The sequence below is a fragment of the Pieris brassicae genome, chromosome 7, assembly GCF_905147105.1.
Source record: "Pieris brassicae chromosome 7, ilPieBrab1.1, whole genome shotgun sequence".
NCBI classification, from domain to species: domain Eukaryota; kingdom Metazoa; phylum Arthropoda; class Insecta; order Lepidoptera; family Pieridae; genus Pieris; species Pieris brassicae.
In genome coordinates, this window is record NC_059671.1 from 7726934 (window position 1) to 7844873 (window position 117940).

Consider the following 117940-nt stretch of genomic DNA (forward strand, 5'->3'; position numbering starts at 1 on the left):
AATAAAATCTTGTTATCCTATTATTTGCGAAATATGTGATAAGCTTTTAATATGTTCTCAAAGAAATAACAATATTAGCTTTGCATGAATTCCAAGTCTGACACTGTGCGATTAAAGGAAACGAACAAGCTGATGAGCTTGCCAAGGAAGGTATAACGGATGGATACATAGTTCCATACACCCAACAACCCATATTTGGGCCTCATGGAATGATGTTTGATTGAAGAGCACCGAGTTCAAAGGCAAACATTATGCTGAAATTCAACCCAGGATCCCCAGTAACCCATGGTTCTATGAGAATACAATTTCGAAAACTGTCACCTCTATCATCATTATTTAGCAAGGCTTCGTATTGTTGATAGCAATATTTGTGTGTGTGGCAAAGATATTAGTGACCTTGTTCATATTTTCTTTTCTAGTTCCCAATATGACCGCACCTACTTTTTGTATTCCTTACAATTACTGCATGTTCCGTTTTCGACTAGAATCTATTGCCTTTTGCTTTATCCTTTATTGTATTATAATGAATTATCTTCTTTCATAATCAATAATAATATTGAGATGTGATATAATTCGTTTTCTTTTAATGTCTTTGTTTATTTTTTCTCGCGTGTAGTTTCCCAACCTTTTGCTTGAAACTGGCATAAAGTTAAACTATTTCCATAATATTAAAAAATGTAAATAATTAAATTAATATAAATACCGAGATTCCTTTCATTTTGTATGTAATACAATATTGTTGTATGTGGTTACGCACTGTCTTATTTTAAATTAGACATGAATTTGACAATGCGCAATAATAACTAATAATAAGTTAGTTAGGTAATGTCCTATAACCCCTAGATGGGGCAGAGGGCGTCCACAGTGAGTCTTCATCGCGTTCGGTCTTGAGCCTCGTGTTTCACCTCACTCCAAGTCTTTCCGGCTCTCTTTGCTTCGTCCGCAACTGTTCGGCGCCAGGTTTGTTTGGGACGGCCACGCTTCCGCTTTCCTTGCGGATTCCAATCAAGTGCCTGCTTGGGAATATGATTGAGATCCCTTCGGAGTGTATGGCCTATCCAATTCCATTTGCGTCGCTTGATCTGCTGGCTGATCGGGGTTTCTCGACAGCGCTCCCAAAGTTGCTCGTTAGAGATCTTTTCAGGCCAGTAGATGTTCAGAATACGGCGAAGACGACGAAGTTAACGAAGACTTGGAGTCGGTGCGAGATGTGTTTGGTGACCTTCCACGTTTCACACCCATAGAGCAGCACAGATTTGACGTTGGATCCGAATATTTTAACCTTGATTCGACGCGTCAACATCCGTGACTGCCATATAGGCCGAAGTTGTGCAAAGGTTGCTCTGGCCTTGGCAATGGAAATTATCAGGAATGGTGGTATTATATTTATATAAATTTATGTAAATAAATTGTATTTTAGCATTAAACCTTAACCTAAATTTAGATAGGATCTGAATGCATTGTGCTGTTTGTATCCAATATCCTGAGTGTACAGTTTCCTGAAAATACCTATGGACTACTAATACATTAACAGAAATAAGTACTTAATTAAGTGCAGAAAATTTATAATCGTATTTTTAATAGCATGTTTTGCATGATGAACATGACTAAATGTAAATAGTTAAACTTAGGGTTAAATACATTCAATATAATCATTAAATATATGGTTATGGTTTTACCAAGAGTTTCGTGTGCTGTCAATTATAAGCTACGTAATTAAAACTCATGAAGTTTTGGTAATCGAGTAATGAGCAATGGACACGGCTATAAAGTTTTAAAGTGGCGAATCGTATCGTATTACTATTATCCTAATCATATTATTTACATCATTCAATAAGTTTTTATCCACGTCGACATATATAATCTTAGTATTTATCCAATTCTGAAGATAATATCTATAAGAATCAAGAGGACCATTAGCGAGTGTTTAACTGACGGAAGACGCAGAAATTATAATCCGTATGAACGTGTTCACTGACTGATGTCCTTTACTCTAAGAGATGACAAATTTAATATATATATATTTATTGTGGAAAGGTGCTACCTATATATTACAGCTTAACTACCCAACTATGAGGGACGTCAATTAAAATACGTTATTAACGTGTGAGCTTCTGACTAAGCACTAAATTTCGATTCTTGAAATTCTAAATCTAACCAATAGATTAGTGACACCAAAGTGTGACTCAAATACTTTAATTAATTTTTATATCTTATTATACATTATTTTTTAAGTAGTTACTTACACATACATATAGATCTAACATAAGCCTGGATCTCACCACAGTCACGTACTATATATATTTAGAAAATTGGGTTCATCTCTAGGGCTATCGTTATTGCCATAGAGCGTTCCCCGCGGTGATAAATCAAAACCGGGCGTCGACCCGCCTCTGACGATCTCATATCTGATGCAGCTAAGAATAGATCATTCTAATATTTTTTTACCTAATATTATCACTTTTCGGTTTAAAGACCCCTATTCCATGGGTTAATTTTTTTTGAGAGAGTTTTTTGTTTTTCTCTTTTATTTATAGCTATTTTTCACGTGGCATGGAGACTTGGTGTTTGATATAATTTTTGCCAGGCTGCCTTGTATTGTGCATGCTATTCTAAGAGGACTTTTGCGTGCTGACTATATTACCTGTTGTAATGATGACCTGACGGGATATTGCGTGCTAACTACCTCACATGCCTTCTTTTGAAATCCTTTATTTTCTATTTATATATATTCTTTAGATTATTTTCTAAATTATCTTCTATTGATTTAGTTTATAAATTAAATATAAATCACAAATTATTTGAAGAGGTCAATTAGGTATGACGGTGTGCAACTATTTAATCAATTACCATCTAACATTCGCAATATTAGCGCGTTTAACAAAATCAAAAGGGCATTAAAAATACGTGTCAGAGTGAATCTACTAGACTGAAATTGGGACGTGTATCTCGCTTAAATATAAGCATAATGTTTCTCATTGAAATAAGATGTAATTTTGTAATGAGAAATAAAGTTCTTTAAACATTATAATATTATTACATAGTTATTGTAGCTGTTGGATAATGAAAAATTGATTTTAATTTAACTTGATTAAATATTATACCCTTTCGATTGTCAAGACTACATATAAACTATAGTAATAATATACGAAAAATGTATAAAAATGTTTTATGAAATCCTACCGCTACGTTTGCTATTAAACTTTTTTCTATTAAAAAAATCATTTTGCAATAAATCGTGTCACATTTTGACAGTTTATCACAATTTAAAGAAATAAATAAGAAAAAAACAAAAGAAGATCGACAGAGAGAAATATTAGTGCTATTTTTTTAAAACACAAATACAGTAAAAAGTTTTTGCGAAAGCAGTATCTACATATGAAGCGGAATAAAATATCTTTTTATGTGTAAACACAAATTTAATGAGCCATTAAGCCTCTTCGGTATAGTTGGTTACGCACAGGGGTGAGATTCAGTTAACTAAGTTGGACGGAACTGAGCTCGCGTACGTCAAAAATGTGTTGGATTTTGACATACGGGAGAACTATTTCGGCCCAATATTACAGTTTACAATCATTTCGGATTCGTAGGCACAGAAGGCTTCATTTTCTTCAAGTCTATATAATTGATTTTTAATAAATAAATAAAATATACTACAATATATATTGGCTCCTTACCCGTTTGGACAAAGGACTTTAAATTTAATGTCTATAATATTTATAAATATAAATTGTAATAGGAAAATCTACCTTACATAGAGTTTAGACTAAAAAGGCCACGATCGTAATTTATTTTGAACGCTAGAAATTCAAAGGGAGGATTATATATCGTAACTCCTTTGATCCTTATATTGAGTTTATTATAAGTCGTTGTTTGTAATAATTGAACCGTGAAAGCAATTTTCATATTTTTTTTCGTATTTGTACCTACTGTCTTCTAATCATTGTGAATTTACCAGAAAATATAATAGTGATTCATACACGTTTTATTATTATCGACAAAGAAAATGAAATCTAAAAAAATCAAAACTAATCTTAAGGTTAATGAATCCAAATTAATATATTTAAGTAACAAGGTAGAAGAGAAATGCCTTAAATAGGAGATTTTTAAATGAATTCAGTTTATGAGTAGGAGTTTCACGAATTAGATAGTCAATGGAATGCAAATCAACTTATGCTTTAGTTATGTTATGGTTATTTTTACATATATATTTTTTTTTATAGAATAGGGACTAAATGGAAAGATTCACCTGATGTTAAGTGATAATACCCATAAACACTCGATTTTAGAGGTCTCGCGCTATTTTCTTGAAGGGTACTAAGTTGAATTGGTTTGGAAATACTTAAGAGGGTAGGTGGTTCATCACATAGCGTTGGTGCGCGGCAAACACTGTGTGGACACCTAAATAACGCGTGTGTGGAATGCCGGACGTCGAGCCGATACAGGTGGAAAGTCGTATTCTACCTCGATTTCCGTTTACCAAAGCCAGCTGCAGGTGGATCCGAGAGGATCAAGACGATATGTTGTTTTGTTTCTACTTGTTTTGTAAATAAAAGAATCGAATATAAGTCTTTCTTCCATAGTCGATTTTGTTCTCTTTGAGTAGAGACTACACCGTAGGGTACAATTACACAGGCGCTAATTACAGATTTAAGTTGGCGCCTGGTAGATAGTACTAAAATAATATATAATTTTTTATTACATAGACAAGTAGACGCATGCCGTTGGGTCCAAGGGAACACAAGCTATTAGAATTGATAAACTATGTTCAGCCACCACAGGTTCATGTTTTTTATCTATAATATAATATAGTTTTAGCTCGTACTGTATCATAGGAATAACTATGCTCGACCTGTAATCTTCAGGTACGGTCAGTGCCCCCACTGAAGTGCTTCCAGTAAGAATACTAATGACCAAACGTCTTCTAGGCTCAATCAGAGTGTGAGAGAGTTCTATGCTGGCTGTGGTCGTATTTTATTAAATAATGGTACAGCAAATTTCTATTTCAGTTTGATAATTAATTTATGATTAGTATAGATCTCTCATTAATATTTTAAAGTAATTTTGAAGACAACACTGTTACTAATGAACTTATGATTGTTTGAAAAATTATTAGATTTAGAATATCGAATTCAAATATCAGTATAAATCTTCTTCTTTTGTTAAATCGCTTTCAAGTACCACGCATTTTATTTTACAGTTGTTTTACATATGAATCTCCATATAGACAATATCCTTGGACTTATATACGTATACTACTAAGAATTGGATTTTACACAGTACAACATAAAATTTATAAAGTCCAGTAACGCACAAACCTCATTAAACATCATGAGCCTCATGTTCCTTTGTTTTATAAAAATACACTTATTGCAAGCGTCCCAAAAATCCATCCTAAAACATATTACTCGAAATTAAATTAAACACGGAAACAGAACTTTAACCTATAATTAATTAAAACTGAATTTACGAACAAATACCTACCCCGCTCAGTATTAAATCTATTCAATCTTATCAAGTTGAGAGTTTATCTTTTAAAGGGTATTGCTGTCTGAATACATTTGGTTAGAGCTTCCCTTTCACGAGAAATTTACCCTACCAATTTACTATACGTTATTTTTAGACCATTCATGTTGTATCTATTTTATTTGTAGTGGTACAAACAGAAAATTGTGTATATTAATTTGGTATACTATATTGAGAAAACAATAGAAAATCGATTTATTTCCAACACATAAATATACAGGTTTTACAATATTCTAATATATATAATTATTTATAATTAAAAATGAATAAATAGAAAATTGGTCCCTGTGGCAGTGTACCCTTAACACTGGCAGCATTTTATCGCTGTATTGCGATACTTATTCGTTGAGCTAGGAAACCACCAGCTCTGGGGTCACCGGAAATATCTACGAGGCGCCAACTTAAATATTTAATTAGCGCCTGTGCACTTGAACCACCTCTACAACAACCACCTCTGTTTCATGGCAAATATCGTAACGTATAACAATACGTGCTAGATGCAGGTACGTGGAGTATTTAATATCAACAACATTATATTTTTATTTTCGCCATAAAACGTTTCGTTGGAAATATTCCTTCATTATCAGCTAAATAAATTAAATATTCAAGTTTTTACGGGTCCGTTTCAATGGGTGAACCAAGTTTACGAGCGCTAGACGTACCACCGATTTGATTGTGATATACAATTTTATGTTTTATGTAATCATGTTAACATTGTTGTTTAAGAATATTAAAGTGTATTATAGAGAATACAAATTTGTGTTTTTTTTTGACTTTATAACATAAAAAAACAGTTATTTTGTTAATAAATAAAGCTGAACATTTCAATGTTTAGCCCTTGGCGTTGCGCATGGATGTGTCTCATATGGTCTCTGTGCATCTTCTGCCGCTTTTACCATGGAGATTGTCCAGAGGATTTGTTGAGATTCATTCCTGCGGCTGAGTTTCATCATCAGATGAGGCAACAACGCTTTCAACTCGACGTCCGTCGTTCCACAATTGAGTGTTTTGCCGAGCACCACCACTATGAGGAACCAGCTGATGTATTTCCTATACAGCAACCTACTGAACGAAAAGAGCGTACTAATTCTAAAAAGGGCTGGAAAAGCACTTGCGAGCTTTTTGGCAATGTGAGTGTCCATGGGCGGAGATATCACTTAGCATCAGGCTAGCCTCCTGCTCGTTTGCTCCCTGTTATATAAAAAGAAAATGTTCATATTAGTTGCAAAGTATTTATATAACTTTGTATTATTTACAGAAGGTGTAAAGCATCAGTAAATTAATGCATGACTTTTTAATATTACCTACAAAAACCATGTGAATTGAAATTCAAACACCCACGAATCATCAATTCCTCTGCTCTGTGGGCTGTGATAAACTGAATATTAGGTAAGGGTATTAAGCGGTAACCTACGTAAATTAAAAACATTATTAGTTAATTTAACAGAATTTCTAATAACGGCAATTTCGTTTGTAAGCAATATTTCGTATACCTAGAAATAACGAGCGAGAATAGTCAGGCTTGACAAGGCAGTATGTCAATAGGGTTGATTGGGAAATATGTCGCTAATAAAGTAGCAAGTAGATTACGAGGTCGCACCAGATTGAGGCCGCAGCGCTGATCGCTTCCTTTAGTCTGGAAGTTGCTGATATAATTGACTAAGGACTGTCATTTCACTTTGGAATTTTAATGAAACGGTCAACTACGTCATTATTGGCAATTACGTTTTTATTATGGAGATGTTTGTCGTTTAAAATAACTTTATTATACAGACAGGAAGCTTATTGAAGTTACGCAGTTGTGTATTTGGAATTTAATTTCTTGATAAATTAATATAGAAATGAAAATTAGCAATTCTCGTATCTGCTTATCTAAATTGATTTATGATTTTAATCTAGTGGTTTTATTGGTTATTGGTTTTTCTTCCTTGCTTGGTTTAGCATTTTTCTTTACTTTTTTAAAAATTTTGAGTTCAGAAGTCTCAAAAGATTCAGAATATTATTTATAAGTACATTTCTATCTATTTTATCGAATCAATAATTAAAGTTCTGTAAAAATAGAAAACAGTGAAACAAATAGGTCATTCTTATTGCGTACATAGAAAAAATCGATATAGTATCGGTTCGAATTGATGATCACGGCTATGAGGATCGCATGCTTAACCTTGGTTACGACTTGGCGACTCTTGAGTCAACTCAAGGGTCGCGTGCTCAACTAATAAACTGATTCCCACACTAGGATATTCTTTTGTTATAAGAACCCACTTCCGAGGCAGGTAAAAATTACAATTAAAGAAAAGTCTCACAGGAAAAAGTTAAATAAAGCAAAATAACTATCTTATCTAGTAATACATCATGTGTAATGTATATAAATTACTAAGAATATTTAAAACAATCTGCCATAATGTACTCTTAATATAAAACTCTTTGAAGTGGCTCTTAATCTAAACCCTTTGCCCTGCAAGGTAGTGATTGGTGGTCCAATATGCAACGTATCCTTCGTGCTCAAATCAAGGATGCTATAAATTAAGATAGTGCATTGTTTATATCTATAGACAAACTATAACTAAGTTTTTAACAAAGTTTAAGTATTTCATTAGTCTAATTGCCGTTTACAATTTAATTCGTGATGTAGGTTTTCACAATAAATAAAATAAATCAATGGCGCTACCACCTTTTTAGGTCTGGGCCTCGGATTTCTGTATCTGTTTCATAATCTTTTGTTAATCTAATAGGCAAGTAGGTGATCAGCCTTCTGTGCCTGACGCACGCCGTCGACTTTTTGGGTCTAAGGCAAGCCGGTTTCCTCATGCTATTTTCCTTCACCGTTCGAGCGAATGTTAAATGCGTACATAGAAAGAAACAGCACATAGGATGAGAGGCCCACGCTGAATCCTCTAGGCCAACACTGGTCCATAAAAAATAAATAAAAACATTTTATTAACATTCCAATTATTAAGTTTTCTTTATAAACATTGCAGTTTTATAAATATAGAGTATATGTGTATTAATACCCTTTAATTATTATGTAAGTACATGCACTTATTTCTGTTTTACGTGTTACCGTTGTTCAGTTAATGGTTTTATAGGTTTCTCATTACTAAATCTTACATGATCGTGATTTTTGTGTCTTTTTTTTACTTTCTATTTTTAATGTATCATCTTTTTAGTTTAGTTTGTTTTTTTCTGTTTAGTTTTGTCTTAATAAATGTGTATAACATGTATTTTTGCACTACGATTACACGATTAAATAATGATCATTATACAGATACAGAAATCTGAGGTACAGCTCTAAAAGGTTGTAGCGCTATTGAATTATTTTTATTTTATTTATTTTTTATACTGGAAAATTAAATTTTTGGCCTGTTCATATGTTTATGATATAACAACCGCATACCGCATTGTAAAATGATTACATATTTTCTTATAATGTAAAATTCGTTTCGCGGCGTAATAACAAGTATGGATTTTAATAAAATTGGTCAAAGCGTTGTTTGTCAATAGTACTTACTTTAATGAAAAACTATATTTTTATAATCTGCCCAGATGCTTCTACAGCTATTTGTTTTTCAATATTAAAAAAATAGACGTATAACCGCTTTTAATAAATGTAAAGATATTTTAAACATTCAACTAAACTACCAAATAATAAAGTACTAAAAATTATGTTTAATAAAATGTATAGCTCTCTACGGTCACCACATTTAATATGTTGGGAATTCAGTGTTCTTTGATTTTCAGAGGAATTTCATTAAATCAGCTTCTACGTGGGCGGTGATTTGTCTTGTTATTTTTGGAAACAATTTCAATAATTCTCGCGAATTATAGACAGACTAGTTAAGTGTGAAACAATCATAAACGTTGTTAAGATGATGAAATACTCGAAGGATACAGATTTATGGCGCAGATTTTATGATGTTTTGTTTTATTGTACACAAGATTAAAGCTTTACACAACTAAGTTATGGTATTGCAAGCGATTATTATGTTTTTATTAAAACAACAATTCATCAAATATATTCTCTTTTGTATCAGGGTTTTAATACAAAAATGTAAAATGAAATAAAATTCAATACATTGTCTATTAAATCTAAATGTATAAAATTTTAACAATTTCCAGGGATGCCTGCCATTCGGCCTTCCCAATTCTTCTGCAAGTTTAACAAACAGTGATGTTTACAATTATAACCCTTATTGTAATCAAGGTAAGACTTATTTTATAAGCACTAACTAAATATGTCTATAGGCCCTGAAATGCACATGCGTCGGAAGCTCGGGCCTATACCGTAGCTTGTCTGTATCAGACGGCGCGAGACCGCTACGAGGTACGAGCGACTGCTACGGACCCGATAAAGCGCTCTCGCCATCGGAACTTTTAATACTTTTTATACGTTATAATTTTAACTATGACCTTTAATTCACTAACTTTCTACTTAAATTTTGTGACTTAATAAGTGTGTAAAATGGCTCCGTTACGAGTACCGACGGACTTTTCGGAGTTGGTGGACTTTTATAACTTTTCAACGCAGCATCCAGAGCGGCACTTTCGCCACAAGAATCATTCGCGCGACCATTCCAGGAACCACGTTGTGGACGCTTTGTCGAACTCCATAATGGAGGTGATAAATACGAGGTTTGTTCCTGAGAATGCTATGTTGCCTGATATGGAGCCCCTGTCGACTCATATGGATAGTCCATTCAGTCATGATAAAATGAATATAACTATGAACAGGTCGGATTTTGGTGTGGTTGAGGACGAGTTTATCTATAGACATAATAGTGCAATGACAGCGGTCTACTGTGTGGCTTATTTGCTGGTTTTTCTTGTGGGACTTGTGGGTAATTTCTTCGTTATTGCTGTGGTGTACCGCTCGCCCCGTATGAGAACTGTAACCAATTTCTTCATTGTGAACCTAGCTGTGGCTGACATATTGGTGATCGTGTTCTGCCTTCCGGCGACGCTTATGTCTAACATCTTTGTCCGTGAGTTGTAGTTTTATTTACTTAAATTAAAATATAAAATCACAAAAGATTTCGTTTTGTTAATTTAAAAGCTTTAAAATACGTTCTTTATTTAAATTCGTAGACTAACTGTCAATTTAAATTTAAACGCTGACGTTCTATTTAAACCCTGTTAAAGTTGTAGAAAGTTTTCGTCTGTAATTGGTGTGAAATATTTTAAAAGAAAATGTTAAATTTCAAATAGGTAACTATTTTAAGCTGTTTAATAATCGACAAGTCCGTTGGCAAAATGGCGAATATGCCGGACATTTTTGCGTCGTTTTTATTGATATTTTTGGCAAAGCGAAAATGTCTATCTTTTAATGCTTATCAACCCTATCTATTGTTTCGCTGGGAATCGAATTGAACAAACTATATTGACATATAAGTCGTTCTAATCGCCTCTGTGGCTCAATGCGACGTGACCTGAGATCAAGAACAAAACTACTTCGAGTTCGTCAAGCGCATTGCAATCTACATGAAAAATAACCATTTAAAAATGTATCTGCTTATGTTTCTCAAATCTTTGGGTAACGTTCAACAATCTTAAATTAGTTGAAGATAAAAACATAAACTTACAATTTCATTAGTTCCAATGGTATAGATAAACTTTTTCTAGGGAAAATAAATAACACAAGATGGGCAAAGTTGTCGTCAGAATCTGGATTATTTCTAAGTTTAGAAGCTTATATTTGTTGTTATTGCTTATAAAACGGATCATTTAAACCAACTTTTTTAATAAGTCAATTTAATTTTTTTAATTTATAATTTTTAGTTGTTTTTAATTTTTTCCTTTGATAGTTTACTTATGTTCTAATATAATTGATGTGTATGTGTGTTAAATTTGTTATATCATATTTTCTTAAATTTTTTTAAGGCATACACATTAATATAATCAACGAATAGGAAATGCTATTTCCGTATTTCCCGTAACTCAAAAGCCACTAGGATATGTAGGATTCGATTCACACTATCCCCTACTACTTCGGGTCAGCAATACCTACCAAACACTACTCGGATGTATCCCGCCCGCATTAAGACACTCCAGGGGATGCTTCGCTTTTTACCATTCATACCTGAATGTGATTCCCCTATCACCTCGACGTCCGCCGCTCCACGACTTTTTAAGGCAATTTTTTCCGCGCACAACCGCTATCCCCTAAAGTATTTCCGAACTAATTCGAGTTAGGGTCCTTCAAGAAAAGAGCGTACCAATACTTGTAAGGCCGACAACGCACTCGCGAGCCCTTTGGCATTGAGTGTCCATGGGCGACGGTATCGGTTAACATCAGGATTTGGATATTGGCGTTTCAAAGGAAGCGTGAATTTCAACTTGTTCTTGAGTATGTGACTTTCAAGTGACTATTATATTTACTTTTTTAAACTAAAAGTTCCTACTCTTTTTAGTCAAGTCAAAAATCATTTATTCATATGGGTAACACAATGGGCACTTATGAACGTCAAAAAAAAGAAATAAACATTAAATGCCTCTAATTTTACATTTCCTGCAAATCCTTCCTTTCAAATTAAGGGCGTAGAACATAAGAGAAGAACTGACAATAAACTCTCCGCCACTGTTTTTAATCGTAAATAACTTTTGTATTACACAACGTTTATGAGGATTAACGTTTATCTGTTGTATATTAGTTAAAACACTTTTTAAGCTAAAATAATGATGATGATGATGAAAATAGAGAATGCTTCCCTAAATAATGTTGTAGCTTAGTTTTTGTAATAAAGGGGCGTAATTGAGAAGCATCAAGAACAGCGTATCAGCGCTCTGTTCTTAAATTAGTCTTTAATACGGTCTCAATAAAGAGGGAGAAATTGTCATTAATGTATTGATTTCCATTTATGTATATTATTAAATATTGTTTTAAGCGATCAATTGAAGATTTTCGGTCCTTAAAAGTACTCAAGTTGTTAACTCAATTAGAGAAGTTGAAGGAATAACGAAAGCACAAAGGGAAACACCTGTTTCCATTATAGAACGAATGAAGCTCAATTTTAACGCACTCATTCACAGAGCGGGTCGACGTCCCTTTAAAATCATTACAAATGTAAGACTTATAAAGGAATTTTTTATTAATGACAATATTATTTATTACCTCATACTTTTTGGACTTAAGACATGCCGGTTTTCTAACGACTGATACGTCATACGAGTATGTTAAATGCAGGCGCAGAGCTTATTAATATTTATATATAAATAACAATAGAATGCTATTGTTATTGTTTATTTCACTTTACATAACAATAAGAAATGTTTTTAGAACTATCTCGGGTGAATTCTATTCTCATTTTTATAATTTCACCTTCGTTAGTAAGTATGCTTCGATTGCAGACTTCTTCACCTATTCTTGATTTTATTTTTTGTTCATTTCACGTAGTATAAAGTTGGTATAATCCATGCTCCGTAATTAAGTTAAATAAATGAACAGTTCTGTCAACAGCCTAGAGCGTACTGTAGGCACATTAGGAGGATTGTCGTAATAAAAATAAAGATAAAAGATACGGTGTCAGTGACCTTGGTTTGGACGTATTGGCTTTTGTTTCTATTAATAGATAAGCTTTTATTTCAGACAAGTATTTTGTTTGTATAAATTTGAGGCGGTTCTTTTAACGTGGGAATCATCCTCTTTAGCAGGGGCCGTTTAGTAAATAGCTTTATTGATAAAATGATTGCTTTTTGCGACGAATTCAATTAGTAAAAAATAAAATAAGATTTTATAAATAATATTAATAAATATATAGCAGTGTTGGCCTAGAGGCTTCATAACTTCAGGCTTGAACCTACGACTCTAATCCCTGAGGTTGTAGGTTCGATACCCGGCTGTGCACCAACTGTTTTTCTTTCTATGTGCGCATTTAACATTTGCTCGAACGGTAAAGGAAGACATCTTGAGGAAACCGGCTTGCCTTAGAACCAAAAAGTGGACGTGTGTAAGGCACAGGAGGCTGATCGTTCTTGCCTGGTGGATGACAAATGATCATGAAACAGATACAGAAATCTGAAGCCCAACCCTAAAAAGTTAGCGACACTGATTTTTTGACTAGTAATTATGAGAATATAAACTTAACTAATAAAGTAATTATAAATGTACGTTAAGAAAGTGATATAATCTAGTTCTAGTAATTCAAAGACACAGATTAAACAAACTTTAACATCACATTCACCAAATTATTAATAAACAACTCTTTGATATTATAAGATTAAATTAATTTTCCGAATGTAAGTTTGATGTAATGGAATCTCTGCATCAATTTGCTCCGCTGGGAAGCGGCAAGGTAGCAATAGTTGTCAAAGTGATCACAAACTGTGGTTTGAGATAACGTCACCGATCAAATTGCTCACTAAACTTTATAATTATTATAGAATTAGGTAAGAAAATATTTGGCACCTGCCTTTTTATAAACGTATTATAAGTCCCAACTGCCTCTTTTATTATTTCGATTATATTTTATGTTCATTTATCCTTGTCACTTTAAAACTCCATAGCGATTTGAAATAGTTAGTTTGTATATAAATAAATCAATGGCGCCACCACCTTTTTAGGTCTAGGCCTCAGATTTCTGTAACTCTATCATGATCATTTGTTAATCTAATAGGCAAGTAGGTGATAAGCCTTCTGTGCCTGACGCACGCCGTCGACTTTTTGGTTCCAAGGCAAGGCGGTTTCCTCACGATGTTTTCCTTCGAGCGAATGTTAAATACGTACGTAGAAAGAAAGTCAATTGGTGCATAGCCGGGGATCGAACCTACGAACTCAGGAGGGGAGAGTCGCACGCTGAAGTCACTAGGCCAAGATTATATATAATTAAGCGATTTTAAAGAAACTTAACGTCTCTACGAAATTATGTTGTTTTCACTTTTAATGTTTATTTCTGTGTTACATAGAAATTTATTAACGTTCTTCGATTTCATTTCATAATGAGTATTATACAATATATTTTTAATTAAACAAGTGTACAGTATTAACAATTTTCTTAACCTACATAGTAATAATAATTGAAAATTAAAACAAAATTTTCAAAGTTTGGTAACTGCGGCAGGTGTTCCTTAGTTTCTTACTTCATTATCCATGTTCTTTTTATATATTTTTAATAGAGCTGCTTGTTAGCAAGAAGGCCGCCTGTTATCCTTCAATATATATCATAATAAATATAATATTTTGATAAACCTTGTTTGGTTTAATGATAGTGAGTAACACCCCCTTTAAGAATATGTCTAAATATTGAATATCGTCTAAAAGCAACGTACCCATCTCATAAATATTAAACAAGCAAAATAATCAGACTCACACCGTGGAGACAAATAACGGCGCTTATATTAGCTTAATCTTGTGGAATAACTGCACAACAGAAACATCGCATCTTTATCCTAATCTGGGGCTCTAAATCTATATTGTTATCGTACTTTGGGGCCTCCAATGAAAAAGAAAATGATTAAAGGGATGCAAGCTGTGCATAAGTTTTCCGATACTGAATACACGGTAAAGCATACGTTTTGTAATGGCCAATGACAAAGAATTTTTGACAGTAAAACTAGGTTGGTCAAAATAAAAGTTGGTTTATTTGGTATTGGTAAAGACGAAGCCTGGTATAAAAATGCCTGGATTTTTTGCTAAACGGTTTTTAAATAATCAACAGATTATGTATTTTATATAATATCTAATTAATCAAACGAGTTTAGTGTCAATACAATAAAAAAAATTAAACTACATGTGGTATTGTATTAAAAATGTTAAGTAAGCAGTAAAAAGGCAAATATTTTTTGTGGTTTTGGGCTGCAAGAGCTTTATTCCGCCCCTGGCGAATTCTTCAGACTTTCACGCGCCTTTGAAATTCGAACTCTGTAATAGAATACTGTGCAAATCCCTGCCACTGTGAAATTTAAGTGTCTCCCACAAATTGGTTTGTTTGCACAAATAAGAAGAATGTACGTGACAGCATGAACTGTACGGGCATCGAATTTAGATTTTAAAAATTTAATGTTTTTCGAACGGCTTTTTCGATTACGATTTACGAAAATGCCTTCGACGAAAAAGAGGTTTTGAGCATTTCAAGACTAGTATTTAATTATGAAGATAACTGCTAAGGTTTTGGATAACTTAAAATTCACATTTAACTGAGTTTAGAAGAAAGTATTTGTTACAAAATAATATGTTCTTACCGCCGAGCCCAATTTCGTTAAATATACTTTTTAAGCCATCCAAATAAAAAGAAAATTGACGACTTCCTTATCGGAGATAACCAACGTAGACGCCAGACATGTCAATGTCAGTATTAAGTACTTTAAAAATTGTTTTACTTTAAAGGATTTCAATTGAATTAACTTTTTTTATTAAACGAGTATTTATTTTATGTTTTTAATGAAAATACACATATAAATTAAATATAATTATGAAATCAATATAATGAATTTTATTTTTCATTTTATTAATGTTTTAATTGTTTTTAAAATGAATCATAATGTATAATTAATATTATGTGTGGCCGTGTTGTTATTCCCTTAATGTATTGAACATAAATATTCCTACGGCATATTTTTATACCGGCAGTGTCCTTAAAATCAAATAAAGGTTGTTATCCGCTGTCACGTATTTCGGCAGTTCGTTGACACGTAACGCGAGATATCCACTCAGTTGGAAAACAGCCGATGTGCTAATGGTGTTTTAGTTGCTACAGTATCATATGTTACAAATCAACTCGTTATATTTCATATGCACGTAGTACAATTGATAGGACCAATAAATTACGTTTGCGACCTGGTAAATGATTGATTTCTTTTAGGCTTAGGCTTAGGATTTCTTCGTGGTTCTAATATCTTTTATTCTTTTTATATATTTTTTTTTTTTAATGGTTACTATAAATGTCGCAGCCAACTACCTTAATTAGCCGTTCAATTAACAGCCTAGCCGTTTAACTAACGGCCTGAATGATATTGAGCCATTTGATAAAACAGCTAGGCAAATGACTTGGATCGATGACGTTTCATCATGGCTAGGCAAGTAAGCCTGTTGACTGTTAATTAAAATTTAATTCCACTTTCTGCCACTCTCAAACTCGAAACGAAACTCTTCTAACTGTCAATATGGCGTCGGAAAACCACAATTTTGATGGTGTTTTCCAAAGTTTTATGAAAAACAACAAGTACAATTGAAGAGTGTAGTAAAAATAATAATGTGAATTTGACTTAAGCAATTAAATTAAATTTAAAAGAAATATTTTTTAATATCATGTTTCATCTTTTTTATTTAAGCCAAATAATGACTGTTTACAAACATCGTACAAATGGCCTAAGCATTAGCCATCCAGTTTATTAAATGTGTAACAAAGGCTACGGCTGAATATCTTTCAGGCCGTTAGTTAAACGACGCCGTTTAGTTAAAAGGCTAGGCTGTTAATTTAACCGCTAATTAAGCTAGTTGGCTGCGACATATATAGACTAAAAGTACAGAAAACTCCATATAACAACTGAGGGGTTTAGCCTTGGTGCTTGAAGGGCTACATCACAGTACACAGATACTGACAGATAATAAACTAAAGAGTTAGATAGAGATAGAATATAAATACAATTAATACAATGTTTATCAGGATGATTAAATGTCGAGTAAATCTTAATATTTAATAGTTTAAGTCAGCATTTTTTTGTGATATCGGGTAGTCAAAATAAATGTGACGGTAAAGATGTAGCGCCAAGTATGACTCCCGTATCTTAGGTTAATATTCTAATTATAACCTCACCTTACAAAATCGTTAGAAAAAATCGGTTTACAACTGTTGAATCTAGAATTAAGTTAGGCTTATGACGTATCTTGTTTGGTTTGGTGTGTAGACTTTAAGTTTGTGTTTAATTGTCTTATTTCAATCATTTTTATCCCAGTTCACAGTTTAATAAAAAACCTGAAACTTTATAGACATAACAAAGCGGTTTTACCTTTCTTTTATTTCAATCTTTAAAATATTAATTGAAGTTTCCATCCTTCGTCGTTAAGAAAACTTTGGGTTGCCGATTAAATTTTTAATTGCGGTGGTTAAATCGTTTTTTTGTGATGACAAACTTTTATTGTACACTTGTTAATCTATTATTCTTTACGTTAGAATAGATTGTTGTACTTTACTAGGACAATTAAGATTTATCACAGTAATTAGTGCAATTATAGACAAATAAAAATAAAACATTTTGAGTAGTCTTTAGAGCGCCCATAACCCAGTTTTAGAGAAGATATGCGAGTTATAATGTCTTATTATAACAGTCAAATCGAAGATGATTAATGAGCCGGAGTCGTAAATTGTTTTTCATATGTGCCAAAATATGCCAACTGCCTCAGGAGGTGAACATTTGAACGATGCTTTATTCGATACAATAGGTATTTCATATAAATGATTATTTTGGTGATATCTCACATAAATTGGCTACATTTAAATTATAAGATAGGAAGCGCTTAAGGAAAAACCCTTTATATAAATAAACGCTTCTAGGTGAAATGGGGTCGTCGTTTTGAAGCATTAATAAAGCTTGTTTAAGCTACCTCTTATACACTTATCCTAACTTGTATTCATACATAATAGTTCTTTATTATTGGGAATAACATTATGCATCATGTTCGAAATACATAATTTTAGTTTCATAAATTTTGATGGGGGTGATCTAAAATATACCTCGGTCGATCGTCACATTTAACATTTTAACCATTCTACCAATTATAGTTGTTAGTAGTTACGTCCTCAATCTTATAATTTTGTAGTGAGTGTTTTGTGACTACTGTAAAGCTAGGTATCATTATCAGTCTAGCCATAGTATGTGCCTTTCTTGATAACGTCTTATCGAATCGCGGAATAAGTATTAAATACGATATATATATATATATATATATATATATAAATGAATCCCTATTTCCCTTGGTCACAGCGTCACGCGTGAACGGCTGGACCGATTTCGCTAATTCTTGTTGTGTTTGTTATTGTCAGAAGGTATGAAATTAATGAAAATATATATAATAATTATGAAAGTAATCCAGACAATACATTAAGCATTATATTTTGTTTCTGAATTATTTTTTAGTTAATTATACCAATTCGAAATCAATATTTATAATTAAGACAGGACAACGTGTGTCGAGTCCGCTAATTTTAATATAAAATTGTGTATTGACAGCTACCGAACCGTTCTTTGTGGTACACATCAATTATTAAAATCTTTTTAAATCAGAATATTTGTATATTTATTCAAATTGTAAAATATGTTAAAAGGTCTGTATATAAAAACAATCTGATAGCTTCTATCTCATCAGCTAAACTAGGTTAAAATTAGTAGGCAATAAAAAAGATTTTTAATGAGCTGCTAGTGAATAGCAAATGAATACCTAAGTGTAATAATTTTATTCATAATTAATTTTAGTTGGTTTTAGTGTAGATACATTTTTCAATTAAAGCAGTGTTGACCTAGAGGCTTCAGCGTGCTGCTCTCACCCCTGAGGTCGTAGGTTCGATCCCCGGCTATTCACCTACTTTCTATCTATCTGCACATTTAATATTCGCTTAAACGGTAAAGGAAAACGAAGCGAGGAGACGGGCTTGCCAGACCCAAAAAATCGGCGGCCTGCATCAGACAAAGGACGCTGATCACTTACTTGGCTATAGATTAACGAGTAATCATGAAACAGATACAGAAATCTGAGGCTCAGATCTAAAAAGGTTGTAGCGCCACTGATTTATATTATTTTTCACATTTTTGGGTTACATTATAATAGTAAAACCTCAATTGTGGAATTATTGAAGAATATCAAAAACGTACAACTACTTATTTTGCTAAGATAAAAAGTCTAAGGGTTTTAGACGTGTTTTTTTTTGCAGTATTTACTTGACCATTTTCTCGTTATCTAACGTTACAACATCTGACTTAGAAAATAATGTAAATCGAGCATAAATATGTTATATTTGATTTAATAAATAATACTATTATGTTATATTTAAAGCATGAATCATTTATTCCTTGTAACAGTACTATTTACAAAAGGTACCTACTTTAATACAATTTTTTTTTAGGGACCTTCTAAAAAGTAAGGAGTCCTTTACTAACAGGCATCTCTCTAAAGCATTTGCTGCCTATCTTTCCCACCAACTTATGTAACCTCGTCAGTCCAGTTAGGGCCATCGTCAACCTCTCTTTCCTATCCCTGGTAGGCCTTTCCACCTTGTTATCTTGTTGGTTTACCTATCATTGTTCATGCAACCGGTATTAATCAATAATTTTGTCTTATTTCTCTACTTCTTATATTCTTTTGTCCTTTAAAATAAATAAATCAATGGCGCTACAACCTTTTCAGGTCTGAGCCTTAGATTTCTGTATCTGTTTCATGATCATTTGTTAATCGAATAGGCAAGCAGGTGATCAGCCTTCTGTAAATGACGCACGCCGTCGACTTTTTGGGTCTAAGGTAGACCGATGAGTTTTTCCTAACGATGTTTTCCTTCCTTCATCTTTCGAGCGAATATTAAATGCACACATAGATAGGAAATCCATAGCATAACTTGGGGATCGAACTTATGACCTCAAGGATGAAAGTAGCACGCTTACACTACACACACTTTTAAATTTAGTACACCGCGTTGCATTTCTCGTTGACAAGTTGTTATTTTTTTATAAATTATTGACGTCAATAATTGACGAAAGATCTTAAAAAAATTTAGAATGATAATAAATTATTTTTTTTTTTATGAAATCTTAATTATATTACGTATATCGTTTTTAATTTGGTAACGATATTTAATGTCCCTTTAAAGTTATTAAATACGATATATACGATAATGATATAATTGTGTGTTCCATTAGAAAACCTGTTACAATCTAGCACATACTATAAATAACGTTTGAGACCATTATTGCTTCATACGAATGGTTCCATTGTCCCAATAACAGTGCATTTACCTAACCACGGTTTTAGGTTATCGATGGGCACTTTGAGTATTTATTACGTGTTTTATATCCTTCGTTAATAAACAGTATATTTAAGATACTTTTAGGAATTTTCTATTTTTCCCGCTGATTAAGGATTCGTTTATTATTATGACATTTTGTTTGAATGTGTCAAGTGAAGCGTGGCTTTATGGTTGCAGTTCCTTACATGCAGATTTGAAACCAAAATCTTGTCAATAAATAAGATTGGCGGAGTTTTACAATTAAAAATAATTTAATCTTTATTTTTTATGAATATCAAAAAGAGATATTTGATGGTGGAGAAAGGAGACTGACTGATTCTTAAAATATTAACAGTAAAGAGCCAGTGCGGTTACCGGCAGCTCTTTTCTCTCTCTTGTTATTTCCTATTAATATGGTTTACGTTAACAATATGTTCAATGAAAACTTCCAGGTATACATACTATATAATCACAAGATACTATGTCAATTAATATTTGATGGGATATCTTAACCCAACAATGATAATTACTGTAAAACTAAATAATTCATATGTATTTAATAATTTTACAATATTTAGAAAATCTAACCTAGTATATTGACGGTTTGATATGCGAAGTAATTTATAAAGTTATCGCTTAGTTTCGTCAGAGGTATCTTTATTTTTGTAGGAACCTTTTCACATTTCGTGTGAGTGATGGATATGAAAAGGATACCTTAAAGACCTTTTTAAATTGTACGCGGTCAAAATATATCTCAAAGGATTGTATATAACAAAATTAGTATAAAATTTTATTATTAGTTGTTCGTTGTTGTATTTCTAATAACCATAGATTAAAAATGGCGTTCGAAGGGCCATAAAACATGAATTTATATTTGACAAACTGGTTTTGTTATATATTATAGATAATTAAATTACTTTGGTTATATACGATAATATTATTTATACGAGGAACGCTTAGTTAAACATACACATAGGGACCAAACTATTTAAATTTATTTTAGTTTTTTTATTATTGTTATCTACGTAGGTTAATTTTTAATGATCATTATCTTTGTAGGTCATATTAAAGTTATAATTTTTTTATTACAGTGAAACTTAAATTAATATATTAGAAGGTAAAAAATGCAATAACAAAACCTATTATTGTTATATCAGGAAAATAAAAAAAGTCACAAAAGATAAGTAAAATAATAACAAGTATTTCCTCAGATAAAATTGGACGTAATTTGTCGATGTCCACTGAGCGAGGGCTATGGAAGAAGTTGTATGGTACGATATTTCAAAAATGCATTGGAATATATAAAATTTTATATATAATATACACGATTTACTAGATTATAACGGGTTTTAACATCACAATTTTAATATGAAAACTATCCTGATGGACCTCGTGATTTCAACAATCATGATTATTGTTTGACAGATTAAACAATAAAAAATGTTATCTTTTGGGGCAATGTTTAAGGACCTATCCGGTCGCTAAACTCCAAAAAAGTACATTGTTTCTTTCAATTCTTTCTTGTCGTTTTGAAGTAGGGTCAATGGAAAAAAATATATGGTGGAGCTGAGTAGTATCCATTTTCTTCGCCCGATAGAAAACATTTTGACACTTTCAAATTCATTTTATGACGAAAATTTATAGAGAATAATTTTTTAAATTTACACGATATATTTTATGGCAAGCGAAGTAATTCATTTCAGAAAAAAATTGTAAAGTTATGTTAATTTAATGTTTGATATAACTAATTGTTATTATTGGCCGGCACGCTTCAGAGCTCCAGCTCTCCATTACACCGCAGTCCACCACGAAACGCTGACACAGCAATTCGTGCTGGGATAGAGCCTTAATAAAGCTTTAGCTTGGTTAAAATTATTTTTGACACTATTATTAACATAGTGGTAGAAAGCAAACGCAATGGTAGAAAACAAAACGTAGTAAAACGTCTTGCCAAGATACAAAATCTATGTGTATCGTAAGTCTTTCTTTATAATTAAACACACCTTATTTTTTCTGTTATAACTTTGTCTATTGTGTCTCATTAATCAGTTGGCATCGCAAAGCCAGCAATCATTCTAGCCAGATACAATCCTCGTAAAGCTACGAGCTATGAGAGATTACACCACTTGTAAATATGTACAATAATGCTACGCCGTAGACAAATCTTTAGTTTTAAGATATTTGCTATTATTGTGTTCAGGAGGTCTTCGAAAAGATAAGACATAAGTATTAATAATGTAAAATGAAAGGCTAGACATTCTTCTTTTGTTTTCGTTCGTTTATCGATGTTATGAGATGTACGTATATTATGTAAATGGTATATATAAACCCTTTATATAAAACCTTTGGGAGTACAATTGTTAACACAGCCTGTACGGTAACCTGTACTTTATCTGGAAAATATTTATTTCACTTGGGATATATATTTTTCAAGACTCAAAACGAACAGAATATAGATGTGTTTCGGTCAAATGACTAAAATAAATTTTTGTTTTGAAAATTAGTAAAAAGAATATAGGTACATAAATACAATAACGTTTCGCTTTCTCATTTAAAATCGAAACTAAATAATTAAGAAATTAAATTTGAAAATGCCGCGAATATGGAAAATACGAATCAATCTTGGCGAGAGCAAATTGGTTTACCTTTTAATCTATCCGCAGTTGAAGACCGGGATTGGATTTGACATTTTATACGAATGTTTTGGAGTAAGCCATGGTTCTATGGCTTAAAATGGCACGCTCAAAAGGAGGTATTCATAATAATTTCCACGCACCTTTTTACATTTATAAAATCTAAATTAGTCTAAATATACTATTAACTTTCGTCTCATACTGTCAAATTGTGTTTAGGCTGTCATGAAAAGAGACAGGTGAAAATTTCAGTTATAACGATATATATATTTTTTACGAATAATAAGGTGAGTATATACCCAGTGTAAAACACTTTTGCATTGAGATGTATCTATTTAATGTAAGAAAACCATAACGGATCACACATAGGCATAGACATATATTTCATCTCGACGTCCTTCGCTCCACAACTGAGTGTTTCTTGAGGCAGTTCTTGCCGCGCACCACCACTATGTGGAACTAGCTGCCCACACAAGTATTTTCGAACCAATTCGACTTAGGGTCCTTCAAAAAAAGGGCGCACTAATTCTTAAAAGGCCGACAACGCACTCGCGAGTCCTCTGAGAATGTCCATAGGCGGCAGTATCATTTAATATCAGGTGAGACTCCTGCCTGTTTGCCCCCTGTCCTATAAAAAAAAAACATTTATGTATTGCACCAAATTGCTTTGCTTTACATAGTACGCAAAGGTCCTATAGCAAGGATAACCTGGAGTAACTTGTGGTTACTGGTAGAAAGGCACATGACCCTCAGGCCGATACCTCACTCACTGTGCTGACTAAGTGCCCTTGCAGTTCTTAGTTTTACAAACACGCCATAAACAAGGCCATAACAAGCAATGGAGGAAGAAGCATCACGAAGAATGTGACTAAAGAAGAGAACTCCTCGATGCACATTCACACACAAGTAGCTACGATTCCGATATCATTACCCTTTTTACTGACAAGTAGGTGAGCTTTCTCACTACAAATATAATTGCCCTGAAAATCGAACCAAGCATTGCCTTAGTAAATTCGCTGTAATACTTGAGTTATGGAGGTCATTAAAAGAGCCATTTTTAATTTGTTATAAAAAGTTTTTATTATTTGTTGTCTTTCATACAACTTCTAACATTACGAAATACTCAGTAAACACATATCTGACAATTAAGTATTCAAGAATAAGCAGTTCCCTCTAAGTTGTTAGTGGAAAAAGCAGTCACAAAGTAATGTGCCCTAAATACGTCAGTAACGAAACATTACGAGTATAAAGAGCATAGAAATATGTATGTTTATATGAAAACTATTTTATTTTCTGTTCGTTACAAACATGAGCATTACGCATTTTGTCCCCTTTAAATATACGTGGTTTTAATGATAATTGAATGCATAACGTTGAGGTGTTCGGTTAAAATAAAAATACCAAATAAAACAAAAGAAAAATATTTTTCTATATTATACCTTTCGTATGATATGTGTGATTATGTTAAACCGTTAGTAGCTAATATATAAAACGTACTATGGTGGTGCCAACCTATTTTGATATAACAAAAGCTTGCCGACACTTGCTACAATCATACATAAAGAAAAGAAAATGCGACAGGCACTTAAAGTAAAACATATATAAACAAAATTAATGAAATTACAAAAAAGTAAATTCAAAGTATGACAGGAGAAACTTGATGTCCAATCTCTTTAAGCGTGTTTAGGTAGTCCTGGTATTGTAATTTTATCGTTATAGTTAACCACCTATAGTATGACAACAGTACTTTAATTCAAGGGTAGCTTATGGTGTCATCATAATTAAATAAAAGTGAGGTAGTTATAAACATTAAACCATAGAGCGTAAGGCCACATTTTATTTCACGCAGACGAGATTAGCTTCTGAAATTTATAACAAGCTAAAAAAATATGAACCTTCAAAACCACTTCCCGCTGAGAAAATAACTCTTAACCAAAAACAACCAACCGCAAAATTGCATGAAGCAATACAGTCACATTCACTTGCTCATATATTGCACTTCTTCACTCGAGTGTACGCCGGTTCGATGACCGCCGCTCGATACTCAACCACTGGGTAAATGCAGAAACAAAACATGAAGATATATCATAAGGCATACGGTCAAACTAAAATGATATAAACGATTTCCCATAAACAGGCCTATAAATAATATCTTTATTTGATTGTTATTTGCGCTGATTTTGATAGCAGTGACGTTTATAAATAAAACGAGATGTGAAGACAGTACGTGAATGAAAGAAAATTTCTATAGCAATAGAAACAACTTCAACAACAACAACAGTAAATCAATTTTGAACATAATCATACTCAGTAATAAAATCATTTTAATTTTAGGCTATTGTATACTGCTTGTACATGTGATAATTTTTGTGTAAAAGTAATAAAAATATGAGAGAATTTCGAAGGATACATCAATTTTCTACTTACCGAAAATAGATAAATTAATTTGAGTGCTGTAACAATATAGGTATTTTGGTTATATATAAAATATTTAATAAAATGTATTTAACCGAATGAAATGGCTGGCCCAACCATGATTCGTTTCTTACACTACACTACTAAACTATCCAATTATAATACTAAATTTGAAGGTAAGGTAATCCATATAATATTAGGTATAAGTGTGAAGTAAATAACGGTTTTCGTAAGCACTTAGACGATATAGTTAAAAGTGTTTTAAAATTGGACTCCTACAATTTCATCGTCGATAAATTCTAAAGTACACTGTCTTACGAGACTAAAATGTGTTAAAACGAACGATTTTTATTTTTAACTTAATTAAGTTTATTCTTCCAATGTGAGATAGTAATATGAATTTTTATAACTAATTTCGTGGTCAATAAATTTGCTTAAATAATACTTATTTTAAATTAATAGCTTCATGCGCTCATCTTTAGAATTTACTTCTGGAAATAAATTGAAAACTGAACATTCGGCCCCACATGGGGTATTGCTCTCACCTCTGGGCGGGAGCTCCCCAGTACAAGCTCCTTGCACTTGACCGTATTCAACGAAGAAGGATTCGAATCGTCGACCAATCACTTTCCGTGCGGTTTGATCCCTTGGTGTTGCGTAGATATCTGGAGTCTCTCTGCATCTTCTACCGCATTTACCATGAAGAATGTTCAGAGGAGTTGCTCGGTCTAATACCTGCAGCTGAGTTTTATATTCGGACGTCAAGGCAAAGTACAAAATACTACTTACTATTTATAAAAGTGGTTTAATTTAACGATAATTTAAATTTATTACCGACTTTAATAGAAAATAAGATACTATTCTCCAAACTGACAAAGGCAAGGCAATGTTAAATAAAATTATAAAAATCATTATTTTATAATAAAGTTTGTTATTCGCTACCGATATCAAATTTTATAAAAAGAAAAGCCTTTGAGTTGCTCTAGTAACCCTTTTTAGAACCACTTTAACTCTTGCCAAGTGAAAAGCATCTTCTGAATAGAACATGCATGAAGAAATATAATTACAGTGTTAGTATAAAAACTTTTGTATCGCGTAGTCCGGATATACAACGACCAATATTTAAGCCTTGACTTATTTAAGCCAACCATTTAAGTGGAATATGGTTAAAAGTCGTGATAAGAATGTTCATAGCGCAAAATCACCTGCATCATGAGCATACCTCACATGCACATCTTCACTTACATATTCTCATTTTTACATCATCACACAACTATATATGTATCACTTACTCAGTTAAATGAATTGAATAATTATTATGGTTTTATTCCCTTTTGTAAATGTTTGAACCTGTTTTTGTGTTCCATTCCATTGTTTGTTTTTATATACAATTTTTGTTAGCTGTAGGGTTACGAAATAAAAAATATTTAATCTGCTGCCTTAGGGGCTTAATACATGACGAATGAACCAGATGGGTTTGGATCCTGGCGAAAAAATTTAAATTGGGGTCGATTCAAACTGCTCTCGTTATAAACTTGAGAGTCAATGTAGCCAAATAAATCTGACAATTTATACAAAAAGGGCGCCGTTCAATGATATGTTTGCTTTAATACAAATAAAATGCAGTAGTATCCCATATCCTTATATGCTTTCAAACATAACATAATCAAATCTATAAACATGATTGTGATACCCAGGCAATATCTATTTGAATCAAATTTAGTACCGTGTTCCACTGGGAAGCACATCTACCCAGTAATGAGCTTGTAATGTAAGCGAGATGTCTAATGTTTCTGTGATCAACTAATTTATTATTCATTCAATAAGTTACTACGCGGTAAATATAACTAGATGATATAATATTCTTAATGAATATACGACATAACTTATAAGTTATCAGCTATTAAGATGTATCACGTTAGAATTAAATAAAAATTCAGTAACTCCATTGAGACGAAAGGTCGTGAAACGACCATTTGGTCATATTTGTAAACTTACTAATATCCTTTAATAGTACGTACTAGAACAGCAATATTACGTAACATTCAATAGTTTATTAAAGAAGCGCCGATACTTTTCAAGAGTCTAAAAAAAGAAGTAAAGAGGCTATGAATACGAATGTATTAAATATCAAAAGTTTGTGATAACTCAGTCAACGTTTTCACTAAAACATAACGGTATGCGTTGTCATTTTCTTTCGTTATAAATATGAGAAAATATTCAAGCTTTACCAAGTAAATAATTAAATGTGGTTTATCACAAAAACAAATTAAATACTATTTAATTTGGCTCTTAAGAAATTTATGTTATTGGGAGAAGTTGTTGTTATTTAATTATTTTTATTTTATTGATAAAAGCTTGCCAATTTTCATTCATCAATTCATTTACATTATAAAATTTGGCTTTAAGGAATATTCCTTCACCTTAACAGATTCAAATATAATATAAGTATATTTTTTAGGTTACTCGTGCTAGAATACATTATTTAGTTACGACAAGTGGAGATACGGGGGTTGCTTATTGAATTTATGGTTTCCTCACAAAATACATATATCTTAGGTCACTGCTCACTCCCACTATTTTTTCACATACAAAGTGTATATAGATTAATCACGTGACTGTGTACTGGCGGTACACATGCCTACATTATACTACTTTCATTCATATTTATTGCAATATGTATATTATTCTCTTATTTTAGTATACTTTCGATTTTTGTAAGGCTGAAGAATATTTTTGTTTAACAGTCATTACTTCATAATACACAAATAATTTCTTGTGACTTGAGTTATTGAATAATTGATATTGCTTCCACAGAATTGACTTCAATTCGATCGAAACCAAAACACAGACGGGGCTAATGCTAATTACTTAAGTGCTCACCCTAGCGTTAGGTATGGTCTATATCAAAGGACTGCTAAGTAATTCTTCAATTAACGCGAATTTACCTGTATTTGCGTAAATTGGATATGCAGAAGCTATTGCAAGTTCAATATAATTAAGTTTCTTAAAATGGATTCATATCGTATCTTCACAGATTTAAATTTAAACAAAATGCAACCTGTCCTTGCGAAAATTGAGCTGAAGAGACGGTGGTACATACCGTGACTGACTGTCCAATAATAAGATACGATACTGAACAAATTATAGGTATGAACATAACAGAAACAAACTTCAAAGAAATAATGATGAACAACAGTTAAGAGACACCGTCCTAAAATTTTCTGTGTAATATATAGAAATAGAAATATGTAGTTTATTTTATTTTTGTTTTTCACTTCTTGCAATTTACGAGTTATTAGTTAGTTAGTTGCACAGTACCGTTGCCTGGGAGAGATCGCTTGTAAGCGATAACGATTGGTATTTTATTTTAATGTAACGAAGTTGAAACAAATCAATAATAATATAAGTAGTTTTTAATTATTTTGAATTTGGAACACGTATATTATTTTTAAAACTTCTTTCGATTTTGCGACATTTCACAGAATTTTTAGTGTTCATTATAAAAATAAAATATGGAATGGGGTGTTAAAGAAATTAGGATTGCAGTGATTACCTTAAACAAAGTGAGTATGGAGTCGTCGGACATATTTCAGACACTTCAAAAGCTTGGTATCGGCCGATGCCAGAGGGCTCGCGAGTGCGTTACCGGCCGTTCGTACTATCAATAGATACAACAACATTTCGTCCGTCGAAGACCAGAAAAATCGCAGCGGCTGGGTGCTGGTAGAACTAAAAAGATAACAGCTTTACTAGCCCTTATCTTTTTAGTTAGTAGGACTCTGTCGCGTATTATAAAACAATACCTGACGCTCGGTGCTTAACGTCGATATATAGCACATGTCCTAAATCAATCCTTATAATTAAAGAAAGTGGATCGATCAAAGCGATACGCAGGTGAAAAGCACAGAAATATCCTGTGGGGTGTCGTATAAAGGATTCACAAAACTACATTTTTGTGAAAAAGGAGTGGAAACTTCGACCTAAGTGTACCAAGATTCAGTCTCTCAGCAATACACTTTTTAAAAATATACGGTGGACTTTCCAGCAGGATGTGCACCTGCACGGTCACGAACGAACTTCCCAGGCCTGGCTTGAAAACGCCCGGACTGAGAGCCGAATACAGAAGCTCATCTAGCCTTGACCTCAACCCTTTAGACTTCAAATAATGGTCAGTTTTAGGGGACATGGCCTCCTCTGAACGACACGGCAACAATGAGTCTCTTAAAAAATCTTTAGATGCAGTGGCGAAATTTCTCTTGGAAAAAGTGTAAAAATCCATGGATTCGTCGCCAAACAAATTAAAGGCCAGTATAAAAGCCAAAAGTGGCAATTACAAATAGATTTTTAGCTGAGACTTCAATAACTACATATTTATTTTAATAATATTACATTACGTTATTTATTTATTAAAAGTGTAAAAATCGTCGCCAAGCAAATTAAAGGCCTATATTAAAGCCAAAGGTATTTCAAATGGATTTTTTTTGCTGAGACTTTAATAATTACATATTTATTTTAATAATATTACATTAATAAAAAATGCATTTTCATTTGTAGCAGGACTTACGGCTTGACTAGGTATTCATACTAGTTACAAATACGTTACATAATACTTCCGACGACATTGCAGTCGGGGAATTATCAAAAAAAAAATAGAAATTTAATGCAACGATAAATTATTCTTAGTATATTATATTATATACGGGGATATTTTTGCCGCAAGTTCAGGTTCGAGTAATGGAATAAAACTGTACCTCTGCCTCAGCACGTAACTTGGCAACTTCTGACTTCACACATATATAGTTTTAATAAAAAATCATGAAACCAACATCAAAGATAATCGAATGAACGGTTAATATATATATATATATATTTACCCCTAAATTTAAACTTTTAATTATATATATATATATATATATATATATATATATATATATATACATATACTTGCATTCAATTTCGGGGATAAAAAATTGTTTCAAAATACCTAAAAAATATCAAATAATGTATCTGCTACCAACCTTTTTGGGAATTTATGTTCATTCAAAAACACAATAAAGCTAGCATACTTAGTCGTTTAGATAAGCATGTTGCTATGTATGGTGTACACACAAAGAATTGTGGAGAGCAGTCGGAGAACGTGCTTCATCGCCAATCTGACACCACTCGACTTCAGGTCACGCGGTACAGTTGACTCTAGCTGCTCCAATTTTAAAATGATTTCAATTCCAACCTCTTAATACTTTAAACAAGTATCTTCTGTTTCTATCTTAGTATTTTGTCTTGGTCAAAAGCAATTTTAATATGAGAAGAGGCGCGTGAATCCCAACTCCGCTGTCGACCTCCGACTCTTCCCCAAGAATATATTATAGTTTATGTCAATTCGAGTCAAAAATCATTTAAACATATAGGTAACACAATGTACACGTATGAACGTCAATAAAAAAGAAACATGTGTAAATGTTTCTAATTTTACATCGATTTTTATACTAAACAAATATTAAGACGTTAATTATTTATTATTTATTTTTGTATACGTGATTACTACAAATTTAAATGTTTATAAACGCGTATTTATTACATTATTTTTATTAGTATGCTTTTTTTCTTATATTTGCTTTATAATATTAAAATCTAGCTGAATATTGCAATTAATTTGTGGTAATAAACGGCGTTAATATCGCAACATAAGACTTATTGAACGTCGAGTTATGTACATAATGTAATAGATACATACATATATAATGTTTATATACGACAAATAATATATAAACGTGAATTTATAGTTATAATTAATGAAGACACTTCTGATAGTCACTGTATAATAGTGCGTAATGTAATAACATAGACATATTGATCAAAGACAAAGGAAGACAATATATTTTTTAAGCTTAAGCAACACTAGTGGAAATTGTCGTGTCTTATTGAATGGTTCACGTCTAGCAGCTTTATTTACAGCTGAGTTTATTGTGTCCAGACCGATTCTTATTAGTGCTTAAGCCGTCAATATATAATTTGTTTTCAACGTTCTTCCGTTTTAATTACAAGTTCAATAAGGATTTTGTTCAAATCCTTTGTTAGTCAAAATGTTATATGATAATATGATGTGTTACTATTATTACAGCCTATTTGTGAGTTCGTCTTATAATGTAATAAATCATGTTTAATATACACGCACATCCCATTTATTATAATAGGATTATTATGTTATAAACTAGTCAGAAATTTAGTTTACGGTAATTCTGCAATGCGATTTATTAGGTTTTAATAAAGCAACACTTAAAAAACCAAACATACAAATACCTGAAAATTTACAATATTCAGAGACAAAAGTGTATATTGACTAACAATAAATTCTAGTTAGGCCTTTGTCCAACCAAGGTTTAGGTGGTTTTTAGTTTTATTTGATACTTTAAAATACTGAGCATAATGGATACCCATATCACCTCTTTAGGGTTAGAGATTCCAACGATAAGATAAGATCCTTTATTATCTAACTCATAAACTCTATATAAATTCACTAGCAACAAAATATACATGAAATCAGAAACTGAGGTACTCAACGATATTAAAAACGGTTCGCGGTGCATTTTCAAGAAAATATTGCTAAAAACTGCTGGCTATCAACAGATTATAATATGTAAATACAAAGATGTTGCAATCTGGGAAACAATAGAAGAAACAGTAGCAAAGTTTTCGCTTAATCATCTGTTCAAGGGTAGGCTACAGCCTACGGATTTTAGTTTCTTGGGTTGCTATAGTTTTTTAATTGCAACATTACTTATATCTTCTTCATCTCCTTGCGAAAGTTGGTGATCATCATGGCTAGTTTAATTTTGGGTGCCGCATAAGGTTTTTCTAGTCAAGTCTGTCTTCTGGTCTCCTTCTACCTGCCACTGTGCCTTTTATGATTAATCGACGGAGTTCGTATTTTTTGGTGTTAACAACGTGTCCGAAATACTCAAGTTTCCTTATATAATGTACATTACTTTTATTTTGAGACCAGTATCGTAAAAACTTTAAACCCTTTGGAACCTATTGGGTTGAAGTGAGGGCTCTGAAAAACTATTGGATGACTAACATGGTGGGCGGTGAAAACTGGCAGGCCTATATCGTCATCAGCTTTGCTTGATGGTCTCAATTTGTAACAACCAAAACTTGAAGACATAACGACTGGGTTCTCACTGAATCAGGCCAAGGCCTGAAGCCTGAAATTCGTCAACGTGTGACACCTTTAAAAGCTCGGTCGCCATTTTGCCTAACAGGATATTAAATTTAACAAAGTTTTAATGATTATTACTTGAAATAATTTAGTTCTGCTGCTATTAAGAGTATTTAAAAGTAAAATTCATTGATTATTTAAACGATACAGAATCGTTTTACTAAAATTTGTTAATAGAATTCGATACATTCACAGTGACAAAAACGTAAAACGAATTTCATAGGTACAACCTATGTTGTCAACAAATGTTGGAAATTGTTTTAACATTAATTATAAAATGAAAGCGTACCGGATACAAAATGTTTTTACCCGACAGCTGTACTCCCGTGACATAATTTAATTCCTCACTCAATGGGGTGTTACGTAGCACATACCTAGACTTTATTATTCCGTAGACGACCCACATTTTACAATAAATAGATTTTTTGCTAGTCAGGAGACTAGCAACCAGTGTTGCCAGATAGTCTCGGTGACGTACCCCTCGACTAATTTGATTTCCCCCCAGAAATACCCTAGTATGCCCTCACCAAGCGGATGGTGGCATGGGCCAAGGCGCAATTGTTTAAAGTGGCGGTCATGTTGGGATTGTTCGGAAATGAAAGGCATTACGCAAAGTATCTGTAATAGAAAATGGATTGACTGGTTCAAGTTATATTTGGTTTTTGGTTAAATGAATATACAATTAGTAAGGTTAACCACACGGATCCTATTCTTACGATGTGTTCGTACTTCAAGTTAGTTCCAAAATCAGAAACGTAATATAAAATAGCAAAAAACTTTATTTGGCGTGTTTTTGAAATTTCCTCTAAAAAAGTCCCCCAAATATTCTTTCCCCCTCCTCTGCCCCTAACTTTGTCAAAAAATACCTAAAACTAGGGAGAAATCCTCTGTTTAGGGTTCTGGCAATACTGCTAGCCACTGTTGAGGCCAAATACAATGTATATATACTTGTCAAAGTCACTGTCAATGTCAACTGTAATTTTCATAATTATGTCACATGACATTAAACTCTAAAATTTACTATTATTGATGGACAGATGATAATTAATATTATTTTTAATTTATTAATTCCGGTGCGAAACACGGGGAAGACACATTTCGGTATCAGTTTAGTTTATTATTTCGGGAACAGACCTTACTTACTAATGCAATTTTTTAAATACAAATGTAATAAATCCATATTGATAACAATACCTTCGGGTTATACACCATATGCGTTTAATTTTGTAGGCAAATACTACAATCTTTAAATGTCCGCATATATATACTTAACAAGAAAATATTTTTACAATTCAACGTGCATCAATTTACATTATCATAATAAGAAAAGAAAAGCAAGAAATTCATTGTAGTACTGAATCAACTGATTTTTAATCAGATTTTAACACAAAAAGTTGACATACCTACACTATACGTTGCAATATTTTTTTTAGAATACTAGTTTAAGGCGGCTCAAAACTTCCTCGTCCTCGTCATAGTCTAGAGCCCTATCTGAATTTGCTCTGGTCTGGATCTGAAAACCAGCATCCGGTTTATTCTTATTGAATTTTACCAATAATATTTCATAACAAAATAGTTATTCGGTAAACGTTCGTAGTTCTACAAGCCCTCAGCACGCGTCGCTCACTAGAAATTTTCACCTTTAGAACGCGCTCTTTTGACTTGACAAGAGGTTTTCACAAATGAAGGTTTATGAGGAATGCATTTCAAGGTCGCGCCAAGGTCGAGGTGAAGAGGCGTGGAATGAATAAATGTTTTTAATATTTTCAAGTTGTGTTGGTGTTAATTTTTTGTTTGCTGATGAGTTTTATTGAAATAATACCTCAGGCGAGGTACGAGATTATTTACAGTGAATTTGTAATTGCGGGTTTTATCAACGCCTAGAGGTATTCGAGGCATTTGAAGGTTCTAAAAAAGGTCAAAAGATAAAGGCTCGCCTTAATAACGGAACACGTCAATTTAAAAACTGAACTTTTCGATGCTATACACTGTTTCTATTGCATAAACAACTGAGATATCTTATAAAAAAAACATATAAATTTCTAATAGGCTCGGTATACGTTTTTTTCTTTGAAAGCAACTAATTTTATATATTTTTATCCCTTTCACATTTTTCAACCCAATGTGTTCCAAATAGCTTCACAATTTAACGTAACTTAAATTCCAAGAATGAAGGGAAAATTCTAGAAATATCAATATATTGTTGAAAAGTGATCAAAATTGTATCTTTTTATATGGATATGAGTTAGATTCATATTATATAAATACAATCAGCTTGGTGGGTCGGCACCCAATGTTCTTACAAACATTTAGCCCAGGTTATCGGGTGAATACACCGTGACCAGGTCACTTGCATCGATTTGTTGCAACTGCTGGATACCATTGATTTAAATCAAGTAGACAGAAAGTGGCGTATTAGGTTTGAAGAAATTATATTCTAAATAAAGTAGCGTGCGTATAACGTACACACGTAAGAAGTGAAACTTCTTTTTTAATTAATTATTACTAAGGTAAAAGCCCCAATAGATGATCATGTACAAGTATATGATCACTCCATCTATTTGTAAATCTATATTCACACTGTATACGTGCTAATAATAATATAAATAAATAAATTTCTCGATCTTCCTTTCTCACTCTCTCTCAATCGGTCTCAATCGCTCTCTCCCTTTCTTCGACAAAAATGTTGCACATCTTCGTGACCATCCGTAAAAATTTTACCCTCATGCGCCAAAAGAAGTTTCATTTAAAAAAAAGTTTACACAAAATTGGTATCTAAAATAATACTGTATTTGGTGTGCGCAAGGTTATTATATAATGTAATCAATTAGCCTATATTAAGGAAATTTTATTTAAAAATATATATTGACGAACATATAACAATTTAGTATTCACAAATACTTTAAGTATAATTATAGTGTTGTTAATATAGTATTTTTATTTCTTTATAAATTGTGGAAAAAGAATCCTTTTACTCGAATATTATGTAAAAGTTGGCGAAATTATGTATCTACCATAATTTTATCGCACGCCCGTCAAAGGCGCTTTCTTTAAGTACAGTACGTAATATGGTAATCCCGATTATACAAATCTAGCATTAATAATATTCGTAGTTTCCAATACCTGGAGAGCATTGCAGTACTTGATTTCTTTGGATTTGTATTTGTTTGTTGTTACTATGGCAACGGGATACATTGGCATCTAATATTTACTACGTCCTATTAACCTACTTAAATCGTGCCATCTGTTTCAAATGTTTCGTTTTTGAAAATAATACTACAGTTTAGATTAATACGCAGGACTTAGAAGGTGAAAGACAGAAAAAAATGTATTTTTATTTTATTAAAAATAATAAGAACAAAGTTAACGTAATTTATACAATAAATAGCATTACGTTAACTTTGTTCTTACCAAAACGTTAGCGTAATGCTATTTGTTCTTATGTGAGAAATAAACATGATTACTTTTTTATTTTATTAATTTACAACAAACATTTTAAAATATTCAAAAGATTCATTTAATAAACTTCAAAAAGTTTAAATTTATTTCCATATACACAATTAACACCTATTTTAATATATGTAATAATATAAATCCCATAAAGTTTATCAATTAAAATCCATTTAAATTACACAAACGTCATAAATCTTAAAGACATCAAGCGACCACACTTATAAACGAAGCCCTATTCTATATACTTTACTCGACAAATAAGATTCCGTTGTCTGTCAAATAATTTGTATAATTTTGTAATAAATAAATCCTTTACATTCAATGTTCGTCTGGGAGTATTGAAATTAAATTTTTAAATATTTTAGTTCATTGAACATGTCTGTATAATTTATCTTGCTCGACTTGGACACTATAATTTATAGTCCATGCGTCTCTTGTGTATTTGCGGAGCTTAAAACCATTGTCCTATAAATTGTGCTTCAGAAAGTAATAGAACAAATTGTAGCCAAGATTTTAGCAAGATTTAGCATATTGATAATTATTACTAGCAAAGAGATTTAGGTATTTAAGGCGTTGGAAAAATTTAAAAGTATCTATGAAAAATTTATTCAGTAGCAAAAGCATACCCATCTTTTCCTTATAAATTAAAAAAATACATAAATCTAAATCTAAATCTCTTCAGACACAGTGTTCGAAATACATAATTTCAATTTAATAATTTTTGATGAGGGTGATCCCAAATATTTTTTCTCGGCCGATCGTCACATTTATTAGTTGAGTCATTGTTGAGATTTACTCGGGTTACGATAGACACATTTTTATTTTGATATATACTTTTTGTTAATTATAATTGATAATAGTTACGTCCACCATTTAGAATTTTATAGTGAGTGTTTAGTGCGTTTTTGAGAACTATCGTGAGGCAAGGTATTAGCATCAGTCTAACCTCTATTTGTTCACAAACTAATAGAATTTCTCCAAATCCTTACGGCTGATAATATTGTGTGCCTTTCTTCCTGGTAAGATGATATTGTAACGAGGTATATACTCAGGACTTATTATTCTAGTATAAGATTGTGTATCGACGGCCACCGAACCGTTCTTTGTGGTACACACAGAATAGGCCTGTTTCGTTATTTACATAGTAAGTTTTTTGATTTTAACCTTATTATGTAGCGAGTATGCGAACTGTATATCTACAGTTACACGATTCTGCTACATGATTAGATATCTCTAATCATGGATGTGATTATATATATATAAAATCATACACTGCTGCACTATGTGTATATTATCTCAATCATATTGCTTTATCATTAAGCAGTATACCTCATACATTTGGGTGAGAAATAATATAAGCAAAACAAAAAATTCTTATATAATATTACAATTACAAGCCGTGCTAATTCTTAATAAACTAGATATATGTATCCCTAACAAAAATGGTGACCTCAAGATCGTTTAATGCATACTAAACAAGGCACATGAAGTAGAAATCTGAACCATATTAGTATAATGAGTGGAGCATGCGTGAGATTCCGCTGTGATCACGTCAATTCAATCTGTGCAGCCTCCATTTCCCGGCACACTCCGAGATCTTCGCATATTTTGATTCAAGGACGACGTTATTAACTTCCTACACTTGGCCTTGGTAAATAGCTTAGCGTTTAATTCCTGTATATTTCCCTTTAAGTAACACAACAGCTTGAAACTATTGCACTCTTTGAAGCGGCAAAAGGCGGAGGCTTTACCTGAAGGGAATTATTGTTAATCTTATTCCTTGTATATGATTTTAATATGCTCTAAAAAAATTAATTGACAATTCCGGAATTTTGAAAGATCGTTGATAGAGGTATGAAGTATTAGTAATATTATTATTCTTTCCTCATCAATTGTAAAAAACATTTCCTTTTACCCGAATTTTATGTAAAAGCTTGCCGAAATTTCTATGAACATTTTATAAAACGTCAAGTGCGGTAATTGAGTTATTTCTGGTTGAAATAAGAACGAAACCTCATCTTACGTATTTCAATTCCAAGTTATGAAGTCCATACACAATTCTATTGTCATACATTTCTTTCATTCCTATCAATAAATGTGTATGCAATCGTTTTCCATATCTTTTTAGCTCCACTGAACACGAATACTCTGAAAGCGTTCATGTTTGAAAACTAACTTATTGAAACTATGTTCCAACTGTTTTTATTGGAATATTCGAGAAAAAGCTTACATAGAAGTTATTAAAATCAATTGAACTTTCAAAATAGGTTAAGTTTTACACCCACTGTTTAATTATGAAATGTGTATGGGAGATTTCATTATGAAAAAATGCTACAAGTATTTATCGGAAAGAGTATAAAACATATTCTCTTGAAGGGCTGTTGTTATTAACCTTTAAGTTAAAATACTTTATGAATTTAGGTTACATGATCGGTTGTGTAACGATGTATTGGATTTGAAAAGGACAAAAAGGCTTCGCGGATGTGAAATTTAATATTCTTTAATAATTTGGTGAAGCAGGGTTATACAAAGGTTATCTAGAACTAGTACTCATGCCCAAATAGTGCATACGTTTTGAACTAGCATCTAATTTTATCTAAGCTGACAGGCAAAGCAAAATATAAAATAAATAAAATTCACTTACAATTTAATTACAGTTATTATATTGTATCTACTACAGATATACTTAGTGAATTATTTATGAAGATCAATGAATAATATGGTTATAATGTACAATAAACCCCATAAAACAAACAAAAGCAATTAGTGTTTGCCTGAATTGAGTTGCTGATACTCGTAATAACGTGACAACTGTCACGCAATAAAGGCTTTAACAAACATTGGAACGTGACAAATTCGTTGCTATCGGATATGGTCAAACCGAATGACAGGATATGAGTTTTTTAAACTAGTCTGAAAAATAGATATTTGACGGTACATCAAAGATCTCACTCAGAGTCAGTCATGGGTACATTTATAGAATCATTGATTATGGTATTCCGCGGTGCCGCCCTCACAGACTACATTTACCAATAACATTAATAACAATTGTACCAATAAACCTTTGTTTATATTTTTATATTGAGTAGTTTAGTGTAGTTTGAAATTTTGTATTAAATTGTATTTTTACGTTTACCGCCACTTTTACTTTTTTTACATTTATTTAATTTTATATTTCTCCTATTTTTTTATTGTATTTTGTCATGTATATAAAGTGTTAATAAATGTCGAGGTAATAAATTACCTTAATTTAAATGGCTGAAGTAATGCATTTATGAATTTTTATATATAAATTATTCATGAAGAGATTGAAACACACAAATTACTTACTAAGTACGTCTAACTTTGTTAACGTGGAAACAGAACAGCGCATTTTAAAAGATCAAAGATGATACGCCGTACACCGACCCTGTTTCAGACTATGTAGTGTTATACATTGAATATTTCTCGTGAATGAAATTGTTTATTAATGACTACCGCATAAGAAACCGTAGTTTAGACGTGCAGATGGTGATAAGCAACATTGCTCATGAAATTTGAATTATTGAAACCAATAAAATCTATTATTTGACCATTTTTTTTTCTATATGAGTTTTTCTTCTATAGTTTACTTGACTATACTACATTTGTTACAATGTTAAAACAAAATTACCAGCCAAGGGAAGCAATGAATTTTCCATTACTTGAAATATGTTTTACTAAATGTGTTTTAGATTATCTTTAGTCTAGTTTCTGAAACATTTGGTCTAAATGTCGTCATAATAAAGAACGTATTCTCCGCTACTAGGCTTTTACGGCCTATAAAATGTCAATAGAACTTGTTATGCCTTCACGGTTTTTTCATTTATAACAAACAAACGTTAAGTAATATTCGAATTAAATTTATTCGTAGAATAACATTCTTATAGTATATCTTTGTAGATAGAAACATTAAAAAGTTTAAAAAAACAGCATAACAACGAAAGCTATTTAACATTTATATTTATAGATACTTCTAAATGAGGGCCCTCTAATTATTTACATACTTCTGGAAACCTTCCCGTATACCGGAATTTCTTTTTTGTAATGTTTCTCAGATAATATACACTCATAAAACCTATATATGTATACCACATAAATTTCTTATCTTTTACTCATATTATATTTTTTGGAAACTGCGGCAAATGTAAAATAACCTAATTTTTTTAGTATAATACTATTATTCACACAATTCCTACTGCATTCTAATATCCAAATCTCTAACTCTGGCCAATAGAGATCCGTCCTAAATCCCTCACATGTCGGCTTCACATTGAAATCCTAACGGACTGCCTCTTGAGCATTGCAAATTATTAAAAATTGCTGAAAAGGGTTTTTGTGCCGCTTATCATCGATTATCGAATACGGCACTTAGGCATCATATAACTTTATTAAACGTACTGAAACGTATTCGAATTTTTTGCGAAGAAAAAAATACAGTTCATTTTTTAATTAAGCCTTTTTATACTTAATTGCGCAAACATCCGTAAGAAAACCTCTAATCTGTTTATAAATCAAGATAAATTCAATATCTTATATCATTTGAATACAGTTTTCAAAACAGGATTAATTCAATCGACAACCATTGTTGTGTTTAATTAAAAAATGTCTCGAAGATATTCTATTCTGTTATTATACAATGCACATTTTTCATTTTGTTTAAGAAGTGAAGATTATAAGCTCGCGAAAGCTTCATGTAAATCGCATATGAAAGAAATTGTGCTCGGAGTTTATAATTATTTTTTATTGTATGTCGTGTGTCAGTTATTAATGAACGTGTATCTGATATTGATACATGGATCTTGGCTTTAGATAACATCTGTTTGATTGTTTTCTTTTTTAGGCATTAAAAGTGGGGGAGGCCTACGACTGAAAAAAGTCCACAACAAAAGTTCTTAAGATTTTTAAAAAATTAATTACCTATCATAAGCACATATCGCCGTTTTTCTAATGGCATTTTTCATATCAATCATTATTATAGAATACGCTTTAACAGTCAAAATGAAACGTTTTTTATATAGGGACCGAATTTTTAATCTGAGGGTTGAGTAAGTGTCCTGGTATACTATACTAAATAAAGACGCTTCCAAGTAAATTTTTTTAATACATCTGAAGGGTTCTGTAATTGTTAATTGTTTTAAAGTAAGAATCGAAACGATTTCGAAATAAAAATCGTATACATTATGATTATAACCATCGAATTTGGCAATAAAAATTCGATTATAATCAATCTAAGAAGAATTTCCGAAATATGTTCAGTATTTTACGACTGCACCACTATAACTTTTCTCATAATATGAAAATAAGCCGGTGTGGCGCTACAAACCTTGGTCTTTCTCTCTCATTAAATAGTAGGCAAGTAGGTGATCATCCTTCCTGACACATACCGTCGATTTTTGGGTGTTAGATTCCTATGCCATCCGTTACGAACGAGTGTCGAATGTGTTTCAATATGAAAGAAACATTTATTGAAGCCAGCGGCGATTCGAAAGAGAATCGAGAGTTTTCTTACGCCGGTTTTTTCTCTCACCCTCTGTCTTCTTTGCCGATGAGTAAGCATGTCTGCGATACACATTTAATGACCTGTATCTTATATTGCATAATAAATATATTGTATTTTGAACACACAACCTAATGGTTAGGAGCCTATCAGTATAATATAGATAATAAAACAAATATAATTTGTGAAACCATTTAATAAATTAGTTGGTTTGTGGAAATTTAATAAAAGGTTGTACCTTTATATATATAGGTGTAGTATAACGAGTCATAATGTTTGAAGGCTTGTGAGTGTAGTTATTTATAATTTTCACTATCTATAAACACTGGTTTTGATTTTTTGTAATATTTTTGTCTCTTTTATCGTCTTTTCAGGATAAGCCCTATTCAGTATATTAAGAGGGATTAGAAATTTTTTGTGCTGGACTTGCTTTACATGAAATTATGAGGTTCTCAGGTAACTTAAGAAGTATAATTCCAAACTTTTCTAGTAAATTTTAGTGTGGAATCACGTCAGCTATTTCAGCTTACTTGTATAACTTTCAATAGATCTGATAACGTAAACACATTTTCCAACAATGCTTTTCGTTAAATATATTATACCTATTTGTGTATTTTGTTTATAATAAACACAGCAAAATCATTTTCGTCCAAATAACTTTTTTATAGTAAAAACAATTACTTGATATACGAGTTGTTTATTTAATTTTTATAACGCTTTGAAAACCTTTAAAGTGTTTGAAACGCTGATGAGAATCATTTATTATATTGGTCACCGCTTGTATATAAAAGATAAACTTTTGTAAGGTGTATTTTTAAAGATCGATCCTTGTGTAAAAAGAGCAGTAATCATATATGCCTATTTGATTAACCGGAATGCTACGTTAGGACTGGTCCCAATATTTTACTACGAACAAATAAACATTATTATGGAATAAATTATGGAATTTAAACTCCAAAATATTATGCGGAACTCTAAAAGCTACAAGCCCGTCGTATCCATAAAGTTAAAGCGCTTCGGGGCATTACATCCTCTCAAATTGAAGTAGGTCAAATGTCTAGATTGCCTCGTACAAACTCGCACCACCTTTAAGATTATAAAGTAAGAAATATAAGACAAAATATATTTTTATTGAACTGAAACTTCTTTATCGGCGTTGGGAAAAAAACTACCGTACATTTTTCGGTTAAGCGCCATCTTGTTCTTGTTGATGATTCGAAGCCATTAATAATAAAAATATATAATAACGATAACAATGATAGTAATAATTCTATTACAATTAATGAAATTCTGTAATAATCTTAGTAGTAATGAGGTAAAATGAAATATTTGTATTCATGTCTAATGATAATAAAAGCCCTTTGTTAAACTTTATCTAATTTAAGTTTATTTAACCAATTTCTGTAAAGTTGCATATAGTAGATCATTTTTCGAAAAATAAGGTCATAATGAAGTATCACTTCTTACGTGTGTACACTAGTACACGCACACATTTTTTTTCTTAAACATGCTTTTCTGATTTGTTCGGTCTGGTTGAGGCTTCATAATAATATGTCCTAATGTGTGTTAACTATATTGGATCAATATAAAATTAATCTAGTAATAATGTGGGTATCACTGCATTATAAGCGTTGGACTGACTCATTTCTGAATCTCTTTATTGATACCTTAACCAGCCTATTAGGCTCTTTATAATATCAACTTCACTGAGGTAGCATCACCTACTGCTCTTCACTTCTACTGAGGGCACTGTGCTAGCGTACCAATTCTTAAAAGGCCGGCAAGGCACTCGCGAGCCCTCTGGTGTTGAGAGTGTCTATGGGCGGCGGTATCACTTAATATCAGATGAGCCTTCTGCCTGTTTGCCTTCTATTCTTAAAAAAAAGAAAAGTAAAAAGAAGTTGTTGTCTATAATTACGTTTTACTTACCTTAACTTAACAATCGTTTAGTTTAACATGACAACGTCATAACGAAACATTGATAAAATGATTTCATACTTTATTTTCGTTGGAAGAGAGATATATGCGGACGAAGTGTATAATGAGCGTAACGGGACATGTGCTTAACGGGACAACGAACGTAACGGGACAATGAGAGAGTTTATACTAACCAGTCAGAATAAGTGTTTCGCTGGTATTACCTAAACAAGTATTTTCTAAACCATAGACGACATCCAAATTTATTATATAACAGCTACGTCGTTACAATAGCTACTAAGAATAGTGTGACCAATAAACTGAACGAAACTAAATGATTTAGAGTTCAAACCTCAAGTCTGACTTATGATATTTATAGAACCAAGTTTCTCAAAATTAGTAACATATTAGGTTGACTTACAGTCCCCAGTGCATACTGTGATGTCAGCATTTCATCGGGACTTTCTTAAAGTAGACGTCTGCAAACTTATTTATGACATACATTTAACTTTGGATTCTCGAATAAATGTGACATACTCGTTTGAAATTGACTCAGTGTTGGGTAGAATATTAAACATTTATTGGTGTTATTTTTGGCACTTTTATTGATGGTCAAGTCTGTCAGTCAAATATGATTTTACATGTTTTATGTAGTATGGGTAAATTAAATTTTACATAAGATCCTTTCAATATTGTTACTTTACGTCATAATTATAAATGTATGTATTTAGAGAAGTGTCATCAAGAACGTGTCGTAAGGTGAACTTTTAGAAAGAAATAGTTATAAGGAAGGTTTAATATGCCTCAGAAAACTGTGTGCCTGTAAGAAACGGCACCACAGAACATATAAGTTTGAAGCGTAACCATAGTAAATTGCTATTAATTAGTAACAGGCACTGTTTATTACAACTAAGATTTTTTTTAAATGAATAAAATATACGAAAGAGCAAGACTTTCTCTTGTCATACCACCACTGTTGAAGGTCGCATTGGTGATCCACCTCTTATAAAATCAAATTAAACAGGCAAATAATAAAATATCTTATGCAATCACAATCACAATACTCGGGAATCGCAATAGCAAGAATTCAATATGTGAATACTGAGCGACAAACGCAGCCTCCAGCGTCTGTCAATCGGTACAAGATTAATACCAACCTTCGAAGTCTTCGAACCAATATATTCCAGAGAAAATATTGAATTGCAGAAACAATGCTACAAACAAATTGTTTTGACTTCAATTCAAGAAATTTGCGGTTAGTAGAAGAAACATATTTCTGGTTTATTTAGCAATAAAAATAGCCTTTATTAATTTAGGTAATATAAGTTCAAAAAAATCAAGCGCAATTTATTGCCAGTCCATCTCTGCAGTGTACTGCAATAAAATAAAAGTGGTAGTGTTTTTTTCCTTCAAATGTTTAAATTAAAACTGTTATACTATACATGAGGGGAATAATGTATGAGCCCTTAATAATATTAATATTAACACATAATAATGACACATACCATTGTTTTCATTGTATAAATGTAGCCCCATAACACAAAGGGCAGATTCATTGAGACTGTCTCTGTTTCATATAGGTCTATAATTGTACATATTTATTTCCTTAAAAGAACTAAGTGAACAGTCTTTTCATTGTAACCAAACATACCTGTTCCTCGTGATGTTTTCCGTCGCCATATAATTTGTTGCGCATAAAGAAAAGAAATTGCTACTTGCTCAACCTCTTGGGTAATTTGTTCGAAAATAACTATGTACATAAGTAAATCTAAAACAGGAACGCAAATTCTGTAATAATTTATTACGTTGTGTTAAAAGGAAGCTTTTGTTTGAAGTTGAGATTGTATTTAACTTATAAGGGGTAATATTTGAAGGCGACCTTGTGTTCCTGTTATTTGAATTAATATTATATTATTATACAAGGCCTACGCTTTGTATGCTTATACGATTATACGGCTTATAAATGCTTCCAGTAGAGTAGAGTTAAAGTAAGATTAGTTCGCTTAGAGTTAGTAACATTTAATTGCTGATAAGGCTAATAGTTAAATATGTTGTCTAATAAAAAATATTGACAAATATATACTTATTTTATATTCCAAAACAGTATTAGCCTAGTGATTTCACTACAACCCGAGATTTTTTCCATCATTTCAATTTTATATTTTTAAAGGAGGCTGGATCAGCTTGCCTAAAAATTATCAATGAACAAATGCCAACTGAGGCTAACATGAAATATTGGTTTAGTACTTTTTTCACAATCCGTGGGAACTAGAGGATGTTTTTGCATTCCATTTTGTGTATAGGCGTTCATTATGCACGAGGTCCGAACCCTTTAGAATATGGAACGTCGAATGTCGGTTTTTAAGAGAATATTAATGAATCAAAAAGTCAAGGATGCGGGAAATTGAAAGAATAACACGAGTGGAAGACCTTACGGTTATAGCATTGTGTAATCAAGAAAAAAATATTATCGTTTAACAATATTTAATATTGTCGTACCATCTCAGATTTGAGTATAATTCTACGGTTCTAAGTTCGATTTCGGCGCATTACTCTCAAAATTGGAAACAAATAATGGCTGACCATCCTGTTGCAAGAAACATGTCTGTTGTCACAATTTATTCTTATATAAGAAATCGATGCAAAGGATTATTGTTATGCAATATAGAACTAAGTAAGGCGACATATAATAATAATATATAACATCGTTGCATGTACACATAATTTGAAGATTTGAAACTATTGTTTTATTAAAAAAAAACATTTTATTTATTAAGATGAAACATATACATTTTATAGCTATGTATTATTTAGTAATAGTTATATAATCTTAAAAAGAAGTGAGAGAAACGCAAAAGTCGCGCCGCCGCAGGCCGTATTCCGCATCTATAGTCATGCTGTGCTACACTTATAGCTGCAATACAAATATTATTACAAAATATTTTTTGAAATAATATTTGTATTGCAGATAAAGTGGAATCTACTCGAGGAAGCTTTTTAGAAAATATTTAGATCCCAATTAGGAGATCCAAATAAAATTTAAAACTAAGATCCGGAAAATGTATATTTAATTGCATTCAGTCATTTCTGTATTGTAATGGGGCAAGGCCAGAGAGAGGGATGGAGTTATTGGTGCATCTGTGGGTGCGAGCGAGAAACACGGGTCACAGGTACAGTGGCCTGACCCAGTTTCTGTTGTAAATATTGATTTGTTGACCTCCTTCTACCTGTTGCTTTGCCCAACCCAAGGCTGTATGCAGGATTATACTTGGGCTCTTAATAAATGATTCACTTCTAAGGGACTGAAGTGCCTTTATGTAAGCCTCTTAAAATATTTCTGCGTTAACTAATATTTCCCTTTGTCCAGAGTATATCTTTATTCATTTCAATGCCCTATTGATAAGTTAAAGATTTGTATACAGACGAGAACCGTAATTAATGTTAATTGAATAGTTTGTGTTAATTGTTAAATTCATTCATTATAAAGTATATGTAACGAATTATACATATGTTATACATTACACTAAAACACATACAAATAGTTATTAAAGAGTTGAATAAACGTTCTTGAAAACGAGTATGAGAACTTATAGATAATGATATTTATATTACTAGCTGAAGCAACAAAATATCATCACTAAAAAAATGGGACTAGTGGTGGAAATTGAAAATTGTGGTGTATTTTTATAACGCCTTCATCATCATCAATTATACAGCCCCTTGTGGGCCTTAGCCCCCTCAAGTACACTTCGCCATTGCACTATATCCAGTGTTTCCCGTTTTCAATTGCGAACCCCTATTTTTATAATGCCACATCATACAATCTTAAAAATTTGATGGGCCCCTTCGGGTTTTAATCTTAGGGAAAAAAACGTCTATTTTGTCTTTTATTTACGCGAGTACTACAAATTTATTTTATTTTTTATCTATTTATAAGCAAATTATGTAAATTTTAAGAATATTTAATAATTTCTAAACTTTAATTTGTAAGTTTTTAATGTTGAATATTTAAAGAAATATTTAAGGATTTTTCTGTTTCAGCTTGGGTTCTGGGCTGGCTTATGTGCAAGACAGTGCCGTACGTGCAGGGATTATCAGTCGCCGCCTCTGTCTACAGTCTCGTTGCGGTCTCACTCGACAGGTATGTACGAATTCTTACTATAGCGCTTCAAAAAAATATGAGAAAGAATTATTAACGACTGTATATATGAAAACACTGTTTCATTCGGCATTCTACCACGGTGAACTCAAATCAAAATTCATTTACAATATTATGCTTTCGCGGATTATAAATAAACTATTTTTGTTTTTAGACATATAACCTATTCATCGATAGAAATTAAATGTTGGAATAAAGAAAAGTGATAAAATTTATTTAAAATTATTTCTTTCTTTGTAATAAAAAAAATATATTTAAATGATTATCTTTCTATTATTGACTGTTTGTGTTTCTAACAAAGAAATACAGTTATGAAGATTCTAATGTCCATTAAAAAAACTCACACTTTTTGAGAACATTATTACTTTACGCGCTTAAGTGTAAAAGTGTAAATATTTAAATTACATTTGATAACTTCAAATAATATCTATTTTTATTTTATAAAGCCTAACCCTTTAACCTTAGGCTATTATAATAACGCTAAAAATACTCATTCCCTTTATATGTATTATAATGTCACGCACACAAATGAACCCTGCACTTACCCAATATGGAAATAGGATTGAAGGTCTATCTATTTCAATACCCACTCAATTTAGCGTGTAATCCAATAAATAGCGAAGTCAATTGCTAGGAAACTGTGACCTTGCTGTGCGTCGGACAGCAAACTTGACCTAAATGCGGTCCCATATCCCTTATGCTAATGGCTAAAGTTCTTGAGTGCGCGTTAAATTGTCTAAAAAGGTTCAAGTGAAAGGGTTGGACGACTTTGTAGAAACGGAATTATACACAATAAATGTTTTTATGTCATTTAAATAAAACTGCATTAAAGTGTTCTTGTATTAAAAAAATAATCGGATATTTTATTTTTTGGGTAAAATAACAGTATTTAACATACTGGCGCGGAAGAAAACTGCAAACCTGTAAATTAAAAGACAACTATTATTTTTTATTTCCCTTTTACGCAATTAGATGGCTTACAAAATAAAGGGCTAACATATTCCTACGTTTGCTATTCTAGCTCGGCCGTTTTTGAAGTGAAACTTCTTTATCAGCGTTGGAAAAAAAAAATATAATAACGATAACAATTATAGTAATAATTAAATTACAATTCATGAAATTCTGTAATAATCTTAGTAGTAATAAGGTAAAATGAAATAATTGTATTATTTGTATTCCTGTCTATGATACTAAAAGCCTTTTGTTAAACTTTATCTAATTTTATTTTATTTAACAAATTTCTGTAAAGTGGCATCTAGTAGATCATTTTTAGAAAAATGAAAATTATGACCTTCATTAAGAAGTTTCACTTCTTACGTGTGTACACTAGTACATGCATACATTTTTATTCTTATTATAAGTAGTTAAAGATGAAATGATATATTTGATTGGTTGATTGGATCTGATTTACACATTGAAACGGTCACATTATTACAATTCGCAGTAATCAGATAAAATCGCGCGATATCAAAAAACATTATCAATTACGAATTTCAAACTTCAGATAAAACTTTATTAATAAATTAAAAAGCAAGAGGCTTTTAAAAATTGCAGCCCAAATCTCTTTTCTGAACATTTAATCACTTTAAAACTCGAAACTTTATAAAAACTTTTGGTACCGGAAGTAAAACTTGACTTAAGCTTACCTGTCCCATAATTTCTTGCCCCCACCTTGACCTGGCTTGTGGGCCTTATTATAATGAGCTGGTATTATGCCCCAAATTCCATCGATGGCCTCGCGTGCCAAAAATTTATCAATGCAATGGAAATTCGCGAGCCCCGAGAGGAAAGTTGAATTTAGCTATTCGGAAATACAATATGGTAATGAAGAATGGTATTACGTGAATTGCAGGAATGCTTATCACTCGTTGCCGTTATGATAGAACTGTATCATTATAACGTTACGTAACACTTCAAAATATTACTTAACACATGTTACAGTTTACGAAAATATTAACCTATATAATAATAATAATAATAATTAAAAATTGTACCTTTAGCGCTGGTAGAATTTCATCGCAGTAATGCCATACTTATTCGTTGTATGGTCACCGGTACTGTCTACCATGTCTCATCTTAAATCTTTAATTAGCGCCTATGTACCCCACGGCCCAAGAGTCTCAACTTCAATGGAAACAATAAAAGTATGAGAATATACTTTTTAATATGAGCTGGAAAATAATAAAATAATAAATATATATAATAATTAATATTTTCCACAAAAAGTGTGCGTTGTCCAAGAATCAATCCGGATCGACTGCAATGGAATGCAACTATGCTGACCAGTACACTAGACAACTATTTACGAAATTGTATGGAGTCATATTATCTGTCAATGATCATTGACCCGTATATGATGTAAATTTAACATATTTGCTTATATTTGGACCTAAGATATAGGTTATGTTTCTATTTAATTGTGTAAAGTAATGTTGAGTTATGAAAAAGCTATATTATTTTTGACTTGATTGTATTAATTGAAATGAAATTAGAATAAATTAATTATTTTGTACTAATTTCACAATATCAGCTACTGCAGCTAATACAGAAAGATATTTGCAAAGAACATAGTGATTCAATTGTTTTTTATTAATTACAACATAGCAACCCCGTAGCGAGTTGCCAATATATTATACCCATTGTAATGTTTACTGAAATTGTTAATTTAGTCCAATTTAATTTTATATTCGTAGCATTAATTTTTATAACAGAGTACAAAATTAACACGAATGAATTATACAAATTAATGTGAACATAAAAGGTGTTTAAAATTCACGAGTGGGTCTGTAAAATATAATCTTTATATTTTTGGCGATAAATAGTCAAAATGAGATTGAGGGGTTATTTTTAAGCATTGCAACACAGCTTGAATAATGTATTTTTTACAATATTGCAGTATTTCATACTTTAAGTGATGTTTGGTACAAAATGCAGGCGTAATGCAGGTATTAGTAGTTTTAATTATTACAAGAAGGCTTATACGATTAGCATAAGAATATTATGGGAATTTGATTCATAGCATTTCTTTCCGCCACCTTTATATGATTTTAGCTTCAAGGTACCGAACATAGATACCGTCGCGGTATTTTCGAGTCAATACAACTTCCACTTAGAACTACTTGAACTTTAACCTTAGAACGCCTTGTCGTCCAGGGGAAGATGGAAGGCACTAGACCGCGCGGAAGGTCACCTACGCGTTGGACTGACCAGATCAAGTCTGCCGTAGGAGGTACACTCAATGAGTGTAGGATGACCTCTAATAGGCAACGATGGCGAAACGTCGTGAAGCGTATCACATCGGCCCCTTTTAATACCACTACTACATAGCGATCACAACCGCTCTGTCAAGAGAGTACCGGATAAGAATCTTCTTCTTATCCGGTACTCTCTTGACAACTACATACTTACACAAACATACTCATACAACTTCTACGGCTACATGGCTACATGAAGAAAAGAACTCACCGAATAATTCAAAAGACCAGTACAGACGCGTGAGACATCTAGCAGGCCGAACGATTGACGAACAACTGGTATGCATCTGTAAAGTTAATTTCACTGGTCATTCTCTGATAAATTGACTTGAGACCCGATTACAATTCGAATTCAGCCGCATCTGAGATACGATTCTCAAGTCTTAACTCTACCATTACCTACCAATTAGCCACTAGGCAATACCATTTTTTGATAGCATGTTAAAAACATTTCTAGCTTATCTGATAAGTAATAGTGCGTCCATCATTTTAAGATTTGCTTTTCTTCAAGGACCCTAAATTGTGTCGATATAACCTAATCGCGTATATTCGCAATTTCCCATATAGAGAGGTCATACAAAAAATTGCCGCTTGCAGCTCGTCGTTATACCACCAGCATGCACTAGAGATTTTCCCTATTTGCCGACGTGACGAGAATTAATTTATCCGAGTGAAAATACGTTTGCATTCGAGCTAAATTCCGTACCTATGTTGTTTATAGAGTCTAGTGGATATTCTATAAAAAAACAATTCGAAATTGAAACTGGAATGAAAGTTGGCTATTGTTGAATGCTATTTCATAGCAAACTTAAATATTTATATCTAGCAATATATTAACTGTAATATAGTTATTAGTTAATATAGTTAATTTAAATACTTTGTACAACATAATATTATATGCTATCGGTCCTAAAATATTATATTACGAATAAGGTCTACCTGGTCAAATCATCATCAAATCATAACAATCAAATATACAGTATTTACAATTTTCTTAACCTCATACTAATGATAAAAATAATTAATAAAAAGAAAAATAAAAATTTTTGGTCCCTGTGGCAGTGTACCTTTATCTTTAAAATATATCTTTCTCACTGTGCATAAGCTGTTTAAAAAAATATTAAATTAACATGAACGAGATTGTTATATTACAATGGTATTAACTAAATATATGAAGGAAAAAATAACAGCTGTTTTTGTTGAACATTTTTGGAATTAATATTTTTGTATGAATTTCCATTATGAAAAATATCAACGTTTGTAAACGTTGTCAAGTAACAGACTTAGTTTAGTTACATAAGGCGTGTGTTCCAATAAAATTAGTATAATATGTTTTCATTTGAATGATAAAGTAATATTTCATTGTTATGTTGCATTAATGTCATAAGGCTTATAACCAAAGTAGTGTGATTTTCATCCTAGTTATTTTCGTCCTCTCTACACCTTTTAAAAACTGGTAGTAAAAGAAAATTCATATTTTCACTGATTCTAAAGGCATGGTTACAAGCCTTGTAAGAGTTTCATGACAATTCTTTTCGTCTTATCTACACCTTTTAAGAACTAGTAAATTTAAATTCAGACCCTTCAAATTTCATTATATTTTATCATAAGTTTACCTACCTACCTATATAGCTCCAAGCCTCCAAGCTCTATAGCATAGGAACCAAAAAGGCGAGCAGACGACAAACTACGCCACACAAATATCTAAAATAAAAACTGATTAGTTCCTCTCAGGTAATTAGCGAAAAGGAGACCCACATTACTATACAATTACGTGACTTTAATCCAGTATGCCCAAGCTTTAAGTAAACAATTCGGCAACTGCCATGTTTGAGAGTGCGACTCACGTAAGTAATTAATCTCGGTTTTATGAGCTTTTCCACACGACAACTACATATTATGATATTCATTTAACATGCAGTTAGTGCATATTACATTTGTTTTAATGTGATGAACACGTTTCAGATTTGTCTTTACATTAAATTCTCTAAGTAATATATGGGATTAATGAAGCTCTTGTCTCTACTACAAATCGTTGTTTTTCTTTATTATTTTGCTAGCTCAAGAGACTTAATAAAATACGAGTTGAGTTCTAGCCCCTTGTGGTATATCTGATCAATTTTACTACACTATACTAACGCACCACCTATTGGCACCACCAGTTTATGGAATCAGAAGACATTCCAGGTACTTTCAAACCTTAGCGACTTAGGAGTCATCGAAAAACGGAACCTTAAAGGCCAGCAACGTACTTGAAAGGTATGAGCGGCAGTAAACACTTAACTATAAGTGATCGGTCTGCTGGTTTTCCTCCTGTACCATAAAAAAAAATCATCCAGTAAACAAAGGCTGTTGAGTTTCTATAATAAAAGTTGGTTGAGTTTACTTAGTATAATTTCATTATTCTTAGTAAATTACAAACTGTTTTAACTTAATTAAATGTAAGGCGCATGCAAATTTGCTTACGTAAAGTTTAGGGAATCATAGCAGATCTGAAGGCGAAACGCATTTGTAAAATGGATTCCCAAGTTCCAATCCTTGGCAAGGTCACGGTGGTCCCTTATTTCCCTAAAAAGGTCGGAACGAGGCAGTTTGTGCAGGGAAATTCAATTTTCTGAAAACCGAGGCCACGATTGTGTGAGAAATCCGCATTGTGATAGTAATCCGAGTTTTATTTGGAATTGATTGAATATTTGTTTAGCAGCCTTGAGTATATAGCTTAGCTTCACGGTATAAACGTCTTTATATCGTTATACTTTTCTGTTAACACACACACTATATTATGAGTTTTTACATATAAGAGTGGATATACTATACAATCCTGTGTTCTCATCAAATATATAGTGGAATAATTACCAGAATAGTACCGCAGTATTAACCCATTTTTATAAATACAAAAAAACATCTTTAGGTCTGCAACGATTTCTTTATCACGATCATTTGTGAATCCAATAGGTAAGTAGGTGATCGGCCTCCTGTGCCTGACACATGCCGTCGACTTTTTGGGTTTAAGGCAAGTCGGTTTCCTCACGATGTTTTTCTACACCGTTCGAGCGAATGTTAAATAGGCACTTATAAGTAAAGTCCAATGGTGCACAGCGATCGAACCTACGACCTCAAGGATGAGAGGCGCACACTGAAGCCAGTTGGCCAACACTGCTTACCATTTTATTATTTTTTCATATTCATATTACTGTAATTATTGCTTATTATAAATTACTTAAATTAAAAACTCCGTGAAACTACAGTATAGAAAGAGATTATGTGAAGTATGAAATAAGCATTAACAATTATTATTCGAATAAATACCTCGAAATTATGATTGACAAAAATAGACTGGAAAAGACTTCGCGTCATAGGTAGCAGTCCCAAACAACCTGTGCCAATACTCTGTAACGAATAGTGACATGGATAGCGAGTCGGACCTTTTTGTATCGATGCCGTACTCGCAATATCGGTAGGGCTGATGTCGCTATTGTGTCGTGTGGAACTGATCATTGAAATCGCTGTCTGTATCTCTAATGGAAGTTACAAAAGCAATTTCCGTCATAACATTAATAATCCCTTTTCCATATAGGGCATTAAGTTAATGCTATCCTTGATGTGTTTAGAGCAATGATGGCCTAGTGACTTCAGCGCGCGATTCTCATCCCTGAGATCATAGGTTCGATCCCGTCGGCTTTGCACAAATGGACTTTCTTTCTATGTGCGCATTTAACATTCGCTTGAAAGGTGAAGGAGAACATCGTGAGGAAACTGACATGCCTTAGACCCAATAAGTCGACGGTGTGTGTCAGGCACAGGTGGCTGATCACCTACTTACCTATGAGATTGACAAACGATCATGAAACGGATACCGAAGTGAGGCGCAGACCTAAATAGGCTATTGATTTATTTTTATTTGATTTGCTTATGGTGGACCTTATGTGAACATTAATTACGTAATGATAAAGACAGAAATACATATAATAATTTATTTACTTAATGGTGGAGAAGGATTGGTGAATGGTGTTTAACAACAGGGACCACTGGTGCAGCGTGAACCAGTGGTGCGTGTACCAACGGGGCGTGGACGATGGGTCTGTGGTGAACCACTGCGGAGTGGACCGATGCCACTGGTACCACTGGAGCCACGTGATGAACCACTGGGTGAGCAACAGGGACGATTGGAGCAATCACCCCCGCGCTTGCTACGGCTACCAGTGCGAACAGAACTACCTGAAATAATAGTTAAATAAATTAAAGATATTTATATTTAATAAAAACGGTTTTAATACAGTTACTAATATCCAATATTTAATGTTTAAAGAACTGTATTTCTCATTACAAAAAATGTATTTTATTTACATGAGAAACTTAATATGAATACAAATGAGATACACGTCGCCAAACAATCGTATATGATTTACATAAATCCACCAAAAAACTAATTATTTTTTAGAGTCGAAATATTTTGTATTGAAAACTTTGTTAGTAACGTTTTTATGAAAATAATGCTTATAATACAAGTTGTAAAATAGACAATATTAAAAAAAACAAAAGCGATTAATAAGATAAGATTTATTTATGATAGTGACAAGTGCACATGCATAGTCCTAGTTCTGGATTAAATTACCAGTACAATAGTAACTGACTAAACTAATAAACTCAACGGTTAAGTTGCAGCAAGCTAATCACTAATTATGGAACTTAAAATCACAAAATTTTATAAGTATTGAATCTTACTGTTATATACCTTAAAACTAACACAAACGATTTTAAGAAACACAGAAATCTCCATATCCTTTGATACAGTGATATTTTATTATTAGTAATTAATCAATATTATTTAATTTAAATTAAGATCTTACCAGCTTGATCATTGTGCTATTGTATCAATGTGACTGTGTCTAACGAACAGCCGTAGTCCTTATATATCCGTTATTTCCACGATCTTGTATAAATCCTTACCTTCGTTGAGAAATCGGCGTCTAAGTACAATCGCTAAATACAGGAGGATGTTGTTTAAATTCCACGAGCTATCTTAAATATATACAAATGCTTTAATAAAAAAAATCAAATTAGAAAGCTACTGGCCATGAAAAATATGTATTTAAAAAAGAAACAATGTTTTTTTACGCAACTTTTGACGAATTCGAATTTTAAAAAACCACCAATAACTTGTATGAAACATATTGTTTTTTTACGAAATTTTTGACGCAGAAATAAGGCCCCGAAGGCCTAAGCAAATATGAAAATATAATGAAAAAATATGAAAGCTCAGTTGGAGGCAACTATGAACGTAATCCATCAAAGGACGAAGAAGCCTGAATATTTAGATATCAAATACAACCATCGGAATTTTGGCGAAATCATAGCGAAAAAATCCTTCTTATCAGGTATACAATATTTCTACATTGACAGATAAAATATTTATTTTAACATTATATGAAAAGCTAGCGTTTACTTATTTTATTTAAAGAAATATATCCTAAGGTCGACTATTTTAAGGTAATCTGTTTTGGGTGTATCATTTTTTCTCCGTCATAAATTTACATAAAATAAACAAATCGACACAAAGGCTAAGAGTCGACTGACTATAATTTTATCATAGATTAATAATATGTGTGTATAGAACGACAAATTTCTTAATAAATACGCGTGTACACCTTGATCCATTAACAACAATATAACATCCTGTAAATAAGCACAACAAAGATTTTGTTCGCAAGATCACGACACATTTACAGAAAATTAATTGTATCCGATAGCTTCGTTAAGGTTAACGGTTTGATTCTTGCAATATATACATAAGAAAATATTATACAATATAGAATGCGACACTTGCTCGTAGATGGACAATCTTTATCACCACGAAGATAGGCCTCTATCTAATTCACCCCGGTAGCCAAGTACGCGATACCGGAAGACTCTTTGACGATGCTTTGGTTCTAAGACTGGAAAAGAAATGGTTAAAATAAGCTGTGGTTAAAGAAGTCTGATGTTCGTTCACAAATTAACAATTATAACAACATTTATTTCGGCTTGATAGAAGACTACTAGTTAACAATAACAAAGAAATGGATGCTAACAACACGGCTATTACTTAATAACAAAAATGTATATATGTACATATACATACATAATTAAGAACAGTGTTGGCCTAGCGGCTTCAGCGTGCAAGTCTCATGTCTGTTGTAGGTTCAACCCCCGGCTGTGCACCAATGGACTTTCCCACGGTGAAAGAAAACATCGTAAAGAAACCGGCTTGACTTACCCAAAAAGTCGACACCGTGTGTCAGGCATAAGAGTCTGATCACCAACTTGCCTATTAGATTGACAAATGATCTTGAAACAGATATAAACTGAGGCCTAGACCTAAAAAGGTTGTAGCATCACTGATTTATTTTATTTCATAACACATAAGCGTACTCTAATCTCATCACAATATAAGGCATTGAGGAAGCTTTGTATCGGAAATTTTGCATCGAGTCATTAATTGCTTTTCCTCATTACACTGTTTGTTGTCATTACATTTTTTTCTGATTATATTTTAAATATCATAAACTGACTCAATAGCGTTTGCGTCGTTTAATTATAACAAAAATTCAAGGTTATTACGACAATATCATTAACTATTTCGCCATTAAGATTTTTGGTCGATACTTTGAAGATGTCTCACAGTCTCTTGTCTCATTCACAAATTGAGATTTAATAACAAAAGTCAGTTTGTTGATTTTTGTTTTCTATATTTTGTTTATTGCACAAAAGTTTGTAAAATTTTTTTTCTAAAAATGAGTTTAAACGTTAAGGCGAAACGTTGTAGCAGATATATAACATTCATTTTAATTAATATTAGCTGTTTTTGTTAATACATACATACTAAGAGCGATATTACATACTTAAACAAAACAAACATGAACTGGAAAGGTTCTATGAAGTATCCGGTCTTCAAATTTGTTGTGTAATTTCATTAATTTATGCTATATATTGGTCGCAAATATTTATTTTATGTTTACTGCTAAACAATATGAAAATACTGCGTTTTTGGGAACTAAATTAATTAGATTCATTTTATAACAAAAATGTTTCATAAGTACAATTTTAGAACAGTTTTTCGCAGATATAAGCGTTCCTAACCTCTCTAATATCATGGTAAAACTCTAACTAATTTTATATATAATATATCAAAACTGGTAATCTAGCTTATTGATTCGTTATTAGTTCTTTATTAGTATCTACGATCTAAGTGCATACACAAAGTGAAACTAGTAAAATAAAATTGGATGCAAATGAAGAGCATCTGTTGTTTAAAAAGAAAAATCCGTCGGTGAACAGGTGTGATTCGAACGCACAAAGAGGTTACAAGTAGCAAATATTTGGGACCCCCTTTAAAGCCTTTTAAACATGTGGTTTTGTGTACTTTTTGTTCTGTAAAGTCGAATGCGAATATTAAAATTCTATATAGACTGAAAGATTAAGAATCATGATGAGATCGGAGAACCCAAGGATTTTACTCTAAGCGCCATAAAATATGACTCCTGCGTACATAGTAAGAAGTGTGAAGAATTCAACATATCTTAGGCCCAAAATCGACGACATAATTTTAATGTATAATAGCCTATAAATATAAAAATTCTTAATATATATTTTTGTCCAAAATATGTGTTTAAAATAAGGTCCCGCACCACAAGACTCTGGGAAATTGGGAGATTTATATAGTATATAAAAATATAATATAATGTAATGAAGGTTGATCATACTTATGTATATAATAAAATTAACTAAGATACATATGCAATGTAAGGTCAAAAGCCATATATGGTTGTAGCGCCATTGGATTATTTTTTACAATTTGTATTAATGTGTTATAAATGATACTGGTTAAATATTATATTATATTCTTTTTTAAAAAATCTTGTAAAAGCTTGTAGTCTTCAATGTTAATTTACTCCCGATTGTGAAAAACGTATTTGACATACAGGAGTCATACTTAGCGCGAGTCTCAACTTATCGACGACGAATATAAATCTAATCTCTAATAACTTGTGTTATTATCTTAACCTGGCAATTTAAATTATTAAATTATATTCTCATTTACTTCGATCAGGATTTAATGACCGGAAAACAATTACAAGATTATCTAGATTAAGTTCGAACTAGCTTGGAGTCGATAATAGTTTTAACGTAACTTATTTTTTACATATGGAAATAAATGTTTCTGGAAAAAATATTTTATATAAGTTATGTACGTGATACATCGTCGATTTTTCGGTCTAAGACATGGCGGATTCCCTACAATATTTATGTCAAGTTAAAATTTACATTACTTCTAGCCTCCTTGAATCACAGCTCGAACGAGCACCGGTTGCAAGTCGCAGGCTTAAACACTGCATGAAAACAGAAACTACGGATATTCAATTGGGTGGTAACGGAACTTATAACAATAACTTGGAGATCATCAAAGGTAGTTAAGGTATCCCAGTTCGAACGAAGCCTTCCTAATTCCGTGCCAATTTGCACAGCCGTTATCTGCTGAACGAACTTAGAAATTACCATCTCATTTAGTATTCACAGTCGCTACTCAGTAATTAAATTGAAAAGCCAGTCATTATAGATATTGGGCGTCTAATTGATCGGGTCAATGACCACTTGCTATGTTATTGTTAGTTTCGGGTAAGTACCCGAACTTGCATTAATTTTTCATTCGGTAACCAAAATGAGGACGCAATAAGATGTTATTGTATGTATAAGTAATCTCGATTTTATGTATTGTTTATCATTTTAATCAATAATAATTTAATAATACCTACTAGTACAAACGATTAGTACCCTAAATTATGTTCAAACTGTAACTGATATTTTTATAGAGACGAGTATACGAAATTGTTATTTTAAAGACTTCAAACCAGATAGAATTCCAGCTAAATCTATGTAGAAAGTGCTTGTTTAAGTTAAGTGTAAACTGCGAAAATGAATAACATAAAGGCGATTTTCGAAGGGACAAATTTAAAAACTTCTGTTACAAGTTCCATTACAGTCGGAAATAGAAGAACTCCAGCCTCTTTTAAATTGATTTTTCTTGAACAACTTGAATTAAATTTGAAAGTTTAAATTAAGGTTGAATGGATTTCGAATTGCAACAAATGCAGTATGGAGCCAATGCAAACTTTTCATTTATTTAGTTTCGTAACTGCTCCAACTGTGTTTTGAGAAATGGTTTTATAATTAAAAATGTTGGTCAATCTATTAGCACTACAACCATATATGGGCCTTTTATAGACAAGTAGGTAGCGTAATTAACGTAAGTCGATTTGCAAGACAAACCCGGAACGATCTTAGCCTTCACGGTATGAGGAAATTTTAATTCCGCTCATAAAAATATGTACACATCCGGGATTAGTACTAACAATCTAAGGGTTGAGAAATGCAAACTAGACAGCTAGGATAACCTTGCACAAACATACAAATTTTTATGCTTAATTACGGTTTTTGCTTTGTGTAAAATTGTGCAAATTAACCGACACTCCGCCATTTTTTTTAAACGCCAAGTCAAATTGGTTCAGAAATTCTTCAGTGGGCAGCTGATTCCATATATTTGTGGTGCACGGCAATTACTACGTTAAGACGCTGCTGTGGGATAAAAATGCTAATCATGCTTATTGTTGTAGTTTATAATATCGTAAAATCTTGAAAATTAACAAGATTCGTTGTTGTGTGTGGTGTTTTATATGTGTTTGAGATAGGTTTAAAAAATTGATTACGTAAATCACAATTGCGGATAATAAAAGCATGAAACACAATCCAAATCTGACCATTAAGTAATTATAACTAATCCACCTTCACTTTGTAAAGGTTATCGATTACGGGGTCAATATGTGGAGGTCGTATTACCGTGTACTGATATTCTTTCATTAATACTTCTAAAGTGTATACATAAAGACAAACCAAAAGCAATATTTGTTTTATTCAAAATTAACAAGCAAGTGATTGACACAGTTATATTGTCTTTTTCACTATAGACAATTTATTTAAAGAATAAAGCACATTGGAATTGTTATTTAAGTTAATGTGAAAAAGATAAAAGTTAAAAGTAATTACGGACCGGACCATCAACGTTCTAATATTAATATAAAAATACAGCAATAAATATAAAACCATACTTATTAATAAAAACTAAAATTTACAATAACTAGAAATAGATGTAGTTGCGACTGCAAGTAAAGCAAAATAAGCCCTAATTTGGACCGGAATTTTTATCGCTACTCGTCCTACTGCCCTTGGTGGTTGCTCCTACTTTCATATTTGCCGTTTAACATATACATATATACCTATATGTATCTATGTATATTATATAATTCTCTTGTCACTTACTCCTCCGAAATGGCTCGACCGGTTCTTATGAATTTTTTTATGCATATTTAGTAAGTCTAAGAATTGGCTACTATCTATATTTAGAACCCTACATTATATAAAAAAAATGTGTGGGTGTCCACCACAAAAAAGAAATTGATAATCTTTTTTTTTATTTGTTTTATTATGTGTCATTAAAATATGCATACAACCCTTAATTTTTACTCTTCTATCACTAATTATTTTTTTCTACACTACACAATTCACTAGAAATTATTTATATGGCAAAAAGTTTTCCGGGTCAGCTAGTATATATGTATATGAAAATGAATTGCTGTTACTTTAAAATATTTGTGTACGTTTCAACGTACCTTACGTTGTATAAAAACTGTTCCTAGCTGGCAAATATTTTAATGTCTTTTGTAATTTTGTAAAAATTGTCACTTTATTGTCATATATTTATGCCTTCAGAAAATTACATAACTGTAGTATGAGGTTCGATCTCTATGGTATATATCAAAAATGTTAATATATGTTTGACATAACTGTATGTAGAGCAGACTTCATTACTTTATAATACAAAATTATCCCAAATTCCTATTAAAAATAAATGAAGATTTATTTAGAAAATATAGTCTTTGCCTGATAATTTAATTGTCAATATGTGTAAGAACGTTTAGAGCTTTATTTAGAGTTTTATTTTTGAGCTTATTAATGAAATAGAAATCATATCGTTTTTCACAAGTCTCAAATCGGCAATTAAAATTAATTTAGTGGTATAATCTTTTTAAGGAGAAAAATTTATGTGTAAAGAATGCCACTATTTCCCAAAATGATTAGTAGTCAAAGATAATATTAGAGATTCTATTATAATGTTTTATAAAAGTTACTCTGCAATGTCGGTAATAGTTACTGTGCAAATCTCTTTATTCTAAATATTCTTCCGTTCATATTGATGTCTAAAATTAGTCAATATCATTCAAGCATTTATTTAGATTTTACCACAAACATGAATGAACATACAACGCAACTAAACTAATCAGAACTTACTATTACGAACAACTTCAAATACACGTGTCAAATCCTCGGCCGCCTCATTGCAAGTAACATACAACATACATTTAAATAATCTCGCATGCCGTAAATTAAACCAAAGACTTAATAATAAACATTGCTCTGTTTATATTAATAATATAAAGAATACTAGATGTGATTAAATAAATAAATTTATTTTCCAAAGAGATGATAATGTGATTTCACTTTGTATTTAACGACGGGTGGATGCGCTATGATTGGAGAGTGATGAACTATTGGGGCATGATATATCGGCGCGTGGTGGTATATTGGTGCGTGGTGGACGATTGGGGCGTGGTACAGAGGAGCGTGGTGGATTCCTGGATATACTGCTGAATGGGTTAGGTATCCAGGCGCTGGCTCCGCTACTGTCACCGCTACCACCGCGAAGAGCTGCAAAATGTATAATTATTGTAGTTCCAAAGATTCTTAATAGCGCTTCTGTCTTCAAGGAGCTTACCAAATTTTTACTGGTGTTTACACTCTGACACTCAGATCACATAGCGGTATGCATTGCCCTACCGCATTGAGAGTGTCCATGGGTTGCGGTGTCAATTAACATCAGGTGAGGCTCCTGCCCGTTTTACCCCCGTTCAGTAAAAAAAAAATGTGCTATAAATAAATCATCTAATATTACATTAGTAATCTCCAGGTGAATCGTGACTTTTGAAAATTGTGTAATTCTTATTCTTTTGCATTGCATTGCAATTCGTGAATCCGTGAGATTAGCTTTTTTGTATTATTTTAGATTAAGGTTGGTGATTCCAAGAATTCCTGGAATAGGGTTGCCTGGAAGAGATCGCTTGCGATCGACAAGGCCGCCCGTTGCATCCCTATAATCTCTTTAATTTTTAAATAACATTTAATGTAACAAAGTGTAAAAAATAAAAAAAAAATTTATAAAAAAAATGTGTGTGTAGGGATATTACAAAAATATTACATTATAAATAATCAGAATTCCTTATCAAAGCTATAAGAAGCAAAGATAATGTAGGTCGTATGTCAGGTATAACTTAATTAGGTAGTAAAGGTACTTACGATAAGCAGAAGTCGTGTCATCTTGATAAACAGGTCCTGTATGAGCTGACCACGGCTTATCTGTCTATATATACTTATCTATGTATAGCCTTACACCATAGACATAAATGATATAGACTTCCCGACTTTTGTAATCGTTATTATTACTGATGACCTAATTGCATTGCATGTTAGCATTTTTTTCAATTCTTCCTTATTGACGTTGATTTTTTTTATTATTCGTTTAGGTTTCATGTAGAATTAAAGAAATTATGTAGAATTTAAATTGTGGCCAGCCGTTAGTTAGGAATTACATAAAATTTTACAAAGACATCTTAATTAAAAAAATCTATACAATTGAATTTTTCTCTCACTCACACTTTCGCAGAGCTATCATTTCCAAATTTTTTTTTTTGAATTATGTTAGTTATCAATAATTATTATTGTTTGCCTGTTAAAGAGTCAATCAGTTTTGTTATTTGATATGCTGCCAGGTGTAAGCTCTTAATGCTTGTGGGCAAACCTTGCTAAAGCATTGTCTAACGTTGTTGTCTTATTTAGCGTTGAAGTTTAACTATATTTATTATAAAAATAATATACAATAACCATTAGTATTTAGGGCCAAATCTGACAAAACAAACGCAGGTGTATGCGAAATTCAGTGCCTCCCAAATGTGGGCCTGGCCTTGCCTGTGCCAATGGGGAATACTAAATCGCTTTGGAATATTACTCTCGAAGGTTTGAAGGAAAGCAAATTGGCAAGCAACAATAAATCGCTATAATCCCGCGTGGATTTCCTTTATTTTGTCTTGCCAAAATAATATCTTGAATATTATTTTGTTGAGACTATTCAATAGTAATAATTATATTTCTGTCAATCTACTTAAATCTTTTATAAAGTACACCGTTCTCTGTTATCTCACTATCTGAATGAAATTCTTATGAAAAAGTTTTCGAGGCTATCACGATTATATGGGTAAGGATTTATAAAGTTTCTGGAGCTCTACTACTTTCTAGACTTTCTAACTAGTGGTATTTAACTTATAAATACGATATACTCGGTAAAATAAACTGCCTCATATCCGATTTCAACCTATAAAACTATTTCTTCACAAATTCTGCCCAATATACATAATATTACTCACTAAAGTCGGGTTAGAATTAAAATAAGATACGGTCGTATTAGCCCCATGGCCCGGTGACATTCTTGTTAAGGCTGTGAGGTCGTTTATATGTCGGTCAATGGCGTTTTTTGCACTTTACACAGGTTTATAGTACATTAATTACTTAATTGTCATTAGATATGGCGGCCTATGGTTTATTGTAGATATTAATAAGCGTGAGGTTAAGACTGATTTTGATCTGATCCGATAGCTAAAATAAGGTTATTACAATAATCGTTATGAAAGCATATAATATATTATTAGCAAGATTATGTGTGAGCCTGTGTGCGACTCTCATCCCTGAGGTTCTTTCGGAACCTGTGCACCAATGCTCTCTGTCTGTCTGCGCATTTACTTGCTCGAAAGAAAACATCGTGAGGAAACCGACATACCTTAGAATCAAAAAACTTGATGGCGTGGTTCTAGCATACAGGGCTTATTGCATATTAGCAAAAACAAAAGTTTTTTTTTGCTCTAGAGATATATTTCTGCGCTTATTTTATTAGTATTCTGTGTGCATTTTTTTCAATATAGTCCACATATAATGAAACATCCACTGGTACAGCTGAGGCTTGAACCCATAACCTCAGGGTTAATAAGCCACGTTGATTATTACCATTACTGCAAACCACTTAATTGAAACTTAATAACAAAAATATTTAACCAAAAGATGAAACAATAGGAATCTAAAAAGTTGAAAGTAAAATAATAAGTTTTGTTTTCATTGCCTAATTGATTGAAGTCTTCACGACAAAAGCTCTTAGTAATTTTTAAGATAATTTCATTTACAGAATTAATATTTATTTTAAAATAATTTAGTAACATTAGAGGAAACAATATGGCGGCCTAATTAAAGTCTTAGTAAACTTGTAGACGCCGTGCTTGTAGATTAAAATTATCGCTGTAACACTGGTTTAATATTTATTTATTCATAAATACCAAGCAATACTACAACAATACGGTAATGTCAATAAGACATTATATACATACGTTAAAATATATAATATAAAATAATAATATGTGTAATAAATAAGGTGTACTGTCTTACTGACTAGCTCAAAGATCCGTTTACATAAGAACGCGTTTGATATAAACTGTTGAACTATAATAACTGATACCGCTTTAGTTTAAATCTTAAGAGGGATAATTTTTATATATACTTTCAATTTAATATTCAGTACTTTGACTAAAAGAGATTTGATTTATTTTCTGTGGATTACTTAGGCTGTTTCACACTAACCTTTAAACATTAATTATTTGGAGAAGTGTATCGTTTTATACGACAGATTACGGAAACATGACAGAGAGTGGCACAGTGTAGAGAGAAGTGGCATTTGAAGGAGAACTTTGCCAAAAAAGGACACACAGATATCTAGAAAGAATGAGATGATAGAAATATATAATGTATTGAAAAGGAAGGTAACTGAAATAAAAAGCTTTTACGATTATTATTATTACGCGAGGGATTATATCTATTTATGTAAAGGTACTCCAGTCTGTCGAATGAACCAATACGTTAGTTTCATATACCTAAATAGGACGAGAATTTCCGTTTCCCTGAGGACAAGTGTAATCAACCACTGGTTAAGTTGTATTGCTAACCTACATGCCTATCTAGGTCGGTAGGTAAACAGGTATAACGTATCGAATCCTTATGATAAATTACCTTAGAGCTTTTTTGCTTCCACGAAATTTCCGATACCTATACTAATTTTATGAAACCTTATGTTTGTTTAGGAGTAGGGATGTTTTTTGTAGTTATATATTATGTTAACAAAGCTATTTATATATACATACTAGGATTATATACTTAAACGCTTGATTCTTTACACGCTTTATTACCGCAAAGTTGTTATAAATAATCTATATTAATAAAAAAAGGAAAAAAAAATTGTCTCCCTCGCTTTATCTCACACACTCAGATATACCTTATGGAGGAAGTAAAACTTCAAAAATTCAAAAAAAAGAGGGTAATTTTTTTACGGATGAAACGTCACGAAGATGTGGAGCGTTTTTGTCGAAGAAAAGGGTGAGAGCGATTGAGACCGATTGAGAGAGAGTGAGAAAGGGAGATAGTTTCGTTTAGTAGTTATATAGAACTAGATGGCAACTCTGTCGCATAACGTATTGTGCAGTATAAGCAGATTTTTTATTTACTTATTATCATTAGCACGTATACAGTGTGAATATAGATATACAAATACATGGTGTGATCATATGCTAGTACATGATCATCTATTGGGGTTTTTACCTTAGTAATAATTAATTTACAAAGAAGTTTCACTTCTGACATTTGTACTTTGTAGGGACGCACTTTTTTATTTACTAATAAATTTAAAACTAAACTTTATGACACTATAAAGCATAAATTGATTAGTAATGTGTCAAATAAGAACTTCTAAACCTTAAAGGTTGATTATAAAGGTACATTAACTAATTTTAAAAGTGTATATAACAAATTTCTGGAAAAGTCATAAGTACTAGTATATTACTCGAAGGTAATTTACCTAAAGACTGTATAATGTCCTAAATTAATATAATAAAAAGACGGAAATATCTTATATTATTTAATGCATATAAGGATTATCACTTAAATCATAAATAGGTCAGTCAATATTTGGCAAAAACTGGCACACCGTTATAACTACATATAAGAAATACCAAACAGTTTTACAATTCATAATACTTGCTTAATTATAACGTTATTTGTCTAACATTAGGTTCAGATGATATATTAACTTAATAATTACATAAAAACGTGTAGGGTTAGAACTGACAGTACCCGAAAGTGTCCATGGCGAAATCTCTTTTATGTAAACATACCATCATGATAGTGGAGATTGACTATAATTGTTAATACTCCTACTTAAAGAAAAATGGAGTATGCCAGAACGGGTTTATTGGATGAGAAAATAATGTATTGATGTGAGATACAGCTATTGGTACATGATGGATTATCGGGGCCTGGTGGATAATTGGAGTGTGGAAAAACGGGTGAAACACTGCCAGAAGAATTGGCTTCGGCGCCGGCGCTGGCTTTCCATTTGCAGCAGCTAATGCTGATAGTATAAACTGAAATAAATCATTCAAAGCAGCGATGATTACATTAATTTGTAGATTGGCATTTAAAATATAAGACAGATAAAATAACAACTACAAAACGTTAAGAAATTAGAAAACTAATAAAGAAAATTCGAATTTCCACCAGTATAACCTACACGTTCGTCGTTTCACAACTGAGCCTTTTCGCTATTAGAAACCAGCTGCCCACTGTAGTATTTCGGAACCAACGCCTTAGGGTCCTTCAAAAACTTGGTACGCCCATCAATTCTTAAAAGGCCGGTAGCGTATACGAGCTCTCTGGCAGTGAGAGTGTCCATGGGCGGAATCACTTAACATCAAATGAGCCTTTTACATGTCCCATATACCCCGTTCTATATTAAACAAATCGTCAAATATATTTTGTTAATATTCTATATAAAGATAGAAGATGTAATTAGTAATTTTCAAGACATTCAAAACCTTTTTACGAAAGCTGATGCTAGATTAGTCAATTAGTTTTATGTTTAAAAACTCACCAAACAAACAATTTTGGTCGCCATCGTTTGGTTTTGATTCGAATAAAATATCTATACTAAAACATCGCAATATATACAGCTAGTAAAAATTTAAATAATTCGGTTGCGCCTCCCCAGTTCATATATGGTTAGTTATTTACCATATAACAGCTTGAATTTCTAAACAAATTACGTGGAAAAATTCTTTTTGTATGTAATTTAGATTTTCCTTGAAGCGCTTTAACGTATACACTTACCTCACATATTATGTAGAACATCTAATCGGCATGATATGAGGATGTGATTTTGATGATAATATAACACACACAGTTACAATTATTACATTGTCTTAGGGTAAGAAATACAGAAATCTGAGGCCAAGAACAGAGGAGCACCGCCACGGGGTTAAAAAAAAAATATTGACTAATCTAAAGCGTTCTAAAGTTAAGCCAAGACTCGATTCCGAAATTTTATAATTTATAGAAACAATATTTCTTTCCGTTTTTGCTCTATTTTCAGAATATAGCTAAATTTAAACTGTAATACTTCATTACAAGTATCCTTCAATCAATTTTTTGTTACTTTGTTGATAATAAAAAGTAATTTTCTTACATTTGGATTCTTAATTAAATCTTTTCCTAGGAAGAAAGAACTAACTTTAATACCAATAAACATTTTGTTCGAAACGACATTTTAATTCCTTATTTGTTTCTTCTTCGTTGATAGTAGAAATAAAGAATAGGTACTTTGTTTTCACAGGCAAGTAAAATCCTTTGTGACATACACTTTGAAATGTTTGTTTCACCGGAAATGCAGTGTGTGAGTTAGTTATTAATGGTAGTGAATTCATCATAATATGGCAATAATATTTATGGTGTCTTTATTAACTTGTCAACACTTAGTGTCTATTTTATCTTTATTCAATTCTTCTGAAATACTTTAAGACCCTTATTAAATCTAAAAACGGAGTAGTTGTCCCTTCTCCTTTTTAGGAAAGGGGAGATTTCGACAGTCCCCTGCAGCTTCGCTTCTTGTTCACATATCTGCTTGATTACAGGCTTGATAGGCTGTGATGTATATGCATATGTCCCTATTTATAATTAAAACGTTACGGTTAACTAAGGAAACAATAAAATTGAAATAAAATTAAATTCTAAATAGGAGTAATTAATAGATATAATGTCGGAGGTAAATCGTTTATTAAAGCCTAGTCATTAAAATTAGTGGATAGCAATAACAGGGAGAGCCTTGATGGGGGAGTGGTGGACAACTGAGCTGCTGTGGGCAACTGCTGATGGGACAGTCTTGACTACGACGGGGGCAACAGCGTGTACTACTGGTGCGTGAACCACTGGGGCGTGTACTACTGGTGCGTGAACCACTGGGGTGACAACGGATTTGACAACGGGATAGGTAGCGACCACGGGTGTGTGGACGGCGTGCACCACTGGAGATCCGTGGCTGACAACCTGGCTGCTCTTGGTGATGGTGGTCTTGGAACCCACAACTGGGACGGTGTGAACCACTGGGCTGTGGACTGCAACAACTGGGGTCTGGTGAAGGAGGACTCCTGGGGCGGCAGCGGCGCAAGCCACGAAAGCAGCGAACAACACCTGTAATATATATCAAGTTAATATAACTTTGTATGATGTAGCCTGCGAGTCATGCTCTCATACTGTAAAAAAAGTGAAGAGCGCGAGTGTCCCTGATTGAACAATATTGGTCCATTTAATATCAAAATCATAACGTCTTTTGTTTTACATTCTTACCCCACATTAACAATAACAAAATGCCATTAGAAGAATATTGACTTCTGTTGTAAAACAACGTAAAGTAAATTAGGAATTTCGTTTACCTCATAGAACCTAATGGAACCAAACTCAGCGAAAAAGCTAAAAGGAATTCAGGTTTTTATGGTCGCATTTATTATATGATTATTGGTAATTCGTATACCAGACAATACCTTACATTGAATATATAATTCTTTGGTTAAGGCTTTCTTGTACTTTTAGAAATGAAAATTAAATAGCTTCATAAAAATACTATAATTAATATTTAAAATTGCTGGGCGAATTAGTTGGTGAGTAAACGTATAAATAACCAGTCCTTGAGCCCAAAATTATTGTCTATTTATACAAGATTTCAAATAAAATTACAATCATGTCATATAAACACAAAACTTGTGTGTTCTCGCAATGTTTTAAGTTGTAAGCATAGAACCCTTTTATAAGTTTAACTCAAACAATTAAAAGCTTGGGCCCGGTAAATCTCTAAGTTCTTCAATCACGACATGGATAATTAACATTTAACTATCAATTTACAATATATTCTTAATATTTCGTTTACCTAATTTAAAATTTAAATTGAATCCCTAACGATCACTTCAAACTTATCTGATCACAGTTAGAAATAGTCGTTACGTTAATGGTTCATATTTCGAAACAAAAGATGTTAAAGGTTAGTTTGACTAGTAGAAGGACGCGACTTGCGATCAAATCAGAAAATTATAAAAAGATACTAATAAATCAATAAAAAAATATTAATTTATCATAATTTCCGCATAGTTATTTATCTCAACAAATAAATATAAAGCTTTTTACTAGATTACAAATACGTTGTACAAAAAAAATTTAGTTGATTGTAATAATCGCATCGGTAAGTAATCGTTTATAGAAACCAATACATATCTCTCGAAATATTGTTAGTTTAATTAATAAAGATGAAGAAGAAGAAATATAGATTATAATACTATAATTACACTATAATAATTAGATTGCGAGTTTAAAAAAAAATAAAAAAAAAACACTCACGAATTTCTGCATATTTAGTAGATTGTGGTGGCGAACAGTAGGTGATGATAGATGATACCGTGAGGAGGTAGCCGAAATATCTAACTTGATCTCCTCGATGGCCAGCTTATATACCAACTGCCGAAACTTCACAATTGCGTACTTGAAATTCATATTTCACAAGCGACGAATAAGCTTAAATGGATGCGGTATTTTATACACTGGCTAATTGGATTCAACGAGCTGTTAAAAAAGTTAACATACTACGCGATCCTTTTATGTTTTCTATTTTCCTTTCACAAAGGGTTTACAATAATTATTACATTACGTTACTTCTTATAATATAAGGTATTTTAATTTATTTTTACGTAAGATGTTTGTATATGCTAATATATTTGTATGTATTTATAAAAAAATTACATTAAATTAGCATGATTTGCAGTAAGAAAAATATCTTTTTTTAATGGAATCTCGCTGCTGGCCTATACAGCTAAGATCGGGCCGTTTTGGCGAGTGTAGCTCGGCCTGAATGGACGTCTCCCGTGAGACTCGAACCTCGGCTTGGGCTGTCTCGGGGTGATGAAAAATAAAAGTGGCGCTACAACCGTTTAAGCTCTGGGACTCAAATTTTAGTATCTGTTTCGTGATTATTTGTTTTATTTAATAGGTGCCATCTGTCCTGCCACACGCCATCGACTTTTTGGGTCTCAGACCTACCGGTTACTTTGCGATGTTTTCGTTTCCCATCAACGCATGAACGAGTGCGTGCGTAAATAGGAGACTTCCATTGATTAACAGCTGAGGATCGAAGCTGCGATTAGAGTCGCACGCTGAAACTACTAGGCTATCACTTCTCTTTATCCCCGTATAAAGCGATAAAAACTCAATACTAGACGACTAGAAAGTTCATATTGGCCTTTTAGAAATAAAACGTATAATAGAATTATCATATATGTCTTTTCAATTAATATAAAACTCTAAACCTAATTTACAAATTATTATTATTCGAATGCCGTATCCAACGAGCTTTCACCTTCGTTTCTCATGATTTAAGACAAGTTTGGATTTATTATTATGAATATAATATTATGAATGTATGTCGCGTAAGTAGGTCGATGCCAAGTTCACTTACTTACATAACTAATCGTTTATAGTAACAATAATAAAATACTTAGAGGAAGCGATATTATCATAACTTATAATTATTGTTAAAGTTTATACTTATCATATGTTTTATTTGTAGTAACACAATCAAATAATCATAGAATAATGATCGATGAACATGAAGAAAAAAGTTTCGTAGAAGTAAGTATGATACGATCGAAAATGTGATTAGTATTTCATTAAATACTAGTGACGCGACAGACATTTGCCTATCTTAACTATGAATATTGATTTCGAATCAGTATAATTAACAAAAAATATTTCAGAAACAAAGTGTTTATTCTGAGCTTTGTGATATACAACATTCTTTGTTTGTTTTTCTGGCTGCATTCTGTCAATGTTATGTCAACGCCATAAGGTTACATAAAAAAAGTTTGAATTGTAAAAGCGCTAGTCACCGAAAAAACAAATTTGATATCGTAACAAAAGTCAGGATTACTCAATATAGTGGTTAAGTATTCTTAAATTTTCTAATTTTTTTATCGAAATCGCCGTAGTCCACGCTTGAAGCCGTGACCAAGGGAAATAGGGATTCATTTATATATATATATAGATTTTAATTACTGTACAGTTGTTATTATTTAAATCTCCTCAACTCAGCCAATGCTTGTCTAGATCGCACTTATAAATTTACCTGAAAAAAATATATTATTACACTGAATCTTATTTTTTTAACACCGTCAGCAGTATCAATGGCTGTACAGACCCTTGTGGGGCTTAGCCTCCGTCTTTTGTCATCGCAATCTTGTGCTTCTTACTTCCAACTTCGAAACCCTATTATTTCGAAGACAACTCCATCCCACCAACGCAGCCTCGGTCAACCATTTCTTTTGCTACCAGGTTGTGACTTCAGTTGGGGTTGGGATCACCTTGGGGTTCTGTCGTCCGCAATTCCGTGCATATGTCCCAACCACTTGACCCAGTTGCATTTTATGTCTTGGCGTAGTCGAGGAAGGCCAAAGCTCTGTTTTAAGTACTTACCTTTCAGGCGAAAACACAGTCCATATTATTATCAGTTCGTTTAGATAAGACCCATCCGGTTTTATATAGTTTAGGTTTCATAATCGGTAGTTATTTGGATTAGACAGGTGATTAGCCCATCTCAAACTAGACAGTTGACGGGGCCGCCTAAGGCATTACGCCTGACTTTTTAATTTCGGGTTCCCTTCTCTGTTCTGAACCTTGAGAATTGGAGGCACGACGTGGACGTGAAAAGCTAGGAATGGCTGATATTACCCCTTCAAACCACGCCACCATGTGTAGTATAAGTATCATCATTTGGACAGGAAGCACACCTCAGAGAGCAAAAAGTGATCCCACCGAGTTCCTGCGACTGCTTTGACTATGCAGATGTTGCATGGTGTCAGTTATCTTTTAAACACATTCGGCAAACTAAACTTGTATATATATGATTAAATTTTCGAAATACCGTCGCTATGACTTACATAGCGTATAGAGGTTCGAGTTCTGGTAAAACAACAGGTTTACACACCGATGTTTTATAAAGGGGTCACAGGGACTTCGAATAAAATAAGTGTAAACTAAAAAACCGTTTCAAAGTAAAATGTAGTGAGGAAAAATATTTACCTATACCTTGCATTATTTGATTTTTTTTAAACATTTTAATATAAAACCTACATTTTACTCTTCTGTAATCCCTGAACTGTTCCAAAATGTCAAGTTGTCAAAAGCAACAAAATTTTACACAAATAAACTTTTATCGCCTTAAGATCCTTGCATTAAAAGGTTTTAATATTTAATTTCTCACCACAATATTGGACTCGACTTGAGGATCATACGCGATAAGATCGCTATTGTATCGCTGAATTATATTGATATTTACTTGAAAGTTTTATTTTTGTTTCATTTACGAGGTTGTTTGCGCTAAGATAAATGTGTTTAAGGTATCAACAGTATCAACAAGATGCGCAGTAATAATTTTGAGTATAAAACCTAGTATACTTTACATGCAACAACCACGCAAGATGTAATTAAGTTTCGTATCGTGGCTCCACACGTAACACATTTTGCTGAGATCCATTTGTATTGACTACAAAAATCGGCAAATTTTGACAGATTTTTATTCATACTTTTTTAACGTGTGAAAATTTTTCACTGTCTATCATCAAAAGCTAAGAAGAACATCATATTTACAATTTCATATACAATAATTTAATCAAAAGACACAAATAATAAGTTTATTACTAGTTAATAGTTTAAACGCTAGTGCTCATAGAAGTATATTTTGTATAAGGTTAACCAAAATGAATATTGTATCTCAAAGTTTCGTTGCCTATTGTATGTTTACAACCTTTACAATGTAAGTACAAAATGTGATGTTTTTTGAGTCAAATAAAGTAATTTTTTTTATGATATTAAACAATTTCATTTAAAATAAATATTAATATATCTTGTTACAAGAACCTATATTGTTTAAAAGGATGTATTTATATTTATTAAATTGTTGATAGCTAAAACGTTTTATAAATTAAATTAATTATTTGTTGTACCAAAACCCTTCAATGAAATATACGTAATATTCTAAGCATAAGTAACGTAGAAAGTGAGACTTCTGTTCCAAATTGAAAATATAATCATCAAACCCAGTACTATTTGGCACAACCAACACCACGAACGTTAACCACTAAACGTTACCAACTTCAAATTAAGATTGAGCGTCTTTAAAATTTTCAACCCATAGGTAATAAGATATTATTCTTTGCAAAACACTCAAATGAGAATGATTTTGATTGAAACAAAACCTAGTCTGGTTAAAAGCTCTCATAAGCTTCAAAGAGTACAAAAATACACTTTCGCGACAAAAGTGAGAGGTTTTGTCATTACTTCAATGTTGAAACAAGTAATAAGTAATGATCACTCTAATCTGTAATGGGTTCTAGTATCGAATATCAGGAATATTCTATAAAAGATACTACTGATGGTTTCGCTTGATTTAATTTTGACAGTTCTACACACACTCCACATTTTTATACTATATATTTTGTGAAGGATAATACAACCAATAATACACACATTTCGTATTTTAGCTTGACGTCCGATAGTAGAATGCATGATATAACCAGTAGATACAGAGGGAACCATCATTGTATTGTTTCAATAGACGTAATAATTTATATTTATCGATCTCATGAAATAAAGAAAACATTGCTCATTAATAATGTTTATTGAACATAAATTTTTATTAGATATCCAAATAAATCACGGATAAATACTTAATTTCCATAATTGTAGGCTAGGCTCAGACACGCGTTTATTAGAGGTCAGTGACACTGCAATTTATCTTTTATTACCTTGATGGAACCATTTCAAAGCCATGCTATTACCAAGGCTCAATTTAATAGGTAATATTATTTCGTATGAAACGGTTTAAATGTGCGTTTGAACCATGGCAATATTGTTTTTAGTATAGTCAATACTTGCTTCTTATAGATATTATCGCAAGGAAACCTTATGGAGGATTCCCAGACAGCGACAATAATACTATGGAACAAAGATAATAAGGATTAATAAAGTGACTTATGCGACCCTGGACATCGTCATCTCAGTTTAGTTTTATATACATTTCTACGTACAAAATAGTTTTTATTACACCTCTGGTTTTATGATGTGGCTTTTTAAATAGGACCTGACCTGTCTCTTCTTTTTAACGATTTAGTTATTTAGTCTTTACATTTACTAGTTAACTCAAGTTAAACGGTCAAAGTGCATTACAGACTTATTCCATTTGAACCCACTTTATTGTTGACTGTTTACTGATGGTTATAGGTAAGTATTGAAAAAATAATAATAATTTAAAATTTAATGGTACGCATAATAAGGCACGGTTTCATGTACTTCCGAGGAATGGTGTGTTATGGCCGAGTCAGGAGTCTTGTAAGAGTAGATAGAGGTGGCGGGGAAGACGACTGGGTGGTGCTCCACTGTGGTCTCCACATGATGTAAGGGTGCGTGGTATACGGCAGGAGCGTGGTATATCGCGGTACTTCCGTGGTTGACAACTTGGTTGCTGTGTGTAGATGTCGTCTTCGCAAGAGGAACCATCAATGGTGCGTGGAGTATGTGGCTGCTGCCGTGGTCAACCGTTTGACTGCTGGTCGTTAGGGTAGACTTGGCTAGGGGTACGTAGTATCCCGGAGCCGCGAATGCGCTTGCTAGCAGTGTGACGAATACCTGAAATTGTTTTAGTATCATAGATTAAAGCGCAGTTTTATATTTCGCAAAACAAGGTGTCAGTGTCATACGTCATGTTAATCAAATTTATAATTTAATCTTTAAAATGTATACAAAGCAAGTGACCCTAAGTGACCCAAAATACTCAAATTGGCTCTAAAATAGCCTAACTTTTGCGTGCAGTTTTTCAATTGCAACACTAATTATTATCAGAATATTAATCACCTTAATGGTAAACTGTGAAGTGCAACAATTAATAAAGCTATCAAGGTGACATAGGTTAGACATTATATGCAAATTTCCAAGGCAAAAGATAAGTGTGTTTTTGGCAGGCATTGCTAATTCACTAAAGGCCATTTATGGTTCTCTGTTGAAATATAAATTTGAATTTTATTTGCCTTTACACTACGACTTAGAAGTGACTTCTAGAACTACATAGATGAATCGTATGTAACAAAATTGCTATGGCCATATTTTTTACTTACGATTTTCTCCATTTTTTGTGAGTACTAAATCCCGACTGATGAGTAATGAGAGGTGTGTGAGCTTTTTATATCTTGAAAAATATCGATCGCCCCAGATATTGAATTACGGGGGTGATTGTGCAATTCGCGAATTCAGCGTTTTGTTTTTGCCTTGGTATATGTCAATTAATATATGATTAGCATAATTACTTATCGAGTACAAGTTCAATCGACCATACTCATTTTGATACAATTACTTTTTAGATTAATATCTATGTTGCAAATGTTTGACATGTTTTGATGCTATGTATAGCATGTTGCGTACTTATCTGTGGGCGAATGACAACCATTTTCAATATTTATTTGATATACTTCTTATTAATGTCGCTTAATATGTATTCTCAAAAATATATATTATAAATTGATTTTAAATATGGACTTAGTAATACTTGACATATGAATATTGTTTTGCAAACATTTGGCCTATTTGTTAGTAAACAATAATAATAGTTGATTTCAGATAAAAAACTGGCGCAACAAGCATTATTTTGGCCCTTACACTTCTGTACCTGTTGTGTCACTTTTAATAAGACATAAGTAATCAGCATTCAGTCATTCACACACGCCATCGATTTGAGGTTGTAAATGGATTTCCTTCACTGTACCAGCGGGTCAAATGGCATATCTACTAACTCACGACCTTGATTCAAACTTACAACCTCAAGGTTTAGAATTGCCTACTCAAGCCACTAGATAAACACAACAAAGCAGTGAATTAAAATCATATAATATAATCTCTAAAACCTCTTACAGTATGTGCAATAGATAAGCAATAGATGAACAATATAAAAGCAAGTCTAGTCTATAGTATCTATGGGTCCTACTCAATTCACCGTTACAACAAAGCTATAGGTAGCCTTCAACTGATCGAATCTTGAACTTATGACGACATCGAGAATTGTACTTTGTTAGGCTTATAATTCGTTTTTAGAATAATTATGTGATACAATATTTTGAATTAATAAATATCTCCGAATTTCAATTTTTAATTAAGTTAATTGAAGAAAATTGGTAAATGTTTTTATGATATTTGTCTACTATTTATAGGTAAATAAATATTGTGAACGCATCTTCAAGTGTGGCCGCAATAGTGAACAATTGTAATCCTGGGATTTAAAATACTAGTTAGATTAGGTAGAAAACAGTTCTAATAGTTATAAGGTTTTAAACGATTTTCTTTAGTTGGGATGCAATACAATATAGTTGGACTACATGGTGTAAAAGTGTTTGAAAGAACATAGTCATTTATGTAATATCGATAGTGATATAAAATTCATGCACAAATGAATCATGTATAAATATTAAGTCGCATAGAATTTTTGACCGATAAAATAAATAAGTAATGACTTAAAAGTTATTATTGGGCACCGTGATCTTTTATAATACAACTAGAACTGTACAATTTTATTCAAAGTGGCGTTTGAATTGAACTTATAAGCTAAACAATACTGTTACACAGAACCATAAAGACGCAAAGAAGTGGCTATTTGATACCTTCTTCGATCCTTGCATCTTTGTAGCTTGTTACAAAATTTACGTAAAATACATGTTTTTTAATCATTTATTAATTTAATTTAACAAATGTTTTGACAATTAATAAAACTCTGGAGTCTCAGTTCAGAATAAGAAAGATAAGAATAACAATACTTAAAAATAACATAACATATAAAATACACCTTTCCTATTACCTATGTTACTGTAATAGAGGGAACATTTATAATTTATTTAAATTTTTAATTTGACAATTAAAAGAGACATACAGATTTACTGCTAAAAAGTAAGTGCAATGTTATAACTGAACAGTACAGTTAGAAGTTACATATTATAAACTTATATGTTTTTACATACTACTTTTTAGTAAATATTATATTTAATAGAATAAAACATATAATTTAAAATAAGAGGAAAATAAAAGTTATTAAGTCGGCTGTTTTAAAATAAAAATAAATAAGTTGACTGACAAAAATGTTGTTTTAACAAGGTAGAAAGTTGGTGGCGATCTTGTTTAAGATACTTAACAAGGTAAATTAAGCTTATGGCTAACTTGTAAATATATACTAAAATACCAACAATTTATCGCAATAAATTATGCTAAGTATGAAAATAAAAATAACGAGTTACATTTACTTTGCTATAAAGTGTGCAAGTTTTTTGTACCATCCTCAAAAACAGAATCAGTTTAGTAAATATCAGTGTTTTCGTTTTTGTAGTTCTCGGTTTAGCCATAGTTGTATACCCTTCGAAATTTAATATACACCCTATATTCAACGTTTCTTGGTTTTCATTTGTTTTCTTCATTATCAAAATATTATAGTTTCTGTAATAAACACATCTAAACTAAAACTGAAGAAATAAGAATATTGAGCTTTCGTATGGTATTGTTGATTTAGGTAATTATTTGCGTTATTGATTAGTTTCTAGATCATTATTAACCTAAGTATCTTTTTATTATAGCTGTTTTAAGTCCCGAAATATTTAGATAATAAAACGAGCAAGATAATGAAGTTGCAGACAGTTTAAGTAGTTCTTATCGTAGCTCATCTGTAAAAGGCATCATAACGAGCAACGCATAATCCCAACAATGGCCCATAAAACTCCGTATATGAAACAATTTCTTCATTAACGATTGAAGCTTACAATGAGTTTACATCATTCGCATTCCTTGATTTTAAATGTCATTTAATTCATTAAACCCTAACAATATAAAATAAACCAGACATGTGTAGTCTCAGAATTAAGGGCCAGAGACAGGCATTAACATATAAAATAAAGTGCCTAAAAGCTTCCAAACGGAAACATCAATCGATTGTGCTTTCCTGAGGAAGCTTTAAGTGTATAATTTATTGTGGTTTTATGTAAATTGACTAAAATCACGATTATTGATCGCAAGGTCGCAAGAGGATGCGGGCGAATCTGTGGACGCAAGCTAGTGGAGAAATATCTCTGCATGTTTTTCAGGATTATTTATGAACCAGAGATGTATGTGTCTGACACTCGTCGTTGGGTAGTAAGATAGGTTACCTTACCTTTTTTTGCCCTACAAGCAAACGGTCATCGCATACATAGAAAGATGGATTCGTGGGCACAGATTCGAACGTAGGATTTGAGAGAAACGCTTTGCCCATTATTAATAAGAGCGTATGTTCTTTAGTCCTTATTTTACATGTCGCGTAGGCTGTCACGTTTTGCGTGTCTTTTACACATTTATTTTATAGGCACATGATATGGCTTTAAGTGTGAAATATGGGACCAATTTATTTTTCAAGTCGTATTTCATGCTCAGTTGTAGATTATTTGCATATAGCTTTTTTGTAATATTTTATCGTGAATGTTTCATCGTCGGACATCGATTTAAAATACAAAATTTCACACGTTTGCCGTCCAAAATTGAGCGTTTTTTTAAGCCCGCTGCGCACCGCTAGTATTTGGAACAAGCTAACCCACTAAAGTATTTCCGAACCAATTCAGCTACGGTCCTTTATAAAAACAGCGTATCAATTCTTAAAAGGCCGCATACGCAAGTCATCTGGCATTAAGAGTGTCAGTTTTAGCATAGTTTAGCATTAGATGAGCATCCTGCCCGTATATTATCTTTGAATGATCGTAAACCCACCAATGGGGTATACACATGTTTGTCGTTTTCGTTGTGCCTAAAAACACGAAATCTTCGCCAACGTAGAACCAAAATCTCCAAAGTAACCACTAATCTATAGGCACAAATACGTAGCTTTTAATTTTGGTGGCATTGAGAAATGCAGTTGACTGTTGTAACAATAAAACATTTTTTTATGGCCATGTGTTCACACTTAACATAATAAAGCGCATAAGAAAAAGTATAAAAATATGTTGAATATGCCACACTCGGTGGGCAGTTGCATATAATTGATAATATTTCATTTAAATGGCCGAGACGATTACACGCTGGCCTTTTAACCTCTTACGAGATCGAAATCTTCTTTTTGCGTAAGTCTTTTTGTTTATTTTTGTTGCTTTTTTTATGACCGCCTTGCGATAATTTTACTATAATAAACGGACTGAAATTTATTTTGAATAGAGGATGTCAGAATAACCAAAATCCTAAAGATTATAAGTGCACTGTTGGCCTAGTAGGGTAGGTGCGATCCGTAGCTATGCACCAATGGACTTTCTGTCTATGTGCGCATTTAATATTCGCTTGAAAGGTGAAGGAAAACATCGTGAGGAAAAACCGTGCCTTAGACCCAAAAAACCATGGCGTTAGGTACAGGATGCTAATCACTTAGTTGCCTATTAAAATTGATCATGAAACAGATACAAAAATCTGAGGCTCAGATCTATCAAGATTGTAGCACCACTGGTATAAAGTTTATAATTAATTTTTGGTATTTATCGTCTTTGACTGTTCCGCAAATCAGCTACAGGATTTTGTCATTTAGAATTCATTTTAGAATTTATTCAAAATGATTCTTAAAGTAAAAAAATTAATCTTCAATGTATTATAGTTCTTTCTATATGAGATTTACATAATCGATGACACAGGTAGATCTGTTTCTACTATTAAAAAATCGAAATCAATGGCGCTACAACCTTTTTAGGTCTGGGCCTCAGATTTATGTATCTGTTTCATGATCATTTGTAAATTGAATAGGCAAGGAGGTGATCAGCCTTCTGTGCCTGACGCACGCCGTTGACTTTTTGGGTCTAATGCAAGTCAGTTTCCTCACGATGTTTTTCCTTCACTGTTCGGTGTCACATATTAAATGTGGACATAGAAAGAAAATTCATTGGTGCACAGCCGGGGATCGAACCTACGACCTCAGGTATGATCGTCGCACGCTGAAGCCATTAGGCCAACACTGCTCTTGTTGTTTCTACTATTACTGTTGACTTAATTTGGCCGTCTTTCGCTGACCACGAGTGCTACCATCCGAAACGTCAAGTATATATTATACGTTAATATCCATCAACAAAGTTTTATCTATACATGCATAAGCCAAATATATATTGCTGGAATTTACAAATATTTCGCAAATACAATTTACCTTTAGATATATCTGTATCAGAGTATCTCGAATATTCAATACAGGTAATTAGCAATGTTGAAAATGGCGAATATTGGCAAATCATATCAGTGTTATGACAAGGTTGTCAACAAATTGTAACTATAATTGCTCATAATTATTACAAAAAAGTTGATTTTGGTTTCATGATTAATTATACTAAAATAAAGTAGTACTGTATTGCAACATCTAGTGAGACAGAAGAGATCTGTTAGACATACGAGTAATATTTCAAATAAATGCATATCTGTACGAAGAATTTAAAAACCTCAAAAAGCTTCTTACTTTATTACAATCAATGTTTTTTTTCTTCTACAAAAACCATAATACTAATAATAAACCGTGTAAAGCATCCTTTCAACATTTTGGAATATTTGCTAATTATAATCATTGCATTTTTTAATTATAAACACCGGCGAAAGATTTAGTTGTTAAATTCTACGTACTTATTTCATAACCTCTAGTATAAGATGTGCAATAGATAAAGAAGCAAGTCATAGTATCTATGGGTCCTACTCAATTCACCGTTACAACAAAGCTATTGGTAGCCTTCAACTTATCGAATCTTGAACTTATGACGACATCAAGTATAGTCGGGCTTGTAATTAGTTTATTGAATAATTATGTGATACAGGATACTAATACGGAATTTATAAATATCCCCGAATTTCCAACCTCTCTAAATTAGGTTAATAAAAGAAATTGGTAAATGTTTTTTAATGATATTAAGTGTGACGCAATTAAGTTGCGAGCATAAGTAAACAATTACACTTCTAACATTTAATATTTATTTAATTGTATTTGGACCATAGATTTGACACCGATTGTAAATCATTTAGCTTTGACATTATTTAATGTTCTTAATAAGACATAGTAAATTTTTATATGACATTTGCATGCCTATTTATATATGGCTGATTGTGCGGATATTTGTAATTGATCGATCTAACCACTGTACCACTTTCTTGGCAAATAAACGATTATTATTATTATTATTAATGAAATCGTGGCATTAAAAATGGCGATACTAGTTCTTATACAAAGTTGTAACCTTCTTTCCTTCTTCTTTATTTGGGATGCAATAAAAGATAGACTTTTGACATGGTTTTCATTTTTGCTTGTAGTTAATTATTAAAAGTGCTTAGTCATTAAAGTATCCAATAACGAGATTGATATATCGATGCACAAATGATTCATTTATTGAAAACGAGTGACCCTTTTTATGTCTTACGACACCTCGTGTCGGTTTAAGTAAAAATTACCTTAACTAGATGTTTTAAGGTTTATTTTAGTTTCATTATTATGTGCACCAAGATAAAGATTTTTTAACGGTAATGTCGTAATTAAAATCACACTTACAATATAATTGAGCGTAAAGATTTATAAAGATTTAAACTTAAGATATAATTAATGTAATTGATATTAAAATATAGGATTTATGTTAAACGTTATCAGTATACAGTGGTAGTATTGACATGTTTTTATATATTCACGGCTTACATATGTATTAATTGCTTAGCGTTAAACCTTTGTGTTTAGTTTTTTCTGAATACCTATATATTTTATATTTATATATAATACGTAATACAACTTTTTTCTTTTCACATCGGTCGCTCACAAGTGATCGCTATCGCTATCGCGATAAGGCCGCCAGTTGCCCTCATTTTTATTTAATTATGTTAATTGAACTTCGTTGCAATTTTATAGAAATATTTATAATATTAATACATAAAAAATATTTTATACCAAAAACAAAAGAGGTTTTTGTATAAGTATAGACATGTGTGGACTTTAACAGCACTAAGCACTAAGGAAGGAGTCCTTAAATGTCAGCACCCACTAAAATGGTTGTCGATCACTGCACTGATTTATGGGTGTCCCGTACGCTCGTTTGACCCTACCCTATAAAAATTGTATTTACACAGATGACACTCAATCCTGAACTTCAGCTTTCGAATCTCGCCACCAAAATATATTTACCACCTAAAAATTTCTTTAACGAGTAATTATTTTGTCGATGCGCAATCCAAATCCTCCATTGTCGTACTGATTTATAAATTTACATACAATTATTTTATTGCATTTTGTTTATTGATGTTTGGACGTGCTTAGGGGCTCAGTTGACTGCGAAAAGCTCGTTAAAAATACTCATGTACAGTATGAAAATACTCATATATGTGAAAGTTCGTCAATACGTTGTATAACCCATTATGATGAGGAATAATTACAGATGACAGATTTTTTAGTCGGACCCAGCGTATAACAAATTGGCTTATTATTCTGGAATTTTGGATTACGTGCTTCTTAGGGTTGCGTTATGGGCTTATAATATTCTATAGACCATTGCTTAGATTGGTTGGGGCTTCTTTTGTTTTAATAAGCACCTGGTGAAAATGTAGGTACGTATACGGCATATGATTTTTTATCGTTACATTTGAATGGCATTCTTCCTCAGTCTGGGCAATGAAAATGTGATATATAAATATATATATGTAATGTGATGTATAAATATATATACGAGAAAGCAATTGTTTCGTTTGGTTGTGATTGGTCAACTGCTCTAGTCATGGTTTCATATTATTAATCGACTTCAAAAAAACTAAAGGAACTTAGTTATTATTTTTTAAATTCTCACCTCCGAACTTCCGTATAACATTTGTAATAACATTGGCGACAATAATGATACAAGGAAAATACCTTAAAGGTATAAGGACACTTTGCATTATATTAAAGTTTATTTTATTATGCTTCGAGATTTAATTAAACTATTGATATATCATTAAATTGACCGATTGATAAAAAAAGATAGAAAGCTAATTTTGATTCCAAAATGACACCGAATTCTTGAACAATCATGTCAGAGGATGGGTTAATGCAGCAACACTAAGTATTTATGTTTGTAGTGTCGACTCAGTTTTTGATGCCCATTCGGTTAGTTGTGCGTAAAGTCCTGGCTAATTAAGCCAGCCTAGCTACTTCCAGAAGCGCTGCAACTCCATACTAGCTCATAACTTGACCAAAGACCTTTTCTTCATAACGATGTGTGGAGAAAAACAGTGTAAGAAAGTAAATATTCAGTTTAATTAATTGAACCCAACTTTAATATTACAATTATTGCCGTACAATAGCCGACTTTTTTATATTTCCTTATAATAACGTACAGAACACTCCAAATACTAACGACTCGTACTTAATTTGCATTCCGCCTGTAATTTATTCGTTATTTAACTTGATAAATTATTACAATCGCCCTTTACCCGAATTAATCGAGTTTACGCTCTTGCAGATGACACTTTAATAAGTACAGAATTTACAAGCATTTATATTGCAAAAAATCTACGATATACTTTTCATTGCCTTAATGGTTAAATGACGTAAACGGAAGTGTTACATTTTAAGCGAGACAACAAATGTCTCGGTAAGCATAGAATGCAGCAAACTTCCTTCAAAAAGACTATATGTCAGCCTCATATCCAGGCTAACAGAACTTCAAAAAAAAAAACAAATTAACATTAAATATTATGTACTGCACAAAACTTTACATTTGAATGATGGTTGTTGCACAAAACGTTATGATACTCTAACTACTTCAGCCATTTCCTGTCAAACAGTTAAAAAGGTAAAACCTGTAAAAACGTCGTTAAATCTCGTAATCATATCATACCGGTGCTATTTTCGATTAATTCGATTAAGGCTAATCAATTTAATGATAAAGAGCCAATGAAAACAGTCAGTTGTTATAATTTACGATAAATAATCCGGCACGTATTATTCTTATTAATTTAACGTTCTGAATAATCTTAACTTGCATTTAGATTAACGCACTTCTACAATAGTTAAAAATCTTAGTTATTTTGTAACAAATGAGATTTTACATACAAATATGACGAAGGCTTATTGCTTAAGTTCATTGTATATGCAACAATTATGTGCAAACTCGGATCAGATCAATAGTTCTTCATAAAAGGGTGAAGGGTCTTTATCTAGCTAAAGGATGTCTATAGTAGGTCAATGACCGTACATTGATACAAGAGTCGTTTGTCAAAGCGTCAACCTGCCTATTTTTATCGTTTCTACCCTTACATTTAATACCCTTAACAGCCTTTTTATAGAACAGTTTTGGTATAATATGTATTTTCAGTTTGATATTTGTTTCAATGCTAGTGCGTTTAAGTAAAGTACATACACTCTCTGGATCAGTATATCTGAATATTACTTAATGATTTGACTCTAGCGGTGTTCGTCCCGCTCATATTTTACATAGTGTAAATTTAGTTATATTATTTACCTTGCTAGCACTTAGTATGTTTGTAGTAAAACATTTATGTGCCTATCTCCCCAACAGGGAAGGCCGATAACATATGAGCCTGTAAAAAATGAGAGTATGTATTGTACCTTTACATATTTTCGCGAGTTTTCGTAAATTATTATATTTTGATATTTAATGCCATTCGGTGACAGTATTTATTGAATATTGCGATAAATGGTAATTAAAAGATAAGTATGATAAGTTATATCGTGTGAATTAAAAATGAACTGAGTTAATCAGTAACTGTTAATGACAAGTTGCAAAATTTTGCGGAATTATGGTCGCAACTCGTGCCAGAAGGTGAACTACTAATTTTGTATAATGGGCTACTTAAGTTGTGGGCATAGCAGGAAAACATTGCCTATTTGCGACTTTTCGCATTTGTTTTTGCCTAATTGGCAAATTTATTACTTATATTATTTGGCTCGAAATTACACGGCTTTAGGAGTTCTGACTCCCTATATTTTTACGCACATTTACATCTGAGAAAGACATTTTATTTAAACATTAATTAAGTAACATCTTCTTCTATATAGAGGTACACACAAGGTCATCGTGTTATTTTTAGTGTATTCTTCCGTAATATATAGTATATTTTAACATTTGGGGATTTCATACTAAAAATATTAACTGAAACGGTAACAATATTTTAATTTAATATATTAAAGGAAATACTTAATCATCAAAACTTTCAGCCGAAATAATTTTGAGCTTCATCAACACATAACTTTTACCAAGAGGGAGAAAACTCCGATACATTTAGCGTCTTAGGCCAATGAACTTATTAAAATGAAGACGTTTTACTCTACTGCAAAATTGTAAACCCCCTGAATTTCGTATATTACGTTAATATTTTTAAAAAGCATTGTTAAAAAACGCTCTTTCCCGCTTAAAAGCGTTTCTGATCCTACCAGATCTTCCAAAATTTTAAGCGATTTTAGGCTTATTTAATTAGTTTTTTTATAGAACAGGGGGGCAAACGGGTTATAGCCTCACCTGATGTTAAGTGATAACGCCGCCCATGAACACTCAATACCAGAGTGCTCGCGAGTGCGTTGCCGACCTTATTTAGTTTTCAATTATTTTTAATAGCATTCAAGAGTTGGACACATATTTCTTCTGAAATAATAACAAGATTCATTTGCTTAGATTTCGTTTAACCACAATTTAATTAAAATTGAACTTAATTCGTTAACGAGTTAAATTGTTTCCATTAAACAGACTCGCGCGGGAACAGAATCTTGCGTAAATAACGGTTGTTCGTCTTAACGTTTCTTCAATACTTACATATAAATATGGTTTTCTTTATATTGCCAAACTAAAGTAACATTGTCAACATTCATTTATCGAAATTAAAATATTTATTGATAAAATAATTCAATATTTTTCTTTTCTCTAGAATGCGTACTGTTTGACAGTGTAAAATTGGACGTCAAAATGTTTTTATTTGCAGCAATAATCTTAATATTAATTTATCTGAAATAACTAGGTTACATTGATATGCTTAAATACATTACAGTCTCGTACATATTTATCAGACCATAATCTGAGAGTAGATAATTCACCTAGTTTATGATCTATAACGTGTGAGGATCGTTAGTTTAATCTATTTAATTTAATAAAGAGGAAAAATATTATCTTGTGTGTATGCAACGAATAACTTAGTCCAGTAGTTAGGACTGACTTCAACATTAAATTTGCTATTAGAGTATCACCAAAGAGCTGCGTTGGCCTAGTGGTTCCAACGTAGAACTCTATTTATTACTGGGGTCGTAGTTTCTATCCCCGGCTGTGCAATCCAGAACTTTATGTCTATGCGCGCATATAATACTGACTCGCACTGTGAAGGAAACACCGTAAGAAAACATGCCTTACACCCAAAAAGTCGACGATGATTGATGGCAGAGAAAGTCAATCACCTACTTGACTATTAGAAGTGATCACGGTAACGTGATCCGTGTGGAACGGGAAAAGTGGAACATCCAGGTTCCACAACTGAGCGTTTCTTAAGCCAATTCCTGCCGCACACCACCACTATGTGGAACCAGCTGCCCACTGAAGTATTTTCGAACCAATTCGACTAAGGGTCTTTCAAGAAAAGAGCATACTAATTCTGAAATGTTACTCACATAACATCAGATGAGCGTCCTGCCCGTTTGCCTCATGTAACATAAAGAAATATACAGAAATCTGAGGTCCATACATAAGAAAGGTTGTAGCGCCATTGGTTTTAGAATTTTACACTAACTCTTAGTAATATAGACTTTTGTATATTTTCAAAACAAGGTAATAACAAGATTTGCGTACGGAATCAAGGATAATCTGACGATTATCAGTCCTATTTAATATATTACAAGAATTTTTTTTTCTGGATTCATTAAGGCTATTATATGCATGAAAATTTTAAGTTAAAAATTTGTTAAAATAAAGTTTTAACAAAATTTTCCGATGTATTCTTGATGCCATTTATATTTCCTTGTAGTAAATAATTATACAATTTACTATATAGCTTCCGCAACATGTAACATAATAATATACAAATAATTTTACAAGCAGTGCCGGATATATCCATTTGTGACCAGGGTCGATTCGGAAGTCGTTAACGTGTGTATCGCGATATTGATAACGTATAGGGCTCCTTGAGTGCGTATTATCTTCAAGCGAATAATAATTTGACATTACATTTAATTTAAAAATGAAATGAAATAAAACTGTTTACCGTCACCTGAATGAGCAATAATACTTTAATTTTGAGCGCTATTTTGCACAGGCAGGACTCGAAGCTGCTGTTATTTCAACCGCAAAACTTTTTCATATCACTTACTTAGCCATAATTAGTGGGTATTATCCGAGCATGATTCAATTCCATTAAGTTATTTTCCAGCGATATTTACGTCTGGAAGCTTCTTACAAAGCAATTAGCTCGCAGACAGTAATCGCTTCCAGCTCGGAAACTTTACGAGCTTCAATTTTCAGTCGGTTTCAGCGAAATTCCCACAATTCTGCACCGCTGTCAATTATTACTACATCATTTTCTCATAAAAAATTTAAGATGCCCCGGGCGTGGAACGTGATTTTTACTTTTATAATTACCCATTAACAAAAGAAAAAAAACAGTATTTTTAAAAAGTTTACATACTTTTGTGTCTTATTACAAATAGACATTGGTACACAAGCCTAAACGCTCAGTACAGAGTTTTACTCTCTACGTAATTAATATTTGTCCACGACATATGAATAACATATATCGGTATTAAATCTTTTCTCTAAAATATTTGTTACATAACGTTATTATACACAATATTTCCAAACAAATTACAGAAAATAGTCCACCGAGACTTCAAAGGATTGAGTATACGAAATATATTACAAAATTAATAATACTGTCAAGCTCTTTGTGACCGCTTTGATGTTGACAAAAGTTAACAAGTTGCGACCTCTATCGTTGTTTTAAACTAGGTCTCAACTAGATATTCAGACGACTAAAGTCGTTAAGCTAAATTATACTCGAACCTTTTATTAATCTTGTATTGAAAATGAATATGAAATCCTCTGATTGGAAATGCGTTTTACTATTCTATCTAATCATAAGGCTGTTATTTCCTAAAATAATGATATGTGAATGTTATCTATATATGATCCTCAATAGAAATTTTCTTTTGAGAACAAGCGAGCTATGGGTTCGACTCCCGGTGGGATCTTCCCTGAGTGACGTCCTCCAACTTCAAATATAAAGTGTACTCCTCTTTCAAGGTCTGGCAACGCACAGGGTGTCTATGGGCTGCGACAATTGCCCTTTGCGGGCGTCCCACAGGCACGTTTGCCTCATATTATTTAATTAATACAATATCAATTTTAAAATTTAAAAAAAAAACTTTAAACGTCACAGATTAAGTTAAGGTTATGAGTTATCTGTTCAAAAGTTTGTGTATGGGATGGGTATATATAATGTGTGTTGTCTATCCTTATAAAACGTTATGGCTGAGTAATGGTAAAGCTAAAGTAATTTTTTACGCAAGTAATTAAAATGATTAAACGATAATAAACGTTTATATTAAAAAATGTATAATATTAATGTTGAATACAATACAATTTTCATTGGAAGTAATATGCAATTTGGTTTGTTTCAGATTTCTCGCTATCTGGTGGCCCCTCAAATGCCAGATCACGAAGCGGCGAGCCAGAATGATGATTTTCTTTATCTGGGTATTCGCAATTGTCGTCACTGTGCCCTGGGTGTTTTTCTTCGACCTGGTCGTGGTATTTGATGAGAGCCCCCACGTTCATCTCTGTTTGGACGTCTGGCCCAATCCCATCAGTGAGGTCCTCTACTTTGTCATCGGCAATCTTATCTTCTGCTACATACTCCCCATGGTTCTCATAACTATGTGCTACATCCTCATTTGGATCAAGGTCTGGCGTCGCTCCATCCCTACCGATACTCAGGACGCTCAAATGGAAAGAATGCAGCAAAAATCAAAAGTTAAAGTTGTCAAAATGCTCATCGCCGTCGTCATATTATTTGTCCTTTCCTGGTTTCCTCTATACCTAATATTTGCAAGAATTAAATTGGGTGGACCGATACAGAAATGGGAGGCGGAAATGTTACCCATTGTAACACCACTAGCGCAATGGTTGGGTTCTTCCAACTCTTGCATAAATCCCATCTTGTACGCGTTCTTTAACAAGAAGTATAGGAAAGGTTTCGTTGCGATTGTCAAGAGTAGGAAATGCTGCGGACGGCTCCGTTATTATGAAACTATTGCCCTACAATCATCAAGTACGTCAACGAGGAAATCGTGGCATTACAATAATAACCATGCATCTATAACTCGTCGCTCGCCGCCCGTTGACAAGAATGCTGTGTCATTCATCTTCAACCACACTGGAGTTTAATTTGCCTTGTTAAGAGATATCGGATAACAATCAGGCTTTGAGCCAATAGAAATCCAAATGATTTCGAATTAATTAATACCGAAAACTAAGTTTTCGTAAGATCTGTATATATGATAGACAAAGAACAAAACTGCGATACGTAAACGGTAAAGCTGTCTAACAAAAGTGCATGTGTACAACTTATTAGATATAGTTATTAGAGAAATATTAGTTTAATATTTAATTCCTTTTGTACAATGACTTTGAGTCTTGTTTCAAGATTGAACATTATTAAATAACATAAGTACAAAATTTTATAACTATAAACGTAAAGGAGCTAATTTTATTTTCCAGTAGTGCGCATCACACTTTTATATATGGACATCTGACGAAAAATATAAAATGAGCAATAACGTATAACATTTTATATCTTGACAGATATATAGTATTTTATATAAAACAAAAAATAAGCATAGCTTCTAAAAACATTTTAACATATGCACAATATTTTTATAGTTCATAATAATATAGTTATATTATAAATTTTAATGTTTGTTGTTGGATATTCTAATACTATTTTGAAACTCACCGATAATGAAATAATTATAACCATTTATTATATCTATTCTTTAAAAAAAATCAGTTAAAAGCGTACCTAGAATCGTGAACTTAACAGCATCACCCTATCTGCAGATTTCAGGAAGCAATGAAAGACATAATCTTAATCTGGTGAACTTATTAATTTTTAATGGTTAATCCTTAACAAATGACTCCGTATAAATGTTAGTTTCAAAGCAGCGATGCATTAAGCACCAAGAGTGGATCCAGGTTTCCAAAATTATTCGTGGATGTTTGTAGATTCTGTACGGAAACGATAGAATCCAAACATGTTTAGACGATCTTATTCATTAAAATTTAAGCCTTTATGGTGTGACCGAGTGAATAGACCATTAGCCACTTTCGGTATGTTCCCATATACAGTAATTCTCTGAACGTCAAATAAGACTCCTTTGTCTCCATTAATTGCATAAATATGATGGTCGTTGGCGACCGTTTCTAATAACAAATATAAAATTTATTTCACGCTTATGTTTTTTAAACCTACAGGTTGTTCTGGCACAGTGTATACTTTTAATTAACGGAAGCTAGAATTATAATATAAATTAAAGATTGTTTTTTTTTTAAAGTAAGGTAGTTTTGAACACAGTTGTGACTTGCTCCACTGACCCAAAGTAAGTTTTTTTCTCCGAGACAAGAGGTCACCTTCGACCGCCTAGCGCCGGTGCTTTCTAATCCGCAAATCTCTTTGCGGCGTCTTTCCAGCTATATCTCGCCCAGCCTGACGGCTAATTGGTATTTCCTGATATGCTGCACAAATATGTCTATTAATATCTATGATTGATAAGTTCTAAGCTGTTTTTAATACATAATAACTCAAACCAACAACAACATATATCGCAACAATAATAATTATGTATAATAAAATTAAGAAATGTTGAGAAAATTTTATGCAATTTTCACAAAGACTTGGTGCCTCCAAATGAACTTTTGAGTCACTCAAAGACCAACACTAACTTGCATAATTGTGGTTAAAATGAATTTTTTTGTGGGAAATTGCATGAAGTTTTAAAACGCCTGTCGCCAGGTTTATAGCCGCTTAGAATGCACAAATGTTAACATAGTATAATAATATATACCTATTTATATAAGATTAATATTTTCGTATTATTGCAATCTAATTATTGACGTATAACTATTTTATAAATTTCAAATATTATATTTGTACTCAATAACTTAATTTATATAAAAAATAAACCAATAAAAATATATTTTTCTACTAGATGGATTGCAGAAAGTTGTCAGAGGGAACTTTCTTTTCTTACTTCTTAATATTATTAATTTAGTAGTAATCATCAAAGCTTGCAAGACTGATGAACACAGAGCAAATAATAACCTTCAAAAGGATGAAAAGCGCCTGTAGTTTCCTTTAGATTAATTTAAGCAATATGCAATTGTATCGAATATGCAAATGCAAACTTAAATGCGATATGTTTCACGCTTAAATGGCTGAATTTTTAATAAACTATTTTGATCTTATTATAAGGTAGACTAAAGATTATAGTTGCAATGACTACAATGTTCTTATAAAGTGACACAAAAATGCATCTTTAGTCCACAATTTATAATAAGGTCGCACCTAACCTTTGCCAGCTTTTTTTATTTTAAAAGGCTTGCTTTAACTCCGGAAAATTTTTAAAACATTTCGGATTGGACAATTGATTCATACCATTGACCTCCACAGTTTGATGTAGGGTCAAGACATAGCGCAAACTATGACTTCTGATGACTAAAGTAATTTTTATTTTAAGTGTCGACTCTAAATGCCCCGAATGAAAAGGCACTTAGAGCTTATAGCTAATAATACAGACAAACGAGTCGTGGAAAACAATAACTATCATATTATATATTACTTTGGAATGTCGAACAGTTTTCTAAGCATGTTATTAAAGAGTTTTGTACTATTTTTAAGGAATTGAAAATAATACCAACATATGTAGTAACAATTTTCTGAAGAAAATGTTTATTAATGTACATTATTCTAAATTAACGTCGACTTGTGAATTATATGTGTGACATATAATATTATTCCCATTAATATTTACTTCTAAAACCTTGACGTTGTGTCTAGTTTGATAAATGAAATGTTACCTGGTATATTCTTCGTATTTAATCAGATTGACGATGTTACCAAATAGTCCGCTATTATAAATAACTTTCATAAATATTTGTAATTAATAAAGATAAGATAGCAAATTTTAATATTTGTGAAACGTATAATTGGTGTAAGTTAGGCTTCGAGTTATCGAAAACCATCGAGTTTATCGGTAGAACATTATTATTTGGTTGGATTCAGGTCCGGTTTTGAATGCTTAAATTAAGTATCAGCCTATGAGTTTGATATTAAACAAGTGTGTGTAATATTGTACGAGTAATCAAAGAGAAAGAAACGATAAGAAGGCCTTTAAACGCTTTGTATATTCATGTGAAATAATATCAACGAGCAAAGGTTTTCGATATATGCAATAGTTTTCGTATACTCGAAAGCCACTCGTGCTATGATGTGTATAAAACTTGTACCATTTAGGACCTATCTCTATATCTAGACAAATACACATATACTTATATATCAGTATTGACCGTCGCCAGAATTGTAAAAATATTCAAACTCATACACTGGAAAAGTGAATTCCACTATACACAATGTAATTTCTATTTAGAATTTAGTTCCGGAAAAGTGAATTAATTAAACTAAATATAGGTATAATGCATAATATATACATCTAGTTACATCTGCATACTATACCTTAAACTATAAATGTAAAATTTTATTGACATTTCACATATTATGTTACGATTATTATATAGATGCCCTTTCAAATATCAAAATAACTAAAGCTTGTTATAAACGTTATAAAATAGGATTATAGTAGGTTAAGCTTGTAATTTGTAGGTAATAAGTTATGTAAAATAGTGTATCTATGTATATTCACATTAGTCGTTCGTTAGATAATTAGTTGTTATAATAGAAAACTTTAATGTAACTGATTTGTATATACTTGTATAAGTTATCTTTTAATTCATTTATAATGTCGTGGGAACAACATTTATTTATTAAGAAATTATTGAAAAGAGTTAATTTTACCTAATTTGAACCGAAAAGATTACTTGATTGTTTGATTAATGCTGACAATAGTTTCACTATGATACAACACTTAATTAGCTTAAGATTCTCTTTTAGAAAAATATATTAATTTAATTCAAAAAGATCAAACGTTGTTGACGTTTATATTAGAGTATTAAAGTTGAAGTAGATTTTAGTCTTATCAAAAGTATAACACTCAATGTAATATTCATAGTAATTTTGTAATTTGGTCCACCGGTCCGGAATGCTCCTTCTATCCACTTTCGTATCTCGTACTTACTGTATACAAATCAGTTACTAACGAATTTAATATTACTCAATGTATTTAATACTGTAACCGTAAAGCAATTTTGACATATTCATTTTATACTTACGTAAACATATCGATATTATAACCGAATCAAGGATTTTATAAACTTCTAAACTTTTACCTAATAATTTAGACACATCGAAGATTAGCATGGAGTATTAATTTTAAAAAGTTTACTGTACACTCATTTCTATTATATTTTTTCATTATTTTAACATTATTGTGACAATAACACTATTGCTTTTAAAGTAACACCTACCAAGTTTATAGTACATTAATGATTTAATTCCAGATTGTTGTGTAGCACTCGCGTTTTAGGACAAAACAAAAATGTATATGTTACACTATCGGACAAGAAACTGTTTGTAATTGCTTAACTTTTGTAACGTTTTCTACAATATTTCTTTACAAGCGATAGTGTAGCAGAGTCATGATAGATCTAGATAGTTCTAGATATCCGCTGTAACCGCTTATCAACATCGCAAAACACTACGGATTGTAATTGAACCAATTAATTATAAAATAAATTATGAAATCGAGGTCTTTTTTTTAAACTCCTGCAATAACAGAAAGCTTTCCCTTGCTTTATATATATATGAGAGTAATATACCAACAAAGCGGTGATACTTAACAGAGCCTCAGAATCCATTCCTAAAGAAATAGATGACCTGAAACAGACTCAAAAATAGTCTGCCTTTAGATGTTGTTGGGTCATAATACAAGTAAATTTATGTATATTCTAAGGAGTTATGGCAATAACTTTGGTATTTTAAATGATGAAGGGGGCTTATATTTAAATATCTAGGTTAAATTCTCGAATGTAAAAATCTGCTTCGTATTGGTGGGCTCAAAAGTCTGGTTACAGAACACAGATTTTTAGATTTTTTTCTCCTAACTAAGAGATAATTACTGTTACTATCTTCAAATTGTTTGAATTTACGTAGTATATAATACAATAATCCTTCTAATAGCAAGGATGGTTTAAGCTACAGCTACTACTACTTTTCTCTTGGACCTATGATCTTGTACCAGATGGATTCCCGATACATTAACCGACGACCAGAAACACCTTCGCATGGACTGGTGTCTCCAAATATTAGTTACATTCAACGGCGGTGACTCAAATTCTGTATTTGACATCGTCAGAGGTCATGAAAACTGGATATATTGCTATAAACCCGAAGCCAAAAGACAATCGGCTCAGTGGGATCGGCCAACTAAGGTAAAGAAAAGCAGAAGTCAAGAAAAAAAGATGATTGCCTCATTCTTTGGTCGGAACGGCCATTTCGTGGTAGTTGCGCTAGAAGATGGAAGGACAGTTACTGCGGACTGGTATGTCAATCGCTGTTTGCCTGTTGTCTTGGAAAAAATTCGCCAGCAGCGCTCTAGAAGCAGGATCCTCCTTCACCACGACAAAGTTTCAGCGCACTCCGCACAACGGCCTGTTGAATATTTTACTATGGCAGGTGTCGAGATAATGATACATCCGCCATACAGTCCTAACTTAGCACCCTGCGACTTTAATTTATTCCCAAGAACTAAATATAAAATTCAAGGTATTCGCTTTACGCTGAAGATACGGTGAAAGTGTACGAAAGTGCCATAGAAGAGACCAATAAGGACCACTGCTTTTCTCAGTGGTTCCATCGAATGCGACGTTGTGTAGAGAGGAACGGAGATTACTTCGAAAAACAATAAAAGTATTGGCAACTTTCTACATTAAGCCGTTTTTCACTTTCTAATCATTTTTAGTGTAACCTAGGTATATATGTATAAGTTTTAAAACAGCGTGTATGCATAAAATTATATGAGAAGATATATCACAAATTTTACACACAAAACCATCAATTTTATTAAGCAGGCTAGCAAGGGATACAAATTAAACAAGCAATCACAAAATAAAAAACAAAAGAGAATAATAACTAAAACTAAATATAAACTTTAACCTCGTTAAGAGCATGATAAACGAAATAACGGTAAGTTGGGCGATTGTTGTAAAATATATCAATATTTTCATCAATGTTACTAATCAAGATGTAAGAGCGAGATAGCCTTTTCACTACTACTATCCTATTCAATATAAAAGCATAATCATAACATGGTTTTAAAACTTGACAACATCAGCAGTCATCTCTATATTTATAAAATTCTAGTGTCACAATTTTTGTTACCATACTCCTCCGAAACGGCTCGACCGATGCTTTTGAATTTATTTATGCATATTCAGTGAGTCTGAGAATCGGCTACTATCTATTTTTCAAACCCATTCATAAGGTGTGTTTTTTAGAAAATTGTTAATGTTTTTATTTTTTTATGTACAGCGTACATAATACATACAACCTTTAATTGTCACCCCTCTACGATCAATTTTTATGATAGTATATAGGGTATTTTGATTGAACTAAAAAAATGTTTCCTGGAAATAATATACCTGACAAAATTTTTTTTTATATAAAATTGCCTTCAAAGTACATACTCGTGTTATTTTATGCAAAGTAAATAAGGATAAAAAACGCCATCTCTCAAAATCGCTAAACTTTTGAGGATTTTTTTTCGTTTCTAGTCAGGTGTCAAACTATTTAATGCTACACAGAATTTAGTAATTATTTTAAGCCATTGTCAATTTCAGTAATGAAGCAATCTAATCAATTTATACAAAATTGCTGAACGCTTCTATCATAAATAAGCATTTGTATCAGCACTATTCATTAAGATATAAATTAAGATAGCGAAACTCATAAAAATTTATACGCCGATGAATAACGCTAAAATTGTAAAAAGGGGTGAATGCCCCAATACCATTAACACCTAATTAGGAGGTCTCTCATGATAAGCTAAGCGTCAAATCATTAATCTTCGACTAGGCCTAAAAGGAGATAAAATCCGAAACTCTACGAAGGAACAATGAACTGCCAATTGGACGATGGAGGAAATGGAATGCCTCTGAAAGGCAAAAGTGTCTGGCAATTGTTTTTGGTGATTAATGCTTAATGGTTTTTGAGTCAGCAAATATTATTCAATATTGGTTTTGGCATGCTCATATACGCGAGTATTTAATTGATACTACAATACTAGACTTATACTGATACTTCGTATGGTTCATTGTAGTTGTTCTATTTTTAAAAGAAACAAGGGCTTAAAGTATTTATTGTGTAATATTATTTATATTATTGTGTAAGTACTTCTTCGGTGACGGGCGTCGGGTTGTCTCTCTCCCTAAAATATGGCGAGGGGGCCGATGGTGGCCATGCGTGATACTGGTGAACGGGTGCTACTTGTAGTGACTGGTCGTACTTGAATCCGTGTATGTTTGTTATGACGACTATTTGCGTGTTGTTACCACGAGAATGTAAGTGCGTGCTCCTGTTTCACCATGCCTCCTTCTGATAGTCCTCTATCTGTCCTCTTTGACAATCTGAGACAATAAAAATTAATTTATTTTTAATTATTTCTTACTTAAGATGTCATGTGGAACATGGTGTAATGGTTGCAGCTCCATACAACGTTGTGTGATACAAAAAAAAAACTTGGCGAATAAAAAGAGCAGTGGAGAGTTGATTTGAGAACTGGCAGTAAATGTAAAGAGCATTTAATGTATATTTATATTTTATTGACGTTCATAAATGTACATTGTGTTACCTATATGAATAAATGATTTTTGAGTTTGACTTTGACTTCTATATATATATTGAGGTAAATAAATACTGTATATTCATAATGTCTAATATATAGTTCGGCTATTTCAAAATCAGATGGCAATATGTTTAATAGAGTATGATGACAGAAAAAAATACAAAAGATTTAGTCTCGATAAGATTAGTTCATAATTTTCTTTAGAGATGGTAGATTTAGTTGATGTATTTGCATGTTTAATTAAAGTTTAAGTAACCAGCAATGTTAATATTTTTATTATGAGACAAATTTACACTGCATTTCCGATAAAATTACATAAAAATCTATTCAACCGCGCACAAAATCCATACGCGGCGTCCCTGGGAAGACCGTGAACCTGTTTTTTGGGTCACCGGTGCAAGGCTATAGGCAGGAATGCAGGGCTGACTTGAGAATGTTTACCCCTGAATAAAATATATAACTTATGCATTAATTAGTAAAAAAATATAATTACTAAAACTTAATATAAGCTTAAATATTAAAACAAAATTACGTAACTCAGTTGGACGATTGTTATAAAAATGTCAAAATGTATTTTATATGTTATGTATATATTATTTACAATAATGCAAGAATTTTAGTACCATAACCATTAATTTACTTAGTACAAATTTAATATAATGAGGGTTTGACAATAATCCAATTGTATTAATTAGGTAGCACCTCAATTTCTAACGCAATTAGTTTCATGATGCAGTGTTGGATAAAGCGCAGCATTTTCAGACCCATACACGGTATAATAATTGGCAGTAAATTAATTAAAAAGTAATGTTTGAATCCTCCGAGTGACAATAGAAGAATGCAGATGTGTCGTCCAGATGTTTTGAAGCATTCTGTGTCACGGCCGTGGCCTGTGGCCCACACCTGACCTAATAGTTAGTTCAAGGACTACAGCCTTGCATTCCACTGCACACCTGCCTATCCGGTTGATATCATCTTCCGGAATATGACAACAATGTAGATGCCTAAATTGAATATTCATTGGTGTCCTTTATTAAAGGTACACGAGACCAATGAATATAGAACAACACTATTTTTTCCGTTGAAAAAAAAAATTATATAAGTAGTTTTTTATTAGTCTGGTTATATTATGTAATAATTTTATGAAATGGTTAAATATTTATGTTTTAGATTTCATTATTGACCTGAGTAATTGTGAGATTTGGACGACAACGATGGCTTATCACAGAAATGCTGTAAATATATCTAAAGTTACATTTATTTCCCAACACCATAATTAGCACTTTTGGGAAAAGTTCTGATCTGCTGTCCTGTCAGGACGACTTTATATTTTAAGTGTTAGATTAGTAAAGTATAAAAGTTAGGTATGTAAAGTTTTGATGCTCCTTTATGAAAAAAGTGAGCAAATGAGTAATTAGAATTTCTGTACATAATTTCAGGTAAGTTGGGTGAGACAAGATGGCGGATGTGACCCACATTCCGACGGTTCAAGGTCGCTGCACCGCGCCAATCAATATGCGATTTCAATTCCGCGTTGTCAATTTTGATTTTAACTACAAATTCAATTAAATATTTTGTATTGCATTTTATCGTATCGTTTGCGGCTACGGAAAATATTACGTAGGACTGCAAAGTTTTTAGTAGATGAATTTTATTTTATGATATTAAAAACCTGATTCCTATAGATGATAATGAGTATAAAAGTGACGTTTATAAGTTATGCGCGTTAAAAGTAATGAATAGAGAAACTGTCTTAGACTTTTTCAATCTTTAATCATCATCCAACAAATATACAATCCACTTTAGTAAACACACAGCTTACTGTAACAATGCTTGAATTTTAAGCAGTTTCGTGATAATTTAATTCGTAGATTTTTAAAGGTTCTGTCGTTGTCGTGTGCTATAATTTTAAAAACCCAATTGGCTTCAAGTGTTCGTTGATTGTTACATTTTGTTTATTAGTGCTTCTAATTATTAACTAAACAAGTATATAAGTTACATAAGTCGTGTTACTTGTTGAAATACTTCAATATATTATCCTTTGTATATAGCGCGTATGCCACTCAACTTAACATTCGTTTGCCGAGAAAATAATACTAATCTATTGTAAAAGTACAAAAAATCTACTAGTAGCCTGAGAAACTGATTGTGAATCTGAAATTTCCTTATGAATTGATCATTGAACGAAACGTCGAAAATGTGAATAATGTCGAGGTAAAAATATTGAATTTCGTAATACTTGAATTAGTCCGGTTTCAAAATATTCAATTAGCTCGATTCAATTAGACGATTGATACTGTTGATATATTTTGAAACAGCAATTATTTCGCATTTTCCTTAAGAATCATCTTAAAGCGTATACGTAGATTGCAATACAATTCAGTATTTCATCCTATTTAACTGACTAACTTAATGGGCTTTAAATCTGTAAAGGTTATTTTGCCTTGCCAGATTTTTGTCTGACTAAAAATATAGATTTGCGTGAATTATGTTTGGTGGCGGTTTTTATATTCAGATATGTAAACACTTTGTTTGAAGCTGGTTAACAACTGACTGGTCTAAAATATGAGCTTAACTAACATAAAATTACGGGAAGTGGGATTACGACGCTAACTAAAACTAACTTGGCGAATCTAAGATGATGATTGATCGATGATTGTTTACATTATGTTTACGCTTCTAATTATAAACTAATATTTATATATGTATATATATATATATATATACACACACACACACATACACATACACACATTTTATTGTATTCATTTTTGCGTCTGTATGTATTCAGCTAGTGTGTTGTAAATCAATTAATAAAAAAAGGCAACTAAACATTAATCCAGTTGAATGATTAGATTTCCGATGCGCCCAACCGATAGGAAGCCCTAGGCTGGGTTCTCGGTAAATACTAGGATATTCAAGGTCCACAGATCTAGGTAATCAGGTCATGCCTAGAGTTCCAACTTATTCTCTAGGGACTTCTGTTTCGGGCTAAATAATAAGCTGATATAAATTATCTGAAATTATAAACAGGTTTAGATCGATTGTGAACAAAATCATATAAATTGTTAAACAAATAACGACTATATTCTAGCTCAAAATGTACTAAAAATAAAAGAAATAAAAAATACCTTCATTGAATTCAAAAAGAGCAATACGTATGTACGCTGCTATTTTTGATACATGCAATGCTTGTTTGAAATACAAAATGGATACAAACATTTTTGGCCAATGTATAGATAACACTCCGCAATATTCAATACAGTAAAAAAGGGAAAATACTAATTCAATAGCTTAACCTGCATAAGGCCAGAGGATTTTTTATACTATATAGGCTTAATGGTAATTACCTTTAAAATATTATGGTACTTATTGCAATTTGAAATTTCACCTATCTACGCTTTTTTCACAGAATAGATGGCAAATGGTTGGAGGGCTCAGCTGATGTGTTTTGCCGCCTTCCTCACACTCACAGGCTTGCAAGCGCGTTGCGGCATGTTAACATTTGGTACGCTCTTTTTTCGAAGGAATAAGTCTAGGTTTCAAAATGTCCTGGTGCACTTTGTGCCTTAAAAACCTTCAGTTTTTAATTCTATAAATCCTGACTTCACCTTGGTTTTTTTTTAAATGATAACATTGATAGATCTAAGTAGTTAGCAAAATTAGTTAAAAGTTCTCCTAATGACCACGGTACATATATCTTAATATAAATAGCGCTTGAAGAAGCTTGATAAAGAGGCAAAACTTCTCTCAGGGCCAAACTACTCGTTGAAATATGGAAACAACTTGGTTCCCACTCTACCCCTACCACGGATAACAAGATTTTATACGTCGAATTTGTTCTTAGAATAACAGCATTCGAATACAAATCTTTTGAAAACAAATATGAATTTATTATATTCGTTACATAACTCGGTGTTCAGTGATTTTCAGAGATCGTGGTCAGTTAGAGCCAAGTCAAGAATGGCAGATAACTATTTTATAAGTGAGTCTAATGAAATGTATAAGTGCCATCTATTGGATTTCAAAATATGCCGCTACATTATTTGCGTCTCGATGTTTTTCAGTACTTCATATGTTCAATAATGAATTAAGGACCTTGACCTTGGACTTGTGGCGTGTGGTGTGTGTAGTGTGTGGTGTGTGTTGCGTCTGTCGTCCTATCTGGTCCTGAAGTCATGTATGCCTTAATTTGTCTTAAACCTAAATAAACGGCTGAACGCCGAGTTAAAAAAAATGTCAAGGAATAACTGTGTGTTTTTTGTTCAACTATGTGAGATTAAAAAATATAAGTTTTTATTTAAATTTATTATCTATAGTTTTATCTTTATGTCGATTTGATGAGGGATTTTCACCCATATGCTGATTTTTTGGAAGCTGAATGTAACAAATATGTATACGGTCTAAACGAAAAGATTACGTATCGATCGAGATAACAGGAACATCGGTTTCATGGAAGTAGGTTAAAAAATGGAGTTATAGGGATGTTTTAAGTACTTATAAAGATTTTATTACTGCTATTTGTATTTAAGTACATAAGTCAAAAATTCAAGCCCTGTATTGGCCAAATGGCATACAGCGTGCGACATCCCTGTGGTCGTAAATCCTAGCTGTGCGCATTTAACTCTAGAATTAATTTTGAGGAAACCGGCCAACCCAACAAATCGACGGCGTGTGTCAGGCTGATTGAAAAACAAATGATCTTGAAGCCGATACAGCCCTATGAGGTTGTATCGCCACTGGTTTTGTTTATAACTAAATACACATTTTATTTGGAAATATTTTCGATAGTACTAATTTAATTTCCGCTGGTAGTATTTTATCTAAGAGAGTTCTTCCAATTAATCTTCGAGTGCCGATAACTGTTTCGGCTCTGAATACAACCTTCACACAGTTTCAAAACTGAGGACAATTTTCGCAGATAATTAAATTAAAGTAAAAAGCTGATATAGTTTTAAGAAGGGAAATCCTTGAAGAAAGAAGGGGGGAAAGAAGAAAGAATAAAACTCACACAGTGCCAAGCTTGGTATGCCTGGAATGGTCTAAAGAAGCCAATAAAGCAGACGTAATGACACAGATGCAGAAAGGTCCAGCCCATGTTTATTGATGGCTAAAGTCAGCAATAATTCTTTGTTAATACAAAATACCTTGATGCCCCTAGTTTCAGAGGTGAGCGTTTCTCAAGGCACTTTACGCCGCGCATCAGAACTATATGTGAACAGCGCACCATCGAAATATTAGCGAACCATCACAAGTCAAAAGATCAGACAACAATACAAAAGGCACACTAGCGAGCTTTCAGTCAGTGTAAGTGTCGGCCGTGTTACCTAGCATAATTTGTCCTATTTGTAAAAAAAAAATTATATGTAGTTGGAATGGATATCAAAATTTTCAGGCACGTCTGTAAGATGGACAGATTGTATTTCACTTCAGTTAACAACTTCTACGGAACAAGCGGAAGTCAACAGATTGCATCCCGCCGCCAATCACTTTACGTCCGCTCTTAGATTCAGACCTACGAATATTTTGTATTTTATTTAGCTTATGAAATATTGAAATGAAAAATGCACACACAGAGTAGAAGGGAACACACTAACAAGGTCGGAATAAGCAACATTGAGAGGTAATGATTGGGTAAAATATGAGCCTGGAGACCTGCACTTTATAATAAGAAATCCGTGGAATGCGTCAAATGCGTGACTTAACTAAGAAACTTAATTTTGACTTTATTAGTAACAATTTTTGGATTCATAATTTACATAGCTGATTGTGTGTTTAAGACGTTAATATTTTTTCATATTTATCGTGATATAATAATAAACGAAAGTAAAAAATGTATCGAATATAATCAATAAAGTGCAAAAAATATTTTTAATTTATCACAGACACATATTAATTACATACAAATATGATACACACTGTATGTAGCTAATTTTAAAATCATGTAGAGTATTGATTACTGTTATTTATATTTGGGTGACTGTCGAAGTAATTTTATTTAGCATTTTTGTTTGAGCATTGTAACATAAATGTCAACACCTATTCAGACGTCATTTAAAAAAATCTAAGTGATAATGAAATTGATTAATATCATTAAATTATTTATTTGCCAAGAACATGATATGAAAACGAGACCCCTGGTGCGCTCTTCTTCGACATAGCAACCCCGGAGAGCGACCCCCTCCCACATCCACACGCTGAAGACACTCCAGCCCAATGCGCCCTTCTACTTGAGGAACGTCGATCTCCACCCCGACCTGGAGCCAAGCCAACGCCAACTTCGGCAAGGCTTAATTAATTCCACTCCGTTGGTGTGCAGAACCTTTAACTATTTAAACTTCCCGACACGTTTTAACGGATCTGGATGACCTATTAACAATAGCTCACGACAAATTAAAAGCCACCCGCACGGCAAAGCAAAATTAAAATCAGGCTAGGGTAAAAAACCGCCTTTACCGGAGAAAGCGTCCTTTATTAGTTACTTAGCTCTCTCCAGGGAGTTTCCGTTCTGCCCTTCAGTAAATTGACAAATTGGTCGAAGTTTCACAGGAGACACCTTTGCGCTAGTCACGGCAAAAGGCAATTCCAGCCAAGCTATGCTCGCCAAAACAGCTTGAGCTGAGCTTTCACGGTCCTTCAGTCCAACGGCAAGATTCCGTTCCCAAAAAAAATAGATTTAATATAATTTAGAACCTCTAAATTATTAACAATGTCATATTATATCGCTACGACAAAAATGTACAATTTCGATCATTGACATTATTTAGTTAGACATTACGACGTAACATAGTACTCGGCAGTCGGTACCTAAAGTATAAAAACTACACATTTTTGGCCTTATGCACGTAGAAATAATATGGCATTACAATTTAAAGATGGAATAAATTGAAATAAAGAAGCTTATGGAATATACATTAATGAAAGTATTATTGTAATTAAAATTATTATACAATTACACAATATTTACAATTTTCTTAACGTACAAAGTTAAAAGATTTACAATTATTTATATATATATATATAATTATTATAAATCAAAACAAAATGAATTAATAAATAAGTTTAAGAAAGTTTTTGATGAAGTCCAGATAACATGAATCGTTTAAGTCTACGTAAGTTATGACATGACTGTTTCCTATTACGTATGTAAAATGAGAAATAAAATTATTACTAAATTTACATATCTCTTAACTTTTAATTATGAAGCCTATATATTCCCATTATAATATTGTTTCCCCTATCCATTAAGTGAAACAAAAACAGCATTACAACCAAAACGATAAATGGCACGAACAATTTGTATGAAACGTTAACTTGTTTAAAAACTCTGAAGTTATCGTCCGGCAAACTACTAACTCTATTAAAGGTCTCAACCGTTTGTTAATTCACTTACAGGTTAAAGTGATTACCAGTCAATGTAATTGTGGGAAGTTTAAAAATCACTAACATTAAATAGTCAAAAGTAACTAAAAGAGAGTATAGTTATATGTAAGCGATAACTAATTAGCTTAGCTTCCTGGGGCTAAAATACGACGTTTTCTATTACATTATAAGAAATTGTCTGGACTAGCGAATCGATAAATGGTAATTCTTGACTCAGATGGGACAGAGGGCGTCCGCAGGTCTCCAGCGCGTTCGGTCCTGAACCTCGTATTTCACCTCGCTCCAAGTCTTTTCGGGCCTCATCTGAAATTGTTCGATGCCAGTTTTGCTTGGGTCGGCCACGCTTTCACTTTCTTTGTGGATTCCAATCAAGCACCTGCTTTGATTAGAACCCCTGCTGTGTATGGCCTATCCACTTTAACTTGCGTCGCTTAAACTGCTGGCTAATCTAGGTTTTTCGGTAGCTCGACGGAGATCTTATCGGGCCAGCAAATACCCAAAATACGGCGAAGACAGTGTTTAACTAAGAATTATAGCCGCGTTCATGCGACATTTGTAAAATATCAACACGGTTTTTATCTTAAGATAGAAATTCTTTAATAGATTCACACTTCTTTAATGACAGAATACAATATTGTCTACATAACACACTTTTCTTGATTTAGTCATTGATACATAAACAACATTAAACGTACAGTTTAAAACATTTAGTGCAATACGAAGTGGATTTTTTAACTACCCCTATTTATTTTTTGTTAACAAGGCATTTGTAACTTATTTATATTATTTATATATATATTAAGTAAAAATTCTTCTTTACATTATTCCCGACCACTATTTTATATAATTTTGTAAAAATTTATTAAAAGTTGCCAGAATACACTTCAAGCGTATTGAATTACACGATCATAAGTATAAGCCAGATAATTTCATTTAATTACTCAAGTAAAATTGTCTCCGATTGAAAATTCCCGAAAGAGTTTATGCTATTAATGCATAATATTAGTCAGTACCTAATATTATAATACAATACATACAATTTGGCGTTGAATATGAGTAGCCTGAAATATTGTCGTAAACCACCACCCTACATAATAATTCAGGTATGGGAGTTCACTGACCGCTAAAATTGTAGACGCCTCAGATTAAATAAATAGAATTGAAAACTTTAGGAAACGTATTGTTTATTTACTTTATTACTAAGGACAAAGTTCGCTATATTTTTAACTGTTGTTCTTAAATTTAATAGCCATATCATTTTCTGTATCTTTCCATACAGAGATAGTTTTTGTTTAACTACATATATTTTTAGTATAGAAATACAGAAAGAGACGTGTTTTATAATCTCACAAAAAAAGAATAACTTTTATGTTATTTAACTTTAATGTTATTAAATAAATTTTAAAGAGCAATGTGCCAGCAATCCTTGGTTTCGTGGGAGAAAACGGAGCGTTAAAACAACGGTGAACGTACAACTTAAGATATTCTAGTGACAAAGGGAGGCTCACTAATACTTCGGGGGAGGTCCGCAAAGTGACTTTTAATGTTTGTGCTTAAGTAATTAGAAGCTAATTAGAAGTGAACTCGCAACCATGGCGACAAGGAAAGTGATTTCAAACACAGAAGTTTTAGAAACTGTCTACATTGAACTTAGTATTTTTTTTGCACAATTAATTGATTTTACGTAAGTTCTCTGTATTATGATAATAAATGGTACTAAGCAATGTATCCATTAATATATATTATGGTGTTTCACAGCCTCTAAAGACACATATAAAACCTACACATTTCAATTCCAAAAAAAAAATGGAAATTCTATAAAGTTTAAGGACAACTAAGTAAAAATTTAAAAAGTTAACAATTAATTTTATTCTAGAATAATATATACTTGTTACACTCATTTCCCTTATTAATAATACCAATTAAAATAAATACAGAATAAAATTATATAATCTGTAAGTTGTATATAGGAGGTTTAATAAAAACGAGCCTTATAAATGTATTGTTAAAGGTCACTGAACCTGAACGTTTTTAATTAAAGAAAATTAACGGAAATTGACTTTTCAATTAGCTCTGCCCTTTTGCTCCTCACGTTATAATCTTCTAATGAGATGCCAGCCGATATATCACATTGTTGTTCATCTTGGGTACTACACACATTGGACGGGATATTTTAGTTGTATCTTTTTTAGGCCACTCAGTTTTGGATAGTTCTTCCACGACAACTCCATGAACTTAATGCTTCAATAGCGGTAATAATTTTATATTAATTATGTAAGTATGTCAGCCATCAGCCATCCAGCCAACTCATATACAAGAACACCTGCACAAGTCAAACATATTTTGAATCGCGTAAAATAAGTATCCTACTCATGTATTAAACGTAAAATATTTTATTTTTTTATAAAAAAGGGGCAGTAGGCTCACCTGATGTTAACTGATTTCACCCATCGACAAATCACAAAGGGCTCGCAAGTATGTTGCCGGCCTTTAAAGAATTGGTACTCACTTTTCCGTATGTCGAATTATTAGATTAAAAAATTAAATTTGGAAGCGTTTCATTAGCAATATTTATATTGAGAAAAGTTTTGTAGATACTACGCATACGACAATACTTTGTATACTATTAGGTAAATCATTTTATAACAAAATAATAAATTATCTAATAATATATTTTCAATTTATTTGTGCGCCTTCAAAAATAATAACTTTTCCCTTACTTATTGGTTTTAGCTTTGTATTAGTGGACTAATAAGATATCAGTCAATAATATCGAGATTAAGTTGGGTCTGTCAACAAGAATTCAGAAGAAATTCAGTGGTTTTCACATTCTCGTAACTATGCCTAGTTTGTGAACGTGTGTTAATGTTGGTTCTGAAGTTCTACTGTTTGGTAAGATAATATTATTGCTAAGTATAAAATTAAGCATATCCTCAGCTCGAGCGTTCGTATTACCCGTTGCGTATGATGTATATTGGAGTCTGCTGCGATGATGAGCTGCAGTTTCTCCCTCTCGCAGAGTGACCTGAGTTCTTGTGTGAGAACGTTGTCGTCGCACGGTAAGTAGAGTAGATTAGAGCCTATTAAGACATGTTATAATTACTATTATTAGCATTATCTACAATACGTTGAATTATTTATTTCTCATGATAATGTTACTCATTTGTATTGGTCTAACAGAATGTTGAGAGCGATCTCAACCTGAAGTCATATGTTTGAACCACAGCTGTGCACCAATGGATTGATTGATTTTATTTCCATGTGCGCATTTAAAAAATTAAATCATAGGTATATAAATACCATAGTCATCTCCCAAAATTCGATGGCATATGACAGCCGAGAGTAGATATACAACCTTCTTGAGTGTATAATAAAAAAATATCAAAGGAAGGTTGTAGCTGCATTGATTTTTTTAATTTTTATACAAAATTATAGTTTTATGACACCCTTTCTTATGTTAGTTGGAGGCCATCTGTTGCACAGCAGTGTTCTTTAATATTTAGAACAAAACAGTTAATGTGAAACGTCCCATTATAGGACATTGACTCGACACAATCGGGTGTTGAATCCTGAGGACTTGTCAATGTTTGCAGCCTTCGGAGGCATTCTCAATGAGAACACCGGATCTGATTAGATTTTAAATAAATAAAGACTTTTAATCATGTCAACAATAAAATCTATTAGTTTTGTGATTATGGATTTTATTTAAGAAAATATATAAGTGTATAATTTATTCCTAGGCCAAGATTAAGCTGTGTTTATATGGCTGTGACAACATAAACAAATCTGATGAATTTGATAAATATTCCTTAATAAAATCAACGCAAACTAATACAATAAACAGGCGTTAGTGTGAACAAACATCAGCTGATTTATTTATGGAGATAAGTGATAACATACCCTAGGAATATTAACCATGAACGTGGCAACGCTCCGCAAATAAATGTAGGTAAATAAAGAAGTAGTGATTGTAGCGATAATAAATTATGATAATTCGAATGCTTCCTAATTTAAAGTTAGAATATTCTCGAAGGAAATTTTAGTCCGATTGTTATCCGTTGACCTAAAACCCACCCACTTGGGTACAAAATGAATTTATTATTCCGAGTTTCTAATATCAAATGTTAGTAACAGGGTTGATGAACCCAACTTCCGGTTTCGGTAAAATGTTCTGTGTATCATCCTTCAGCATCCTTAATATTAGGTCCTTACATATGAAATTGGCGTTTTGTCGTACTGGCCACTTTGACCTCAAATACCTCCTCTTTGGTAAGGAATTCCAAATTCAAATTTGTACAGCTATTTACTCATGTATTTGTGCTTCGATGACCGTCATCCATTTGTTTTTTTCTTCTGTTTTTTTTTTGTTTTCGTCACTCATTTTACAAAATGGAAAACTTAAAGTATCGCATTATTTATGAGTACGAGTTCCGCCGTGGCACTAGTGCTGCGGAAACGACTCGAAGGGTGAATGATGTGTATGGCGGTCATGTTGCAAAAGAAAACACAGTTCGTTTTTGGTTCCAACGTTTTTGTTCTGGAAATTTCGACGTGCAGAACAAGCCCCGTGGACGGCCTGAGACCAAAGTTGATAATGAAGTATTGAAGGCTATTGTGGAAGCGGATCCATCGCAAACCACGTCTGAGTTAGCTGCAGGCTGCGGTGTTAGTGATAAAACTGTTTTAATTCACTTGAAGCAAATTGGGAAGATTAAAAAGCTTGAAAGGTGGGTACCTCACGAATTGACGCAATTGAAGCAAACCGGCAAACGCGCGTCGACTGCTGCGTTACATTACTGAACCGGCACAATATTGAAGGTATTTTAAACCGAATCATTACCTGTGATGAAAAATGGATTCTTTACGATAATCGGAAGCGCTCAGCGCAATGGTAGGATCCTGGCCAGCCAGCCAAATCCTGTCCCAAGCGAAAATTAACCCCAAAAAAGTTACTTGTAAGCGTTTGGTGGAGTAGTGCCGGTATTGTTCATTGGAGTTTTCTCAAATCTGGCAGACTATTACGGCTGATGTCCATTGTCAGCAATTGGAAACCATGATGGAAAAGCTAGCGGCTAAACAACCTAGGCTGGTCAATCGCTCCACGCCACTGCTACTTCACGACAACGCTAGACCACACACTCCACAACAGACGGCTACCAAATTAGAAGAGCTTCAATTGGAATGTCTAAGACATCCTCCGTACTCCCCGAACCTTGCTCCAACAGATTACCATTTTTTCGAAATTTGGACAACTTCTTGCAAGGGAAAAAATTTAACTCTGTTGGGGCAGTCCAAATCGCCTTCACAGATTTTATTCATTCCCGTCCGACTGGTTTTTTTTAGTAAAGGGATCAATGAACTACCTATGAGATGGCAAAAGTGTATAGAAAACAATGGTTCATACTTTGATTAATTAAATATAATATATTTAAAAATATTCGACTTTTTGTTCCTCCCATACAAAACGCCAATTTCATCTGTAAGGACCTAATACATTATGAAACGTATGAACGCAGTATTTTTTTTGTTTAACTCTAAATGTAAAGTTATCGTATAACATTCATTGTTCTATAAGCGAAGTTAAGTAAAACTTGTCTTAGCGAGAAATTTGATTGGTGTACGCCTTACTGAAAAACTCCCATTTCAATCTCCTACCCGTTTTGGGTAGTATTTTATGATAAAAATAATATTCTATGATAAATAATTTATATTTCGTTATTTTATCATATAAAATATTTCAAATATAAAAAGAGTTTCATTTATTTTTATTAGCAGTATTATGTTAAACATTAATATTTTATAGTATTTTATTTTAGTTATTTTTTATTGATTTTTTTCTTATTTTGTGGTTGGTTGTTAATTGTTTTTCCCCTGTCTAGCTTGTTTATGTTCTAATATAATTGATGTGTATGTGTGTAAAATTTGTTGTGTCATATTTTCTTGTACAATTTTATGCATACACGTTTTAGAACTTATAAATAAATAATTATGAGAATTCCCCAACTTTTACATTATATACTCATGTTTGGCGATTCTCCATCGTATCTCTCGTAAGGTTTTCTCATCTCTTTTTATTTAGGGTTGAGTTGTCATGGCTATTTTGAACGTCCATAAATAGTATTTATTACAACTAAAGTGAAGTAAAATATAGTATCGATTGCCGTCTAGCCTTTAGAATATTTAGGTCAAAGCTAATCTCATATTCAATACTAAATGTTACTAGTTCTTATTGAATTTTATATTTAGATTTGGAAATTCTATATGTTCCCGTTGATTACAAATTATTATATCTTTAAGTAGAGTAAGAGAGCTTTTATTGTTTTTTCTAGTCCAAAGTATGTATTTATGTATTAGTTTATTATAGGACCCGTAATTACCCTCACATTATCGTATATGCCAAATCCAATACATACCATCTATATATTTCGCGTTGCGTAGAGAAGTCACTCTTCTTTTACCGCATACCACGGAGTGTTTAGAGGAGTTGTCCGATTAATACCTGTAGCCACGTATCATCATCGGACGTCGAGTCAGAATACGAAATTTCACCCGTCATCATCTCGATGTCCGTCGTTACCACATAGTTTTACAACATAGTGTTTTTAAGGCAGTTTATGCCGCGCATCACCACTATATGGAACCAACTGTCCACTGAAGTATTTCCGAACCAATTCCTCTTAAGGTTTTTAAGAAAAGAGCGTACTAAATCTTAAAAAGCCGGCCACGCACTTGCGAGACAAACAAAAATATTGAGTAATGCTTAGCGTTAAGGGTATGTACTGATTCCCTACCCTAATACCCTTATTCTCGACTCTGAATATCAAAGATCCTGCTTTTTTGGTAAGAAAACACGCAGGAGACTGGTGATAGCAGAGGTAGTGGTCAAAATGATGAGTTAAACGTGTTAGATAAATAACTAGCTGCTGTGGTCTCTGGCAGAATGACCAGCCCTGTGGAACAACTCTGCTCCTCAGCATAATGCTGAGCCAGGGCCAATTACAACCACAGCACACTCGCATTACACAATTAAACCTTTTTCTTAAAAAACATTGTTATATCTCTATTATTATTCTTTTTTATTTATTTTTATATTATTGTTATTTGGTGTGTTTTGTTAGTAATAAATGTTATGTCTATGTCTAAAATAAAATAAATCAATGGCGCTACAATTTTTATAGGTCTGGGCCTCAGATTTCTGTTTCTGTTTCATGGTCATTTGTTAATCGAATAGGCAAGTAGGTGATCAGCCTTCTGTGCCAGACGCACGCCATCGACTTTTTGGGTCTAAGGCAAGCCGGTTTCCTCACGATGTTTTCCTTCACCGTTCGAACTAATGTTAAATGCGCACAAACAAAGAAAATCGATTGATGCACAGCCGGGGATCGAAACAACAACCTCAGGGATGACTGTCGCACGCGGAAGCCACTAGGCCAATACTGCTCTATAAGCATGTTAGATAATGTTGTACAATTCTATCTGAATTGTTATGGGAACCCCAACACATGTATTTATTACTTCCCAAAAATACTTAAGTTATTTAAAATAAACCAAAGGGTTTCCAAACATTACACATTAATTTGCATATCTGCTTATAATTGTTTAACACATTTTCATTTATATTTAAGGTTCCTGGAAACAACCTCGCTCGATCGCTTGTAGCTGCCTAATTAAACCAATGTATATTAAAGGACGGTTTACTTGTTGTTACAAATTGTTTTATTAAAAAAAATGTGCGTGTACTAGTGTACACACGTAAGAAGTGAAACTTCTTTATGACCTAATTTTTCGAAAAATAATCTACCAATTGCAACTGTACAGAAATTGGTTAAATAAAGTTAAATAAGATAAAGTTTAACAAAAGGCTTTTATTATCATAGACATGAATACAAATAATACAATTATATCATTTTACCTTATTACTACTAAGATTATTACAGAATTTCATTAATTGTAAGAGAATTATTACTATCATTGTTATCGTTATTATATATTTTTTTTATTAATGGCTTCGAATCTCGTCGAATCAACTGTGGTAGGGATAAGTAAAAGAAAGCGTGTAACGGAAAAATGTGACGCGTAACCGAAAAATGTGACGGTATTTTTTTTACAACGCCGATAAAGAAGTTTCAGTTCAATAATCAAAGTTTATGGAAAAGAAATTAATCGTATTTTTTATGATAGGTTTCAAAGTCCTAAGTGATAGGATTGTTAGAGTTTAGCGGCCATTGACTCGCCTAAGTTAAGCACAGTCCAGCAGACGAGTTCCTATGTTCCAGATAACTCGTGCGGTTTTCATTTAAAGTTTTATTACCACAAAATGTTTAAAGTTTGTTCTTGATTGAATTAATATCAGATACAGATGTTTTATTTCGGTTCTTGGATGTGTTTTGCATGTTTCATTTGTTTTAGTGTTGGAATATAAAATTTTATTCAAATCGTGATTTATGTTTCTTCGTATGAAAAAAGTAATTTTATGATTGTTCAAACTTATTACACTGAGTATATATATTAATTTTTACAAAAAATTCACAGTAACCAGCGTTGCAACGTGACAACCATCATTTTCATTTCACATATAAAATATATATGAGATATATAGAGGTAGCTTGCGGTGCTTCTATCATTATCTGTGCCTAGATTTAAAAAAATAAAAATTTGTGCGTGTAGTGTACACACGTAACAAGTGAAACTTCTTATGACCTTATTTTTCTTAAATTTCGATGAAATGATCAACACATGCAGGATGCAACTTTACAGAAAGTGGTTAAATAAAGTTAAATTAGATAAATTTTAACAAAACTTTACTATCATAGATATGAATACTAATAATACGATTATTTCATTTTACCTTATTACTACTACGATTATTACAGAATTTCATTAATTGTAATAGAATGATTACTATTATTGTTATCGTTATTATATATTTTTGTTATTAATGGCTTCGAAGCTCTTCGAATCAATCGTGGTAGGGACAAGAAAAAGATGGCGCGTAACCGAAAAATGTGACGGTATTTTTTTTCCAACGCCGATAAAGAAGTTTCACTTCAACAAATGAAGTGAGATATCAAACAAAACACAGATATTTTTGATTCATATAATCGCCGCACCCAATGTCATAAATTAGGAAACATTTTCCGGGTATTCACGCTTACAGTCTGTTGACTGTAAGCGTGAATACCCGAAAATCATATAGATTTAGGAAAAGCCATAAAATATAGTTCTATATTAAATATAAAGTTAAGTGGTCGTGTCATTAAGTGGTCATAAACAGACGGTAAAAATTAATGGACGATAATGCCCACCCAGTCGTTAATTTATGTGAGCTTTTTTAGGTTTATAGCAATTTTACGGCAAAAGAACTTTTTTGTGACTATTCAAACTTTTGACAAAGGAAATCTTTTTCGCCTCCGCCAACGCTGAATATACTGGGAAGTGTTGATGTATACTGTACTACTGAACATGTTACTGTATTTGTAAAGAAAAAAATAAGTTTCAAGTTATATGAAGCGTTGGAAAAATTGTCATACAAAATCTTAGAGTTTTTGACAGTATAGTAATTTCCACAAAGACGTGCAGTGTTCGCTATGTAATTCTTTGAAACTATAAATATCATTATAATTAAAAGGCTTTAGAGGATAATTAAATAATTATTGAAATGTTTGTATTGAATGTTTCATAATCATATTTTTTTTATAAAAGTTTATTCATATCAAGTTTATAAGCTTCGTTATTCCTATTGTACTATAATACCTACCGATCTATATCCTATCTTGGTTAAGCCTCGCAGTCAGCATGCACCAATTATTGAGTTGTTGCATTAATACTATATTTACGATCAGGTAACAAAAATTATTAAGGAGGAAATGGGTGGGCTTATTGAAAACAACGATCTCTTCAAGGTAACCCTAGTAAGGGACAAAATACTAAGAGTAAAGGGCAAACTATACAATTAATGCTAGGTTCCAAAATAGAATAAAATAATATTATATTACATACATTAGCGGCTGTAGCAACTTTTATAACAATTTCTCTTAAACCCTTTAAGGGGCTCTAATTTATTAGGCATTTAATATATATAAGAAATAAATACGATCTTCCTTAAACACAACTTTTCCGAAGAGGGTGAGTTTACAACATAAACAATCGAAGGGAATCCATTAAAAACACAAGGATTTTACGAAACAAATTATAAGTTCTCAGTTCGTCGACCGGGAGCTATCTCAAACGTGACAAAGTGTGACGAAAGGAATTTTCTGATTTGAGACAATGTTATTTTGCTAAGGTTATTAAAATGAAGTCCCGTGAAGCATTGCCCTGGTCGGGTTATTTATATTACTGGAGATGGATACCATAAGATGAGATAAAATAAAATATTTGCCGTTTAACTAAAGGTTGTTATTACAGATTTCACTTCCAACATATGCAGTAATAGAATGCACGCGTTTTACGCATAAAGTTTTGTGTTTTTTCTATTATTTCATATAAATTTCACTTATCATTTTGCTGAGGCGAGCTAGGCAGTTTGTGTTAATTAAATAAACAAAATATACTTGGCCATCTTAATGTGATGTTAATATACGCTTATCCCTTTATCCATATTTAAACCCAATGCACACTTAATAAAGTATTATATTTATGTACTTTTTCAACACAGCGTAAACATAAATCGACAATTAAGTTTTGAAAATTTGCGTAATGGTGCTAATATAACTAAAAACATACAAGTTAGTAAAGTACCTACATTACATTTGTTTAATTCAAAGCATAAACATAATTAGAAAAATCGGTAAAATTATGGATTTAGTTTTTTTTAAGAAATGAAATTTCATTTATTCATATTGAAATATACAGTTATGAATGTCAATATTAAAAAATATATCACAATCAAGTATAATTATATTAGTATTAATATATTACCTAACATAAACAAATTTCAATAATTACGATAATGTATGCAAATTGTTGGATTTTCGTCAATAGACAAGCCTGTTTTGACAATAATTCACATTCTAAATGTACCATATGTAACCATATTTACGGTTTCCTTAACTCAATGGCTCGTTGTTCCCATTACCCCAGTTTGTTTTGCCACATTATTGGAGTCCGAATGATGAATAAAGCGACATTTTCTACAGTTGAGTGGATTCGCTATTTTTGTTGACATTTTTCGTATTAGATCTTGGGCACTTGAGGCTAACGGCCTTCGACGTAATTGTTTGCTGTCAGTAGATACAATATGTTTCTTTTTACTGGAATTTAGGTTTTGTTTTGTCTATACGTAGTATTCAGTTAAAATAACCTACTGATTCCACAGTAAGATCGGACAGGTTTTCATATATCAGATCTAGAATTTGCGGTCAAAGTTGAAATTTGTACGTGTAAGATGTTTATAATTTAGATACTAGTTGAAAAGTGTTAGCTTATTGGCTTTAATATGTAATTCTCATCCCACATTAAACTACGCCTGTACACCAATGTACTATTCTGTCTATGCGCACATTCAACTCTCGTTTGTATAGTGATAAGTCAGGAAAATATCACGAGACGCCGGCACGGCTTGGACGCAAAAGATCTACAGTATGTGTTAGGCATAAAAAGCTCATCACCTACTTGCCTCTTATAAAAAGCAAATGATCACGAAACAGATACAGAAATCAGAGACATCACTATTATTTTAGTAAGGTATTTCAATTAACAACTTATAATATAGCAAAACCCTGTCTAGACATGAACCGAATGAAACCTCCATAGATCCGCCTATGTTACCAATATGGACATTGCAGTAGTATGACACAATAAAGACCTTCGTATGTGAATGTGTTTGATAAATTAACATTTATTTCAAGTTTCTGG

At 32.3% G+C, this 117940-nt stretch overlaps 2 protein-coding genes and 1 long non-coding RNA gene across 3 annotated transcripts; 1 reads left to right on the top strand and 2 right to left on the bottom strand.

Moving 5' to 3' along the window:
• Positions 1 to 9988: 9988 nt before the first annotated feature.
• On the top strand, positions 9989 to 91092 carry LOC123711889 (neuropeptide SIFamide receptor-like). Its single transcript, XM_045664739.1, has 3 exons — positions 9989 to 10508; positions 47650 to 47749; positions 90311 to 91092. The coding sequence occupies exons 1-3, from the start codon at positions 9989 to 9991 to the stop codon at positions 91074 to 91076; spliced, it is 1386 nt and encodes a 461-aa protein (XP_045520695.1). The 3' UTR covers positions 91077 to 91092.
• Positions 54982 to 56047, bottom strand: LOC123711892. Its single transcript, XR_006754014.1, has 2 exons — positions 55872 to 56047; positions 54982 to 55239 (listed from the first exon to the last, which is right to left on the bottom strand). It is a non-coding gene; the product is annotated as an uncharacterized LOC123711892 (long non-coding RNA).
• Positions 69354 to 71040, bottom strand: LOC123711891 (larval/pupal cuticle protein H1C). Its single transcript, XM_045664741.1, has 2 exons — positions 70975 to 71040; positions 69354 to 69777 (listed from the first exon to the last, which is right to left on the bottom strand). Exons 1-2 carry the CDS (start codon positions 70984 to 70986, stop codon positions 69385 to 69387), a joined length of 405 nt encoding a protein of 134 aa, XP_045520697.1. The 5' UTR covers positions 70987 to 71040; the 3' UTR covers positions 69354 to 69384.
• Positions 91093 to 117940: the final 26848 nt, after the last annotated feature.

Bases quoted from the DNA above. Each gene is read 5' to 3' on its own strand.
- LOC123711889 (XM_045664739.1), top strand. From the start codon at position 9,989: ATGGCTCCGTTACGAGTACCGACGGACTTTTCGGAGTTGGTGGACTTT. The intron at 10,509-47,649 runs GTGAGTTGTAGT...TTTCTGTTTCAG, and splicing joins TATGTCTAACATCTTTGTCC to CTTGGGTTCTGGGCTGGCTT. The intron at 47,750-90,310 runs GTATGTACGAAT...GGTTTGTTTCAG, and splicing joins GTTGCGGTCTCACTCGACAG to ATTTCTCGCTATCTGGTGGC.